The sequence below is a fragment of the Eupeodes corollae genome, chromosome 1, assembly GCF_945859685.1.
Source record: "Eupeodes corollae chromosome 1, idEupCoro1.1, whole genome shotgun sequence".
Classification (NCBI taxonomy): Eukaryota; Metazoa; Arthropoda; class Insecta; order Diptera; family Syrphidae; genus Eupeodes; species Eupeodes corollae.
The window spans coordinates 104,750,290-104,885,456 of record NC_079147.1 but is presented as its reverse complement, the minus strand read 5'-3'; the positions used below and the strand labels follow the sequence as shown (position 1 = coordinate 104,885,456).

Here is a 135,167-nt window from a genome sequence, read left to right as displayed (position 1 = left end):
AGATCAACTAAGATTGATCCGAAATAAAAATGGTGCCGTTTCTCGACATTTTAAGGTCCCTAGAATGTAAATAAAAATTTAACAGATAACAACATAAGCAAAATAGAGAGTGGTTTTTTAACTTACCTAAGGTGGCGCTACAGTCCTGTGTGAAATAGGGCCTCACCAAACAAACTCTTCTATTTAGCTCGGTCAATAGCTAGATTTGTCCAGTTGCGCACTCCAAGTTGGGTGAGGTCACTTTCCACTTGTGCGCGAAACCTGATCCGCGGTCTACCTCTACTGCGCTGTCTGGTTGCCGTGGATTCGAAGACTTTAGAAGCCGGAGCATTGGTTTCCATGAGCTCTACGTGACCCAGCCATCTCATTCGTTAGACCTCTTTCACACGAGACGGTTTCGTCCATTAATAGTGAACCAATAAAATTAACCTAAACTTTCACAATTCACGATGTTCAAATGGTAGACATGTGCATTCAAGAGGACACAAGCGTCCACAGGTTTTTCTCAAAACCAACCTCTGTCTATCAACTCCTACTCTCACCTCCCCGTGGTGAACATAGGGTGCCTAGTACCTCAACTGGAAATTGGGTTCCAACCTAAGTTGTTGGGGGCAGCAACCGAGAGAGGTGGGGAGAGGTGTTTCCACTAAGGCACCTCTCCTTATCCAGACGGCAGCGGAGGAATTCCCGAGATGGAATCAAAGGTGGCGTCTACAGTTCCAGTAAGGTTTAACTACTTAGTGAACACCTTATAGGGCTTCTTCGACTTATTCGGAGCCCAGTTCTATAAGGAGCGTTTTATCCGGCTCCCAATCCTTGGAGTTATACTTAGGATCTGGCCCTCCAGGTTGGGGGTTGTGCGTACGGGTGACTTCCTGGCCACGTAAAAGCTTTCATAGTTGCGAAGCACCAACAAGCCTCGGATACGGATGGATTTACTGTTGACAACCAACGCAAACGAATAAAGGACAACGAACTTCGGATATGCACGTGAAATGTTAGGTCCCTTAACAGAACACGTGCGGCCGAAGAATTAGCGGAGGCTCTAGACCGATATATAGCAGATATCACCGCAATCCAGCAAATACGATGGGATGGGCCGGGCAAAAAAGGTTGAAAAACTGCGATATTTACTATGGTAACTGCTACCACGAAAACCAACAGCGCTTAATTGGATGCGGCTTCGTCATTGCAGCCAGACTTAGGCAAGAAGTCTTGAGCTAGAGGTGCATAAATGAGTGCCTCATGACCATACGCATCAAGGCTAAATTCGGCAACATTAGCCTGATATGCGCGCACGCCCACACAGAAGAGAAAGACGACAACACCAAAGATATGTTCTTCGAGCTTCTAGGCAAAACATTCGATTTTAATGCCAAGCTAGGAAGGGAAGACATCTTTGGTGGAATAATCGGGAAGGACAGTTTGCACGACAGCACTTCCGACAACGGATTCAGGCTCATAGATTTTGCTGCGGGGCGAAACGTCAAGGTAGCCAGTACGCGTTTTCCACAACTCAACATCCACAAAGGAACTTGGACTTCTCCAGATCAATCTACGGTCAACCAGATTGACCATATTGCGATCGACGCCAGACACGCTTCCAGCATCATGGATGTACGAACTTTCCGAGGAGCTAACATCGACTCGGACCACTACCTCGTTGTAGCCAAGGTAGTATTTCGGATTTGCAGACCCAAGGCAAAACAGGGAGGTGCTGGGAGAGTTCCATTCATTGGGCGTGCTTTCTTCCGACCATCTCTTCCAGATAAGTTGATGCGTGCTCTCAACCAAATTTTCTCGAGCTGCTTTGAAGAGCTCGGTATTTAAGCCACCTGATCTAACAGCTTTTTAAACTTCAGTTTAGATATGGCAATATTTACTTCGTCTAAGTTGTTAATAACCTTTGTTATTTTTTGAGAAAAATTCAATTGACAACTTTTTGTACATAACACGAAAACCTACAAAAACAACAAAAACTGTTTAGTAGTGATTTTCGACTTAAGTATTATGAGAGCAAAGAAAATATCAACTTAGAACTTTATTAGCTTACAAAAAAGGTTGCTTTCAATGTTATTATCAAACTTTAAGAAATATCGAAAGCCGACACGAATATGAAGGCATCAGTGTGGGTTGCGTCCCAGCCTCTGAATTGATTTGAACTCTATATTTTGTGGAATAATAACCACATCAACGTAAAAAATCATTGCAAGTTGGTTATCTTCCAGGATGCTGTCGACGAATACTTCTAATGTTGTACGATTACTGACGGAGGATCATAATAAAGACTCACTCCGAAGCCTGATTATGATGATCGCTTTGCTTTCCCCACATTCTTTGCCAGCACCCCTTCTCTCAGCGCTATTAGAACATTGTCTCTGTTATTTGTCCCAAAAGTACTAAAGTTAGACTAATTATTGAAATATGGGTCACCAAAGGAATAATCTGTAAGAAATATTCCTACGCTCTTAATGCCTACCTGACTACTCTAAGTAGGTACCTTATCTTCATTTCTACGATCTATACAATTTTCTCTTACAAGAATATTTACATAAAACTCAAGCTTACCTTATCAACGATCCCAAATCCGTGTTCGTTATTCACAAAATAAAGTCAGATGATAATCCAATCTCCTGGTAGTTAAATAATGAAACCTCCAATGATAATATAACAATAGCCAATTACCTTGCATTTATTTAAAAAATTCATTCCCACAAGATTTGTGTGCACCATCTCGGACCTTTTTTGAGTATCTACCGAATTTTATGCTAGGCCCTTTTTTAACCCGATTTCATTTCCCCATCAGCTATTGAAAACATTTTCCTAAAAAACTGTTCCTCCTTTCTTTCAACTCCTCTATTTAACATTTTCCATACATTCTTCCCTCAGGAAACATTTCCTTAAATATAAAAAAAACTTATTTTGTAATTCAAATTCACAAGAATGGACCGAAATGGGAGGTAATAAATTATCGATCAAATGTTAAACTATCTCATATTCCAAAAATATTTGAAAGCATTTTATTTAAATTCCCCAGCTTTGGTTGCAGATTTTTAACTACCCCAGCACAGCACGGCTTCATAAAAAATGGATCTACTACCTCAAACCTTGTAGAATTCGTTTAATTCTCTCTAAGAACCTTAAAAAACGGAAATGCATTTGATATTCGACTGCATTTAAACAAAAATGTTTATAATATTATTATCTTCAAACACTTTATGTCCCATTTAGATCCATTCTAGCCACTTTTGAAGTTCCCCAAGGTAGTCATTTAGGCCCTCTCCTTTTTATTCTTACATTTAATGACATTGACATGGTCATTAAACATTTACAAATATCCCTTTACGTTGATAATGGGAAAAACTTGAACATTAGCAAATGCCAGACATTAATATTTTCGCATAAGCAAAACTTCGTCATTGCCACCCTCATAACCATCGCGTACATAAACAAGCGATCTCTCACTTTTAGGTGACCGTAAACTGAAATTTCTACTTTACATTGACGAAATGATTAAAAAGGCCAACTTTGCCATAGGTTTTGTTAAAAAACGTTCCAAAGAATTTTCTAACCCCTACGTCACCCGATCGCTTAACATGACGTTATTCCGACCTTTTCTTGAATATTCGTCGCAGGTTTGGTCTCCATATTAAAATATACACATATCAAGAAAAAAAGCATTTAACAAAAGATTTCTTCGCTTTGCACTTCAATACCTTTCTTGGGAAAATCCTTTGATGTTACCCTCTTATCTTGATCGCCTCCGTCTTTTAAACCTCAACTCACAACAGGAACGGAGAGATATTGCTGACATACCTACTGTTCATACATCGGCTTCTCTCTGGCTCAGTTGAGTTGACAACTCCTTTCTTTAACACTAACACCCGCAACCTGAGAAACTTCCGCATCTTCTATTTGCCAACTCATCACACCTCCTATTGCCTTAAAAAACCTATGAGCCGATGCTTCGCTTCGTCAATTCGAATCCAAATTCATTTGATTTAAACATAAGCACCTACAACCTCAAACTAGTTGTAAGATCCCATTTAAGTTAGTTTTTAAGTTACACTAATAGCTTGAATCAAGCGAAATAAATGCGACATAAGCCCCAACTGAAATTAAATATAAGATACTGTTACTAACATTTTTTAAGTGAATTTAAAAAGTAATTATTTTACAAATCCGTTGGCCCACTTATTATCCCCGCTATAATTCTGAAGAGGTTTTTTTTCAACCCTAATATACAGGTCACTTTTCAAGTCAATAGTCGAGTATGTCCCTACAAAATTCGAATCCTTCCCTAACTATAACCATCGTCCAATTGGACTAACCTCCCTCTGGAAACGTACTTGATATTTCAAAGTACGTTATTAACTTCATGTGGTTAAAATTCACGGTAGCTAAACACATCATCTGGACGGAAATTCAACTTTTAACGAATGCAGGTCAATCCTCCAACACCATAGACTTGTTTCATACCTCTGACCCTAATACTGAGGAAAACCGGAATAAGTTCAAACAAGCTAAAAAGACATGTAATGGTCACATTCGTCGAACCAAATTTTTGCATGATCAGAAATTAAGGCAAAAAATACTACAATGTCCCAAAGGTAGTAAAAATTTCTGGTCACTTTTAAAAAAACGTACGTAACACCACGTCATCCTCGGTTCCAACGCTCGTCCACAATGACACTCCCTATGTAAACTCGATTGATAAAGCCAATTTGCTTGCAGCACAGTTTGCTATCAGTTCGACGCTATCGGAAGAGTACTGAAAGACCTTGACATACACAAATCCGCTGGCCCGGATAATATCTCCCCAATTGTTCTGAAGAGGTGTTCTTCATCGCTGGCAAAACCACTGCGTAAACTTTTCCATCTTTCCTACTCTACAGGTCTCTTTCCGAGTGGATGGAAAATAGCATTTGTCCAGCCTGTCCCTAAAAAAGGCGAATCCTCCACGTCCCTTCTTTTCAAGGTTATGGAAACGCTGATTAATTATCAGCTCAAGAAATATCTCGAAGAACGGAAGCTTTTTAATGACCGACAGTATGGCTTTCGTAGCAATAGGTCCTCTGGTGATCTCATGGTTCATCTCACCGAACAGTGGAACAAATCTTTACATCGTTTTGGAGAAAGTAAGATTATTGCACTTGATATTTCAAAAGCATTTGATAGAGTTTTTCACCAAGCTCTCTTATCGAAAATACGTGCTTTTGGTATTGATGAATCTCTTCTTCGTTGGATTAGAAATTACCTTTCTAACCGTTCAATACAAGTTTTATTGGATGGTTACAAGTCTGTAATTCATAAAATAAATGCTGGTGTACCCCAGGGCTCCGTTTTGTCTCCGACATTCTTTCTTATATTCATAAATGATCTTTTGTCTGCCACTTCTAATCCATTAACCTGTTTCGCCGACGACAGTACCCTCAGCTTCTCATACTCGTTTATAGATTCACATCCTTTTCCTTTGGATGTGGAACTTCAACGGCAGCTTATGATAAGCTCATTAAATTCTGATCTTGACAGCATTGTACAATGGGGAATCAAAAACCGTGTAAAATTTTAATGCTTCGAAAACTCAATGCTGTCTCCTGTCGTTAAAGCATAACACACCCCCGATACCACTATCTATGAGTGGCACTTGCATCCAAGAAACTAATCAACTGTCAGTACTTGGTATACGTATCACAGATCACCGATCATATATTTGATATTGCGAAAAATGCTGCCAGGTGCTTAGGATTTCTCCGACGTTGCAAGAAATGTGTCACCCCTCCTGATCTGGCTGTAATTTACAAAGCCTTCATCCGTCCAAAGCTTAGATATAATTCGCAATATCTGGACAGGTGCCCCGAAAATAAGTTTAAATCTCTTGGATAGAATACAAAGAAGGGCTTTAAAAATGATAGGTGATAGAATTATAATCGAAACATTTACATCGCTAGAACACCGCGGCAATGTTTCATGCCTTTCGTTGTTTTATCGATATTTTTACAAACAATGTTCTGTCGAATTAGCCAGTTGCATTCCACCCCTTAAACGATTCAGCCGTAATACTCGCACTTCCAGGAATGCTCATCAGGTTACCCATGAGCTCAATTTCGGGCGTACTGTCAAGTATAGAGATTCTTTCTTAAATCGCACATCGAGAATGTGGAATGCTTAAGCCAACTCTGTTTTTCCCTCCCATTTTGATGTTCAGAAATAACCACTTGAGTGCCTGCAAATTATATAAAAAAAAAAAAGAGATTTGATAGAGTTTGACATTAAGCTCTTTTATCGAAAATGCGTTTTGTTGAAACTCTTCTTCGTTGGAATAGTAAATAATTATCTTTCGAACATTTCAACACTGTATTATAGGATGGGCTAACATCTTCTATTTAAAAAGTAAATGCTAGTGTGCCTGAAGGCAACAGAAATCTCAGCTTTAAATATTCTTCTTAAGATTACTATCCTTGGTATTTGGATGTGGCCTAGCAACGGAAACGTATAATAAACTCATTAAATGTTGATCTTAAGAACATTCTCCAATGGGAATCAAAAATCGTGTAGAATTTATTGCAATGTTGTCTACTGTCGCAAAATTCAACTATCTATCGTTGGTACGTGCATTGATGAGACTGAAAACCTTTAATTTCTAGGTACTTGCATCAAAAACATCATTTCATCAAATATTTTTCTTCTCCAAAAATACGGCAAAGTGTTGAACGTTTCTCTGACCATACAAGAATTTTTTAGCCCCTTCTGATTTGGATATAATTTTATAATTTACAAAGCTTTTAACTATCCGAAACTCGAGTTTACATTTCTCGTATTTGAGCTGGTGCTTACACAACGTACTTGAGGTTTTAAATAGAATTGAAAAGAGAGTTCTAAAAACGATAAGCTGAGACAATTGCTGCTCTAAGACACCTTCACAGGGACTTATATTTATCATTATTTGATCGGTACATTCATAAACAATGCCCTAGTGAAACAGCCAGATGCATGTCACCCCTCAAACAATTCAACCGTAATACCCAAATTTCAATTTCGGACATATTTCTAACTACAGGGATTCTTTTCTTAGCCTCACAACACGAATGTCGAACTCTTTACAAGGCTCAATATTTCATACTCATTACAATGTGCAAAAATAGTATTTAACTTACAACTTAACATGTAAACTAAAAAATGTACAAAAGTTGGTAAAATTGATTATTGACTCAAATAACTTTGAGACATTGGTTTTAAACTACTTTTATCCTTTTAAAAATATTTTTATCAATTTGCAGTAAAATTTTGAGAAAAATCTAATTGCCAGTTTTGTTTACAAAAAATAAAACCTAAAAAAACCAATACTAGAATTTGGCAAACAATTTTCTTTCGACTCAAATAGCTTTCCAAAAATTAAAAATTTTGTCTTAAGACTTTTTTTATTTCACACAAAATATTGCTTAAGTAAGTTTTTTTTTATAAAAATCCAGCAGTCCGTTTTTTGATAAGAAAATAAAATCTACAAAAAATAGAAAGTACGCAAAATTTGGTAAAAATTGATGTTCGGTTCTTGATATCTCTCAAATTAATTTCATTCACACAATTTATAAACAATTAGGATATGCTACAAAAATTTGTTTTCGATTAAAAATCTACTTCACAAAACTAGATTTTCAAACTAATCTATATCTTTAGATGAAAAATATTGTTGGTAATTTTAAATTTTTTCAAATATTTTTACGAAACGAAAACCTACAAACTTTAAAGAAAGACAGATCGAGAAACGGGATGGGAAGTTATAAGTGTGGGTCGCTTCCCAGCCTCTGTTTATTTTATAAATTGAATTTAACCTCAAAAATCTGGTTGTTCTTCATAACGAAATTATGGAACTCTTTCAAACAAAAAAAGAAAAATGAAAAATCAATGATTTTACCACGAGAACAAAATATAAGCCCTACATTTGTATTTTAAATTACCCGACCGACAAGAATGCAGTTCTGTGGAATGTTATGAGGTCTGATGATATCGTTTCCCACTGCACTTCCTTAACGATGTAATTCAACCTACGCACCCATCATCATGCTTTACATATTTACGATATTTAAAATGTATCATGTGAGATTCAAATCTTCTGCTAAAGATAATTCTGAAAATAACCCAATTTAAAGTATATCACTAATTTTAAGAATTATGTAAATTTCGACTTCACTTTTCATTAGAAACGGAAAATTAAAAAAATAAAAAGAAAAAGTAGATAAATAAATGAACCACAAATAGGTAAAGAAGACACATTGTGCATTCACGCATTTATTCGTTCTTGTGAAGCCGAAGAAAGTCTGGAATTCTTTTGAAAAACTTACTCTCGTTCTTATTTATTTTTATGACTTTTCTTCTCTTAAGTTAAATATTTATACCTATAAATGAGATTAAACTTTTTTATTGACATCATCTGGGATTAAAGCTTTTGTTAAAGTGGAAATAACACTTATTGATGTTAAATCACAGGAATAAATTGAAGACTGGTTTTTCGAATTCTGGTGTTTGTCTTTCTTTTTTTTTTTTTGAAACCGGTGGAGTAGCCTTTTTAATTTATTGTGAAAGAATTAGTTTTGGTTTTCGGTATACATTAACACTCATTTAATTTACAATCTCGACATTTCTTATTGTTTTGTTTAATTTTATATCAGAATTATTGCCATCGAAGATATTTTTGTTCTAAAAAAACTTAATGGAACTTTATTGCCAAAGGTACATTTTGAACCATACCCTATCTTATTTTGTGTCCTGACAGCTGTTACTGTAGAGCTCAACCTCACATTACATAAGTCTTACCTTCTCCTATAAGAGCCATAAAACAATTTTAAATCTATATTTTCTTTCATTTCCTGATTGGAAGAAGTCAATTCAGAAGCTTAAGTAGACATTTTCCATTTATCTATCTCTGCTTGGCCTATTGAAGGTCTTCAATCACGTTGATGCGTCTATAAATCGATCACTCATTCTTGTGTATTTATTGAACATTAAGTGGATAAGAGGTATTACATTGGATTTCAATCCGCTTGGGGCTGCGTATACAGCAAATTGTACACCTCAAGATTCTAGATTCCAAAACCACTTCTTCAACATTGTCTGCCATTCAATTTTATACAAAAGTAATTTTCTATTTGTTTCCTCGTATAAAAATGTAAAGGGGGATAAATCGTTTGCACTTCGCAATTCAACACTTTTCATCGTCATCATTACGTCGGTCGTCGTCGACTACGTAGTTGAATGCTGAAGGTATTGCAATATTTTATAAGTAGGTAGGTACTTACCTTAACAAAGTCCACCACCTGATCTGCTGCATCCTGCAACCATAGCTTTAAGTATTGCGAACTTGAAATCAGAGTTGTCGAGTACGTAGGAAAAAGTAGCAAATACCATAATTTAAGGCTAATACTAAATGGATCATATAATACTTTAAATTCTTTTTCTTTAAAATAATACCAGGACCACCAGAAAATGAAGAAATAATTATTCGTCGTTCAAAAATAATTCGAAACCAAACAAAAAGGAGAAACTGTGCTGTGCCGTGAACAGTGAAAATGCAAAAAAATGGTCAGAAGCAGGAAAAGATGAAGTTAATTCATTGGAAGAAAACAAGTCATGGACTATAGCAGATCTACCAGAGGACGGAAAGGCTCTAACAACAAAAAGAATTTTTAAGGCCAAGCGAAATGAAAAAGGTGAAATATCGAGATACAGGGCAAGAATTGTAGCACAAGGATGTGGACAACGTAGTGGAGGGGATTATCAAAAGACTTACTTACTTATGGTGGCGCTACCTGGGCCTCAACCAACATGGGTCTCCAGCCAGCTCGGTCCCCAGCTAGCTGTCTCCAGTTTTGCACGCCAAGTTGGTTAAGGTCCTCTCCCACCTGGGTGTGTCACCTGAGTCACGGTCATCCTCTACTGCGCCGTCCCTCGCGATTGGATTCGAAGATTTTTCGGGCTGGAGCGTTGATGTCCATTCGCACTACATGACCAAGCCATCTAAGCCATTATACTTTGAAAACGCTCCACTGACATCACGCTTTGAACTTCCAATTATGTCAATATCATCTGCGTATCCGAGTAATTGGATGGACCTTTGGAAGATTGTGCCTCTTCTCAATTCTCTTCCAGGACGATGTTGAAGAAGTCGCATGACAGTGCATAGCCTTGTCTAAAACCTTTTTTGACATCAAATGCAACGGTAAGATCTTTTCTATCGTCATTCTGCACCAACGGATAAGTTTGATACGGATGCCAAAACTTGACATTGCTCTGGAGAGCTCTTCCTTATAGATGCTGTCATACACGGCTTTAAAATCGATAAAGAGATGGTGGGTGTCGATTTGTTCCAAGATCTGCCGTAGTGTGAATATTTGGTGGATAATGAACTTTCCTGGTCTAGAGCCACACTGATAAAAACCAATCAGGTTGTTGACGAAAGGCTTCAGGCGTTCACATAATACGGCAGAGAGAATCTTATAAGCAATGTTAAGGTGACTTATGCCTCTGTAGTTGGCGCAGTTTGGAGGGTCTCCTTTCTTATGTATCGGGCATGAGATTATGAGATTCCACTCATCGGGCATGCTTTATTCTGACCATATTTTGCAGATGAGTTGGTGCATGCTCCCAACCAAGTCATCACCTGCTGCTTTGAAAAGCTCGTCTGCTCCAGTAGCTTTGTTTGACTTAAGTTTGGATATAGCTATCTTCACTTCGTCAAGGTTGGGTAGGCGAAATTGTTGATCTGCGTCGCCAAGGTTGAGTGATTCTATCTCCCTTACAGCGGAATTCGGTTCGTCATCACCGTTATATAATTTGGAGAAGTGGTCTTTCCATATTCTCAACATCGACTACGGTTCTACTACGATGTTCCTCTGATCGTTATTACAGGTTTCGGTTCGTGGCTGGTACCCTTGGGAGGTTTTTTTTACCTTTTGGTAAAATTTACGAACCTCATTCCTGTTGTGACATCCCTCTAGCCGGTGTTCCTCTCTCCTCTTCTGCTCATAGAGCTCGCGAGCAGCTCTAGTCCTTTTGTGCAGCGCCGTTTTGTATGCCTCTTGTTTCGCTGTGTGCGCTTGCCGGCATTCGTTGTCAAACCAGGGGTTTCGCTGTGGTGTCCGTGTGAAACCTAGCACTTCAGAGGCGGCACCTCTGATGGCTGCAAGGCAATGCTGCCACTGGTTTTCAATGCTTAATGCAGGCAGCATAGGACTCCTTAAGAGGTTATTAGATAATAGATTCTCGATCGGAAAAGGACATGGCAGTCTCTTGCGATTGTAACCGTCTAACGTTGAAATTTCTCACAGTACTTCCTTGTTTTGGCTTAGATCATGATATCCGTAGCCGTACCTTGGCTACAACGAGATAGTGGTCCGAGTCAATTTTGGGCTCTCGGAATGTTCGGATGTCCTGTATACTGGAGAAATGTCGTGCGTCGATCGCAATGTGGTCAATCTTTTGGACGGTTGATTGATCAGGAGATTTCCATGTACCCTTGTGGATATTAAGATGCCTGAACTGCGTACTAGCTACCAGAACGTCTAGCCCCGCAGCGAAATCGACCAGCCTGAATCCGTTATCGGAGGTGGTGTCGTGCAGGCTGTATCTCCCGATTATGCCACCAAAGATGTCTTCTCTTCCTAGCTTGGCATAAAAATCTACTAAGACAATCTTAATGTCCTAGCCAGGGCACTGCTCATATGTCTTGTCCAAGAGTTCGATGAATATGTCTTTGATATCTTCATCTTTCTCCTCTGTTGGGGCTTACTCGCATATTAGGCTTATGTTGGCGAATTTAACCTTAATGCGGATTGTCGTGATGCTCTTACTCACACTGTTGAAACTCAAGACTTTTTGCCTGACTCTAGTTCCAACAACAAATCCACACTCAAATAGACACTGTCTTTGTTCTCGGTAGCAGTCGCCGTAGTATATATCGCAATTTGTTTGCGTTTGCCCGGTCCATCCCATCGCACTTCTTGGATGGCTGTAGTATCTGCCTTGCAGCAGTTTAGGGCTTCCGCTAATTGTTCGGCTGCAAGTGGTCTGTTAAGGACCTTTCATTCCACGTACATATCCGAAGTTCGTTGTCCTTATTTCGTTTGCGTGGGTTGTCAACAGTGAATCCGTCCGTATCCGAGGCTTGGTGGTGCTTCGCAACCAAAGGCATTGTTTACGTGGCCAGAAAGTCACCTCGACGGCACAACCCCCAACCTTGAGGGCCAGATCCTTAGTATAACTCCTAGGACGGGGAACCGAATAAACCGCTTCTTACAGGCTTGGGCTCCGAATATGTTGAAGAAGCCCTATAAGGTGTTCACTAAGTAGTTCAACCTTACTGGAACTGTAGACGCCACCGTTGATTTCATCTCGAGAATTCGTCCGCAGCTGTCTGGATAAGGAGAGGTGCCTTAGTGAAAACACCTCAAAGACTTATTCGTCACTAACGTCGTTTTTAAAAAAGTACGGACCAATTACGCCACCGCGCTGGCCCAAAATCTACACCAAATGGTAACTTTTTGAGCATGAATTATCACTTGGTGAACCTGGCGTATGAGTTGGAGTCATCTCATATACGGCAACTTTGCTTGTAAACAGAACCATTTATCCAAAAGTGCGACTCGTTACTAAATGATTATTTGTCGGCCAAAATTGGGGTCCTCTTTCAAACGATTCGAAGCCCAGTCAGCGAACAAACTGCGTTGTCTATGGTCATGAGCTTTCAGTTCCTGTGTCAGTTAGATCTTGTACGGGTGTAGGACCAAGTCCCGACGCAAAATTCGCCAAGTTGAAGTCTGCGAAAGGCCGAGTTATTGTACACGGCGAGGAAAAGACTCCCTTGGGTTCTTCTGTACACTTTCATGGATCGTGGGTATGTTCTCAGCCGATCTTGCGTTCCTTGAACGAACGGGTGTTGGGTGATTGTTTACTGAACCTGTCGTGTCAAATTTGGCTACCAAACGTTGAAGAGTCGACTGTGAGAGACCACCATGTCTACCGTAAAATGGGCGCAACGTTTGCGTTAACGAACACTCAATAATTTGATAGTAAAGTTTTGTCATTTGAATTTACTGCTAAATTTATAACTTGCCATGATGATTTGGCATAAGCAACTGATAAATAAATAAAGATTTGACAGATGTCAACAAATTAAAATGGCCTATACACGCCAATTGGAAAAACCTTTATTTTGGTCATGAATACAATCCTCGTAAAGTAAAAAAGTTATGGAGTGAAGGCAGCAGCTTATGCTGATGCTTTGGTTTGTCTGGTGTCGGGAAAGTTCGTCACCATGATTGTCGAAATCACGGAGATCTAAGATCAGAACAAAACTGAACTGATGTTCTTCACGACCAAAACTATAATACCTGCCTTTACTCTACCCCGACTGAATGTTCAAATCCTTTCTTTATCTTCCAGCGCGAAAATCTACAAGTCATTTTAGATCTCAAACTAAACGGGGAAGTAAACATTTAAGAAAGGGTTAAGAAGGCCTGCATTGCCTTTTGCGACTTTGGGAAAACTTTTGATAAAAAGTGGGGCCTTTAATCTTTTTTTTTTTGGACGATCGCAGCAGTTGTACGTCCTGTTTTGTCTTATGAATCGTTTGTAAAGTGGCCTGCGCTTAGTAAGAATAACAATATTGAGAAACTACGGGAAGTTAAAAGAAAAACTAGTGTCGGCCCTACAATGCCCTTCGATCCTTCCCAACTTGTTATTTTGCATCTCCTACCTGCACGTTAAATATTTAGTATCGGGCTTTTGGTTTTCCAGACCCTATATGCTTTTCAACACAAACAAACTGATGCCGACGGATATTGGTCCGATGCACACCGATTTTAAAATCATCTTTCATGGCAGAAAGGAACCTCAGTAAAGGTTCTTAACTAATCTTTAATGTCAGAAAGGATTTGCACGATAAAATGGCTACGAAAGACTTCGACACCACTATCTTTACTGACGGATCAAAGATGCAGCGTGGAATGTGGTCAGGAATTTTATCTGAGTTCTTAAATATATCTTTTTGGCTACCTGATTATGCTACTGTATTTCAAGCGGAATAACTAACGATCAAAGAAGCATGCACAATACTCAAAACTAACTCAATTTAAAATAGAGGAACATGGCTGTCTGCTCTGACAGCCAGGCGGCTAATATGGTTATCACTTCGGCCACAATATTCTCTATACAGGTCCAACAATTTCGCAGGGGAACTATCCAGCCTCAACATCAACATCCATGTCACTCTTATTTGGGTTCCAGAACACTGTGGCATTGGTGGAAATGAACTAGCTGATGAGTTTACTAGCGGAAAGGGTACACATTCCACTTGGAGATATGAAGGGCAACATTTTCTCATTTTTTCTGACAGAATTTAACCGCATGTGGAACAGTCTAATGGACTGTGCCATATCCAGGAAGATATGGCCTACCTATAACAAAAACTGTTCTATCGAACTTTTATGCAGACTCAGGCATGATATAGCCAGGTCCACAATATGTATAGCGCATTGGCCGATAGGACAGTATGTAGCAAAGCTGGGTATACCTCACTATACTCACTGACGTAGCTGTGGAGGCCAACACGAAAGGGAAACTGTGATTCAATTTCTCTGTTACTGTCCTGCCCTTGCCGTCTCTAGAAAGTTAAGCTTCGGATGGGTATTCCTTAAAAACCTCATTTTTTTTCTGAATGCGACGAAACGGTTCTAGGATCGCTAATTTTCAATCTTAAAAATATCTATTTATAATTTTATTTTTCAGGACACCCACAGGTCCAACGAATCTATAGTACCAAAACGGTGCTTCCCAGTGATTGATTCGAGCAGCAAGATTGTCTTGTGACTGCAATCACTACCTCCCTTCAGTTTAAAATTTCAAGATTTTGTTTGGCGACAGCGCTGCTATTTTGCGGTCATCATTTGCGCAGATTAAATTCAACAAACTTATCGATTGAAGCAAAGCAATACCTCACCGTTCATCCGCTTGTTGCATGTTGCATTATTTTTTCATGTGCAAGTTCAATGGCGCAATTTTGCGCTTGCGATCTTGTGACGGAAACTATCTATACACACATGTACCGTTATATCTAGGTAAGTTATTCAAAAATATTGCATCCAAACAGTCTTCGCTCTATATCTTATGTGTGCTTAGAGCCTATAAGAGCCATCAGTGGAGCACCTAAAGGTGGAAGGTGTATAGGTATGCTATGTAATGCTGTGGTTATATCAAGCGGTTTATTCTCACTGCCCTATAACAAACATGCGCCAAAGTCGACGACGACGATCGACGTTCCTCCTGTGGTACGAGTATAAGCTTTGAATTCGTTCTGTGGCACTACGGTCTCTATATCTCGGTTTCGTTTCGGAATCGTGGTTTGGCTTTGGAATCAGATGGATTAAAAAAGAGGCACGGCAAACTATTATGACATGCAAGAGGTATTCAAGCTGAACATATTAGCGTTGGTTGGCAATATGGTGCTGGATGATGGTGCAATTGCAATAGCCGGCTTTCATGTAGTTATGCACGGCATGCGCAATTTTGTTATTATAAATTGAATGCAAATCAGAGCTGGTGTGCTCTGATGGGAGAATATTTCACTTGGCTGTAATTAAATTAGCATGCAAGTGGCTTTTGGTTAAAAGAGATGATTTTGCATGTTTGCTAATTGAGGTAGAAACCGACATAAAGCTGCGATTTATTTCGTCAAGAGATTGTTTCCAAGAATGGAGGAAATAAATTACACGGAAGTAGAGCATTTTTGCAGTTTGAAATATTCTTTTGTTTCCAGAAAATAAAATTAAAATAATTACTAGATACTAGATTTTCAGATATGTTAATTTTTCACAAGTTCGTTAAAGTGTGAAACATACTAAGTAGTAGTCCGCATGTAAATCCACTCTCAACAAGCTAGATAAATATAAAATATGACTTAATTTACATGTTTTTCATTTGAAAAAAAAACGAAAATAGTTTGTATAGCAATTCAATATCATTACTTAATCCAATTGACACCAAGACTTACATATGTATCTATGCTTATGGAAAATTAAAAGTTTCAAATTTTAGAATTAAGTACACATCATCAAATAAAAAGTAATGAATGTTTTTAAAATAGTTCTTATTTTAAGGTTTGCACTTCAACTCTTTTGTTTACTTATTATGTATTATGAACACACCGCTTTTCTATTTCTGTGTGAGTTTGTCTTAACTTTAAAGACAAATATTAAAGTTCAAACAGATGTTTCCTTTCTGCAGTAAGGAGAAGAGTTCTTGTTCTAACTGATACCATTATTCGATAGTTCGTAGCATTAAATCTTTGTTGAATAGAATAACTTGAATTTTGCGAAGCATTAACCTATTTTTATTTTACGCAATGTAAAGAATTTTAAAAATTCTGTAATCACAGTTTTGAGAATATATTGGTGAGTAAGGCACTCATCACGTTGATAACGATTTCTTGAAACAGGTTAGTCAAACAATTCAACAAAAATTTTTGAAACAACTACTTTTTCGAATTAATCCTATACTTGAATTTCTTTCTTCTTCTTTCTCAAGGCCTAGAATCAAAGCGATGTCATCAGCTTCATTTGCTTTGTTGCACTGGTTTAGCGGAATTGCTGTTCAGCGTCGCCATTTCCTTACAACGGATTTTTGTGGTTCATCCCTCACGAAGAAGTTGTATTTCCATGTTCTTAGCGTAGGCTTCGTTTTTACTTCGAAGTTCCCCTGAACGTCTTAAAAGAATAGTAGCCTTGTGAGACTTTATTCCTGTTGATACATTTCTTTATCTCCTCGATTACGCATTTAAGATTATCCCTTATTTTTCTAAGAAGCCGGTATTTCTTTCTTCTCTTTTGCCCGTAGAGCTCGCGAGCAGCTCTGGGCCTTCTGTGAAGTTAATTTTGTTTGACTCTTGTTAAGCTGCGTGTGCTTGCCAGCACTCTTCGTCAATTTGTTTGTGGATTTGTTGTTGAAACTATACTGAAGCAAAAAGTCTTGAGTTACAAGAGTGTGAGTGAGCACATCACGACAATCGGGATCAAAGCTAAATTCGCCAACAAAAGCCTAATATGTGTACATGCCCCAACAGGGAAGAAAGATGAAGATATCAAAGACATATTCATCGAGCTCCTGGACAAGACACATGAGCACTGAGCAGTGCCCTACTGATGACATTATAATTTTCTAAGGAGATTTTAATACCAAGCCGAAAACGAATTCAGGCTGATCTTGATTTTCATAAAAGGACATGGAGTAACAGATCGTTCGGTTGTTTGCATAATGTCGAAATCATCATGCATACCCAAGATATCGTGTGGAATTTTTAAAGATGGTGCCATTGGTGTTAAAGTTGGTATTTCGCACCACTCTCTCAAGAACAATATTGAACGTTAAAGATCTCTTGTGATTTCGAAGGTTTCGGTTGCCGGTTGAGTCTCTACAAGTTTTAACGCAGAAACGAGAATTCTGAATTCGTATCTGTATACCAGGGATACCAAAACTCGATATGGTACGTTATAGTTCGTTCCTGTTGACATGGTCATAGACTGCTTTGAAATCGATGAAAAGATGATGCGTTGTGAAGTTATATTCTAAAGTCTTCTCAAAAATCTGGTGTAAAGTGAAAATTTTGTCGATGAGAGATTTTTCAGGCCTGAAGCAAGACTGATAGTGGCCAGTCACTTCATCTGTGAAATGTTTCAGGCGTTTCCATACGCGAGACAGGATCTTATAGGCGATGTTTAAAAGGCTGATTATGACTCCTGCAGAGAAGGCTCCGCCTTTTAATAGATAGGACAGATAAAGTGCTTAGAATGCACTCATCAGTCATGTTTTCTTTCGACCCGATTTTGGTTATGAGTTGCTCCGTACCAGATCAGCTCATACGTACTTGAAAAGCTACACCCGTAAACGGTCATCTCCGGCAGCTTTACTTGACTTCAGCCTGGTGACTGATCACATTCAAGTAGCGTGGGTGGAACTCCAGATTATCAATCAAATGGATTTGTCGGGCTCCTCGTTGGCTGGATCAAGGGGTTCATCGACATTTAGCATCAGCTAGTCAAAATTATCTTTCTAAATTCTTAGCATCAGCTGCTTCTTCACTACAGTATTTCTCTCCTTATCTTTGTAGGCTTCAGGGTGGCTAGTGAATCCCGTTGTTTGCCTCTTGACTCGTCTATAAAAACTTCTTACATGTTTCCTACTAAAGCATCCTTGGATTTTTTCGACTTGAAGCTGCTCAAGAGACTTTTTCTTTCAGACTTTTTCTGCTCAGAAAGCAAAAGGTTTTCATCGCTTCTTTCATCGACATCGCTTCCGTTTTGGCTTTATTTGGCTAAGCACATTAGTAGTAAAAACAGGGGTTCCTCAGCTGCGGCTGTTCCGCAACATTCCTGATTGCCCGTTGGCAAAGCTGCCAGTGGGTTACCAGACACATCTCATCCGTTGTCAGGTTCTTTGCAAGCTCTTAGGATATTTTGTCAGCAAAGGCATTGGCGGTGTCTTTCTACTGCAGTCTTCCAACGTTGAATCTTCTCTACGTGGTTGATGTTTGCCTAATAGCTTTCATTGATATCCGAACGTGGTTTTGCACCAACCAGATACGGGTCGACATCTACGTTGGCTGACCTGTACGTGCGAAATCCAAATATGCTAGAACAGCTTCTTCTTGTGGATATCCGGATGGGAGAATCTAGTGCTATCAGCATCATGTTCTTTTCGGCTAGGAAGTCGATAAAGCTGAGTCCGTTTCCAGCTATGATGGCGTGCAGACTATGTCTTCCGGTTGACCTAACAAAGTCGAATTCTTTACAAATTTTGGCATTAAAGTCTCCCAACAAATTGTTACATCATTCTTGCGGCATTGCTCATAAGTTTTGGCGAGGAGCTCATATAATTCTTCCATATCTTTGGTGTATTTTCCTTCTGTGGGGGCACGAGAGCATATGAGGCTTATTTTGGCACATTAAGCTTTGATGTGGATTGCCATGATACACTCAATCACTCTGTTGAAGCCTTATAGCGTTGGCCTGGATCTAGTGTCAACAACAAATCCGTACCCAAATAGTCACTGGCCTTGTCCTCGGTGATAGCCTACATGATTCATCTCATCGCACTTTTTGGATGGTGGTTATATTATTTGCTTTGCAGCAGTTAATGGCTTCAGCTAGATTTTCGGTTGCACATTCCAAGTATAGATCCAATATTCGATCCAATTTTTTGTTTCCGTGGTTCATCACCAGTAAATCCATCCATATCCGAGGCTTGTTATTACACACTTAATTTTCTATTCAAATCGTGTAATTAAATTCTAAATACCTTAAAATGTTGAAACCTGAAAAGTCAGACCCATTACAATAATTTCCTGCTGAAAGCTAAGATTAAAAAGAGCAAAAACTCCTATTTCTAAAATCAAATAAACGTTTTTAACGTACATAAAATTCAACTAGATCGAACATTTCAACTAATCGAACATTTAAAAAAAAAAAACTTCAACCTCTTGTGAAGAAACAAGCTCTAAGCACAACCAAAATCAATAAGGGACAACTAAATAAGCGTTTCTGTGAATCAACTAATTTTGTTAAACTCACTTCTGTTCTGACGACAATGACGTTCATTCGCAGTTAAGCACTGTCTTAGCTTTACTTACTTTTTTACTACCCTTGTCGTGATGGTTAGGGCGTTGGATTTGGGTTACAACCTTGCCACTGCCACCCAAAGTTCTATTTTCATGGGCATTTCTTCTCAGGAAAAGTACTTCCTCAAATTATTCCTTCAAATTCGGCATAAGAACGGTAGGTGCCTTTCATACCTCACATTACCAGCACTCAGGATTGGTTAAGTTACTATGTCCTTGTTTATTTTTATTTTAACCTTAGCAGTAAAACATAAACACCAACTATTTATTTTCTTAGGATTCATTAATTTCAAAATAAATATAAAATCATTGAATATAACTTGTACAAATTTACAAAAGCAAAAATCAAATATTCTCCATTTGTTATGTACACAAACATGTGTTCTCCAAATTCGCCTTGATCCACGGAATAAATTTACTGACTCTTGTATAAACCCCAGGGTATCCGTCGCGTCCACATCCAACACCCCACGACACGATTCCCACAATATAGTACTTGACTCCGTTTGAGAGTAAAAGTGGTCCACCACTGTCACCCTGGCAAGAGTCCATTTTCGATTTGCCCGCACACAGCATACTCGAGGTTATTCGACTGCTTTTGTATCGCTGATTCCTGCATTCGGTAATCGTTAGAATCGGCACCTTAACCTGGTTAACTATCGCCGGTAGTTCTCCGCCTTCGGATGTGCGTCCCCAGCCGACGACAGTGCCCGTCCTACCTGTTGGCAGTTATCAAAGAAGAAAACTAGATTGAAATTATAAATTTTATTTTTGTGTTTTCTAAATATTCACCAGCTGGGTCGTAGTTGAGTCGAGGCAAGCAAATGGGCTTCATGATTTTTGAAAAGACAATAGGCTTTCTGAGGCGCAACAGGGCAATGTCGTTGTTGTAGGTATCCGGGTCGAAACTGCGGTGTTTCACAATTGTGGTGACGGCTCTTTGTATCGCCTTGGACTCTGTGGTAATGTGTTGATCATGATCGCCGAAGATGACACGAATTTTCGATCTTCGCAGCTTCTTCACACAATGCGCCGCTGTTATGACATAGTCTTTGGTCAGAAGTGAACCGCCACAATGGAATTTACCATCGTACACTATTCGAGCCATCCATGGATATTGATTGACGCCTGTAGGCTTACCACCAACAATCCGTATTTCTTCATTCGAATATCCACAATCTGAAATGGAACAAAAAATTTGGGATTTTATAACTGCCTTAGAATATGCAATGATTTATTTTTAGTTTGGGACATTGATATCGAAGGTGGGATTTTCATCGAAAATCAAACTCACTCTATGAATACACGTTCAAAAACATCACTCAATTTGAATTCGCCCAAACTTAGATTTCTTTGGGAGTTTATTTTGTAGATACATGTTCCACTCAGCCATAATGCGATGTGATGTTATGCATATAAATTGGTCTGGACAGAAAATTTTCATTTTTCAATGCCTTAAGACGGCAAGAGTTTGAGTTGGTTTATTTATTTTTATAAACAAACCTTAAACTTAGACTACGAATATGGGAAAGACCAAATAGGCTACATACATACATAAATATTGTCATATTGGTCGTCAGACATTTGATATGTTCGAATGAATGATTTAGTGTTAAAATGTGATACTATAAGAACAAGTAATTAGAAATATACTAGCTGAACCGACACACGTTGTTTTGTCATATAAATAATTTCTAGAGAACATTTTGCTAGAAATAAATAACTAATTGTCAATATGTAACGATGTGGTACATAAATGAGAGAGATAAAGAGCACTGTAAAGGGTGACAACATATTAAATTTTTTTTTAATTTATTTACATTATAATCATATGAAAATACTAAAAAAAAAAAACAATATCAATTCATTAATGCAACAGAGTGTAGAATATTTTTTGAGATACCATCTTTCCCCAATACAAACAAACTGGATGGTTTGCCCAATCGAGAGCACGCCACGTATAGTTCTGCGTGTGAAAAAAAAAATAAGTTCAGAAGCAAAATTAGCGGTGATATAACCTTCAGTTGTAAGTTGTGCGGTGGCATGGCTGTTAAAGCTAATGAGTTCGAGAACTCAGTTGGATAATTTACAACTTCGGTAGAATTATTGTTTTTTTATATTCCCAAGTCTGGGTTATTTTGAATATTTAGTGGCAGTTTAAATACTAAATGAATTCTTCGGCCTATACCCAATAAAGTTGCAACAATAAAGTTGCCACCTTGTCCTGCCGAAACTGCGAGCATGATGCGGTCTAAAATGTTTGTTTGTTCTTCATTCGTTAGTGGGACATTGCGAGTGACAATCGCTGCCATTTCTACAGTATTGTATTGTAGTTCACGATTCAATTCAATTTCTTTTAAGTCAGATGCATTTCGATTTGGTGAATGCATTTCGAAATGACAAATATAATGCAAAGATCTTCAATAGCAATCAATGCTTCATTGAACATAGCGACACTGAATACTATCGTAAGATCGTTGCACCATATACGATGTTGATGTTGCAATTAAACCATAGCACTTAGGACTATAAAAAAAAAGATAAAAACCTCAGATCTACAGAATGTATTTGCAGAATTTCATTGAAATTGGTTAAGCTGTTTCGGAGAAGTATGGCAACTAACACTGTGACAGGAGAATTTTGTATGTTAGACTTAAAACGTGAATTAGTCTTAGCTTAAAATACAAACTAATTTTTTTTTGAAATTTGTTTATATATTATTATTATTATTATTATTATTATTATTATTATTATTATTATCATCTTTATTTTTTCATTTCAAAAATTTACAAACTTAAAACTAAAGATTACAAGCATGGCTCATGGGCCGTCTGCCGTTATATTTTTATAAACTAAACATTTTGTGAAAGAAAGTACAAACATTTGCTTATATAAAGAAAAAAGCAATTGAAAAAAGAAAAAGAGTAATGCCAGAGGGAAGAACAAAAAAAAATGTTCGTTTTAATGGTGTAGCTAATTTAATAGATAAATAAATGTATACAAAAAAAATTAAACAGAATCTGATTCTGATTATTGAGCTTTTCAAAAACAGCAATCATTTAATTATGGCAATATGTGTTAAACAATACATAGATCATAAAGAATTTGCAATTTCAAATGCGGTTCGGGCTTTTAGTTTGGCGAAAACGAAAAAAAAAAAGAAAGATATCTCGAGGACTTTAATGATTAGCAATTTTTCAAATGTGATTTAAGCTTTTAGTTTAGCTAAAACAAAATTGTAATAGAATTATTATTCTAGTATATTTTAATGTACATGTTTCTATATGAAACTGCATCTAATAAAAACTGAATGAGTAGGCGCCAACCGTTATCTCCAATTCAGAACACCTAGACATTCTTCAAGTGACAAAAAACTCTTGTTAAAATAAAGCCGACAAATTTCCTGCAAGATTGAGCACAATGCAATAAAGTGGAAAATGTTTTCAACTTGATTAAGGTTGCACAAAGTCCAGTTTGGGTTGTTACCAGTTCTGTGCGGTCTGTGATTTAGCTCTAACATCTCCGTGCGTGCTTTAAATATGATGCTCATTTCCATTACAGTAAATTATCACTAAAGTAATTAGAAGACACGAGTCTAAGGTTAAGTTTACTGTAAATTGATCTCGACACAGACTCCCTCGCCCTATCTAGATAGCTTTGGAATGAGTGATCATCAATGGTAGATATACAGTCGTAGAGAGCGCTTCTTCACGTATCAAAACTATCAACAGATAGAGACAGAGGAAAGTTGTGTGCCGAGGCCAAATCATACCAGTCTTTAAATGGAGTATCCCGGCATCTAAAACTACACTGATAGCTTTTGATTTTACCCTCAATATATAATCAGCGTTTGCTTTTAAATTCATAATAAATATTGGAGCAAGTCCCGATTTGATATGTATAGCATAATTGGGCGTGTTAGTTGGGAATCTAAAGATACGCTTGAAAAAATATCTTTGGACAGATTCGATATCTTCTATTTGCTTGCACTCATAGATTTGGTTGCCATAACACAGACAGCTTTTGATTGTTGCTTCAAACACTTTGAACTTAGACGTAGGATCAATAAGTTTGTTATTAAAAAAGTTTGACCACATACAATTTATTGCAGTTTTTGCAACTCTCACCTTATCTTTTATGTGAACACCAAAATTCAGGTTATGAGTCAATGTGTAGCCTAAATATTTAAATTCTTTCACCAATTATAATGTGACTGCATTATCAGTTAAGATCACTAAGTCATCGGCGTAGAGCAAAACTTTAATAGACAAATCACCAAAAGTAACACCACCAGGGATATAGTCTTCAATATCATTTATAAATGGTGAAAAGATAAGTGGGCTTAAAATGCAGCCTTGAGGCACACCTGTATTACAACTAAACAGTTTCGATTTGCTACTACCGTTTGAAACTACAGCTGTCATATTTGAGAGCAGCTGCTCATAGATTCGGATAAATTTTGTCGATAGCCCGATAGCTGCAAGTTTAAATAGTAGAGATCTTCTGTTAATGGTGTCAAATGCTGATTTAAAGTCAACGAAAAAAGAGTAAAGATTTAATTTTTTCTCTAAGTAACGCCTAGCAACACTCGTGAGAGTGAAAATTTGGTCGATTGTCGAAAGCTTAGCTCGAAAGCCCGCCTGAAAGCAACTTATTTTGTTAGTTTGTTCGACCCATCTTACAAACCTGGAATAGAGGATCTGGGTGAATAATGGATAAGCAAATTCGAAGGCAGCAATTAAGAAGGAGAGTTGATTTAAGCTTAGGATAACTAGTATCATGCTAATACCATTTTATTGAAAAACAAAAAAACATGAACACATCTAAATAATGACAGATTGTGGAGCAAACACAACAAACAAACAATAATATTTTTGCAAATGTCAAAGTGACAACATTGAATTTGTATTTTTTTCATTAATTTTTCTCAAAACCCACCTCTGTCTATCAACTCCTACTCTCACCTGCCCGTGGTGAACATCGGGTGCCTAGTACCTCAACTGCATTTTCTTCATTAATTTTTCTCAAAACCCACCTTTGTCTATCAACTCCTACTCTCACCTCCCCGTGGTGAACATCGGGTGCCTAGTACCTCAACTGGAGATTGGTTTTCAACCCCAGTGGAAAGTTGTTGGGGGCAGAAAACGAGAGAGTGTGAGAGGTGTTATCACTAAGGCACCTCTCCTTATCCAGACGGCAGCGGAGGAATTCCCGAGATGGAATCAACGGTGGCGTCTACAGTCCCAGTAAGGTTGAACTACTTAGTGAACACCTTATAGGGCTCCTTCGACTTATTCGGAGCCCAGGCTTATAAGGAGCGGTTGTAACCGGCTCCCCATCCTTGGAGTTATACTTAGGATCTGGCCCTCTAGGTTAGGGGTTGTGCGTCGGGGTGACTTCCTGGCCACGTAAAAGCTTTCATAGTAGCGAAGCACCAACAAGCCTCGGATATGGACGGATTTACTGTTGACAACAAACGTAAACGAGTTAACAGACCACGTGCGGCCGAAAAATTACCGGAGGCCCTAGACTGCTATAAAGCAGACATCACCGCTATCCAGGAAATAGGATGGGATAAGCCGGGCAAAAAGAGGATGAAAAACTGCGATATTTACTATAGTGGCTGCTATCACGAAAACCAACAGCGCTTTTTTGGATGCGGCTTCGTCATTGGAGCCAGACTTAGGCAAGAAGTCTTGAGCTATAGGTGCATCAATAAGCGCCTCATAACCATACGCATCAAGGCTAAATTCGGCAACATTAGCCTGATATGCGCCCACACCCCCACAGAAGAGAAAGACTACAACACCAAAGATATGTTCTTCGAGGTCCTAGACAAAACCTATGAGCAATGCCCTAGCTACGATATTAAAATAGTCCTGCTCGATTTTAATGCCAAGCTAGGAAGGGAAGACATCTCTGGTGGAATAATCGGGAAGAACAGCCTGCACGACAACACTTTCGACAACGGATTCAGGCTCATAGATTTTGCTGCGGGGCGAAACGCCGACTTCTCAGAAGGAAAAAGAGAGGGCATAAGAAGCGTGCGGTCGAAGATGTTGAAAGGTATAAAAGCAGGAATAAGGTTCGAAAGTTTTATGAACAGGTGAAACGAAATTCACAGGTACATAAACCTAGAACCGAATGCTGCAAAGACGAAAGTGAAAACATTATAGTGGAACCGCAGTCAATGCTGCGGTTACCGTAAATGAAATATCTCATGTGATTGCTAACTTGAAATCAAAAACTTTCTTTGGTATTAAAAATAGTATTAAAAAAATAAATGTTTTTATAACAAGGCTCTTATCACATATTGTCAACTTAAGCTTTGAAAGTGGGGTATTCCCAGAATGCCTTAAAACTGCAATTATTAACCCGATACATAAAAAAGGTGACACAACAGACCCTAATAACTACAGACCAATTTCGTTGCTATCTGTTTTCTCAAAAATTTTTGAAAAATTAATAACTAAAAGAATGCTTAAGTTTCTTGGTAAATATAGAATTCTCAGCTCTTTGCAATTTGGATTCATGAAGGGTAAGTCTACCGAAGATGCAGTAGTGACTCTCTTGGAAAGCATCAACAATGAACTCGATAAAACAAATAAATCTGGTGCTCTGTTTCTTAATCTGACGAAAGCATTTGACTTAGTCGACCACAAACTTCTTTTAAATAAACTTTACAGATATGGATTCAGAAGTAACATTTTAAATTGGTTCTCATCCTATCTTCATAACAGGTCCCAGCATGCGCGAATCGGTACAACTATGAGTGATTCGATCACTAGTGCATGTGTAGGCGTCCCCCAAGGGTCAGTGATCGGGCCTTTACTTTTTATTATTTATATAAATTCAATCTTTCAGCTGCATTTGAAAGGAAATATGGTTGCTTTTGCTGATGACTTAGCCCTTTCGTATTCTGCACCTTCTGTTGATAGAATAAAAGTCTCAATGAACAGCGATCTCTCTATTTTGGCAAACTGGTTTAAGTATCATCAGATGGTGCTGACTAGCAAATCCAAGATTATGTACTTTTCCTTGTCAAATGAGCTTTCTATTGAAAATGTTGGTCTTCATGACGCAAGCTGTGATCATTCTAGTTGTACCGTTTCTTGCATGCCACTTGAATGTGTAACAGAATTTAAATATCTTAGCATAATACTAGACTCAAAACTGAACTGGAATTCACACATTATGAGTGTTAAAAAAAATATGTATATTGTTTTGAACAAAATCTTTCTCTTGCGAAAAATAGTACCAGCAAACCTACTAACATCTTTTTATTATGCATTAGCTAACTCTCGCTTAGAATAGTGCATTTGTCAGCAACCTACAGCCTTTAATCATAGCCCAGAAGAAGATCATTAGAGTAATGCTTCACAAACCTAGATGGGAACCATCATTTCCATTGTTTAAATCACTCAATATATCATTATGTTTATAAGGTATTGAGACTGTTCTATCTGCGGGGTGGTCACAATACAGTAAGAACAAATGAAATAAATCGTTCGTTGAGATCATCAGCGTCTACTGTGACTATCCAAAGAACTAAAACAGAGCATCTTAGACGCTTCTGTACTGTCATAGCTCCATTTATATATAATAAACTTCCAACAGATATATGCAACAGCAATAGCCAATGCCACAGGTTCTTAAAAAATCTTAGAATTTGGCTCTTTTCTAAATCAGATGTGGAAGACTTAATGCGTGTAGTAGCTTGACCACTTATTCATACCACGACCACCTGAACCATAAAAAGATAGTTTTACTCGCTTTATTTAAATTTATTGTCATCCATAATTTTAAATTCATATCTCATTATAAATTCATATTCTCTCTCACAAATTCCTTGCCCAATCCTAAAATCATCATCTGATGCAAAAATATGTCTCTTTTTTTTTGTAGTGTTCTCTCACTCTCTTACAGCAATAACTTCGACGCGGTTTTTCATCGAAATTAAAAGTATAATGAAAACGCACTTTACACTGGTATCCGTACCACAAATTGCATGATACCCTTTCATTTTATAATTCATGGTCAAACGCTCTTTTGTCTTCTATAGTTTTTATAATTTTAATTTAATTAGTAATGATTTGTATAAAACATTATGCATAGTTAAATACTGTTAACCTTTAAATAATGAATTTGTTAATACTTTATGTACAAGATATATTTAATGCTTATTGTTACCTTTACGCTATTAATCATTATAATTAAACATTATTTTGCTAAGACAATAATTGTAAACATAAAATGAAAATAAATCTTAAATCTTAAAAATATGGAAGGACCACTTCTGCAGACTGTATAACTGCGACGAGGAACTGAATTCCGCTGTCAGGCAGGATGATCCATTCAATATAGACGACGTAAGCCAACAATCCCGTCCTCCCGCCTTAGACGAAGTAAAGATTGCCATATCTAAGTTGAAGTCTAATAAAGCGGATGGCTTGAATGCCGAGCTGTTTTAATCAGCTGGAGATAAGTTGGTTAGGAGCATGCACCAACTTATCTATAAGATACGGTCGGAAGAAAGCATGTCCGATGAAAGGAACCTCAGTATTGTTTAACCGATCCTGAAACAATGAGACCCTCTAAACTGCACCAACTATAGAGGAATCAGTCTACTTAACATCGCCTATAAAATCTTCTCTGCCGTAATATGTGAACGTCTAAAGCCCATCGTCAACAACCTGATAGGTCCTTATCAGTGTGGTTTTAGACCAGGAAAGTCCACAGTTCATCAAATATTCACTTTGCGGCAGGGTTTAATATTTAATGAGGGCAAAACAAAGTACATGCTTTCGTCAAGAAAAGACATACAACACCGACGTCTTGGTCAAAACGTCACCATCGACAGACGTAACTTTGAGGTAGTCAAGGACTTTGTCTACCTAGGCTCCGCTATAAACGCAGAAAACAATACCAGCGCTGAGATCAAACGCAGAATAACTCTTGCTAACCGCTGTTTCTTTGGACTCTCTCGAGGGACCAAAGTGTTGCTATATAAGACCCTTATCATCCCCGTCGTGCTATACGGTGCAGAAGCATGGACTATAACAAAAACGGATGAAAGCACCTTAGGTCGCTTCGAGAGAAAAGTTCTTCGTGTGATCTACGGTCCCGTATGCATCGAAGGGGAGTGCAGAAGAAGATGGAACGACGAGCTGTACGGGCTGTACAGCGACGTAGACTTAGCCAGAAGGGTAAAAGTCCAACGACTAAGACGGCTGGGTCACGTAGAGCGCATTGAAACCAACCAAGTGGAAGGTGACCTCACCCAACTGGATACGTCTAGCTAGGGACCGAGCTAGATGGAAAAGTTTGTTGGGTGAGGCCCTAGTTCACACAGGACTGTTACGCCACCTTAAGTAAGTAAGTAAGTAAAACAATAATATTTTAAAATTATGTATACAAAGGTACCAAGGTATTGCTTCTTGATAGACACTTTAAAATAGATTGTTGTTAAAAATATATACATTCGTTGATCCGATGCAGGGGCGCTACACGGCCATCTTTTGTATTTACAATAATTATAGTTTTAAAGAGATTAGCGCCTTATTGGCAAACTTAAATATTAATTTTAAGTAAGATAACGTATATGCTTACCTGAATTGGCTGATATTCGTATTTTGAAAATACTTTTAAAATGAAGACAAAATTTAACAAAGACAAATGTAATCCTTAAAGGTTAGAGATATTTTTAGTAACATTTGCTCTATATAAAACTAATCAAATACGCAAATTTTATTGTTGTACAATTTAGACAATCTTATAAAGTATCAGTACGGTTGGCCACCGCAAGGGAGTTAGGCCAAAACCTCCCAAGTCTAAGTTACCATCACTCAGACACAAGAAATCTCTATAATAAAAACAGGTCAGGATACAAAAAATAATATCAGAAGCCTATCAATATCAACAAATGAAAAACGCATCGTATTTGATACGGCTATTAGAAACATAAACTAGAACGTTATCGGTTTGGCGGAAACAAGATTATTTGGAGAAAAGCTGTTGGGAGAGGAAAACGGAAATATTTGTTTCTATATTGGGCAGACCAAAGGCCAATATGGTGTTGGAATGCTTATAAATAAAAAACTGAAGAAAAATATTAAAGTGCTAACTCTACACAACGAAAGAATTGATTGCATCATGCGAGTTGGAGATCAACAAAACAAGGGTCGTGATTGTCCAGGTTTATGCTCCCACCGAAGCTTCAAACGAAGAAAAAATTGATTTTTTCTATGAAGATCTCAATAAAATTATATCAAAATCAAGATCAAAAATTCTCTACTTAATTTTAACTTTAAAGGGGGGCTTTAGAAAAGATGGTGAAGAAGGTATAATATGAGAGTACGGATTTGGATCCAGGAACCAGTGTGGTAAAAGATGATAACATGGCTATGGCAAAATGGTTTGACGGCCTGCAACAGTCTGTTTAAGAAAAACAGACCAGGATATCTCCAAACCGTTTAGTAAAAATAAGATTGACTTCATAGTCACCAACAAAAGAAAAACAGTTCAAGACGTCTCTTTTATAAACCGGTTGAATTTTAAAAGCGGCCATCGAATGGTACGTGATAAAATAAAAATCTAAAAAGGATATACCAAAAAAAAAAAAATATGTGTAGTTTGAAATTCATAAAATCCTTAAGTACAGTTCAAGATTTCGAAAAAGCTCTACTAGTTTGATCAAATGAAAACATAATTAAACCTATTCCCAAAAAACCAGATAAAATTTCAAGTACAACAAAAAGATTAATTGAAGAAAGAGGAAATCTTCGTCATAAAACATATTTAAATGTAAACGACAAACAAACTCTCAAATTATCAAAAAGAATGTTAAAGATGACATTAAAATATATTATGAGAAAATGTTGAAAATTTACTTGGAATATAAAAAATCAATCAAATAAGCAAAAGAACAATTTTCTCAAGGAAAAGAATGGATGATTGCTTTCATGACAAAAAACAAAAAATAAGGGATAGAAACGAAATAAATATGTCCGCCACAAATTTTGTCAAGGACCTATACCAATCAAAGTTTACTTTTGACCAAACCACTTCAGAAATGCCAGATTTGGTTCATTATGATAGCTTTTCAATGTTTTTGAAATCAGAAGTGAAAAGGTCAATCAACGAACTGAAGTCAGGAAAAAGCTTTGTAAGTGACGGCATAAAAGCGGAAATGCTTAAAATTGGAAAAAGCTCAATCTTAAATGTTTTAACATTTATATTTAATCAAACTTTGATATATGAAAAACTACCATATCAATGGACAGAATCAAACATAATCCTCATTCACAAAAAGGGTAAAAAAGATGATATCAATAATTATAGACCAATAAGCATTATATCAATAATAAACAAAGTATACACTTAATGTCTATTAAGAAGATGTAAACATGCATTCAACAGAAACCAGCCAAAAGAACAAGCAGGTTTTAGATCGGGATATTCTACAACAGACCATTTTCAATCAATCAACCAACTGATTGAGAAAAGTGTGTAGTATAACAAAGACCTATAGCATTTGTTGATTTTTACAAGGCATTCGATTCTGTAGTACATGTTAAAATATGGCATGCCTTAAAGCAGCAAGGTATCCCACACAAAATTATAAGAATCTTGAGAATCTCAACATGAAAAGTACATCAAAAATAACAACTGAAATTAAAGGTCTAACGTTTACAATAGGCAAAGGAGTAAGACATGGAGATCCTCTTTCACGAGCAGTTTTCTGTTCATTGTTGGAAGAAATATTTAGAAACATAGACATTGAAAACCTTGGCTTGAACATAGACGGCGAAAAATGTTCTAATCTTCGTTTTGCAGACGATATAGTTCTTTTTGCAGAAACTCTAAATGAACTCCAAAAAATTATCAAAAGGTTGTAAAACAGCAGGTTAGGAAATGAGCCAAATTAAAACTAAACTCATGACTAACAATGCAGAGACTCAAATAAACATAGGAAGAGATACATTTGAATACGTCCAAGAATACATATACTTGGGACAGATCATATCATTCAAAAAAGAAAGAAATACAAAAAAGGATTTCAAATAGTTGGAAGCAGGTATGGAACCTTAAGAACGTATTTGGATCAAAAATAAGTGAAACATCAAGAAAAAGTGTATTCGACATGGCTGTCCTTCAGTTTGAGTTTGTACAAAGTTTGAGAAAACTCGAAACTACGCAGAGGAGTATAGAAAGATCACTTTTTAACATATCTAGGTTTGAAAGAGTGAGAAATACAAAATTTGAAGATGTAACAAAAAGAGTTAAATCACAAAAATGGAAATTGGCGCGACATATAGAAAGAATAAGTGATAACCGCTGGACAAAAAAGCTAAGAGAATGGTACCCAGGAGATGGAACAAGAAGAGCAGGAAGCCAAATTTTGCTATGGAGAGACGATATCCAAAGACTTAATCCACGATGGCAGCAGTTTGCAGGGAATAGAGAAGCATGGAATATTTTGGTTGAGGACTAACATATTATGAAGAAAATTTGCACCCCAAATATATATATATAAAAGATAATTCCCTTTTTTTTAGAGAGACATGGATTTATCAAACATTTAAAAAACTTCTTTTCACTTGTTGTAAACATTATCAGAAAATTAAATTCCAGAATTAAATTTGCCTTACAATCAATCAGATCAATCTTTTAATTACTCACCACAATCACAAGTCTTTACAAGACTCTCAACATTTGCATCCTCATCACCATCAGTGGTCTCATATCCCAATGCACTGCTTATCCCAGCTCCTATTCCAAAAATCGAATCAAACAAAAAACGTCCAGATCTGTTTGTTTCGGATGTTTGTGCTGAATCATAATCTAATTCAAAACTATCATTGAATGCCAATATCACAGAAAATTCACAAGAAATAACTAAGAAGACAATTGAAAACAAACAACACCAGTTTACACTGCGATTAATAGTCATTTTCTTTTCCGATTTTAAATTGATAATAATTTATTACTAATTGTTTATTTTTTTAAATAAATTTAGGATAGTTTTACAATTATAAAATACATATGGAAATACCATTAGGTAATAATAATTATCGTAAGTCTCATTAATCTTGACACTCACATTGGATAGATGCATTACAGCTTAAAATCACGCACGCACACTCCCTAGTGCATTATTTCTTATTTAATTGAATGTTTATGCTAAGCTATAAGCTATAAGTTATTAGATTGTGACTTCTATTTCAAGAAGGACCACAACTTTTCGAATGAAACTCCACGAATCGGCGAAAAAGAACACAAAAAACGAATGTTATAAACAAAACAACAACGACGATTCTACGCACTTAACACGTCTTTGTCCGAGTGTTTCGGTAGCTACCACCGAACTGGGAACGCTTGACCAACGAAACAAAACCGTTAATATTCAGTTAAATTGTAACTCGATTGGGCGGGTGATCAACGGCAAAGTCGGCGCGGTGCGCGATGATAAAGTCGCCGAAGCTCAGAAGACTGGTAGTTCCGCTTATGATTATGGACTATGTTTCTGCTTGTTTATCACACCAAACCGCACTGAGAGCTTTCTGTGAGTGCGCAATATTTAATTTCACTTTCGTTCGTTCGCTCCACCGCCACAGACCGGTAAGCAACTCGATGTTGTAGATTTGTTCACTTTGACAATGTTAAAATTACAGCAAGACTTAAATGCCCATAACAACCGCAACCTGTTAATGTTGAGTAATCTCTCAAAGGCACAACTTCACTTTTCACTTTTTCAAATTATTCGTTTATTTATACGATAAAAAAACAACTCATACAATTTTTGTTGCATTCAATGGTTCATTCAACTGTTTTTTAAAAGATTTGACTTAAATTTGCACAAACATTCAGTGTAAAACAACTTTGTGTAACATTTACGCACTTCTAAAACAAAAGAGCTGAGCAGCGAACTTGGTTTTGTGATAAATTCACATTTGATCGGTTCGTATCCATTTTGTCACTGAAATTCCAACTAAAGTCGCAACATATACAATTTCTCTTTCTCCCTTTGGTTTTATATATGCAAATATGACCGAATTCAAACTTAAAATTTTCACTTTTATTAAATGACTCAACGAAAGTAGCGCGCGACACACGAGATAATAGTTTCGAGATTTGTTGTTTTTGATTGTTGTTAATTTAATTTTATTAAAAAAAGAAAATTATGAGAATATATTTCGTATTTAAACGATAGTGGTAATGTTTTTGTTTTCTTAATGCAATCAAAACACGTAAAAGACCTTGACCGCGAGGTCTATGCGATACCTACTGCACAAGTCGAGATATTTCTCTAAACTAACTTTAAAGCCAAATTTCAAAATCAGCTGATAAAAGAAAATCTCACGATGATCATATTAATACATAATGATGATGGTCTCCCAACTCTGATTCAATAATGAAGTTAATATCTTTTTAAGTGGAGGGATATATATGTACATATGAATATAGGTACCTACAAAGATATAGAAATATTTTGGCGCCCTAGGAGAAAGATTTAATTTTTGGTAGCTCGCTTTTTTTCGGAGTGAATTTTTGTGTCAAGATTTCTTTTTGAATATTTGATTAGTTGCTGATTAGTAGAACAAAAATATCGTTATCTTTTAATTAAAAACTAAGTAGTCTTTAATCATTTTTAAAGTATCACTTTAAGTACAAGTGCCAACATTAGTAGCGTTGTTCTTCTTTTATTTTGTTTGTTTAAATAAATAAACCAATTTGTGTATATGTACATTATACATAAATGAACGAAAAATAAAAAAACTTTCATTCAATCTTTTATAAACACATATGTGAAGACCTTGCTGGGGCGAGTGAAAGTAAATTGGTTGGTTCAGAAAAAAACCAAACGACATACCGCATTCGGCAGAATATAAAAGATTTAATTATCGCTGAAATGTAAACGCAGCAGTTTAAAACGCTTTTTGTTGTTGGATTAAGATTATATTGTTTTTGTATGTTTGTTTGTTGTTTCTTTTTTTTTTGTTTCTTGTATTTTTTCACATATGTACGTTTTGGTGGGGGAATTACTCGTATAAGTGAAGAGGTCTTAAGAGAACAATGTTTGCTTTGTGGTTTCAGATGTCTTTTCCGGTGATTGAGTAAAGGTGCTGTAACTTATGTACATATGAGTATAGGTACATAGGTTTGAGAGAGGTGTTAGGTGCTGTTTGGGTTTGTTAAAGTTAATGAGCGAAGAAGTACATGTGATGGTTTTTAAATTGAGCAATTGTTGTCTGACATATTGACATAGAGAACATACAAATAAATTAAGAAAACGGTAAGCAGTTTAAGATCTTATCATAAAGATTTGAATGAAGATTTGTTTTATTAAAAAATTTGGTGAGAGGTATAATTTATTCATTTAAATAATAACTTGAAAAAAATAAAACAAATAGTATAATATAATTGAAGAGAAGTATTTATTTTAACTTTGTAGTCTGTTAGTTTTAATTTTATTTGGATTTATTTATTTTGTCTCATTTAATTGTTTAAATATTAGTTCATAAATCTTTTTACTAAAACTTTGATTGATTAAGTTAGTATTTATGTTTAGATCTAATAATTAAATATGCTTTAAATTATTTTTTAAACTGCGAACACTTTTTAAAATAAATATACATAAATATATATTCAGTATGCATATTTCATACATTACGTTAAAGATAATTCCAAAATAGAGATGAAGAAATATATAAAAAGGAAGAAATAATTAGGAAAAATGTAGGTAGGTAGGTAGAAATGGCGATCTCAAGGCACCGTTTTGATACCAAAAACTCGTTTGACCTTTGATTGAAAGGGATAGATTGATAGAGAAGCTTCATAGCGATTATGTAACAGCCATTTTGTCGCATTGAGAAAAGATTAGGTCTCTAATCATTGTCTCCGATACCTCATCAAGTTCTTGAAAGAATGAAGGAAATGGATCATGGCTTCACTTTCTCTTTGGTCTTTACAGCTACGGCAAAAGGTGTTGTAAGAGATAACCAACTTCTTTGCATGAACTCCTATAGATCAATGTCCGGTTCAAACCGCAACAATCCTGGCTATGTCTTGTCTTGGCCTGCATAGAAGATCGTTTGTACGGGTTTTGTTATAGGTGGGCCATATATTCCTTATATATAATGCAGTTGGGTAAATTGCTCCACCTTCGGCTTGATTCAGTTTGGTAGATAGAAAAGATTTTACCTTTTCATAAAACCAAGAGGAATGTTAACCATTTCCGCAAGTGAGCTATGAAGCGTCGATCCTTGACTGGCTAGCTCGCCAGCCCGTTCATTTCCCACGATACTACTATGGTCCGGAACTCAGATCAGGGTGACTCCGAGGTTAATATTCAGGTTCGCAAGCTCATCGCGACATTGCTGGACCAATTTAGATGAGGATGTGGACGAGTTAATGGCTTTGACAGCTGCCTGACTGTCTGTGAAGATAGCCACATTTCGGTTTTGGTTTGGGTTTTGTTTAAGTATCTTACATGTCTCCCTTATTGCCAGCAATTCAACCTGAAAAACGCTAGCAAAGTCAGGAAGCCTAAATGATTTGGCTACATTTAGGGACTCAGAAAAGATCCCAGAACCAACTCCGCACTCCATCTTTGAGCCGTCAGTAAAGATGGTTGTGTCGAAACCTATCGACACGATGTCATCCTCCCAATCTTCTCTGGATGGGAAAATAACCTTAAAGCCCTTACTAAGGCTCAAAGTAGGAGTCAGTAGTCAGTGTCTACCGAGATAATATCTGAGGGAATCAATTTCTTGGTGTTGCTGTGACCATAAGGTTTTGACAACCAGCTGTTTCATTCCTTCAGCCTAATAGTGCTGCAGGAAACTATGGATTTAATAAAAAGGTCGATTGGTAGAAGATCCAAAATAACGTTTAAGGCGTCCGTTGTTCAAGTACGCATGGCCCCTGTGGTACCCCAACTTTCTTCAAAGCTGACTCCGTGATTTCATTAATCACAGAGGTGTACTTTCCTGACACCAATAGCACCAAATCATCGGCGTAGGCTACCGCCTTCACTCCACATCTCTCTTATTTAACGAGAATTGTATCCATAACCAGAAGCCATAGAAAAGGCGAAAGAACACCACCCTGGGGTGTTCCCATACTCACGTGTTTTGTTGCGATAGTATTGCCTAGAGAGGCTCGAATCTTCCTACCACTGAGCATGGAAATAATCCATTCTCGAATGAAGTCTTCTACACCGAACTTAACGAGCGATTCCTCTATGGATTCTGTAAGGACGTTGTTAAAAGCACCTTCTATGTCTAGGAAGGTGGGAATAGTAAATTCATTATAATGGATTGTTTGTTCTACAGTACGCACTACCTCATGGAGGGCAGTCTCAGTAGATTTGCCCTTAAGATAAGCATGCTGAGAGCTTTCGAGGTCGTCCAACTAGGATTTCTCTAATATGGCAATCAAGAATGCGCTCCAAGGTTTTAAGCACAAAAGATGTTAAGCTTATTGGTATGAAATCCTTCGCGGATTCGTGACCTCGCCTACCCACTTTCGGGATAAAAACTACTTTGGCCTGTCTCCACGACACATGGGCACATGTTTGAGAAGGAGACAACCTTTCAAAATTTGTTCCAGCCATGGAGCTGCCACATCATGCAACTTTTGAAGCATAACTGGCAGTATGCCATCCCTGCCTGGGGATTTATATGGAGAAAAAGTATTGATGGCCCACAAAATATTTTCTCTGGTTATAACGGAATTGACTTGCTCCATATGAGCTACGTTTAGCTCTGTGGTTTCAGGCGATTCGGGGTTATCACTCTCGCAACCCGGAAAGTGCGTCTTCATCAGTAGCTCAAGAGATTCGACTGGAGAGGCTGTCCAGGTTCCATCAGGCTTTTTTAAAAATGAAGGATTACAATTCCTTCGATAAAACTTTGCTGAACCTTGCGGAGTCCTTTATGTCTTCGATTGGTTGACAGTATTCTCTCCAGCCTTGCCTTTTGGCTGATGACAGGGCTTGCTTGTAAATTTTAAGAAAGTCTTTATACGATTGGTAAAACTTATGTTTGGGGAAGATATTGAAAATTGTCCTCGTCATTTTCCTAAGACTCGACAGTTCTTCATTCCACCCCCAAAGAAGGGTTTTACGGCTATATTTAACTGGGCAAGAGATTCTAAATGCTTTACTTATAGAAGTTTCAAAGGTTTTCACCTTTGATTCAAGGTCTCCTATCGATTCAGTGAGATTCGGTAAGTTGCTTAGTTTGGAATTCGCAATTTGACTGAATTTCGTCCAGTCAGTTCTTTTGGGATTTCTATAAGGTGGAGGGTTTTTCGACTCGAAATTAATTTGAAAAACAATCCACTTGTGATCCGAAAACGAATTCAAAGGGGAAACTCTCCAATTCTCCACTAATAAATTACGGTTGTTTACTAAAGTAACATCAAGCACATCCTCCCATCCATCATAATTTTCCGAGCTCGGAAAGACGAAAGTGGGAGTATTGCCTCTGTTACAAATGTCCTAAAATTTGTACATAAAAAACCTTTTAAATGTTTCTTAGCTTCTGGCATTACCTTGGTCTTGCTCTGCGGTTTTATAAAAGATGTCGTATTGGTTGTGTTGGAGGTGTCACACCTTGAGGCCGTTTATCCTTGGATAACGCCAATGTCGAAGTTTTCCTCCCTAAGGAAAAATCTCAGATTATCTGAAGCGCTTTTAGAGTGCTTCAGATTAATCTGGATGACCTTCAGCGCGTTTATTAATTATTTTTAGCTGCAGAGCTGGGGCCCGGCAACTCGCTGGGGATCTCGACTCCGCTTATAACATCATCATCCTCGACGTTGTCATCAGTGTCTGTTCCCTGACTGTGCAGAATCTTGATTTTGGCATTCCTTACGCCAAAACTGAGTTTGTATTCGGCCTTTTTGAGAGTCCCTGACTCTCCTCGCTAAACCGCAGAAGGTAAGAGGCGCTGGTCTGTATTCCTCAACAACCTTCTGGTACTTTATTTTATTTTGGGCGTCCCTTTCATGAATCCCTCCGGTCTCTTCACTTTTGGCAATCTTGGCAAGAATGTGAGAGGCCGATTTGAAGCGGTTCCTGAGAAGAGCACCTTCTGATTGTTTTTTGGTTCCTCGAGTTGCACTGCTACTCGAGGGTTTCGGTTTTGTATGCGGTTTAGGAAGTATAGAAGTGCTATGAATAGCACTGCCTATACTTTCTGTGGTTTTGGGTTGCTCACAAGTGCTGGAACTACCAGCGCTAAATGAGCTACCCTTCAAAGTAGGTCGGAAAAAGGAGGTCACCCCTGGCAGAGCCGATATACCGGGGTAAGGCAGAAGATAAGACGGACCCTGCCAATTCATCCGAATGAGCTCGTTAGCGACTAGTTTCCCCCCCAGCCTTTCATTCTTCGACAAGGATTATGTAAGACGCTCACACCACCAATGAAATTAGGGACCCCGTATCTATGGTCAAATTGCATTGCTAAAGCTTGCTACTATTAAGGAGTAGGAACCTTCAGCAATTCAACCTGTCCTTAGCTGATCTCCATCTTGACAACGTGCAAGACAACTGTGGTGATCATTACCGCCCGGCACTGGGAGGGTTTGAAACGAGGATTTTTGCCAGGCTTAGGAAAAATATAATTTGTTATGAGAAAGATTTAATGAAAAATTCAACATCAAACAAAAACAAAAAAATTGGAAATATTTTTATAATTTTGGGTTTTCAGAAAATAACAATTTCCTTATAAACTTGTTATGTATTATGAAACATTTATTTTTTACAGTGGTAAGTTTAGCAATTTCATGAGAAATGCTAAGAAAGGTTTAAAATGATTTTAGGCTTTAAGTTTCACAAACTTGTATTTTTTTTATAATAACACTCAAAAACAAGTCTACTGGGACATGCTATTGAGAAGACAATTAATTATAAAGAATTTTACTTGCTGCCTTCCTAGACGCAGAGATGCTTTCAATTACATCCACGAATCAATTACTCACTTTGGGGTACGGGTTTTATTCGAGAATGGATAAATTGGATGCTAAGTGATAAAAGGATTCAATTTTGGTTAGGTAAAACAATCTCTTCTAAACCTGTAAGTAGTGAAACACTCCAAGGCGGTGTTCTGTTCACGCACTTATGGATTTTAGTCATGTTTAAAATCATCGTAAGGAGTTGTGGAGTGAAGGCTGTAGCTCATGTTGATGATTGATTTGGTTTTACTGGTGTCAGGAATGTACGTCACCATGATTATCTTAATCACGGAGATGGTTTTGAAGAAAGTTAGCAGCTGGGCCCTAGACCGCTATAAAGCAGATATCACCGCCATCCAGCAAATACGACGGGATGCGCCGGGCAAAAAGAGGATGAAAAACTGCGATATTTACTATGGTGACTGCTACCACGAAAACCAACAGCGCTTATTTGGATGCGGCTTCGTCATTGGAGCCAGACTTAGGCAAGAAGTCTTGAGCTATAGGTGCATCGATGAGCGCCTCATTTCCATACGAATCAAGGCTAAATTCGGCAACATTAGCCTGATATGCGGGCACGCCCCCACAGAAGAGAAAGACGACAACACCAAAGATATGTTCTTTGAGCTCCTAGACAAAACATATGAGCAGTGCCCTAGCTATGATATTAAAATTGTCCTGGGCGATTTCAATGCTAAGCTAGGAAGGGAAGACATCTTTGGTGGAATAATCGGGAAGAACAGCCTGCACGACGACACTTCCGACAACGGATTCAGGCTCATAGATTTTGCTGCGGGGCGAAACGTCAAGGTAGCCAGTACGCGTTTTCCACAACTCAACATCCACAAAGGAACTTGGACTTCTCCAGATCAATCTACGGTCAACCAGATTGACCATATTGTGATCGACGCCAGACACGCTTCCAGCACCATGGATTTACAAACTTTCCGAGGAGCTAACATCGACTCGGACAATCGCCAGAGATCACCAAATCCTTTTCCGAACGAGTTCCAAGTAACCTCTCTCGAAGTTCTCTGCCGCCAACACAATGAATCAAAAACCATTGGCAACATTGCAAAGATGCAATCAGAGAAGCCGCCTCTGATGTATTGGGTTTCGAACAGCCACCAACAAGGAACCCCTTGAGAAATGTCGGCAGGCAAATGCAGCCAAACAACAAGCACGCAAAGCGGCGCTGCATAAAAGGACGAGAGAAACGAAATTCACAGGTACATAAACCTAGAACCGAAGGCTGCAAAGCCGAAAGTGGAAACATCATAGTGGAACCGCAGTCAATGCTGAGGATATGGAAGGACCACTTCTGCAGACTGTATAACGGCGACGACGAACTGAATTCCGCTGTCAAGCAGGTTGATCCATTCAACATAGACGACGAAAGCCAACAATCCCGTCCTTCCGACTTAGACGAAGTAAAGATTGTCATATCTAAGTTGAAGTCTAATAAAGCCGCTGGAGCGGATGGCTTGAATGCCGAGCTCTTTAAAGCAGCTGGAGATAAGTTGGTTAGGAGGAAGAAAGCGTGCTCGCTATACGGAACCTCCGTATTGTTTGATCGATCCTGAGAAAAAGGAGACCCTCTAAACTTGCATCAACTATAAAGGAATCATTCTACTTAACATCGCCTATAAAATCCTCTCTGCCGTAATGTGTGAACGTCTAAAGCCCATCGACAACCACCTGATAGGTCCTTATCAGTGTGGTTTTAGACCCAAGAACACCAAATCGACAGCCACCATCTTTTCATCGATTTCAAGGCCGCATATGACAGCATCTACAGGGACGAGCTGTATAGAGCCATGTATAGTTTTGGCATCCCTGCCAAACTCGTCCGTTTGTGCAGGGTGACCATGGAGAGTTCACGCTGCTCCATAAAGGTTGGAAACAACTTAACAGAACCTTTTGATGTCAAAAAAGGCTTTAGACAAGGTGATGCGTTGTCATGTGATTTTTTTAACATCGTGCTTGAAAGAATAGTACAGAGCTCACACTTCAACACTAGAGGCACTGTCTTTCAAAAGTCTATCCATATACTGGCATATGCTGATGACATTGACATTATTGGAAGAACTCAGCGTGATGTCAATGGGGCTTATGTGAGTATTGAGGCAGAGGAGGAAAAATGGGTTTAACGGTTAATGAAGGCAAAACAAAGTACATGCTGTCGTCTAGAAAGGACATACAACACCGACGTCTTGGTCAAAATGTCACAATCGACAGACGTAACTTTGAGGTAGTCAAGGACTTCGTCTACTTAGGCTCCGCTGTAAACGCAGAAAACAACACCAGCGCTGAGATCAAACGCAGAATAACTCTTGCTAACCGCTGTTTCTTTGGACTAAGAAAGCAATTGAGTGGTAAAGTCTTCTCTCGAGGGACCAAAGTGTTGCTATATAAGACCCTCATCATCCCCGTCCTGCTATACGGTGCAGAAGCATGGACCATGACAAAAGCGGATGAAAGCACCTTGGGTCGCTTCGAGAGAAAAGTTCTTCGTGTGATCTACGGTCCCGTATGCATCGAAGGGGAGTGGAGGAGAAGATGGAACGACGAGCTGTACTGTCTGTAACGACTAAGATGGCTGGGTCACAGGACAGCGCAGTAGAGGAAGAACGCGGATCAGGTGGCGCGCACAAGTGGAAGGTGACCTCACCCAACTTGGAGCGCGAAACTGGAGACATCTAGCTAGGGACCGAGCTAGATGAAGAAGTTTGTTGGGTGAGGCCCTAGTTCACACAGGACTGTAGCGCCACCTTAAGTAAGTAAGTAAGTAAGTTGGAGATAAAACCGAGCCTTGAGACACACCAGTGTTTATGTTGTAAATATCAGATTCTAGCCCGTCCCAAATGTCTTGTAAAGGTAATTTTTAAATGAATTTTCGATAAGTATTTTGATGGCAAACTCTTTAAAAAAATCAAGTTCAAAAATTCACATTTTCTAGAGACAAAAAAAAATATTTATTTGATTTTTGTATATTGGAGAAGTCCAAGTTCCTTTGTGGATGTTGAGGTGAGGAAAACGCGTACTGGCCCCGCAGCAAAATCTATGAGCCTGAATCCATTGTCGGAAGTGTTGTCGTGCAGGCTGTTCTTCCCGATTATTCCACCAAAGATGTCTTCCCTTCCTAGCTTGGCATTAAAATCGCCCAGGATTATTTTAATATCGTTGCTAGGGCACTGCTCATATGTTTTGTCTAAGAGCTCGAAGAACATATCTTTGGTGTTGTCGTCTTTCTCTTCTGTGGGGGCGTGCGCGCATAGCAGGCTAATGTTGCCGAATTTAGCCTTGATGCGTATGGTCATGAGGCGCTCATTGATGTACCTATAGCTCAAGACTTCTTGCCTAAGTCTGGCGCCGATGACGAATCCACACTCTTCTTTATTTTTATAAATGATTTTTCTTCTGAAAACTAAATTGTTTCGTTTTCGAAATTATATCATATTCGTTTTTAGATTCGCTGTCCTTCGAATGTAGACTATGACTGTCAGCGAACTCTTTGAATTCTGATCTTGACAGCATTTTCAACTATGTAATCAACAATCGTGTAGATTTTAATGCTTCGAAAACTCAATGCTGTCTACTGTTACTAAAGCGTAACCATCTTCAGCTTCAATGCCACTCTAAATGGGTGGCACTTTTATCGAGGCTTTCAGTTCTGGATATGTGTGTCACAAACCAGAAAAATACTACTGATTAAAATAGACTAAAAATTATAATTGCGCTTTCTCATACTGGGACATTTATTGCTCTTGAGCCCCACCGCAAGATGTCATGGTTATCAATATTATATCGCTATTTTCATAACAATGATTTAGTAAAATAGCCCCCTTAACCGTAATACACGTACTTTTAGGAATGACAAAAGATTATATGCTTTACCAGGCTCAAAAATTCCTACTTATTACAATGTGCAGCCATATCTCTTATCCATTCCTTCTTCCCAATTGCTAGCACTGTGTTTTAGAATTATAAGCGTAAACAAATAAAACCTTTCACAATAGACCTCAATGTGAAGCACTTTTACAGTTTTAAAAATAAAAACTTTGTTTATAAATTTCATATATTCATATTTTATTATTGTATTTGTATCTTCTCACAAATTAACAAGTGCAAGCGTCAGCGGTGATCTCACCAATCCAAGGAATATAGTTTGAAACCTTAGTATAAACTCCAGGAAAATGTGGCGAACCACATCCAATTCCCCACGAAACAATACCTAGTAAAACATAAAATAATAAAATGTTTAACAAAAAATTACATATGTTTAATAGAATTGTAACAATAATAATAAATACCAGCTTGAGTTAACTTTGAATTAATAATAACATGCAATGGGCCACCACTGTCACCCTAAAAAAATCACTATTACAAAATGTTAAAGAACATGATTCATTGTAATTTCTTACTTGGCACGAATCCATTCCTCCTTCTTTGACACCAGCACATATCATTGCATCAGTAACTTTTAGTCCATAATCTCCACATTGATTATTGCTTATAATTGGAACCGAAATTTCCTGAATTTGCGGTGATGCTCTTCCGTGTTCTTCAAGGGCACCCCAGCCAACTATGATTGCCTTTTAACAAATTTTCAGAAATTTATTAACAAAATTGTAACTTAAACTTTCTTAACCTCACATCCTGTTCAGTGTGTAAACTCATAGCTGGTGGAAGACAAACTGGCCGAATTTTATCATCAAATCTAATTGAATGACTAAGTTTGAGTAAGGCGATGTCGTTTTCTGCGGCCCCGCGATTATAATTCGGATGTACGATTACTTCCGATATCTATTGAGGACAAAAAATATAAAAATTAACGAAGCTTTGAAAATACATTATTCAAAACTACCCTTCGACTAATCCTTTCACTATTATGAGTGTAGAGTCGGTTTTGTAAGAAATGAACTTCATATTTATATGCATCGGAAGGTTTTGCACAATGAGCGGCAGTAAGGACATATTTGTTATTAATCAAAGAGCCTCCACATCGAAAAAATCCTCGCGAAAGCAACATCGCAGTCCAAGGATATTTATTTATTTCAGCATCCTCACCTCCAACGATTCTATTGTTATTCGAAACACCACATGCTTTTTGTTTGAAAATAAAAATAAATATTTGATTAACTTCTTTGATGATTCATATGAGTAAGACTTACTTAAACACGATCGACAATCTTCATCTTCGACTATAAATGCCTTCAATGTATAAAACGCGTTGTTAAAATATTATTTTATGACATTATTTAAAAATAAAACTTACATCCACTGAAATGACGACCGAAGAAAGAAGGTATAGTGGAAGTATCCATGGTAAAAGTATCATCATTTATGAATGATAGTTTACAAAATACTAAATAAAAACGAAAAAATTCTATAAAGTAAACAAATACAAATGAATTATATAATTTTTATCATATTAAATGCAATTTGTGAAATTAGGCTTCCGTAACAAAGCCAATACAAATTGGTTTGGAGATGAAACTAAAACTAATGGAGTGCAATTAACTTAGAACATTAAAGTGCACTAAGAGAACATTTAAGGTCCGGAGTTTCAGTTGTGAGTTTGGTAAAAGTTTACTTTTTGGTGCAATAGTAAGTTGCCGTAAAACAAGTTTTAAAAGAACTTAAAGTTGTATAAGTAAATGTTGTTTAAAATAGGGTTCAATAAAGGGTTTTTGTAATCTCTTTATTAAAGATTATCTAAAATTGATGTTCAAATGGTAGACATGTGCATTCAAGAGGACACAAGCGTCCACAGGTTTTTCTCAAAACCAACCTATGTCTATCAACTCCTACTCTCACCTCCCCATGGTGAACATCGGGTGCCTAGTACCTCAACTGGAGATTGGGTTCCAACCCCAGTGGAAAGTTGTTGGGGGCAGCAAACGAGAGAGGTGGGGAGAGGTGTTTCCACTAAGGCACCTCTCCTTATCCAGACGGCAACGGAGGAATTCCCGAGATGGAATCAACGGTGGCGTCTCCAGTTCCAGTAAGGTTGAACTACTTAGTGAACACCTTATGGGGCTTATTCGACTTATTTGGAGCCCAGGCCTATAAGGAGTGGTTTTATCCGGTTCCCCATCCTTGGAGTTATACTTAGGATATGGCCCTCCAGGTTGGGGGTTGTGCCGTCAGGGTAACTTCCTGGCCACGGAAAAGCTTTCATAGTTGCGAAGCACCAACAAGCCTCGGATACGGACGGATTTACTGTTGACAACCAACGCAAACGAATTAAGGACAACGAACTTCGGATATGTACGTGGAATGTTAGGTCCCTTAACAGACCTAGTGCAGCCGAACAATTAGCGGAAGCCCTAAACTTCTGCAAGGCAGATATTGCAGCCATCCAAGAAGTGCGATGGGGTGGACCGGGCAAACGCAAAACTAAAAGACTGCGATATCTACTACGGCGACTGCTACCGAGAACAAAGACAGCGCCTATTTGGCTGTGGATTTGTTGTTGAAACTAGGCTGAGGCAAAAAGTCTTGAGTTTCAACAGTGTGAACGAGCGCATCACGACAATCCGCATCAAGGCTAAATTCGCCAACATAAGCCTAATATGCGCGCATGCCCCAACAGAGGAGAAAGATGAAGACACCAAAGACATATTCTTTGAGCTCTTGGACAAGACATATGAGCAGTGCCCTGGCTATGACATTAAAATTGTCTAAGGAGATTTTAATGCCAAGCTAGGAAGAGGAGACATCTTTGGTGGCATAATCGGGAGATACAGCCTGCACGACACCACCTCCGATAACGGATTCAGGCTGGTCGATTTCGCTGCGGGGCGAGACGTTCTGGTAGCTAGTACGCAGTTCAGGCATCTTAATATCCACAAGGGGACATGGAAATCTTTGTATCCTAAAAAATATCGAAAAAGTTATCGGGTGGTTTCTTTGTTAGCGTGGATCATCTAGAGACAGGTTTTGGGTGTTTTTGATCCTCTATAAAATTGTTAGATAAATCAATGGCTTACTTACTTAAGGTGGCGCTACAGTTCGGGGTGGACCTGGGCCTCAACCAACATGCGTCTCCAGCCAGCTCGGTCCCTAGCTAGCTGTCTCCAGTTTCGCACGCCAAGTTGGTTGAGGTCCTCTCCCACCTGGGTGCGCCACCTGAGTCGCGGTCTTCCTTTACTGCGCCGTTCCTCGGGATTGGATTCGAAAACCTTCCGGGCTGGAGCGTTGATGTCCATCCGCTCTACATGACCTAGCCATCTAAGCCGTTGGACTTTAATTCTGCTAACTAGGTGAGTGTCGCTGTACAGCCCGTACAGTTCGACGTTATATTTTCTCCTCCATTCTCCATCTATGCGTACGGGACCGAAAATCAGAATTTTTCTATCGAAGCATCCTAAGACGCTCCCATCTTACTTTGACAGGGTCCCAAGCCTCAGCGCCATAAATGAGAACCAGGATGATGAGTGTCTTATAGATGGTGATTTTAGATGCTCGAGAGAGGACTTTACTTCTCAATTGCCTTCTAAGTCCAAGGCAGCAGCGATTTGCAAGAGTTATTCTTCGTTTGATTTCAGCGCTGGTGTCGTTGTCTGTGTTAATAGCAGTGCTTACTGCCTAGGTAGACAACTACCTCGAAGTTAAAGCTATCCATGGTGACGTTTTGTCCAAGACGTCGTTGTTCAGTGTTCTTTTTTGATGGTTTGACCACTAAACCCATCTTCTTCGCTTCCGTCGCAATGCTCAAAAACGCTCCACTGACACCACATTTTGATCTTCCAATTATGTCAATATCATCTGCGTATCCGAGTAATTGGATGGACCTTTGGAAGATTGTGCCTCTAGTGTTGGCTGTTTGGTTTTGCACAATTCTTTCTAGAACGATATTGAAGAAGTCGCATAACAGTGCGTCGTCTTGTCTAAAACCTTTTTTGACATCAAATGCATCGGCGAGATCTTTTCCGACCTTGATAGAGCAGCGTGCATTATCCATCGTCATTCTGCAAAAATGTATAAGTTTGACAGGGATGCCAAAACTAGACATTGCTCTATAGAGCTCTTCTCTATAGATGCTGTCATACGCGGTCTGATAAGGACCAATCAGGTTGTTGACGAATGGCTTCAGACGTTCACATAATACAGCAGAGAGAATTGAATACGCAATGTTAAGGAGACTGATGCCGCTGTAGTTGGCGCACTTTAGAGGGTCTCCTTTCTTATGTATCGGGCATACTATGCTGATATTCCACTCATCGGGCATGCTTTCTTCCGACCATATTTTGCAGATGAGTTGGTGCATGCTCCGTACCAAGTCATCGCCTGCTGCTTTGAATAGTTCGGCAGCGATGCCGTCAGCTTCAGCAGCTACGTTTGTCGGGTAGGCGGAATTGTTGATCTGCGTCGCCAAAGTTGATTGGTTCTATCTCATTTACAGCGGAATTCGGTTTGTCATCGCCGTTATATAATTTGGAGAAGTGATCTTTCCATATTCTCAGCATGAACTGCGCTTCTACTACGATGTTCCCCTGATCGTCTTTACAGGCTTCGGTTCGTGGCTGGTACCCTTGGGAGGTTTTTACCATTTGGTAAAATTTAGGAACCTCATTCCTGTCGTGACATCCCTCTATCTCCTCGATCGCATGCTTCTCATGCTCTCTTTTTTTTAAATCTTAGAAGCCGGTGTTCCTCATTAACCTTCTGCTCGTAAAGCTCGCGAGCAGCTCTGGTCCTTTTGTGCAGCGTCGTTTTGTATGCCTCTTGTTTTGCTTTGTGCGCTTGCCGGCATTCGTCGCCAAACCAGGGGTTTCGCTGTGGTGGCCGTGTGAAACCTAGCACTTCAGAGGCGGCATCTCTGATGGCTGCAAGGCAATGCTGCCACTGGTTTTCAATGCTTAACGCAGGGAGCATAGGACTCCTTAAGAGGTTATTAGAGACTCGATCGGAAAAGGATATGGCAGTCTCTTGCCATGTAGCCGTCTAACGTCGAATCTTCTCACAGTACTTCCTTGTTTTGGCTTGGATCGAAATATCCGTAGCCGTACCTTGGCTACAACGAGGTAGTAGTCCGAGTCAATGTTGCCCTCTCGGAATGTTCGGATATCCTGAATACTGAAGAAGTGTCGTTCATCGATCGCAATTTGGTCAATCTGGTTGACGGTTGATTGATCAGGAGATTTCCATGTCCCATGTGAACTGCGTACTAGCTACCAGATCGTTTCGCCCGCAGCGAAATCGACCAGCCTGAATCCGTTGTCGGAGGTAGTGTCGTGCAGGCTGTATCTCCCGATGTCTTCTCTTCCTAGCTTGGCATTAAAATTTCCCAAAACAATTTTAATATCATAGCCAGGGCACTGCTCATATGTCTTGTCCAAGAGCTCGAAGAATGTCTTTGGTGTCTTCATCTTTCTCCTCTGTTGGGGCATGCGCGCATATTAGGCTTATGTTGGCGAATTTAGCCTTGATGAGGATTGTCGTGATGCACTCGCTCACACTTTTTGCTTGAGCCTAGTTCCAACAACAAATCCACAGCAATCTCGGCAGCATTCGCCGTAGTAGATGTCGCAGTGTAATTACTAATTTTACTCACAGAAATTATGATTTTCGATATTCATTAAAAATTTTTATTAAAATCCCACAGTCCGTTTTTTCATAAAAAAAAAAACAAAATCTACAAAAAATAGTACGCAAATTTGGTAAGAAATGATGTTCAGTTCTGGATATCTTGTGAGTTCATTTATTCATCCAATTTGTACTTTTTCATGTAAGAAATAAAAACTTTTAAGAAATGCTACTGAAATTGGTAAAAATTCGTTTGTGACTAAAAATCTCGTTAGCAAAAACAGATTTGGAATAAAACTATTTCATCATGTGCAAAATCTTATTGCTGATTTTTAAATTTCTTAGAATAATTTTAGTGATAACATTTTTAACAAAACACGAAAACCTGCAAACTTTTTTAGCAAGACAAATCGCCAGACGGGATGGGAAGTTATCAGTGTGGGTAATATCCATTTTAGGTAATAGCTTGCCTTAAGCGTGAATAAATAAATCTAAAACACTGACAATAAATTAATTAACTTTCTGTAAATTTAGAGGGCGACTATCATTATGCCAATTTTTGGGAGTTTTTGATCTTCTATCAAATTAGTTTATTATCATTAGATAAATCAATAGTTAGTCAATAGTTCAGTATCTATCCTCAAATGTAAGAAATTACAATGCAAAACATATTTTGTTCTATTTACTTTAATTTAAAATTAAGCACTGAAAAAATAGTGCCTAATTTTACAAAGATATCAGAACACGCCACGTGCACAATTTTTTAATTATAAAAATTGTTGATGCGAAATTATTCATCGTTATTATAACTTTAAATTTATTTGACCTTCTTACTTTCATGCATTCAGAAATTTTGCGTTAAAAAAATAGGAGATTATCAGAAAACATTTTCATAAAGAGTCCGTATTCGTCAGTCGAATTTTTTAAAACTATAAACAAAAAAAAGGCTGGGATGCGACCCACACTGATAACTTCCCATCCCTTCTGTCGATTTGTCTTGCTTTAAAGTTTGTCTATATGTACTCGTATCAATTTTTAATAAATTTGCGTACTATTTTTTGTAGATTTATGTTTTATGAAAAAACGGACTGTTGGATTATTATATACAAATTACTGAAAACAATATTTTCTGAGAAATGAAATAAATTTGAAGCCAATATTTTTAATTTTTGAAAAGCTATTTGAGTCGAAAGTAAATTTTTACCAAGTTTTAGTATTGTTTTTTTTTTAGGTTTTTATTTTATGTAAAAAAGTGTCAATTCGATTTCCAAATTTGTCCTTATGTTGAAAACAATATTTCTTATAAGTAAAAATTAGTTGGAAGCTATAATCTCAAATTTTTGAAAAGATATTTGGGTCGAAAATCATTTCCTAACAACTTTTGTAAATTTTTTTCGCTTTTTAATTTTTTGTAAAAAAAAACAGTCAATTCGATTTTTTTCCAAAATTTTACTGAATGTTGAAAACAATATTTTTTATAAGATAAAATAAGTTTGAAGCCTAAACTTCAAGTTTTTGTAAAGATATTTGAATCGATATTCAATGTTTACCAACTTTTAGTAATGTTTTTTTTTAATTTTTAATTTTTATAAAAAAACTGTCAATTCTATTTTTCTCAAAATGTTATCAGATGTCAAAAACATTATTCTTCGTTGCACACAATGGTTTTGGAGATGAAATCATATTTGAGTCGTAAAATTTTGGAGGTGATACATTTTTTTTTTAGTTTTTTTGATTTATAAAAAAAACCTTTAAATGGATTTTAAAAAAAAAAAATACTTCTTTGATATCACGTTACAATATATCATATTAAATTTAATTCAAGTCTCTTGCGTTTTTGGTTCGTAAGATATTTAGTGCTAACCAAAATGTTCACCTTTTTTTTAAACTGCTGTGGTAAAAAAACCATCCACGCAATTCTGCATCTTTCTGCCTTATTATCTGTAAAACAAAATTTATTTGAAATCGATATCTCTTCTGGTTCTTGAGCTATGGACGACGAAAAAAACGTCGCGAACGTACGTACACTCTCACGCACAGACATATTTCTAAAAATCTTTTATTTACAGTCTAGGGACCTTGAAACGTCGAGAAATGTCAAAATTTTCAATACGACATATGGGAAATATCTAATGAATAACCTGTTTTTTGTTAAAGATCCCAAGCTTTTAAAAAAGATATTTGTTTATTCTTTCTAAATAATCAGCCATACATTTCTCGAAACCCAAAAAGTGCCATTTACTGACCATCTATTTTCTTGTAAATTTCAGGAATCTTGAAAGGATTTTGAGTTAAACTTATTTTAGTGGCTTTTTATTTATACGCTTTATGCTTATTTTTAGTGTAATCCGTTTTTAGCCAATCTGTCTTTTTTGTTCAAAGTCATCAATGTCATTTTGTCCTGGAACCCAAAAAAGAGCTATATTGTTAATTGCCACCTGGCTGTAAATAAAATAAGGCTTACATTTTGTTTGCCAAGTTTTAAGAAGACACTGTAATTTTTTACAACCTTTTTCATAAAGCCACTTTATGTTGCAAATATGTTTTTTAAGGAATAGTTTGTTGGCTTTTTTAAAAAACATTTTTTTAACATCAATAAGTATTTATCGAGGTTCACCTTGAACTGTCTTTAACCTCTTCTCCCACTTTTTAATTTATAAGTCTTTTGTCTTTAAAAGAATGTACACTGAAGATAATAGAACATAGGGGTATGGACTTATCGTTTCTTTTTTCAAACAAAATGTTTAAAGTTCAATTAACCCTTGTTAACTTTATCTATTAATTGATTTGCAACAAAAATGTTTTTGGTTTTTATTTTCGTATAAGGTCTCTTAAACAATAAAAATGTCATCTAACCCTATATCTATCGGTCATATACAAAGTGTTTGAACCCTCACAATCTAAAATTCATACTCTGTATGATGTGTCACAGGAAAAAGCTTTGAAACATGCCAATGCTCCCATACCTATAGTGCGAATGTTATCGACCTTAAACAGGCCAAGTGCAGATCAATGATAAAACATTTTTGGTATTCTACAGTGGGACATACTTTCCTTAACAATTAAAAAAATTGTTTTAAAATTGATTAAAACAAATTCCCTACTTTAATTTTAAAAATTTGTGAAAATTTTTTCATAAAACTTTAATATCTTGTATCTACAGATCTTACATTCAAGGTCTTCCAAAAAACTATCATCATTTTATTTTCAAAATCCTAATCTTATGACAACTTTTAATCTACAAAGTTTTCCAATTAGCTCGCCCTCCTATTACACTGTGGTTCATTTCACATTAAGACTGGAATATTTTTTGAAACTATTATTATTGTCATTATTGTTTTGTAAACCCAGATGAATGTAGCCGTACAGGGCTACATTGTCTAGGTTAACCAAAATGTTATCGGCTTCAAGTTTTTGTCACATTACACAGCATGAATTACGTAAGGTTGTCACTTGTCTCTCATAAAATAGATTTTAATGAGCAATCTGTACGTGCCTTATCACCAAACCGAGACAAGATGCAAATGTACATCTCATGGAATAATTTTGTTCGGAAAGCCCCTATTCACATAGCTTTAAAGGCTTTGTTATATGAGAGTCGTTTAAGTCTTTCAATTGCCATATTAAAAACATTTATATTTTTGTGTTTGAATAGCATGGCATGGGTTGCGATATGGCGGGCGGATTTATATGAGTCTGTTTTCATTGTCATGGCCATTTCCGAAATGTGTTTTATAATATTTGATGACTTTATGGAAATTAACATATTTTTTTTTTTAAATTAAATTTTTATTATCAAAAGATTCATATAATTTGCAACCTTCTACAAGCAAAATATTTTGTTCGTCTATCTGTAAATACGGAAGTTAAACAACGATATTTGGGCAAATGGTTTTGTTTGTTCTTATTTAAATCTAGTTTAATGTCATTTTCTAAGGATAAAATTTATAGAAATCTTTATGAAAGATTCTATATTTAGGGTGTTCTATATTTTATTTTATTTACTCTCCATATCGACTTTAATTAAATTTTGTTTTACAGATAATAACATCGAAAGATACAGAAAGGACTTCTTTAAACATTTTTCCGGAATTTTAAGATTTTAAAATAAATAAATTAGGTGGCGCAACAGTCCGTTTAGAACTAGAGCCTAGTAACGGACAACTCTCACAAATTCCTGTGTGCAAGTATTGTTTTCAGGGATGGAGGGCACCTACACTTTTAAGCCGAATCTGAAAGTCGAATTTGGGAAAGTACTTTTCATGGGAAGAATTACTCTTGGAGAATTTGTCAAGCGTTTGGCAAAATTGTGAACAAATTGGAGGAAACTGGATTAGTTGGAGATATCGTAAGGCCTGTGCGTCATTGTTTCGCCGATATCACTGCTGTAAGTGAAAGTGTTGCCGAAGACCCGTATGTGTCGATTTCTCGTCGTTCTCAGGTATTAGGACTGTATTACGGCACATTATGGCGTACTTTGCATTTGGATCTACACCTATATCCATACAAAGTCCAGCTCACCTCCATAGCACCAAGAGGAATGTTAACCATTTCCGCAAGTGAGCTATGAAGGGCCGACCCTTGCCTGGCTAGCTCGTCAGCCCGTTCATTTCCCACGATACCACTATGGCCTGGAACCCAGATCAGGGTGACACCGAGGTTAATATTCAGGTTCGCAAGCTCATCGCGACATTGCTGGACCAATTTATATGAGGATGTGGCCGAGTTAATGGCTTTTACAGCTGCCTGACTGTCTGTGAAGATAGCCGCATTTCGGTTTTAGTTTGGGCTTTGTTTAAGTATCCAACATGCCTCCCTTATTGCCAGCAGTTCAGTATGAAAAACGCTAGCAAAGTCAGGAAGCCTAGAGGATTTAGCTACATTTAGGGACACAGGAAAGATCCCAGAACTAATTTCGCTCTCCATATTTAAACCGTCAGTAAAGATAATTGTGTCGAAACCTATCATCACGATGTCATCCTCCCAATCTTTTCTGGATGGGAAAGTAACCTTAAAACCCTTACTAAGGCTCAAAGTAGGAGTGCAGTAGTCAGTGTCTACCTAGATAATATCTGAGGGAATCGATTTCGTTGTGTTGCTGTGACGATAAGGTTTTGACAACCAGCTGTTTGATTCCTTCAGCCTAATAGCGCTGAAGGAAACTATGTATAAAATATATGTATATGTAAAAGATCCAAAATAACGTTTAAGGCTTCCGTTGGGCAGGTACGCATGGCCCCTCTGGTGCCCACGCAAGCTGTTCTCTAAACCTTGTTTAGCTTATCAATATTATAGGCTTTGCTAAGAGCAGGCCACCACGCACTTGAACCATATGTTAAGATTGATCGTACTACGGCTGTGTATGTCCATAAAATCATCTTCGAATGAAGTTCCCACTTTTTCCCCATGTTTTGCTGCAGGCGTAGAAGGCAACACAGGCCTTCTCAACCCGTACTTCAATATATAGTTTCCAGTTTATTTTAGGGTCGAGTATAACTTCCAAACATTTTGCGCTGGAATGATAGGATTTGACCGTTGAGTCGAGGTAGCGTGAAGGGCAGTACTTTAGTTTTGGTGATAAAGAGCAACAGTTCAGCTCCCTACATATGAAAGCATTCCAAAATTCCAACAGTTTTTTCAATATACCATATTTAAGAGCTAAAACTCAATAGTTTCACGCAGAAATGTAAGAAATCGTTTAGGAACAAAGCTTTTATCGAAAAATACAATATACTTTTCTTTTTTTCATGCCTATTAATTTGAAGAACGCTACAAAAATTCAAGAGAGACGATCTGATATGAAGAACTATTAGGCTTTTTTTGAAGTAGTTTTTTCAGGCTCAATTTTCGGACATCTATGATTACTGTCACTATCAGTCTGCTTACTCGTATTTTGGTCTAAAGGAGTCAACAAAACTTAAAAATTTTATGGAATGCATGGTTCTTGAATTTGAGATTAGCCCTATTCTGCTATTCACGTGGATCGTATATTCGATTAACTTTCACACTTCCTTTGCATTCTGTTGTCCATCGAGTGAACTACATTATCTCAAATCTATTTGAAATTCAAATAAACAGCTGTTCATTTAAAAATGATGGGAATGTTGGATAAATTGTTTTGATTCATACAAAAATAAAGTTTAATCAATCCACCTAAACAGAATAATTTGTGTAATTTTTGGAAATAGGCAGTATTGGATTTTTTATTCCAATTATAAGAAGAGGAATAAAATAATCCTCAAACAGAGAGCTTTAGAGAAATGTTAAAAAGTAATAATATTCTTTTATTTACAAAACAAAATATTCCAGGTGTCTGACACCAAATGAAAAATCCGCTGCATTTTATATGCGGATCTGAATTTTATAGAATGAATGCTTTCACTTGAATAGAAGAAGCCCGCGCAGTGTTACCGACATTACCGACGTACACAGATTCGCTTCGAATGAATAGCAGAATAATGATAAGTGAAAATTCAAGTGAAATTCCCCCCGATGAACAGCAGAATAGGCCTAATTGAAATTCGTGTTTAAATCTCAGTTCTAGAGCAAATTCACTTCAAAAGTAGATTTACTTAAATTTTTAAGATCAACTTTTAAGATCAACAGAAAATCGATTTTGAAAAAAAAATTAAATGGACGAATGGGTCGCTAGAACATGCAAATGTCTTCCAAAAAGTCCGTTTTAAAATATGTCCTATATTTTAAGATTTAAAAATGTAAATTAGATCTTTTCCAAAATTTTTTTTTAATTTTTGTGTTAAAAATCTTTTTGGTAAGTAATAAATAAAGTGCTTGTAGATATAAATTTAACATTTAAATTTCGAATTTTTTATCTAAAAAAACAACGACATTTTTTATCATCAAAAATCATTATCAATTTGAAAATCCAGAAGAGCTTGCACAGAAAAAGTAGATTATTGAAATCGGTCCAATAGTTCTTGAGAAACCTTAAAATAAATACCAAAATATGTTTTACTTGTAGAAAGAAGACAAATTAAGAACACAAAATTTTGAGAAAGTTTTAAAAAAAATCACATATTTTTAAATTGACATATTTTTAAATTTCAGTTAAAAGTAGTACTTTTAGCAACACAGTTTGAGGAAGTAAAATACAAATTTTGTTTTTATATACCAAAAATTAATAATTCAAAATATAAAAAAAGAGGCTGGGATGCGACCCACACTGAGAACTTCCCATCCCGTCTGTCGATTTGTCTTACTTAAAAGTTTGTACTCGTATCAATTTTTACCAAATTTGCGTAGATTTAATTTTTTTAAGAAAAAGGACTGTTGGATTTTTATATAAAAATTACTGAATATCAAAAACAATATTTTCTGTGAAATAAAATTAGTTTGAAGCCATTATTTCAAATTTTTGAAAAGATATTTGAGTCGAAAATCAATTTTTATCAACTTTTATTAATTTTATTTTTTACGTTTTTATTTTTTGTACAAAGACTGTCAATTCGATTTTTTTCAAAATTTTACTGAATATTAACAACAATATTTTTCGAAAGAAAAGAGTAGTTTAAAGCTTTTTTTAGGTTTTTTTATTTTTTGTAAAAAAAACTGTCAACTCGATTTTTTTCAAAATTTTACTGACTGTTAACAACAATATTTTTTGAAAGATGAAAGTAAATTAAAGCCAATATCTCAGATTTTGTAAAGATATTTGAGTCGAAAATCAATTTTTATCAACTTTTATTAATTTTTTTTTAGGTTTTTATTTTTGTAAAAAAAACTGTTAATTCGATTTTTCTCAAGCTTTGTCTTAATGTTGAAAACAATATTTCTTATAAGATAAAATTAGTTTGAAGCCAATACCTACAAGTTTTGAAAAGATATTTGAGTCGCAAATCAATTTTTACCAACTTTTATTAATTTTTGTTTAGGTTTTAATTTTTGTAAAAAAAACTGTCAATTCGATTTTTCTCAAACTTTGTCTTAGAGTTGAAAACAATATTTCTTATAAGAAAAAGTAGTAAGAAGCTATTATCTCAAAGTTTTTAAAAAATATTTGAGTCGAAAATCATTTTTAACAAACTTTTGTTAATTTTGTTTTCGGTTTTTAATTTTTTGTAAAGAAACTGTCAATTCGATTTTTCTCAACATTTTTCAGAATGTTGAAAACAATATTTCTTATAAGATAAAATAATCTTGAAGCCTAAATTTCAAGTTTTTGAAAAGATATTTGAATAGATATTCAATTTTTACCAACTTTGAGTAATGTTTTTTTTAGATTTTTATTTTTTATCAGAAAAACTGTCAATTAGATTTTTCTCAAAATTTTATCAGATATCAAAAACATTATTCTTTGTTGCACAAAATTGTTTTAGAGATGAAATCATATTTCAGTCGTAAAATTTTGGAGGTGACAAATTTTTTTTTTTCAGTTTTATTGATTTATAAAAAAACCGTTATATTGATTTTTTTCAAAAAATATACCTGTTTGGAGTCACGTTCCAATATATTATATAAAATTTAATTCAAGTCTCTAGCGTTTTTGGTTCGTAAGATATTTAGGGTAAACCAAAATTTTCACCTTTTTTTGAAAGTACTATGGTAAGAAAACCACCCACGCAATTTTCTTGAGAGAACTTTCTGCATCTTTCTGCCTTATCATCTGTATAACAAAATTTATTTGAAGTTGATATCTCTTCTGGTTCTTGAGCTATGGAGGACGAAAAAACGTCGTCAACGTAGGGACGTACGAACGTACGTGCACACGCACGCACAGACATCTTTCTAAAAATCTTTTATTTCGACTCTAGGGACCTTGAAACGTCGAGAAATGTCAAAATTTTCAATTTGACAAATCGGACCCATTACAATAACTTCCTATGGGAAACTAAAAATATGATGATTGATATGTCCCAAGCCTTACACCAAGAGATCTTTTACACAGATGGTTCACAAAAAGGTAATAACTCATCTTTTGCTTTAGTCAAGTGGGAACAGCAAATCTCAAACTTCTTCGGTCTGGCAAGGACTACTAATGATGCAGGCAGCTTCTTTGCAGAACTAGCAGCAATTCAAAAAGCCATATCAGTTGCGAAAACTTATTTGGCACGCAGTATAATCTTTACAGATAACCTGACGTTGAAATTGAAAGGCCTTAAAATTGGCCAAACCGATGCCCTACTCTGGAACAATTAAGATTCAAGCAAAGATGAAGGAAAACATCGTATTAACATGGTTACCACCACATTCTGCTATCAAAAGCCAATTAAATGGCGGATAACGCAGCCAAAGATGATACTGAATATCTACTAGTTATTGGTTGTTAGGCTACACTAATCGTGGGTAGTTCCAATCTTGCTTTGATTTTTGACACTTTTTTAAAGGTATCTTAACACAGGCAAAAACCCAGCGCAGCTAAGGATTATCATGTTGAAAACGTAATTTGAATTTTTTCCAAAAACCAAATTCTTAATTTTAAACTTAAGCTTTCCACAATTCAATAGGTATGTGCCATCTGCACTAAAAGCTATAACACCCTCACCTGCATTGACTTCTAAATGGAATCTTCCTAAGGCGGGTTAAAACTAGTTTTAAGTCAGAACTTAAAAGTACAAATAGTAAATAAACCACACCTTCCGTCCCGTTTTCCATTCTCAACGTTCCAATTACATAAATTTAATATTATATTGTGACCTACTAATTTTTGTCTCAAGCCCAAACGTCTATAGGTACCATAAGTAAGGTACACATATATCAAACGAATAAAAGCTTAATTGTAACTGCAATTTTCGTCATAAATCAAATGCATCGAAATTATAAATTAAAACAAAATAAAAATAATAAAATACAAAACTATGTCACAGTTGATTGTTATGATGGCTTGCGATGCGTAGCGAACTTAGCACCCATCAGACAGCTCAGCTGTGAAAGAAACTAATACGCCACATCTGAACTTTGTCCAGAAATACCAAAATGTTGAGTCTCCATTTCATCATGCAAATATTTGAATAAAACAAATAAAAACATAAATATAAAAATAGATGTTGTCGTAAATTAAATTCAATGCAAATATTTCACTTCCTAAAAAGCCTGTTTTGGATAAATATTTACGGAAGGTGTACAATAATTTAAAATATTTAAACAATTTCTTGATCAAATTTATTGACATATTTCGTGGGTGGGTGGGAACATTAATAAAATATACAAAATTAAACGACTTTTTAATGGTAATGGAAATTCAACTTGAACTTCAAAATTGTAGCGAAATCAAAGTCGAGAAGTGAAACTTTTTGAAGTGCAAAATATATTTATGGAAAATTTTATTAACGCATAATAAAATTTTGAATGTCACACGAAATTACATTGACTGAGCTGATTACATATTTGCATAAAAATTGCATCATTCACGTGTGCATTCAGAACATTCACATTCATTTAGGAAGGTATGATAGTGGTTTGCTTATGATAGGATTAGTTTATGCCAGAGACAGTTCGTGACACAATCAGAAGTGGGAAAGAGTAACTTGGATGATGATGGATTGTTTTTATAATACAAAAAGATACTTTAACTACGCAACACTGTTAAATGTTGCAGAATATAATCTGAATTAATGTATCGATTGTTTTATAAAGGGAAATGATTTAACTGATGGTAATCATCAGGATTGCATGAATTCAAGACAAGGTATAAAGGATTATATTCCGTAAGGAAGTATTTCTTTCGCGACTCTCACACTGACCCAATTGTAAATAATAAGGTGTCAAAATATAGAGAACTTTCTGAAAAACCTTGGAAGAAGTGTAATTTCCCGGACTAATGGAATACACAAACTATTTATGCAAGAGCAAATTCAGACTTTTATTAAGGGTGTCAGACAATCAACATTAAGACGAGTGTTTGAAAACCGCTTAAAAATGTTCTTTAATGTTCGGTACAGGAGGCTGACGAAATTTAAATAACATGCTTAATCCTATATTGGAGCTGGTGCTGGAGGCCAAATTAAAAACAATCCTGTTCTGCGTAAACCTTTTGAAATTGTTTTGATCTTAAAAGAGTCAAAAAAAAGTTTAAAAATTGTAGGGAGTGAAATGTTTGGTTCTTGAATCTAAGGAAAACTGTGGCACTCAAAAATTAAACGTTGCAGAATCTCTTTTCACTTCAATTCTCTAGTGATTCGAAGCTTTTATATTAAATTAATAGATATAAAACGTCGTTAGCTACTTTTCCCGTTTTTGGGACATTTACATTCTTGAAAATCGTATTAAAATATCAGTTCTAGAGCATCCAAAGCAAATTTACTTCGGATAGTAGATTTCTTTATTTTTTTAATATCTTAAAAGCTTTAGTATTTAAAAGAAAGAAAGAATGAAGAGACTTCCATAAAAGAAATGCTACAACTTATTCTTAAAAGAATTGATAAACAGGATTTGAATATCAAACTGCTAAGCGAAAAAGTCGCTCTTAAAAGACAATAATGGAAAGAACACTTAAAATCGCTACATGAAATGCAAATGGTCTTATACAACATTCATCCGAATTAAAAATCTTTTTATATCTAGAACATATCGATATTTGCCTGGTGTCCGAAACTCATTTTTCCAATAGGAAAAGTCTAAATAATGTACTCGTAGTAGAAAACTTTTCATGTTACCACGCTCCACATCCAGCTGACAAGGAAAGAGGTGGATCGGCGATTTTTATAAAAGAAAGCTTAAAACATTATGAAGCAGCCAAGTTTACTAGTGAAAATATGCAAGTAACAACTATTAGTATCGGTATGAAAAAGAAAGAGTTTAAGATAGCAGCTATATACTGCCCACCAAGGCGCAGTATTGTTGGCGGAGAATTCAATGCGAAACACACCCATTGGGGTTCAAGACTTATATCAACAAAAGGCAACAGACTTTTCCAAGCAGGCCGTAAATACAATTGCGAATTCTATTCCTCCAGGTCGCCAACTTACTGGCCTTCCGATACTAACAAAATACCAGACCTTATTGACTTTTTCATTGCTAAAGGAATCAAATGAAATAACATTAGTGTCGAAGGTAATTATGACCTGTCATCAGATCATACTCCAGTGATTCTATCACTAAGTGATTTGGAAGTACTAGAAAGAAGTAATCCAAAGCTAGAAAATAAGAAAACAAACTGGAGTGATTTTAGAGAAAGGCTTTTAAGTTTTATAAATTTAAGATCTCCCATGGATACAATCGAGCAAATTGACCATAAAGTGGAACAATTTACTGCTGATGTGCAAAAGGCCGCTGATGAAAGAACTCCAACATTTTCTAATAGAAGACAAAATGAAATAAAATATCCTTTAGAGATAAGAGAGTTGATAATAGAGAAAAGAAGAGCTCGAAGAAAATGGCAAAATAGTAGATTTCCAGATGATAGAACAACGTTTAACCGCATAAGCAACAATCTTAAAAAACAAATTTACAAATTCAAAAATGATTCACTCAGTACATTCCTAAGGAATTTAACGACTGATCCTTCAAACGATTTTTCACTACGGAAAGCAGCCAAGCACCTGAAAAGACCACAGTTACGAAACTGGCCCTTGAAATCCCAAGATGGGAAATGGATCGGTAACCCGAAAGAAGAAGCTAATCTTTTTGCTGAACATCTTGCGAATGTTCTTAAGCCATACTCATCAAACGCGGCTGAAAATAGCTTACAGTTTGTTGATAAAATAGATGAAAGTGAAATACCAATTGTAAGACTTAAAGAAATAAAAAGTATGTGTTTACATCAACTACCAAATAATAAATCACCAGGTTACGATCAAATTACTGCTCAGGTTATGAAAGAAATGCCATTGAAAGCCTTCATAAAACTCCAATATATAATAAATGCCTTAAGCACCGGTATGTCCCGCACCATTGGAAAATTGCTGAAGTAATGGTCATACCAAGGTAAAACACCTACATAAGTGACGGCTTACACACCAATATCGCTTATACCAATTATGGCAAAAGTTTTTGAAAACTGCTTCTGAAGAGACTTAGCAAAATCATAGAAGAAAGAAGGTTAATCCCAAACCATCAGTATGGCTTTAGTAATAAACATTCCACGATAGACCAAGTTCATAAAATATCGCATGTAATAGAAAAAGCATTAGAAGAAAAACAAGTATGTTCAGCTATTTTCTTAGATGTTACTCAAGCTTTTGACAAGGTTTGGCATGAGGGACTTGAGTACAAACTGCAAAAGGATCTTCCCAAGCAGTACTTTAAAATATTAAAATCGTACATCTCAAACCGATTGTTTAGAGTAAGGTACGATCAAGAATACTCGGAATTGAAGAAAATAGAAGCCGGTGCACCATCAGGAAGTGTCCTAGGTCCTACCCTGTATTTACTATACACAAGGGATATTCCACTTGGTAATCACACCATAATGGCTACTTTTGCAGATGATACCGCAATTTTGGTACCCGATAAATTTGTCTCTAAGGCAGCACAAAATGCCATCGACACAGTGAGAGTTTGGACCGAAATATGGCGTATCAAACTCAATGAAACAAAATCTTCACATATAAACTTTACAAATAAAAAGATAAACAATATTCCAATAATCATTAATAATCAAGCTGTACCTTACGCCAATACGCCCAAATACCTTTGAATGACTTTGGATGCAAAGCTTAAGTGGAAAAAGCCCATTCAAAAGAAAAGAGAAGAACTAAACTTGAAATATAGAAAAATGTATTTTTCGCTGCCAATATTGCTCGTTCACCCAGTCAATTATGGTTATTGAACTTTTGCGCTATATCTGAGAAAACACGCTGAATAAGCTCCTCTTTTGAATCTGTGATGTGACAGAAATCTGTGAGTAATGTGATGAATGCGGTCAAGGTGTAAATCGCAACTTTATTATTTCCAATATCTAACAACTGCTTCGCAAACACATTTGCAGTTTCATCAAGTTGCAAAATTACTCGCATTTTAGTTGTTAATTGAAGTGTCTTTACGTACTGCCACTGGTCTATATACCTCAGCGATCGAAGGTAGTTTTCATTCCCAAGGCGGAAAAATGCACGCATGTCAACCCTAAGGACCTAAGACCGATTAGCCTATCATCATTCATTCTCAAAACTCTGGAACGATTGATCGATATCCATATACGTAACAACATTGAGAAGAGACTATCAATGTCTCAGCATGCTTACTGCAAAGGGAAATCGGTAGAAACAGGCTTGCACACTCTGGTAAGAACTATCGAACACTCCCTAGAGAAAAAGGAATACAGTATGGTGGCCTTCTTGGATATTGAGGGCGCTTTCAACAACGTTGACACATCCGCTATCACTTCTGCTATGACGACCTTAAACGTCGAATACTCAATCTGTGAGTTGATTAATCTAATGCTAAAAAGCAGGATCATCAACTCTAGTTTGGGAGATTTTTGCACAAAAAGGTATGTCAGTAGAGGCACTTCGCAAGGTGGTGTTCTGTCCCTCTCCTGTGGAACATAGTGGTTAACGAACTACTAATATCACTTGAAAGGGAAGGCTACAGAGTGGTTGCGTATGCTGATGATGTTGCTATCGCTGTCACAGGAGAACACCCTTAAACACTGAGAGACCTCCTCCAAAATGCACTCAATATGCTCACTAGATGGGCTGATCACTACAGACTTAGTATTAATCCTCAAAAAACAGACCTAGTCCTTTTCACACGGAAATACAAGATCCCAGTAATTGTACCTCATTCAATAAAAGGTATACCACTAATTTTTACCAATGAAGCCAAATACCTTGGACAAAAAATTAAGTTGGAAATCCAATATACAGGAAAGAGTTAAAAAAGCTACAGTAGCTCTTTTCCTTTTCAAGAAAGCTATAGGAAGCAAATGGGGTTTTCAACCTCGCATAACCTACTGGCTATACACATCGGTCATCCAACCAATACTTATGTACGGGGTTGCAGTATGGTGGACTGCACTGGAGAAAGTCACATACTCTCTGCATAAGCGGGGCATTGAGAACCACACCCTCAGCAGCGTTAGAAACTCTCCTCCATCTGGCACCCCTCGACATCTTCAGTAAACAAGTGGCAGCGAGTACAGCGATAAGACTCGACGCCTCATCTCAATGGACCAACAACAATGTGGGGCACTCCATCATTTTGAACCTCTTTGGTTCTATCAGGTATCCAATTCATCCAGAGATGAATGGAAAGACAAAAATCTCCTGGATAACAAAAGTATTCATTTTTATACAGATGGATCCAAGACAAATGAGGGAGTTGGTAGTGGTGTGTACTCAGAAAAGCTTAATTTAAGCATCTCATTCCTCCTCCCTAATCATTGTAGCGTCTTTCAAGCGGACATTTTAGCGATCAAAGATGTTCTCTCCTGGCTAAGAGAAAACGTGATATCAACTACTGATATCCGCATCTTCTCTGACAGTCAAGCTGCTATCAAATCCCTTGACGGTGTCTCAACCAAATCTTTAACGGCCCTCGATTGTCGATCGTCTCTTATGGACATGGCGCAGCAATTTAACATTCACCTATGTTGGGTGCCGGGCCACAGAGACATCACGGGATATTGTAGAGCCGATGAGCTCGCTAAAAATTAAACCGTCATGCTTATTTCACCTGAAAGGGAGGAGATAGGTATACTGATAGCTACATGTAAGCTTCTGCTAAAAGAAACAGCAACGATAACAAACTTCAGGTGGCACAATTTACCAACATGAGCAGCCATAAAAATCATATGGCTTTCACTGGACCTAAAGCGCTCTAAAGACTTGTTATCTCAAAGCAGACTTCATATTAGCTCCCTAATAGGTGTCCTTACGGGACACTGTCTTATAGGCAGACACGCAATACGACTTAGCGTAGCCTCAAATGACTTCTATAGGAGTATGGACGAAGCTCAAAATGGTTCGACTAGTTAGAAGTAATTCTCTAGATTCATGTGGTATTCAAACGGGCCTTTCTCTTGGTCTAAGTGTGTGGATTTTTAATCCGCAGCCACGTTAACCTAACCTTACCTAACTTACTGCCACAAAATCGATGATTTTAGGCATGTATTTAGTTCATCAACAACAGTTGATCGGGGAATAACTTTAAGAGTCTGGCGAAAATCACCTGACAACAGAATCATGGCCGCACCAAAAATATGTTGGTTGTCACGAAGATCTTTCAATGTTCTGCCCAGCGCCTCCAGTGACCTCTTATGGGCCATTGTGCATTCATCCCATACAATTAATTTGATGTTGCAAATTGTTGCTTCGGTGATTTGCATGTTTAATGGTAATTTCAAGGCAGAATGCGCAGTTAGTCCGCCGTCTAGTAGAGGCGCAGCTATTCCAGATGAACCAATTCTAGAGCAACATTATTTCGCGATCTGATTTTATACTTTAAAAAGATATTTCAGTCGAAAGTAAATTTCTAAAAAATTTATTTATTTCTTGTACAAAAATTTATCAATTGCATTTTTCTAAAAATTTTACCGAATGTTGAAAAAAGCGTTAATTGTTTTTTTTTTTTAAATATAGTTGTTTGGTATCACGTTACAAAATATTATATAAAATGTAATTCAAATCTCTACCTTTTTTAGGGTTTACCAAAATGTTCACCTTTTTTTAAAAAGGTGGTAAAAAAAAACACCCACACAATTGTCTTGAGAGCCCTTTCTGCATTATTATCTGTATAACAAAATTTATTTGAAGTCAATATCTTGAGCTATGGACGACGAAAAAACGTCGCGGACGGACGGTCGTACGAACGTGCGTATGCACTCACGCACAGACATCTTTTTAAAAATCTTGTATTTCGACTCTAAGGACCATGAAACGTCGAGAAATGTCAACATTGTCAATTCGACAAATTGGACCCATTACAATAACTTCCCATGGGAAGATAATAATTACAAATAAAAGGAGGTCATATCGTTTGTATTTCTCTGTTTCAATGAAAGAATGGCTTTGGCTTTAATAATAGAAATTATTTAGTATTAAGTTGAATGGTACCGTTCAAATGCAGCCAAACAATAGGACGAGAGCTACTCACGATCACGAGCTCTATGAGCAGCAGAGGAGAGAAAAAGAGAGCATAAAAAGCGTGCCGTCATAAATGTTGAGAGATTTAAGAGCTCATCACAGCAGTTGGAGATGACACATTCTGAAAAAAGCTTAATACTCGTAAAAATCCATAGTCCGATCAAATATTTACATAATGGCATTACACTTAAGCTCTATTTCGAAAGCATTATAAAATATAGCCGACATCAATACTGTAGAATGCTGTACCCAACTCTGATCTCTTATTTTAAAATTAAAATCTTTAAGACTGATATGCATCAATATTGCCTCTTCACCCCTTCTTTTTTCTCAAATTCTAAACGACTCTTAGTTTCAGGTATAGGGTTTTCCAATAGAGTCTTGACAATAACGTCTTCAAACTATAAACATTTTCTACGAAGATTGTTTAAGTGACGAAGCTTATTTTTGGCTTAATGGTCAATAAGCTAAATATATGGACGGTTTAGAGTCCACATCAGCTTATTTGGGGCTTTTATGGGGTTTCAACCTGATGGCGCCATTAAGCCACACCAACAAACCTGGATTTCGATTTATTGAAGGATACGTTTGATGAGTGTGTTATTTCTCATAAAATTGGTCAGTCGATTGGCAGAATTGCATTAAAATACGTTAAGATAGAACGCTATATAATTGGTTTATGCGATAACGACGCACTTAGGAAAAGCTCAGAACCAATATTGCACTATCTCAAAAATGGTTTGAGTTTTATTTAAAAAAAAAAGAGGCTGGGATGCGACCCACACTGATAACTTCCCATCCCATCTGTCGATTTGTCTTGCTTAAAAGTTCAATTTTTACCAAATTTGCGTACTATTTTTTGTAGATCTTATTTTTTATGAACAAACGGACTGTTAGATTTTTATATAAAAATTACTAAATATCCAAAACAATATTTTCTGTGAAATAAAATAAGTTTGAAGCCAATATTTTTAATTTTTAAAAAGCTATTTGAGTCGAAAGGAAAGGAAATTTTTACCAAGTTTGTTTTAGTATTGTTTTTTTTAGAGTTTTATTTTTTGTAAAAAAAACTGTCAAATCGATATTGTTCAACATTTTTATTGAATGTTGAGAACAATATTTCTTATAAGATAAAATTAAATTGAAGCCGATATTTAAAATTTTTGCAGAAATATTTGAATCGATATTCAATTTTTACGAACTTTGAGATTTTTTGTAGATTTTATCAGATGTCAAAAACATTATTCTTCGTTGCACAAAATTGTTTTAGAGATGAAATCGTATTTCAGTCGTAAAATTTTGGAGGTGACAAATTTTTTTTTTCAGTTTTATTGATTTATAAAAAAAACCGTTATATTGATTTTTTCAAAAAATATACCTGTTTGGTATCACGTTACAATATATTATATAAAATTTAATTCAAGTCTCTAGCGTTTTTGGTTCGTAAGATATTTAGGGTTAACCAAAATGTTCACCTTTTTTTCAAACTGCTATGGTAAAAAAACCACCCACGCAATTGTCTTGAGAGCCTTTTCTGCATCTTTCTGCCTTATTATCTGTGTAACAAAATTTGTGTGAAGTTGATATCTCTTCTGGTTCTTGAGCTATGGAGGACGAAAAAAAAACGTCGCGAACGTACGGACGTACGAACGTATGTACGTATACACGCACGCACAGACATCTTTCTAAAAATCTTTTATTTCGACTCTAGGGACCTTGAAACGTCGAGAAATGTCAAAATTTTCAATTTGACAAATCGGACCAATAACAATAACTTCATATGGGAAGTTAAAAAAGAAGTTGTCAGGTCTCAAATCCTTATTAGAAAACCTTTTAATTCAATACAATGCGTTGACCTTTTTTTTAACAAAGTAATTCTGAGAAAAACGTGCAACAACATAAATAAGCTAAATAACAAAATTATGTACTTTTTATGCAAAACTTCTTTGAAGCAACTCGTCGAAGCCCAAAGAATGAATCACTCTTAAATGTTCGTTTCCATATTATTAACTATAATACTTATCTTAATTATTATTATTTCTTAAAACATAATATGATTTGTACATATTGTTGTCCTACTTAAATGTATAATATTATGCAATAATTTTGTTTATTTTTTGTTTAAACCACAATGCAGTAAAAATGCAATTAAAACTTTAAAAAACACATAAAAACAAGTAAATAATGACATAATTTCCGGATAGGTACATTATTATAATCAAAACAACCTAAATCCACGTGTGAATTACAATAAAAATGCTGGTCGATGATTGGTATTTCCCTACTTTGGGTGTTTAACTTCTCTGCATACATCACACTCCACAACCATCAGACGGACATACAGAAGCTCAAGCAGAGGCAGAACTGATGTAATACCCTTGTTCCATTGGATCCAGAGATCATCATTTCATGGGATCCATTATGCACACATTAAATGATGCAATGTCAATTAAAAAAGGCTTAGTACGAGTACCACCATATCAAAAACAATAAATTAATACACTTTCACTTGAATATGCATTTTGCTCTTAAAATGAGGTCTCTCCTTGAAAAAGTGACAAAATCAAAAAATGCAAAATAATAACTCCTTGAGAATTTTGTACCTACATAATATGTACCTATACTCCCTGACCTAAATTTCCACTGATGCAATCCATGGAGAACTATATTCTTTTATTTTATTTTTCTGTATCTATACGAGTATAAAATATCTATCTTCAATCTACATTACATGACCATGATGATGAATATTATTGTTGAACAAAAACTTGACAGAAAAAATTAATTATGTCAAAGTCGAGCTACAAAATTGCATTTCCCTATAACAACTTGCAACCCTCAATGATGGACAATTTAAAAAAAAAAACTCAAAACCAATTAAACCATCATCAAACGACGAAACGGTGTGACTACTCAAGCTCAAACTTAAACGTCCTTCAGATAGTTTTATTTTTGTTTATAACACAACAATTTTGACCGACTGACAATAAGCACAGCACAGCGCAGCACCCACCTACTTCACCACCTACCCCAACAATTTGGTGTTGTGTACGCTTGTTTATTCACCGCTACAACCACGCCGCCATGCCGCCGCGTTCAGCACAGTGGACAGCAAACGCGTTTTGCGTGCCTAAATTACCATGATTGTCAATATTACGAAACATAAAACAAAACAAGGGTTATTTAAAGGTTTTAAGAGTAGATGTCCTTAATTCAAAACTCGTCCTTAAATCATAACAGGTTTTTGAAACATGCCCCTTTAAAAATGATAATGACTAAAAAACGGGGGTTTTAAGGCTTAGTTTAAACTCAAAATATCTCTTAACAACAAATTGTATGATGATTTTGAAACGTACTTATTTTTCTATCTTCTAGATACAATTTGATACATTTTAGTATTTTAAATAGTTTCGGAAAATTCTTCTTTATAATGAGTCTTTACTTGAATCTTTATTAAGTTTTAAGCAAGACTTGAATTTAATACTTTCATAGTTTTGAAAAATATGTTTCAGTTAATTTTTATTGTTGATCTGGAAAACAAACTTTAATTTTAAATATTTGCTCAAGTTTTAAAACAATTTTATACTTTTAACTTCCCGTTGGTAGTTTTGTATTCGATTAGATTTGTCAAATTGAAAATGTTGAAATTTCTCGACGTTTTAAGATGCCTAGAGTATAATTACGAGAAGCTTTTTTCGTCGTCCTCGTCGTCCATATCTCAAGAACCAGTCGAGATATCGACTTCAAAAAAATGTCGTACCACAGATAACAATGCTTAAAGATGCAAAAGGGACTCTCAAAAAATTAAACCATTGCAATTTACAAAATTTAAGTTAACCAAAATATCTCACGAACTAATTATTAATTAATTAAATTTTATATTTTAATAGGTTAACCATTTTGAGGTTTCAAAAGTTTAGAACTGGAATTTGACATCTGCCAAACTTAATTGTTAAACCAAGTTTTTTTTTATTAGTTGAAAGTCAGACATTTACGAAAATGAATAGCTTAACTATCGTACAAACACACAAATTGTTAAAACCTACTACAAAAATGGTGATTCTGCCACAGCCACATGTCGTGCTTTAAGAGGAGATTATGGTTTACATTAAGGTCCAACAACGCAAGCATTTGGCAAAATTAGGAATAATTTTGAAGAGACTGGATAAGTTAAGGATATTGTAAGGCATGTTCACTATCCTTCGCTCGTACGGTTGAAAATATAAATGATGTAAGTGAAGGTTTTTTTTTTTGTAGTACCCGTGGCATGATGGTAAGTGCGTTGGACTGTCATGCCAATGGTCTTGGGTTTGGTCCCTGCTTATGCCATCAAAAGTTTTTTTCACGGGTGTTGCCTTTCGTGAGGAATTGACAAATTCTCTAAGAGTAACTCTTGTCATGAAAAGTGCTTTTCAAATAAGCCGTTCGAATTCGGCTTAAAACTGTAGGTCCCATCTATTCCTGACAACAGAACTCGACCACTCGAATGGTTGAGAGCTGTTAGTCACTAGGCCCTAGTTCTCAACGGACTGTTCCTCCACCCAATTTATATAAGTTTTTCCGAAGAACCCAATGTGTCGCTTTCTCGCCTTTTTCAGGAACTAGGACTGTCTTACGCCACATTATGGCGTACTTTGCATTTTGACTTACACCTACATTAATATAAAGTCCACCTCACACAAAAACTGAAGCCAGCTGACCACTGATAATGCCGTAGATAAGTGGAATGGGTGCTTCAACAACAGGCATTCAATTTTCTTCAGCGACGAAGCACATTTCTCAGTCGCTGGGTATGTTAATAATCAAAATATTTGGCTTTCTGAGAATCCTCAAGAATTTGAAGAGAAGCCATTACATACACAAAAATTGACTGTTTGGTGCACTCTTTGGTCAGGCTTGGAGCTATGATTGGACCTTAAATCTTCGAAAACAACGATTGAATGACTGTCAAGGTCAATTCGAAGTGTTATGGTCATATGATAACCGACTTTTGTTTGCCTGCTATTGAAAAATACGACTTGGAGAATATGTGGTTTCAAAAAGACGGTGCTACATGCACAACAACTCGAGCGAATATGGCTTTATTGCAAGAGACATTTCTTGGCCGCGTAGTTTCTCTTCGTGGCGTTATCAACTGGTAATGAAGATCATTGTGATTAGACACAGCTAGACTTTTTTTGAGTGGCTACGCGAACGACCGTGCTTATGCGAATAAAGCTTTAACTCTTTCGCACTTAAAAAAACAATATTTGTCAAGTTATGGCTGAAATACCAGCCAATATGTGTCAAAAAGTGATCGAAAATAACCTCAAAAAAATCGATGCTTGCAACAATTCGCGTCGTCGTCATTTAAATGATGTAGAGTTTTTTTTCATAATTAGCGAACACTAAAATGGTCTTATATATATTTGATATACCAAAGACACAGTGTGAAAATTAGGAAAAGAGGGAAGTATTGGATAGGAGGTGTCGGTTAACATTGATTTTGAATCCCTGAACATTGTATTGATGGGGAAAGATAGAGGGTGGCAGGGCGTTCCACATTCGCGTAGTACGGCTAAAAAATTAATCTCTGTACTTTACATTACGTCTGAAGTTGGCATCAAGGTTAAACTGATGGGCATTTCTAGAATCACGTGTATTATGGTTACATTGTTTAAGGGGAGGAATGCAACTGGCTATTTTGCTGGAGCAAAGCCCATTAAAATAACGGTATAAAAGGGCGAGACAATATAACTTGCGTCGATGTTCGAGTGACGTAATGTCAACGTTCAGACTTTATAATGAAAAAGAGATATCATGAAGAAAAATGTTTCGAATATGTTCTTTTTACCTCCGACTCAAATAGCTTTTCAAAAATTAAAAATCTTCAAACTTTTTTCAGTCAATAGTTTTTTTATAAAATTCCAACAGTCCTTTTTTTCATAAAAAATAAAATCTACAAGAAATAGTACCTACGCAAATTTTGAAAGAATTGATGTTCGGTTCTCGATATCTCAAAGTTTAATTTCATGCGTCTAATTTGTAAAAATTTAAGAAATGCTACTTTAATTGGTAAAAATTAGTTTCCGACTAAAAATCTATTAAAAAAAATAGATTTTCAAACTTCAAAATTTTAAAGAATAATTCAACTAACAACTATTTTAACCCAACACAAAAACCTACAAACTTTTAAGTAAGACTAATCGACAGACGGGTTGGAAAGTTATAACTGTGGGTTGCATCCCAGCCTCTTTTTTAAACTGCTATGGTAAAAAAACCACCTACGGAATTTTCTTGCCCTTTCTGCATCTTTCTGTCTTATTATCTATATAACAACATTTATTTGAAGTCGATTTCTCTTCTAGTTCTTGAGCTTTGGACGACAAAAAAAACGTCGCGAACGTACGGGCGTACGGACGTTTACGGACGCACGAACAGACATCCTTCTAAAAATCTTTTATTTCGGCTGTAGGGACCTTGAAACGTCGAGAAATGTCAAAATTTTAATTTGACAAATCGTACCCATTACACTAACATCCTTTTGGAAGTTAAGAAAAACCTAAAAAGTTATTACTAATACTTGGTAAGAATTCATTTTCGACTTAAATTTCTTTTCAAAAATTAAAAATATTCGCTTCAATCTAATTTCATCTTATAGAAAAAATAATTTTCGACGTTCAGTAAAATTTTTATAAAAACCCAACATTCAATTTTGTCATACAAATTAAAACCGCAAAATTGGTATATCATGAATAAAAAATGATGCCTTCCATATGATTTCATTCTGTGCTTAATTTTCTCAGGAAAAATCTGTATTTTTTTACATAAGAAATACAAATTTTCAACAAATTCTACTAAAATTGGTAAAAATTGGTTTTCGACTAAAAACCTAGTTAGCAAAATTAGATTTTGAAAGGAAAACTATTTCATAAAATGCAAAATATTGTTGGTAATTCTAAGTTAGTCTTTAAGAAAAATTCAACGGACAACTTTTTCAATACGAGTATAACACGAAAACCTTCGAAAATAACGCAAAACCTTATGAGAAATGGCTTTAGACTCAAGTATTAGAAGAACAAAGAATGGTGTTGCCTTGAAATTATTCATCCCATACAAAATGTATATAGAAATTTTTTTGTCAAGTCTTAAGCAAGACAAATCGACAGGCGGGATGGAAAGTTATCAATGAGAGAAGCATTCCTGCCCTTATTTCAAAATATTGTATGCTTGATAAATTTGAAGGTGTTAACACTTGAGTTCTATAGAAATAGCGATATTACGAAAAATCGGGATTCACAAAATTCGAAGGTTTAAAACTTAGATTGTATGAGACTTTTTACATGTTTTCATTTCTCATTACGAGGTATAACCCTTATTTTACAGGGCTTTCAAATTTTGTTTAATAAAGTGAAAGCTTAATATTGATTTTCGACTTTGGTCTTCTTAAACTCTTCGACACATTTTTTAAAATACCCATTCTGACTGAAATCAATAAGTATTCAAGATAATATTTTCCAATTTCCAAATTTCACAAATTTGTATCAAATTTTTCTAAGAATTTACTGAGTTTCGGTCCACTGTGCGCTTCTGCCGCCAGCGCCGCCGCACCGTTTAAAAGCTTCATCAAAAATAAATAAACACTTTGACACTCGACAAAACCAAAATTAAAAAAAAAAAAAAACACAATTAAAAACTACCATGAGGGAGTAAGGTGACACACAATGCTTACAAATGTATCTCAACTCAAAAAAAAGCGTACTACAAGCTTCGCTATACGTAGAATATAAACAATACAAAGTTCATCGTTTATAGTGGGTTGCGGTTGCTTATCATCGTCTCCAAGTTGTGGTATATTATGGGCGGGAGCGGGGAAGCGGTGGCCGGGTCGTGTCTGTCTCTGTTTTGAGTAGAAAAGCGATTCCGAAAAAGCCAAGGACACTTCTCTAACACTATCTCACAGATACGCGCTTTTTTGAATTATTGAATAATTTTTATGTTTTTGTTTTTTTGTAGCTCTCACTCTCGCAGAATTAATTGCAATGCAAGCCGCTTTGCGAGTAAGCGCGACAGATACAACAACGCACTCTGACTCTGGATATCGTCTGTGGATACGCGAGTATCTGTCAGATACACCACAATATTTATTGGCTTGTTTTATTTTGTTTAACTTTTTTGTTTTGCTATACGCGTTTATCGTATGTATATGTAGGTATGTGTATTGGAAAATTGTTGGATTTTAAATGTTTTAACCGCCAAATTCCGTCGAACATAAGTAGCAATTTTTAATTCATATAAATGTCAATTCGATTTGTGATTTTAGACAGTGAAGATCTCACATTGCTAAATCGCGTTCTATACAAAATAAATTATTCTCGAAGATCCTTAAAATAATTAAATTCACATTCAATTGTGCGGATCTTCATATAAAATAAAATTATTATTAAATTTAAATTAAAACAAAAATTTAACCCAGAAAAAAACATCCCTTTTTTGATTTTTCATCAAGTTTAGGAACAAGATATTTGTGAATTTTTAAAAAGATAAATATTTATAACTTATATCATTTTTAAGACTTACTGTGAGAAAAAATAAAGTGTGTGCAAAATGCTTACCAAATCAATGATCACTCTTATATTTCTAAGCTTTGGTGTTATAAGCGCGATCGCGATACCGTCTTCACGTCTGGTAAATTCTTGCAATTGTGGTATGTTTTGTTTTTGTTTTTTTGTTTTTGTTACTTAAATTATTCATAAAATTTAAATATTTATCTAAAATGTTAATATTTAAGTAATATGTCATTTACCATTTATAGTTTTAATAAGTTTCTATTTTTTATTTTGAACTTGCATTATAATAGCGAGCGTGTTCGGTGTTAATGAAGATATTAAAAAGTAATTATTATCTTTTTGAACTTGTTTAAAATCACCCATGTAATGTTTTATCAAGGTGAAGAAGTTGTTTGTTTATTTATTTGTTTTTTGAATTTCAATGTAAACATTTTGTTATGATAAGTGTGTTGTGATTTTTATAATTTAGGCATAGTGGGTGACTTCTAGTATACGTACCTTTCTTATGAAGTTGTGGAAAATTGTCAAATTAGTTTTAGTTTAGAGATCTGGTTTTTAGTGAGTGTTTTTTGTTTTGTTATTTAATTTTATTTACATAATTTTTTCTGGATTTGTTATATTACAATATTTATGTGTAGCTTTTCTTTTCTTGGGATGACACGTTTATTGTATGAGTATTGATAAAATAACCAAGGTTTTTAGTTTAAGATTTTTGTGACGTACGTAATTGTGTAAACCCGGCATTTAACTATCACAACAATTAACTTTATTTCAAATTACTTAAGGATTTTGTTTTATAACTTCCTTTAGTTTAGCGAGCGTGTTCGGTGTTAATGAAGACATTAAAAAGTAATAACTATCTTTTTGAACGTGTTTAAAATAACCCATTTCAATGTAAAAAGAAGTATAAATGTACTTAAATGTTCTAAAATTGTTTTCAATTTTGTTTTAACCCGCATTCATTGGCGGTTGGCAGTATTTAGTAAATTTATATTCTTGGATGTGTAAACCTTCAAATTTTGGCATTTTTATATCAAACACAATAAAGAAATTTCTTTTTAAAATGAATTAGTAACGTAACAATACTCCAGGTCGACATTTTTCTTCATTATTCTTCTTAAGACTTGAATTATGAATCGACTTTATGTATTTAGAATTCCAAGAATCTGAATTTTGAGCACAATTTCACCTTATTTCTTTAAAAATTGACACATTATTTAAAGTATGCCTCCGTGCTATTGAAATACCGAAGAAGATATTTTTTGAATGAAATAAATATTCATATGGGAAATTAATCAAATATTACTTTACAAGAATTCAAAATCTTTTAAAGTTATTTTAACAAAAATTAAAGTTTTATAGAATTTTATATTAATCATTTATAAGAACAACACAAGTACACAAATTTATCTTTTTAAATAATAAAAAATCGTCTTTTCTGCTAACTAAGATCTAAGGAAAAAATTAGGAAGAAGTAATATTAAGTCAGAAAGTTGATGTAATTAAACAAATTTACAATTAAAATAAGTTCTAATTCTTTGACTTTTAAGGACAAATTTTGAACGTTGACAATGACCACCAACCAAATTTATTGTTGCAAGCATCGATTCTTTCGAAGTAATTTTCGACCAATTTTCGACACATATTGGGCGGTATTTCTTCCATGACGAATGTTGGTTAAAGGTTTTACGGTCTTTCGTGTAAAAAATAAAAAAAATTGTGTGGCGCAACAGTCCACTGAGAACTAGGGGCTAGTGCCTTAAAACTCTCAACCATTCCTGTGTGCGAGTAATGTTGTCACGAATGCAATGGAGGGGACCTACAGTTTATATGCCGAATCCGAACAGCTAATTTGACAAGAGTTATTCTTGGAGAATATGTCAATTCCTCGCAAGAGGCAATACCCGTGAAAAGACTTAAGATGGAATAGGCAGGGATCGAAGATCGAACCCAAGACCTCTGGCATGACAGCCCGACGCACTCACCATCATGCCACGAATACTGCACGGTCTTTCGTGTAGCCCCACAAAAAAAGTCAATCGGTGTCAAATCTTATGATCTTGGTAAATATCGCCACGACGAGTAATTATGCACCCAGGAAATGTCTCTTTGCTCGAGTTGTGTGGCACGTGTTACCCTCTTATTGAAACCATAGACTCTCTAAGTCATATTCTTCAATAGCCGATAAAAAAAAGTTGGTTATCATAGGACCATTACATTACGAAATGACGTTGACAATCTTTCAAACGTCGTTTTCGAAGAAATAAGGTCCAATCACACCTATCCGCGTTGGACCAAAGAGCACACCAAACAGTGACTTTTGGTGGATGGATGACGACATTATCTGCCGTAAAACAGTCATAATTCCTGAAAACGACGACGAGGAATCGTCACGATAGTTAAGCGAATTTAAGAAAATTACTATTTAGCTTAACTAGACAAAAATAAAGGTAATCTTAAAGGCGAATGGAAAATTATGAATAAACTTTTAAATCGTAGTTCCCAATCAGAAAAGCCTTTAGTTATAGAAGATGAAAACATTCAAATAACTGATACTACTGAAATTGCTAATCGTTTCCATACATTTTCAATCTCTATTGCTGAAAATGTCTCTACTGAGGTATTTAGGACCAGAAATGAGTGTTTGTTCATGGAAGGTTTAACTAATAATAATGTTTATAAAGAAATTACTTTTTATCAGTAAAAAAATACAAAAAATCAAGTTCTGTGATCAACGATAATTGTTCCAGTTTTATCTTTAAATAAATTGTTTACAATATTTTGGATGAAGGGTGTTACCTACGGTGCTGTTTTTCCAAGCGCTCTCAAGACTGCTGAAGTCATTCTACACAAAAAATCAAATCCTTCCATTATGAATAATTGTAGGCCTATTTCATTGTTAACTGTTTGTTCTAAAATTTTTGAAAAAGCAAGCAACAAAGGAATTTTGAAGTTTTTTACTACAAAATAGTTTTTTTAGTGAATCCCAATTTGTATTTAGAGCCCATAGATCAATTGAAGATGCTTCATTAAAACTTTGCAGTGAAATTTATGAAAACATAAACAAGAATTTGTTTACAGCTGGATTCTTCATTGATTTAACTAAAGCTTTTGAGTTAGTTGATCATAGTATTCTCTTGAGAAAATTCAAAAATGTAGGAATGTGTGGATTTTTTTATAATTGGCTAGATTCTTATTTACCCAATAGAAAGACATTAGTGAAAATAATTAGTTTGATGTAAAATTAGTATTGGTGTTCCCCAAGGTTCGGTTTTGGGTCCCTTGCTTTTTCTGATTTGTATTAATTCTATTTTCAATCTATTTTCGATCAGATGATAAGGCCTTCTCATATCGTTGCAGTTCTCTGGTTAATTTTCTGACAAATTTCTGACTTTAACTCAGACTTGGATATCTTAAGGCGCTAGTTTGTTGTTAATACAATGATATTAAGCAATAAAGTATGTAAGTAAGTACTTAAGTCTGTCAGGATCTTCGAACTCAGATTGCCAAAAATTTTAATTCAGTGTTAGTGAATCTAATAGTTTTGTCTCTAGGGAGCTCTGTTCAACTCATTGCTTTCAGGTAGAATTTGTGAATATCGTAAAATACCTTGGTGTCATACTTGATAGTAAAATGAATTGTTCCGAACTTAATTATAGTTAAAAAATTATTAACTATGTTGCTCTAGACAGTTTTATACACTTGGTTTATACTGCACTCTAAAATTCAATATGGAATAACTTGTTGGGAAGGGTCTTATAAAAATAAAATCAATCCGCTTTTTGTTCTTCAAAAACATGTAATAAGAATTATTTGTAAAAAAAATCGCTTTCATAATAGTTTAAATTTATTTCAGGAGTTGAACGTTTTTCCTTTAAGACATCTATACTATTTCAAAGTATTGAGGGTGTTTTTTATTAGAAGTGGATATTTATCAATAAGAAATAAGAGTGAATTCTATGAATTTAGTATCTATCCTCTCTTATAATAAAATTCACTTTCGCAGATTCTTCACAATAGTAGACCCTCCAGTTTTTAATAAATTGACTTTCTCACTAAGAAGTCTTAGAGTATTGTCCATTTTAATACAAAGTGTGAGGCCATGGCTGTTTAGTTACGATCACGTACAAAATGAAACTTTTTATCAATAGCAAATTAATTTAAGAAAACAAAAATCATTTCTTTTAATCACCTTGCACACAACTATGTCGATAATTTTGTCAAGATGAGCATTCGCCACTAGCTCTAGCTTTAAGCTAAGCTGAAGAGTGTCTCATAATTTGTTTTGTTAGGGTTACATAGAAAAGTATGGTTATTCGAAAGATCACTATGTTTTTATTCTTGATTATATAATACAACACAAATACGAGTACAATACAATACGCCTAGCAAACTTCGTCATCTGTTTTATTTTTTAACTGTGTTAACAGTAATCAATTCAATTGGGAATAGCTATGTTTTTTTGGTATTCCATAAATAGTAGAGTGAGATATTTCCAAGAGAACAATCTGCTGTAGCCCGGGTTTAATATTTGAAAGGTAATACAATTAAAAATTTGTCGGATAAAAAACTATAAACAAATTATCTAATTTTAGACTTATTTTAAACTAATAAAATGGGCCACTTTTAAAAAAGATATGTTAAGCAAAAATAATGTGAATGAAATCCATCATGGTTTTCCAAATCTATAATCCTTTTCTTCAATATTCAGTTCAGTTGAAATACTTATATAATTTCATAAGATATTTGAAAAAACCTAAAAAGTTGCTATTTTTCGCCTGCCTGTCTAACTAAAATCTAAAAAAAAATTAAACTAGTTTTTCTAAAGTAGTTTTCAGCAGAAAAAGGAAAAACTGTTCTTAAATTAAATTTTGTTCTTGTAACCGATCCGTTTTCTACAAAATAATTCTATTATATCAAGGTAATGAATAGTTTTTATAAAATACAAAAAATAGGTTGAAAACTAGTGTTTTTAAAACTAGACTAAAAATGAAGTCCAAAACGTATTTTCAAAAATTATTAAAGTATGACATTCAAGTTTTGTTCAACACTTTATATAGCTTCCAATAGAGACTCATAGCTAATGAGAATTTTCAGAAACTAAAGAAGATCCTAAAATGCATTAATTTGTATCCATAAGAGAATTTATTGTTATGAGATATTTTGAGTTTCAACTTAGCCGCAAAAACCCGTTTTTGGTTGTTTTTAAAAGCCTGGATGTTTTTTAAAAGCCTGATGTATTACAAAAATTTAAAGGTTAAACTTGAATTTAGGACATCTTAATCCTTTAAAGTATTTTGTCGACCAATCTTTTGGTCTAACTGTTTGAAGATCCTCATGGCGCTATATTTGTTGACACTACATTTTTCCAAAATAATAATTAAAAATATTACAGCCCGAGTCTTTTTTTTCGAATAAAAAAACAACTACTCGTAAGTCGAAAAAACTATATTTTTATATAGTTGTACAATTATTTATTTAAAACAAATTACTACAAGACGCGCAGAGAACTCAAAGATCAATTTTATATTAAGCAACAATGAAAACCAGATTTAGAAATAAAATTTGAAATTTAAAAGTAATAGCAGAATCACAAGCACGCTTCAGCTTCGGCTTCGTTTGCGTTACGGTGGGCCTGCTTCGAGGTTGCCTTGAATGACATTTCTATTATTTCATCTCTCCAAAGAGCAAATATTTTGTTTGTTGACAATTTTTTACAGCTGTTGAGCTGTCAGACACGCAAATGTTCAGATAATTGAATTAGAGCTTCCGTTTGGAGTCATATTACGTTACATTACGTTCGTTTCTTTACTGAAGCTGAAGCGTGTTTGTAATTCAGCCATAATCTATAAGGTATGAAGGTCTTTAAATAAAATTGAACAAAAAATTACAAAAAAAGATTTTATAAAAGTTGATCTAAAACTCATTGGAAAAACTCACAGTTAATGAAAAATTCTTGATATTTTATTTTGTAAAGCTGTAGACTTTTCTAACTTGGGCAGGAACGTATGAGGCAGACAAATCGTTTGGTTTTAAGGGGAGTTTAAATTAACAATATTTAACTCACCATTACAAATTTCGTAATTTGCACATGATTTAAATAAAACTTCAAGTTTACGAAAATCTCTTCATCTTCATAATTTCATTTGTACTTTATTGCTTCGAAAACAGTCTTCAATCAAAAACAATGTTGATTCTTCTAACCCTGATTATATCCTTGAGACATTGAAAACATGGGATGCGACCCACACTGATAACTTCCCATCCCGTCTGTAACTTTTTATTGCTTAAAAGTTTGTAGGTTTTTGTGTTGGGTTAAAAAAGTTGTTAGTTGAATATTATAAACATTTTTAAATTACCAACAATATTCTTCATATAAAGAAATAGTTAAGTTTGAAAATCTAGTTTTGTTTAATAGTTTTTAGTCGAAAACAAATGTTAACCAATTTTAGTAGCATTTCTTAATTTTTTACAAGTTAAATGACTGATTTTTACGAAATTTGCGTAATATTTTTTGTAGATTTGATTTGTTTTTTTTTTTTTTTGAAATAACGGACTGTTGGATTTTTATAAAACAACTACTAAATATCGAAAACAATATTTTCTGTGAAATAAAAAAGTTTGAAGACAATGTTTTCAATTTTTGGAAAGCTATTTGAGTCGAAAGTAAATTTTTAAAAACTTTTACGACTGTTTTTTTTAAGATTTCAATTTTTTGTAAAAAAAAACTGTCGATTCGATTTTCCTCAAAATTGTACTAAATGTTGACAACAATATTTTTTATAAGATAAAATTAGTTAGAAGCCATAACCTCAAATGTTTAAAAAAAATTTTTAAGCGAAAATCAATTTTTACCAATTTCTGTTAAATTTTCATTTAAGTTTTTTTTTTAACTGTCAATTCCATTTTTCTCAAAAGTTTTAGAATGTTGAAAACAATATTTCTTATAAGAAAATTAAGTTGGGAAACATAATCTCAAATTTTTGAAAAGATATTTAAGTCGAAATTTAATTTTTACCAACTTTGAGTAACGTTTTTGAGGTTTTTATTTTTTATAATAAATACTGTTGATTCGATTTTTCTCAAAATTGAACCAGATGTTACAAACTTTATTTTTATCGTAACACAAAATTGTTTTGGAGGTAAAATCATTTTGTATTCGTAAAATTTTAGAGGTGGTAAATTTTGTTTCAGTTCTTTTAATTTATAAAAAAACGATAATTGGATTTTGTTAAAAAAATATACTTGTTTGGTATCACGTTACCATACATTATATTAAATTAAATTCAAGGCTCTAGCGTCTTTGGTTCGTGAGATATTAATGCTTAACCAAATTGCTTATCTTTTTTTTTAACTAATATGGTAAAAAAACCGCCCTCGCAATTTTCTTGAGAGCCCTTTCTGCATCTTCCTGACTTTTTATCTTTATAACAAAACTTATTTGAAATCGATATCTCTGCTGGTTCTTAAGCTATGGACAACGAAAACCTTGAAACGTCGAGAAATGTAAAAATTTTCAATTTGACAAATCGGACCTATTACAATAACTTCCTACGATAAGTTAAAAAGGACTTAGCTCTTGAAGTTCCTGATAAAACCACTTTAATGGAAAATTTTTATTAGACCCCAATTTAAGTATTTTATTCATATAATATTTATTTATATTTCTCTCTGCAAGTGTACATTATCAACAAATGTTAATGACATTATTACAAAATGACATAACACAATAATCACTTTCCGATTAGTTTCACTGTCCGTCTTAATAAAATTTCAAGCCTCTAAGTCTCAAAGCTCTTCAAAATTTGACAATTTAATCCAATATGAAACTCATCCTCATAACACAAACCACATACATTAAATCTTAAACCAATCAAGACTTTGTTTTGAGGGATTCAAAAAATTAAAATGTATGAAGGTGTACAACCATTGAAGCTTAAACTTCCTATATGTGACCTTTATATCTCAAAAATAAATCCTATTCATCATTACGAAAAACTATTCAAATCCTGACCCTCAATGATCTAATTCATTCAACTTCACCTGTCACCGAAATCGATCAATCTTGTAGATTCATAGGTTATACCTACTCTAGGCATGATTCACTCTCTTCCCCATCATTCAGGGTGCAATGTATCTTTTTTTATACTTTGCCAAATTCATTAACGCAACATTTTGAACTTCATTGAACTTACAAGATCGAAAAGGTTAAAAACTTCACACAGTAGGCAATTAACCTTTTAACAAATTTGGCATAATTTGCCTCATTCTGTCAAATACAATGTATCTGTCCGATTATGTGTCAGGCAAACAAAAAAATGTATCTACAAGATATTTTATCTATACGCTTTTAAACAACGAACGAACTTATTGTCTAGTGACAATCTGAATTAAACGATCTTCGATGCCTATAACAACCTTAAACTTGACTCTTTCGAATGTAAAAGCCTCAGACACGATACCCAGTTTTTACTGTGACAATGTTTTGCCATGAACGCTACTCACTGTCGCTGTCACTGTCACAGTCGCACCTCGAATGCTACCGTGCCGCACGCCATACACGTATCTCAATGAATGACAAAGCCAAAAAAGCTTTGATTGTAACTTTTGCAAACAGAAATTTAATGTATCTCGTACTGTAACACCTTTGCTGACTTTTTGTCTTTTCGTCTATTTTGTATCTTTCACAGTTTGTGGAGTTCAGGGCCGTTCAAATCGAATTGTAGGTGGAAAAGTATCTGCACCGCATGCCCAACCTTGGCTAGCCGGACTATGGCGTCAGGGAAAATTGTATTGTGGAGCTACATTGATTTCACGGAATTTCTTAGTAACGGCGGCTCATTGCGTGTACAGTTTTAGCCCGAATGAGATTCGTGTGTATCTTGGAGGACATGAGATTTCCAAGGATTACACAGAAATTCGTCGCATCAAGGCCATTCACGATCATGAGTACTTTGATGTTGTGTCATTTAATAATGACGTAGCGTTGATTGAATTGGATCGACCGGTACAGTTTGGACCAAAGGTGCAGCCAGCTTGTCTACCAAGTGCTGGTGAGTATAAACAATTATTATATGATCACGCTCAAAGATTTGACTTTTCTGTGTTTTTAAATCTAAAGGTGACGCCGATTATTCAGGAGTTGTTGGCCTCGTTGCTGGTTGGGGTAAGACTGGAGAAAAGGAGAAAACCTCACCAGTCCTGCAATCAGTTTCAGTGCCAGTTTGGTCTCAGGAACAATGTAAGGAAGCTGGTTATGGCAAGAAACGCATTACTGACAATATGATGTGTGCTGGTTATCATGATGGCAAAATTGATGCGTGCCAAGTAATTATGGACAAGGAGTTTTGAGACAAATTTTCTTTAATAAAATCTTTTTCTTTGCAGGGAGACAGCGGTGGTCCAATGTTGAGGGAAGCAGCAGCTGGCAGCACTGAAATCATCGGTGTAGTTTCATGGGGTCGAGGTTGTGCCCGTCCCAACTTCCCAGGAATCTATACAAAATTGAGTAACTACGTTCCATGGATGCAGCGTAAATTGTCAAATGAATGTCTGTGCACGCCAAAGAGTTCACAAAATAATTACATTGATTATATTATGCAACAATGGCTGTGAGTTTATATGCAACTGATTCAACCAAAAACACTATTTAGACCTAGGAAAATCTTTACTATACTTGCAATTCTAGTCAAATTTTTTCAATTCTGATTGAATTGAAAAAATCACTTAGTTTTAAATATCGTTAGTCATTAAAACTAAATTTAAAAAACATAATAACTTTTGATCTCTAGAATCAAAATGGAAACATATTCTTCTAAAATTAATACAGATTGTTAATTTAATTTTAAGAACAAACAAAATACTAAGGGAAAAGAAATCGTCCTAGCTAATTGATTTGTTGTTATATTGTTTTAAGATATACATAAATAAATAAATGCACAATCTTAATGTTATACATGATCACAATTTCGCTTCTGTTTTATTTTTCCTGATTTCGATTACAACTTTATTATTGGACTTTGTGATCATTGCACATGCACATTGGTTTTGATTTCGTGAAAATTGTAACGAGTGGAGAAAGACAGAGTATGTGGTAAGGCATTTCACATTCGCGTAGTACGGCTAAAGAACGAATCTTTGTACTTGACAGTAGGACTGAAGTTGGGATCAATGCTAAAATGTGCGAATTTTAGGGTAGAACTATTTAAGGGTAGGATCACAGCTGGATTTTTCTCTATAGCATAAACCGTTAAAATAACGGTATAAAAGGGTGAGACAAGAAACTTTGCGCAGATGTTCAAGCGACTTAAATTATCCTATGATGGTATTATCACCAATCAAACTAAATGCTTTACGTTCAATACTTTGTAAGAGTCTTGAGAAAGTTATAGGTTCTAGGCTGATTCCCAGAGATGGGAGTTATACTCAAGCTTTGGACATTTATAAGTTTTGTAGATAACCACAAATCATAGTTTGCTTAGTTTTCCCAGTACATAAAAAAGTAGGCCCCCTAAATTGCGCCAACTACAGAGGCATCAGTCTCCTTAACATTGCATATAAGATCCTTTCTGCCGTTTTATGTGAACGTCTGAAGCCGTTCGTCAACAACCTGATAGGTCCTTTTCCACTATATACCAAATATTCACACTACGGCAGATCCTAGAAAAAACCCAGGAGCTTCAAACCGATACCCACCATCTCTTTATCGATTTTAAAGCCGTGTATGACAGCATCTATAGGTAAGAGCTCTACAGAGCAATGTCTTGTTTTGGCATCCCCTCCAAACTTATCCGTCTGTGCAGAATGAAGATGGAGAATGCACGCTGCTCTATCAAAGTCGGAAAAGATCTTACCGATGCCAAAAAAGTTTTTAGACAAGGCGATGCACTGTCATGCGACTTCTTCAACATCGTTCTGGAAAGAATTGTGCAAAACTCAACTGTCAACACTAGAAGCACAAAGGTCCATCCAATTACTCGGATACGCAGATGATATTGACATAATTGGAAGATCAAAGCGTGATGTCAGTGGAACGTTTTTGAGCCTTGCGACGGAAGCGAAGAAGATGGGTTTAGTGGTCAATGAGGGCAAGACCAAGTATATGCTGTCAGCAAAAAAGGACACTGAACAACGACGTCTTGGACAAAACGTCACCATGGACAGTTGTAACTTTGAGGTAGTTAAGAACTTTGTCTAACTAGGCATTGCTTTTAACACAGACAATGAAACCACTGCTAAAATCAAACGAAGAATAACTCTTGCAAATCGCTGCTTCTTTGGACTTAGAAGGCAATTGAGAAGTAAAGTCCTCTCTGGAGCATCTAAAATCACCATCTATGAGACACTCATCATCCCACTTCTCATTTAGGGCTCTGAGGCTTGGACCCTGTCAAAGAAAGATGAGAGCGTCTTAGGATGCTTCGAGAGAAAAATTCTTTGGGTGATTTTCGGTCCCGTTCGCATAATTGGAGAATGGAGGAGAAGATATAACTACGAACGTACGGGCTATACAGCGACACTGACCTAGTTAACAGAATTAAAGTCCAACGGCTTAGATGGCTAGGTCATGTAGAGCGGATGGACATCAACGCTCCAGCCCAGAAAGTCTTCGAATCCAATCCTGAGGGACGGCACAGTAGAGGAAGACCACGACTCAGGTGGCACACGCAGGTGGGTGAAGACCTTAACTAACTTGGCGTGCGAAACTGGAGACAGCTAGCTAGGGACCTAGCTGGCTGGAGACGCATGTTGGTTGAGGCCCAGGTCTGCCCCGGACTGTAGCGCTACCTTTGCTAAGTAAGTTAGTAGATAACAGCCAGGAAGAAATAGTTCTTGCATTGCCTTAGAAAATTCAACATCTTGGTGCGTTGTTGTATTGGATTAGGAGTAACTGGAGACCATTAATAAAAATGAGAGAGAGTGAAAAGACAGAGCCTTGGGGCACACCAGTTATTATGCCGTTCTTCTCGAATCTTTCCAATACTACTTGTATTGAGCGATCGGAAAGATAATTCCTAATGCAATGAAGGAGTGATTCATGAAAACCAAAAGGACGCACTTTTGTTAAGAGAGCTTAATGCCAAACACTTTTACACGCTTTTGAAATATCAAGTGCAATAATCTTACTTTCTCCAAAACGATGTAAAGCCTGAAATACCGAAAGCTTCCCCCATGATTGGAAGAAGGGAATAATCGTCAAGTTCCCAAAAAAAGAAGATTTTACAGAGTGCGAAAACTGGACTTTTCGTTCTACCAGCTATTGCCAAAATAGTAGCAAAAGTTATACTCAAACGCATCAGAGAACACCTTGAGGCCACACTCGATGCCGAACAAGCCGGATTCCACGCTGGATCCTCCTGTATTGATCATATTAACACCACTACACCTTCTGTTCATCGACTGCGAGAAGGCCTTTGATAGCGTTAACAGGGAGTATATCTGTTTAGCTTTGCGGAGTCAAGGCGTCCCAGAAAAAACTTATTGATCCAAGTGTTACTTTCTGGACGATTATTTTGAAATCCGAAGCGGAGTCAGACAGAGCTCTATTCTGTCGCCAATATTGTTTTTGTTGGCCGCTTATCCCCTCAGCTCTGTCAGGTAGCGGAGGGATCCAATGGACTTTGACATCCTATTTAAAGTACTTGGATTGCGCGGACGATATTTGCTTACTCTCTCATACGATCATGGATCTCACTGAAATGACAACAAGTGTGAACAGAGGAGCAGAAATTGTGGGCCTCGGAATCTCACCATCCTCTCAAAATAAATGTTTTTTAGCAACCGGTGGAAAAAGTGGAGAGCTTTCAATACCTTGGAAGTATCGTTTCCATCGAAGGCGGAACCGAACAAGACGTCATCTGCCGCATCGTTAAAGCAAAGGCGGCGTTCTTACCGTCAAAAATTTGGAGGAATAACTCTTATCAGTATAAAAGCTACAAATGTCGAATCTGTGCTTTTTTATGGAAGCAGCACTTGGAAGGTTACTTCAGCCATTACAAGAAAGCAGCAAAGCTTTGTAAATAGATGTCTTCGTAACAACCAGCAAGGATTTTCTTGCCAAACCGTATTTCAAATGAGTTCCTTAGAAGAACAGGTCAGGAACCTATAATATATATAGTACGAAGACGTAAGTGGCAATGGATTTGACATACGCTTCGAAAAGGTAATGAGTGAATTGCAGGCCAAGCAATGCAGTGGAATCCCCTCACACAAGAAGGAAGAAAATCTGGATGACCGAGAAACACATAGCTCAGGACAGTCTAGGTGGAATCAGCGTCACTAGGCAAGAGTTGGAGGGAGCTTAAACACATCTCCGTAAACCGAACACTATGGCGCGTAGGCGTAGTAGAGGTCCCATGCCCCTTAAGGGGTTCCCAACGCACTTAACAGGTCTGAAGACCTAAGTAAGTAAGTATTTACTTAACTTACTAAAAATTAATAACACAATGCTAACATTTATTTAAAAATACGTTTTAAGGACATGCATACAGCCTCCGTGGCGCAATCGGTTAGCGCGTTCGGCTGTTAACCGAAAGGTTGGTGGTTCGAGTCCACCCGGGGGCGAATTATTTTTACAAAAATATTAGAATACGTACTATGGCAATAATTTCCAATAATACAAAGAACATTAAAAAGCGTAGTCCTGCGATATCTATGTTTGTTGGAACAGATATCATAGTGATTGCAGATTTCAAAAACAGTGTTGATGAATGAAACAAACGAGGTTGTTAACTTAGTTTTGCTAATCTTTTTAACTACCCACCCCGTTCAAATGGTACCCAAATTAAACGTTTTACGAATTCAAAAAAAAAGGCTGATAACTTTGCATTCGTGGACGTCTAAACGTTTCTTTATTCCTAAGATTGGAAAACTATTTTTTTATAATTTGCTCGTTGTGAAAGCTGGTTTTTACTCATATAGATCTCTAAGAAAACTATGTTTTTCCAGGGAAATTAACGGGTGGAAAAATTCAAGTCCGCAAACCTAAAGGCCAAAGATTAAACACACGTTTCATGGAGGAACAAATAAACACAGAGGAGGAAATATAATAATTTTGGGATGTTTGTCAAGTTCTGGAGTCGGCCCAATTCATAAAATAGAAGACATAATAGATCGCTTAACGTATAAAGACATCCTTCAAAATATCATGCTGCAACACGTGAATGAAGAGATGCCCTTCAAATGGATATTCCAATATGACAATGAAACAAAAAATACGGTTTAGATAGTGCAAAATTATTTTTTGAAAAAAAAATCAACGTTTTAAAGTGGCCAGGAAATTATAATTAACTTAATCGAGTAAATTCCTTGATGATGAACTTATCTGTAAGATATGATCGGATATTGAAAAAGGGAGAACCTTTAAACTTCAACAACTATAAAAGAATCAGTCTACTTAATATCGTTTAAAAAATCTTCGCTTCCGTAATATGTGTAATATGCAAACGTCTTAAGCCCATTGTCAAAAACCTGATAGACCCTCATCAGTTTGCTTTTAGATCAGGAAAGTCCACAATTGATTAAATATTCACATTACGGCAGATCCTGGAAAAACCAAACAGCATCAAATCGACACCCACCATTTTTTAATCGATTTCAAGGCCGTATCCACAGGGACGAACTGTATAGAGCCATGTCTAGTTTTAGCATACCTGCTAAACTCGTCCGTTGGTGCAGGATGACTATGGGGAATTCGCGCTGTACCACAAAAGTTAAAAACAACTTAACAGAACCTTTCGATTTCAAGACAGATAAATGTGATTTCCTTAACATCGTCCTTAAAAGAATAGTGCAAGGCTCCCACGTCAACACTAAGGTCACTATCTTTCAAAATTCTGTCCAATTACTGGCATATGGTGATGACATTGACATCTTCGGAAGAACTCAGCGTGATGTCAATGGGGCTTTTATGAGTATTGAGGCACAGGGGGCAAAAATAGGTTAATAACGGCAAAACAAAATACCTACATGCTGTCACCAAGAAAGGACATGCAATACCGACGTCTCGGTCAAAACGCCACAATCGACGTAACGTTGATCTATGGAGAAGGTGATTAGAGGAGAAGATGAAACGAAAAGCTAGCCCGTATAGTGACGTAGACAAAGCCAGAAGGATGAAAGTCCAACGACTTTGATGGCTGGTTCAGGTAGAGCGTATAGAAACCAATGCTCCGGGTCAAAAAGTCTTAGAATCCACACCCGTAGGACAGCGCTGTAGAGAGACACTGCGGATCAGGTGGCGCGCTTGAGGTGGAAGTCAAGCTGACATCTAGCTAGGGACAAAGCTAGATGGAGAAGATTGTTGGGTGCGGCCCTCGTTCACACAGGACTGTAGCGCCATCTTAAGTAAGTAAGTAAACTAAAATATGATAAGCATTGCATATAAAAGTTTTAAGTATAAACTTTAAAAACTATTAACACAATTCTGTCGACGTTAAAATATGCTTTGAGTACGTGCATATAGCCTCCGTGGCGCAATCGGTTAGCGCGTTCGGCTGTTAACCGAAAGGTTGGTGGTTCGAGTCCACCCGGGGGCGAATTATTTTACAAAAAATTTCCAATAATAGGCAATAACTCCCCATAATACGAACATTTTAAAATGCATAGTCCTGCGATATTTATCTATTTGGTGGAACTGATATAATAGTACTTGCAGATATCAAAAACATTGTTGATAAATAAAACAAACGAGAATGATAATTTTGTTGCTCATCGTTTAAACTAACGACCTCCTTAAAATTGTTTACTAAGAGAAACGTTTGTTGATTAAGAAAAAAGAGGCTTGAGCTCTAGCTATATTGGTACCAAGGCAAGAAGAGATGGACAGCATAGTAATTGTCTAATAAGAATTTCACTATGAATTTTTCTTCTTGATTGTAACGACTTTATTCGAAGTAATTTTCATCTAGCCTCATAACTAGGACTTTCTTCTTTTCAATGCGATCAGAATGAACTATATAAATAGGACTTCAAACAACATCTACGTATTCTAAAATTAATCTGACAAGAGATATATAAAAGGATAATAACACGAAAGGATCTTAAAAGTCTTTTCCATTCCGTTTTATAAAACCTACCAGCGAGATGGCCTTAGGAAAGTTGGGAATCAAGAATAACTCCTAAATCTTTAATACTTGAAACCCTATCTAAATCCACAGATGCAATGGCATAGTTGAGTGTTACAGTTTTTGATATTCAATTTAAGGCTATTGATTTGACACCCATTTGATAAGGAATCAATATCAGATTGCATAAGCTGACAATCGTCCAAACTCGAAACTTTTGAAAATATTTTCAGATCTTCCGCATATAATAAGCATTCACAATAATTAAAGACCAAGACATATCGTTAACGAACATTATGAAAAGAAGCGGACCTAGGTGGCTACCTTGCGGGACACCCGATGTACACTGAATTTCCTTTGAGTATGTATCTCCAATCTTAGCTTGTTGTGTTCTACAAGATAAATATTACGATAACCAAGGAAGAAAGTGAAAATGAAAACCAAAAATCTCAAGCTTTTTCAAAAGTGTTTGGTGGTTCACAGAATAAAAGGCTTTACTGAAGTCAGTGTATACTGCCTCCACTTGAAATTTTTGTTCCATAGCATTAGTGACATATGAAGTGAAATACGTTAAATTGGTAACAGCTGATCGACCGCATACACAACCATGCTGTACTTCTGATAAATATAAACATGTAAGAAAATCGAGCTTTATTTTTGGGAAATGCGGAGAGTTTACAAGTACCTACCCCTTTAATTTTCTACATCATTTTTAGAACCTGATTTGTGCATAGGGACCAAGTAAGAAAGTTTCCATTCATCAATAAAAATACCTTCTTGTAGGGACTTGTTGAATATGCTAAGTAAAGGAGCACTGATTTTTTAACACTGCTGAAGGAATGCCGTCTGATCCAGAAATATAAAAAAACTGAAGTGAATTCAGTTCAAATGGTAGACATGTGCATTTAAGAGGACACAAGCGTCCACAGGTTTTTCTCAAAACCCACCTCTGTCTATCAGCTCCTACTCTCACAACTTCCCGCGGTGAACATCGGGTGCCTAGTACCTCAACTGGAGATTGGGTTCTAACCTCAGTGCAAAGTTGTTGGGGGTAGCACACGAGAGAGGGGGGAAGAGGTTTTTCCACTAAGGCACCTCTCCTTATCCAGGTGGCAGCGGAAGAATTCTTGAGATGGAATCAACGGTGGCGTCTACAGTTTCAGTAAGGTTGAACTACTTAGTGAACACCTTATAGGGCTTCTTCGACATATTTGGGGCCCAGGCCTGTAAGGAGCGGCTTATACGGCTGGAGTTATACTAAGGATCTGGCCCTCCAGGTTGGGGGTTGTGCCGTCGGGGTGACTTACGGACGGATTCACTGTTGACAACCCACGCAAACGAAATAAGGACAACGAACTTCGGATATGTACGTGGAATGTTAGGTCCCTTAACAGACCTAGTGCAGCCGAACAATTAGCGGAAGCCCTAAACTTCTGCAAGGCAGATATTGCAGCCATCCAAGAAGTGCGATGGGGTGGACCGGGCAAACGCAAAACTAAAAGACTGCGATATCTACTACGGCGACTGCTACCGAGAACAAAGACAGCGTCTATTTGGCTGTGGATTTGTTGTTGGAACTAGGCTCAGGCAAAAAGTGTTGAGTTTCAACAGTGTGAGCGAGCGCATCACTACAATTCGCATCAAGGCTAAATTCGCCAACATAAGCCTAATATGCGCGCATGCCCCAACAGAGGAGAAATATGAAGACACCAAAGACATATTCTTCGAGCTCTTGGACAAGACATATGAGCAGTGCCCTGGCTATGACATTAAAATTCTCTTAGGAGATTTTAATGCCAAGCTAGGAAGAGAAGACATCTTTGGTGGCATAATTGGGAGATACAGCCTGCACGACACCACCTCCGATAACGGTTTCAGGCTGGTCGATTTCGCTGCGGGGCGAGACGTTCTGGTAGCTAGTACGCAGTTCAGGCATATTAATATCCACAAGGGGACATGGAAATCTCCTGATCAATCAACCGTCAACCCGACTGACCACATTACAATCGACGCACGACACTTCTCCAGTACCCAGGATATCCAAACATTCCAATAGGGCAACATTGACTCGGACTACTACCTCGTTGTAGCCAAGGTACGGCTACGGATATCCCGATCCAAGCCAAAACAAGGAAGTACTGTGAGAAGATTCGACGTTAGACGGCTACAATCGCAAGAGACTGCCATGTAATTTTCCGATCGAGTCTCTAATAACCTCCTAAGGAGTCCTATGCTTCCTGCATTAAGCATTGAAAACCAGTGGCAACATTGCCTTGCAGCCATCAGAGATGCCGCCTCTGAAGTGCTAGGTTTCACACGGCCACCACAGCGAAACCCCTGGTTTGACGACGAATGCCGGCAAGCGCACGCAGCGAAACAGGAGGCATACAAAACGGCGCTGCACAAAAGGACTAGAGCTGCTCGCGAGTTCTACGAGCAGAAGAGGAGAGAGGAACACCGGCTTCTTAGATGGAAGAAAAGAGAACATGAGAAGCGCGCGATCGAGGAGATAGAGGAATGTCATAACAGGAATGAGCCGAAGCTAAGAACCAAAGCCTGTAAGGATGATCAGGGGAATATCGTAGTGGAACCACAGTCTATGTTGAGAATATGGAAAGACTACTTCACCAAATTACATAACGGCGAGGACGGGCCGCATTCCGCTGTAAGGGAGATAGAATCACTCAACCTAGGCGACGCAGATCAACAATTCCGCCTACCCGGCCTTGACGAAGTAAAGATAGCTATATCTTAACTTAAGTCAAACAAAGCTGCTAGAGCTGACGGCGCGGCGTCACTGCCGAACTATTAAAAGCAGCAGGCGATGACTTGGTAGGAAGCATGCACCAACTCATCTGCAAAATATGTTCGGAAGAAAGCATGCCCGATGAGTGGAATCTCAGCATAGTATGCCCGATAGATAAGAAAGGAGACCCTCTAAATTGCGCTAACTACAGAGGCATCAGTCTCCTTACCATTGCATATAAGATCCTTTCTGCCGTATTATGTGAGCTTCTGAAGCCGTTCGTCAACAACCTGATAGGTATTTATCAGTGTGGCTTCAGACTAGAAAAGTCCACTATCGACCAAATATTCACACTACGGCAGATCTTGGAAAAAACCCAGGAACTTCAAATCGATACCCACCATCTCTTTATCGATTTTAAAGCCGCGTATGACAGCATCTATAGGGAAGAGCTCTAAAGAGCAATGTCTAGTTTTGGCATCCCTGTCAAACTTATCCGCTTGTGCAGAATGACGATGGGGAATGCACGCTGCTCTATCAAGGTCGGAAAAGATCTTACCGATGCATTTGATGTCAAAAAAGGTTTTGGACAACAACGTTCTGGAAAGATCTGTGCAAATCTCAACGGTTATCACTAAAGGCACAATCTTCCAAAGGTCTATCCAATTACTCGGATACGCAGATGGTATTGATATAATTGGAAGATCAAAGTGTGATGTCAGTGGAGCGTTTTTGAGCATTGCGACGGAAGCGAAGAAGATGGGTTAAGTGGTCAATAAGGGCAAGACCAAGTATATGCTGTCATCCAAAAAGGACACTGAACAACGACGTCTTAGACGAAACGTCACCATGGACAACTATAACTTTGAGATCGTTAAAGACTTTGTCTACCTAGGCACCGCTATTAATGCAGACAACAACACCAGCGCTGAAATCAAACGAAGAATAACTCTTTCAAATCGCTGCTTCTTTGAACTTAGTAGGCAATTGAGAAGTAAAATCCTCTCTCGAACATCTCAAATCACCATCTATAAGACACTCATCATCTCGGTTCTTATTTATGGCCTTGAGGCCACTGAGACACTGTCAAAGAAAGATGAGAGCGTCTTAGGATGCTTAGCCAGAAAAATTCTTCTGGTGATTTTTAGTACCGTACGTATAGATGGAGAATGGAATAGAAGATATAACGACGAACTGTACGGGTTGTACAGCGACACTGACCTAGTTAGCAGAATTAAAGTCCAACGGTTTAGATGGCTAGGTCATGTAGAGCGGATGGACATCAACGCTCCAGCCCGGAAGGTCTTTGAGTCCAATCCCGAGGGACGGCGCAGTAGATGAAGACCGCGACACAGGTGGCGCACTCAGGTGGGTGAAGGCCTTAACTAACTTGGCGTGCGAAACTTGAGACAGCTAGTTAGGCACCGAGCTGGCTGGAGACGCATGTTGAGGCCCAGGTCCGACCCCGAACTGTAGCGCCACCTTAAGTAAGTAAGTAATTCCTTACGACATGAAGTAAATATTTTCAAATTATTTTCTTTTCTTCAATAAAGTATTTTATTGATAAGCGATCCTGGGTTCATAACATATATTAAAGCTACATATCTGAAGATAATAGTTTGTTCCAGATTGTAAACATATTATATCGTTGAAGATTGTAACAAGAATAATAAGAAAATTGTGCTTTATAAAACATATAAGCAATAACTGTATATGTATATAATTAAGTAATAAAGAAGATTCTTCAAACATGTTTCCAAAAAAAGTAGTTACTGAAAGAATTTATCCAAAATAGTAAGTCCTAACGCCATTTAGTGCATTTTAACGCATGTCAGAAAAGGACATTCTTTGAAATTCTCTAGTAAAATTATTTAATATTTTTGTACGCATGTCATCCAATAAAATGACTACCAAAAATATTGCAAAGTATAATTTAAAAATAAAAACTGAAACAGTATATGGAAAGTATATATAAGTATATAAGTATATTTTTCATGCTTTTCAGATTGCGTTTAAGAAAATTTCAAGACCAAACAACTAAAACGTGTTCTACATTTATTCCCCAAATTACATACTTTTAAATTACTCATATATGTATAAAAACACTATCATCATCGTCATCATGCGTTATTATTTTGAATGCACTCAATTCCATCAGCAAAATCAAGTTTAAGATTACTCCGGAAAAGCAATTACCAATTCCCAACACTGAATATTGTTCGCCCCAGGCCTTTTCCGTCGCACAAACTGTCATCAAAATTAATTGCGAAATCGTATTAATTTTGCAGCGATTCAATTAGTTGAGTGTGTTCTTCTTCCTCACCCCACGATTTTTATTTTATACGAGTAATTCCTATTTCACTGGAATTCATGTTTCGGAATACATATATTTTCTGCCTACCATCGATATTGATTGACAAAACCACCGTTTTATGCGTTGATTTATCTAGGTTAGCCTACACTCCGAATAACTTGATTGAACCTTGTCTATTTTTTGAAATGTTTAAGCACACTTTATGTAAGCATATTGTAATTCTAAATAGGTAAGAAGACTGTGCGTGATTCTGTCATGCCAAAGTTATAATGGATTTAGGTTATGTTGGGTTGCCCTTTCCAAGGAGCTACAAATGGTTTAAAAACAAGTGTTTTGAGTTTGAGGAATGTTAAAGTGCTTAAATAAGTCAGTTTGTAATTTGAAGTTACTTATAGTAAACTACAATAAAATAAAATTGAGATGAATCCTTATCTCACTCGTGTGTTTTGATACTTCTTTACAATCATTATCAAACGTGTAAGATCCCCTAAGCCTGAGGACAATTTATTGAGCTTAGATAAAAAACTTTGTACCAATAATATGGAAAACGTAAAAAACATTCCGCATAATTGGAAGGGCCCCAAAATTCTGGACCCCTTTACAATGTCAGCCTGAAGCTGAAGTTGATGATGACATTGAAGAAATGGAAATCTCACTACCGTCTATGGAAGATTTCCCGTCTCTCCCTCAACCACGGCAGCGTCACTGGTCATCAAACAATGTGCAAAGTAATGTAAACACACTCTCATCAAATGTTTCAGGTAATCTTCCTCATCTTCCAAATTACAATAACGTGCATACAGATGCAAACTACAACAGTGGAACACTTTTTTCGCTACTTATGGAAATGGTTACTAAATTATCAACATGTAAGACTAAGCTAGATCAATTTAACGTTATCGCACATTTAGCAACTAAGTTTTTGTACAATCATGATAAATAACGTAACAGATAGATACATAAAAATTATTGCTTGGAATGCTAAAAGTATTTATAACAAACGTTTAGAATTTATTTATTTCTTAAACAGGCACAAGATTGACGTTGCTTTAGTAACGGAAACTTGGCTTGATAACTATATTCACTTGACTTCACCTAATTTTAAGTGCTATCGAGTTGATAGAACTGAAAAACAGGGTGGTGGAGTTGCAATTCTCATCCGAAAATCAATTCGACATTCGCTTTTGCCAGTAATTCGAACTAAACTAATAGAAAATATTGGTATTGAAGTCCAATTAATGAATCGTAAGACAGTCAAAATATATTGCGTGTATTTTCCAGGTGGCTCATCATCGTTGGAAAAAAGATTATGCTTGAATCACGACTTGAGAAAACTTTTCGCTGTGGGTGGAGACTTTCGTATTGGTGGTGATTTCAATTGCAAACACACAGAATGGGGTTGCATTAGGGCAAACTCCTTTAGAAATATTTTATATGATCTGTCCAATACTTTACCAGTAAATGTGTTGTTTCCTCCCAGCCCTACTTATGTTCCCAATAGTTCTCGTGGAAGTCCCCCTGTTCTCGATATTTTTGTAACAAATGTGTCTAGTCAATTAACCTCACCTATTACTTTAAATGAGCTCAGCTCTGATCATTATCCTGTATTATGTGAACTTCTTTGGTCGGGAATAAAACAAGAACTACATTACCTAGATTTCAAAAATGCAAACTGGACACGTTTTAGGTCAATTTTAAAAAGTAAACTTCGTAATATTCCTACTGGTCTAGAAAGTGTAAGCAGCAAGAATGAAGTTGATAACATTGTGCATAACTATACACAAGACATTATTGCCTCTGTTAATCGATGTGTTCCAAAAGTTATTAAAAAACCATTTCACCAAAGTCTCTCGCCGCATATATTGGAACTTATAAAAAATAGAAACATTCAAAGAAGGAACTGGCAAAGATATCGCCAACCTATTTTTCGTGATAACGTTACATATTTGAATCGCCAAATCTCTTATGAATTACTAAACAAAAGAAATCTTGTTTGGAATAATAAACTACGTTCCTTAGAGAAAAATGCAAAACCATTCTGGAATATTGTAAAAATTGTAAAAAACAAAAATCGACAGGTTCCTTTTCTGAAAAACGATTCAAGAATCCATTATACGGATTTGGAAAAAGCTAATGCTCTTCCTCTTAGTTTCTCCCAAAACCATTCTGTAGCACAACACCTAGGCGATGTTTCAACAGATCTTATGGTAGATACAACTATTCAAAACTTAAACCAGATGATTTTTGACACACCACAAAATATGTTAGCAACTCAAGAAGAAGTAGCTGCAGTTGTTCACACACTTAAAACAAGGAAATCTAGTGGGCTCGATCAAGTTAAAAATCTATATTTAAAAATGTTGCCTAAAATCGGAATATTCTTTCTTACATTCGTCATAAATGCTTGCTTGAAAATGCAATACTTTCCTACTACTTGGAAAATAGGTAAGGTAATACCAATTTTCAAAGCCAGCAAAAACTCTGTTACGACTGAAAGTTATAGACCAATCAGTTTACTCGGCAATATCAGCAAAAAATATGAGAAAATAATTAAAAACAAAATTGCTAAAACAATAACTGATAACAACTTATATCCAAATGAACAATTTGGTTTCAGGAGATACCACAGTACATCTCATCAAGTGCTTCTTATAAGTAACTTAATTAAAAGCAATCGCTCCCAAGGTATGTCTACTGGAATGATATTGTTAGACATCGAAAAAGCGTTCGACTCAGTTTGGCACAATGGTATTATTTATAAAATGATTTCCCTCAATTTTCCACCTTATCTGTGTAAAATTGTTCAAAGTTTCCTTTCAAATAGATGTTTTATGGTACATGTAAACAGTAGTGTCTCGGACAGAATACATTTTGATTTTGGTGTCCCTCAACGATCTGTCCTTGGACCGAGCTTGTATAACCTGTATACCTCTGACTTTCCCAAATTATCATCCTGTGAAGCAGCAATTTTTGCAGACGACACTGCAATACTTTCTTCGCATACGTTTGGTCTCAACATTGAGACGATCTTAAATAATGCGATGAGAATATTATACCAATTTTACAATCGATGGAAAATCAAACTTAATACTGACAAGTTACAAGCCATCTTTTTCACAAGAAAAAGAAAAGCAATAATTTGCAAATTTTAGGTAGAGCGGTTTCTTGGGACAATCAAGTGAAATATCTCGGTATCTTCCTTGATTCTAAATTAACATTCAATCACCATATTTCACAATCACTAAAAAAAGTCAAGATAGCAACCAAACTGCTGTTCCCTTTTATTAATAGGCAGTCTTTACTTTCAGTCGAGAATAAAACGATAATTTGAGGTGTCATATTTCAGGCAATTCTTTTGTACGGTTGTCCAGTATGGAAAAACTCATATTAAAAATCTACAAATTGCTCAAAATAAAGTTTTAAAAATTATGCTCAATCTACCCTGGCATCATTCCACCTTAGATCTCCACGTAAAGGCGAATGTCGAATTGATCGAAGATAGAATCATTAAACTAACAACAAAATTCTTTGATCGACTTGATCTTGATGAGAACAATTTGTTTAGTGAACTTAATAATCCAAATTAAAAATTCTATTTTTTTGAATTAATTTTTACCTGTGATATATTTTTTTATTTATTTATTTAATTATTTGTTAATTTTTGTATTTTATATTTTATTTTAGTCTATTTATTTAATTATTTACATTTTTATGTAATTTATTAAATATTTATTCATACTTATTGTTAACAAATTATCATTTATTTATTTATTGGTTCATCTGTTAACCTGATAGACTTCATACCCTTACTAGTCATTAGCTTTATGATTTTATTATATTCTTACATTAAATGGAGGTTTTTATTGTTTTTTCCTCCGGTCAAAATTAAAATTATAATTATGTAAACCTTATTGAAAATTTATAAAACTTATATACATACTATTTTTGCTGAAAGATACATTGTATCAAATCACTATATTGTAAAATGTGCGGTAACAAACCCTTGTAAAATTTAAACAAAATCAATAAACTATCTATCTAATTGAGATGAAAAAAAACGAAAAATCATGATAACAATCCCGAGACACTGCGTGTATAAATAATAGTGACTCTTCCTCATTTGTAGGCATTTAACTCTTCTCTTTAACTCTAGATACTTCTATATCCGTATGTGCGATCAATTAAATTGATATTGCATTCAAACATTTGCCGATCCATCGTGCGTGAAAGTTGTGTCTTGCCGAAGAACATTATACGAGTATATTAGCGCAATTATCTACGTGCCGCCTTCAAGGTAATAAAGAAAACACAGAAAAAAAAGAAGCAAATAAAATAATTTACATAGAAAAAGAGTATACTAGGCACTCACTTACGAGTATAACTTTCTCAAAGATTTATTACTTTATAACGATGGCTTAAGACATGTCCATGGAAAAAGCGTCACATCAGTTGGTTTTGGAAGGCTCATTCTCTCGCGTCATTCTTCTTGAAAGTTATCGGTCGTTTTGTTTTTTTACTTAAATACTTATTTGAAGTGTGTTTTAATAAAAATAAAATTTTGAGAAAAAATAGTTTTTATTTTAAATTAAAAATGTTAAATTTACTTAAAATTACAGTTTTTACTGTTCTTACTTGTATCTTACTTCATCCAACAATATCCGCAGAGGTACATACTCATGTAAATTTTAAACACGTATTTTTGAGTGATATTTATAGATTTCATGTCAGTTCATTGTTTTAAGAAATAGTGCAAAGTTTTAATTATTTTTATATACACAATACTGTATGATATTAAACGTACAAAGTTTGTGCATCAACTCTTTTGTTTCTTGATTCTATGTGAACGAAAAAATTAAATTGTGTAACAAAACGGTTTCTTTTTGGATTTAACTAATCAAGGAAAGTTCGAAAGCTGCACAATACAAATATAAATTAAACAAAAAGAATTTATAAAATGATGCAATACAAATATTACATGTATCTTCAAATTTAATTTGAAAAATTGATCTGAAATTACTTTTAAAGTAAAATTAAGTTAAAATTAAAACAAGTTCTGAGTTTAAATAAAATGCAATAAATTAGACTTCGACAATGGATAGATTAATTGAAAATAACCCATTTTTGACTTAAAGCCATGTTAAATTTTTTTTAAAAAGTGTAATAATATATACGAAAAAATACATACACATGTATGCTCGATTTCACAAATAACATTTTGTAATTTAAATTATAATTATTATTTAATTTTGAATTCTATTTCAATATATCATTGTAATTTTAATTAAAATTATAGCTATTAATTAAACGATGTATTCGTTGAGTAAAATCTATACAAGATTAGATTAAATTTTCTTATCGAAAATTCATTCTTTACTTAATTGTCAGATAAAACCACGCTTAACCTTAACTCTTGTTTTAGGGGTAACCTTTTTATCATTGCACATACTTAGTAGAATAAAGTCATACCTTCTTTTATTAAAGTCTCGCAACAGAAAGCTTTGAAAACTTTAACGATTTCATATTCATCATAGAAAAATATCATTATTCAAAAAAGCTTAGATATTGAGAATAATATCCATTTTTAAAGACATTATAAGAAGCAATTTAAAGCTTATTAGGTAACTTGTTGCAAATTTTTCCACCGTATAACCGACCCGACGGACTGTAATAATTTCGATTGTTTTTAAACAATATTGGATTTCCGAATCCAATATTGTCGAAGATCGAACGCGAATGAAATTCCTCTTATCTTAAATGATTTAAAATAAAAAAAAGAAACGAAATTGCACACCGCCGATGTGCCGCGAGAGTTATTATGACACTTTACGTCAGTCGATATGACAAACAGATGGAAGAATTCACCACAGGTAGCAATAAAAGTATTGCCAGCCCAGTAGCTCAGCTTAAGGGGGGGTTTCGATGAGGTGAATATTTTATTAATCAAGGTGATTAATAAAATTGAAATGAAATTGATATCAAAATGATATCGAAATACGACGAGGTGAATTTCTCCAAGTCGTATTGATTATAGTGGGCGCCAGGAAACTTTTTACTGGAAGTTTACCAAAACCAGTCGCTGAAAAATTTCCCTTCAAATAAACTTACGAAATAAAAGAAAGGTTTTATTTTCCCGAAAGGAAATTTAAGTTGTGTTTTATTGCCTGGAAAACCTTGGCCGAAGCCGGGATTAAAAACCAGGATCTTTTGAAAAGGGAAAGATACAAATTGAATTATTGAGATTGACAGAAGGTCAATTCTCGATAAATGTCTTGCAAAAGAAAATGAATATGAATGAATATAATAATAAAAAAAACGATAAAAGAAATCACTCGAAGAAAATTATTTCGATAAGAAACAAAAATCAAAAAATAAAACGGTAAACGCGTCCCGTAATAACCGAAAATTAATATTTCGACTCGAAGGTCAAAAGGACGAATTTAAACCAAATGAACACCAGGAAAAGAAAACGCAATATTCTTAGAAACACTATACTTAGCTTCTTTTTGATTTCCTCAAACGACTATAGTAATCCTTCCTCACTTTTCTCCACCGCAGAACAAAAACAAAATCTTTAATTAATGTATGTCTTTTCAAAAAAATTCCTTCACACAATTTTACTTTAGTCAAAAGGCTTTGGACGCAATTCAAAAAGTGGCCATCATCATGGCGAGCTTGACCCTTCCGGCTACTTGCCCTCAGGCAATCCTCTCGGACCTTTTGCGTGGTGATCGATCTGTCTCGGTCCCGCAACTTCCTCCATCCATAAGATTGGGTGTGCGACCGAGAAGCCAGATATCTTTCATCGCACGCGATCTCTTTAAAGAGGTGATGCGATCACCCAGTAGCTCAATGAGTGAGTTCAGCTCTTCACTTTCGAACCCATTCCAGTCAAGACTTTCTGGAAAAATCGTGTGGAATTCCTCGCATTACCGAGTATTTACACGCGCTAGTTTTTAGTTGAGGAAAGACTACTTATGTGGTGTTAAAGGAAGTCGGTAGCCAAGCCTATAATTAAAATAAAAGTTATTAAGATATTCTTGGAGTGATTTTTCTATCGTTAATAATTATCTACTTTATGGTGGGCCCTCGGCCATACTACGTTAACGTTGGTGTGACTTTTCTACACACATTGTTGGGCATGGGTATCGTCTTCATGCCTTGACGATATTGTTTATCCAATATGTGGGCCAACCGTCGCACAGTTCGTTGGTGTGGAATCCTTTCGCACACTTTGGTAGGACCTGTTAAATTTGCTTTCCCAAAATGCTAGAAGAGCAGGTCACTGGCTGATGGTCCAGGTTTCTACTAAACTCTTCCAGAATTTTGCGGCCGCAGTAAGAACTCATTAAGGGTAGTTAGCAACAAGGGAGGTGAAACTTGTTGTGGTAAAATTTACCGCAACAAATCCCACCCTTACCTCCTAGGAAATGTAGTTACCGTTGGTTAACGCCATAGGTAACACATTTCTAAAGACGGCCCCAGGGAAATGAAAATAATTTCCATCAGAAAAAAAATCGTTAACTAAAAACAATTTAACCAAAATCAAAGTGCAAAGTAATCAAAGCAAAAAGTAAACTACGTTAATTATTAAAAACTTCGGATGCATTTGTAAACGGTTTTAAATCCTTAACATGCCAAGTTCCGCGTTCTTTACCATTACTATCTTTCAAGACGTATGTCCAAGGTGACAAACGCTTATCAATTAAAAACGGACCGACAAATTTCGGTGCTAATTTGGCTGCATAATAATTCGCGGCATCCGAAAGCGTGAAATTCCTGCGCCATACAAGTTCGCCGGGGTGATATTGAACATCACGCCGTCGAAGATTGTAGGCTTCCGCAGAACGTTTAGAAGCTACTCCCAGCTTCTTTACAATATCGGCCCTAAGCCTTTTAAAGCGTTCCCTGATCCCCTCCGGATCCTGAACGTCTTCTGAATCAATCCCTACAGATGGTGCTTCTTTACCCGAAGTAACCATTTCTCTCCCGAAGTTCGCATAGTAAGGAGACACTCCCAAAACTTCGTGTTGTGACGTGCGAATGGCGCACGCTACTTTACTCAGTTGAGTGTCCCAAACCCGTTGATTTTCCCCAACATATGCCCTTAAGGTGGTTTTAAGGATCTGATTAATCCTCTCCGCAGGATTCGCCTGCGGATGATAATGGGCTGTAAATTTTATTTGTGACGCGTACGCCTGGCAAAGCGTTTTCAATTCCTTCGATCGGAATTGGGGACCGTTGTCACAGACGGTCACCTTTGGTATGCCAAAAAGTAGGAAGACATTGTCTTCGAGTTCCCTACAGATAGCTTTTGCAGTAGCCGACCTCAACGCAAACAGTAGTGGAAACTTTGTAAAGTAATCCACCACCGTCAAAATGTATGTAAAACCCCTACTAGATTTAGGAAGCGGCCCTACCAAATCTATACAAATCATCTCCCACGGTGATTTGATTCCTACCCTCTCCGTCATCAACCCAGCTGGTTTTTCATTAACAGGTTTCACCTGTTGGCAAACTTGACAACTCCTAACGTACTTGGTGATATCAGCCCTCATTTTTGGCCAGTAGAACTTTGCCGCTATCCTGGCAAAAGTTTTCCTAACTCCCATGTGACCCGCTAATGGATTATCATGATTATCCTGTAAAATCCCTAACCTATCCTTTTTACCTATCACTCTCTTCCATTCTTGATTATCTTGATGAACTATAATATGACTAGCCTTTACGAGCTTGAACAACTGTCCATGTTCAACTCTCCAGGCCGGAAACCTAAGTGGATTGGCATTCACTTGTGCAATCATTTTTACCACCCAAGGGTCTGAAACCTCTTCTGAGATACCACCCAACTGTGGCACTCCTCGAGACAGCATATCTGGAACCACATGCTCTTTCCCCTTGCGATGAACGATTTCGAAGTCGAACTGTTGTAACCTAATGGCCCAACGAGCCAACCTACCCTGTGGATCTTTCAAATTACTTAGCCATACCAAGGAATAATGATCAGTTACGACAGTAAATCGAACACCTTCGAGATACGGTCGCAACTTCTCAATAGCCCAAAGCACAGCCAAGCATTCCTTCTCTGTCGTACTATAATTCCTCTCGTTTCTATTTAGAGACCTACTAAGGTAACAGACAACCTTTTCTCCCTCATCAAAGTTCTGTGAGAGAACTGCACCGATACCAAAATCTGACGCGTCTGTTTGAACGACAAAAGGTCGTTTGAAATCTGGGCAAGTGAGTATAGGTGCTGTCACCAAACACTCTTTTGCCTTCCTAAAGCTATCCTCGCATTCTTGAGTCCAAGTGAACTTCCTATTCTTTTTTAATAAATCTGATAACGGTCTTAGCAATTCAGCGAAATTTGGTACAAAACGACGGTACCATGAAACTGTCCCTATAAAACTCCTAACCTCTTTAACATTCCTCGGTGCTGGAATCCTAACCATACTGTCAACTTTTTCAGGATCGACATGCAACCCATTACGATCCACTATATATCCTAAAAATTTAAGCGAAGGCATGCAAAAGTTGCATTTTTCCTTGCTAACCTTTAATCCGGCATCGCTCAACCTTTTCATCACTTCACTGAGAACTTCGAGGTGTTTTTCAAAAGTTTCGGCAATGATAATGATGTCGTCTAAATAGACAAAAACGAATGGCTCAAGGTCGGCACCCAATACCGTGTCGATAAATCTTTGCCAAGTCGCTGGTGAGTTATGAAGTCCGAAAGGCATTCTCCTAAACTGAAATAAACCCCGTCCAGGTACCGTAAAGGCAGTATAAGGCTTAGATTCCTCCTCCATAGGAATCTGCCAGTACGCTGACTTGATATCTAGTGAAGACAGGAACCTAGCACCACGAAGCCTATCTAGAATTGAACTAATATACGGTAAGGGATACGCATCCCTATCCGTATTCTTATTCAGCTTCCTATAGTCTACGCAGAATCTAAAGGAGCCATCTTTCTTTTTTACTAACAGTATTGGAGATGACCAAGCACTTGTCGATCTCTCAATAACTCCTGCCTCTAACATTTCATTAAGTTCCCTATCTATATGAACCTGCATTGCCGGGGAGACCGGATAGTACCGTTGTTTTATCGGCTCTGCCGACGTCCTAATTTTGTGCTCGACTAGTGTTGTGCAACCTAAGCCCTCGGGCATTTTCCTAAACGAATCCTCCACTAATGTTTCTAAAGCTTTTATTTCCCTTTCATCCAACTCTGATCGTTCTATAATAGAACATACCGAAACAGCAACGGTCTGTTCGGAAAAATTCCACTCTCGTGACCTGAGATCCGGGACAATGCCCGACAGCGCCCAAAAATCTGCGCCTAAAATCACGGTGTGCGGCAAAGTTGGTATAATTAAGCAATCAATAAGGATTGCCCTATCCTCAACTACTATCGGAAGAGAGAGTGTCCCTAACACTTCGACACCTGACCCGTCTGCCAAACACACGCAGTGGACAGTGTCTTTCTTCACAGTAAACCCTAAATCACCAAGTATTTTCCAAGAGTCCCTACCTATTATGGTCCTGGAAGCTCCTGAATCTAGTAGCCCTACGAATTCAGAACCATAAATACTAATTTTTAAAAATGGTCTCCTATCATTCCCGTTTGCCTCCAAGGTGAACCCTAAATGAACCCTATTTACCAGCTGGTTTCCAGCAGGCAAAAACCCTAACGCTTCTGAACTCCTCGCCCTGCTGCCGCAGGAGTTCGCTGCCCATTTCCCGAGCATTTCCTACATTCTGATCTTTTGACTCCTAAAGCCCCACATCCGAAACAACGCCTAGGAGCAGAACACCTATCTGCATAATGGCCTGATCCATTACACCTAAAACACCGAATGCTCGAATTGGCACGAGATTGGTTCGATGATTGGGCCTGACGATGAGTTTCGTTGTTCTCTGTAACAACCGAAACCGAGGGAGTATCGACACCTACATATGCTAGATCCGGTTCTAGCAAAGACCTATTCTGCCTAACACTTGGTGGTGGAACATACGCATCTACGTTGGCCCTAACGGCTTCTAAACTCCTACCTAACGTCACCAAATCTGTCACACAAGTTGGTTTCGCCAAACCAAGTTGTGTTTGGTAGAAGGGTGTCAAGTTCCTTTGAATTATTGACAACCTTCTACTCTCAGTTATTGGTTCTGTCAATCTCCCAAACAAATTCGACATCGTCGCGACATAGACACCGATGGATTCATCTTTGCCTTGAGTCCGACGCCTAATCTCCTCTAGAAGCTGGTCGTCATAATTCGGTGGCAAGAATTCGAGTTTCAACTCCTTCACTAGTTCCTGCCATGAATTAACCGAAACCCTAACTGCCCTATACCAGATCAATGCTTTTCCGACGAATAGCTCTACTGCTGACCTAAAAAGTTGGGTTTCCGAAACCCCCCTAGCCTGTCTCATTTCCTCAATTCTCTCTAAGAATGAATTCACTGAAGTACCACAGCGTTCTCCAGTGAATTTAACTTCCCATTTGGCGATGTTGTGGAATCGGTCCGATTCCACATAAATCCTTCCTGGAACAAAATCCCCATTTTCAGGATTATTCCTCCTATCGACTGCCTCTCTTACGCTCGTTGATGTATCGACAGCAGTACCTATAGACCCACTTTTTGTTGTTGCAGCGGGGAGCTGTTTATCCATCTCTTTTTCCCTTCCCACCTGTTCTTCCTCAATATCCTCCTCATCATCCCTCTCTAATACCGACATGGTCATAATCACCTTATTTTTCAAAGCAAGCTTTGATTTATCCTGACTTTCATTTTCAGGAATGCTCCTATCTAGCCTACGCAAGCACCATTCTACTTTCGTTAAAATTTTTAAATATTCACCCGAAGTTTCCGACTTCGGAGATTTCTCTAAAAGTTTCCCTATCTCTATCAATTTCTTTTCAACTGCCATGAAATCCTCCTCGAAAGTGAAAGGATATGATGCAGCTACAAAAGAATTCCTACGTTCTAACTTAAGCGTTGTCCTAAGAGACTTTCTCATATCTTCAACCGTTCCGACAATCAAACCGCGACATTCTATTTCATACGTAATCTCGTCCTGAGATAACCTATTAATCTGACTTACGTCCATATTAAAAAACTATTTTTTCCAAGATGACCCACGAAACAAATTTAAAAAGTATATGAATCTTGAGCTAAAACCGAAGTTAAAAAAAAAATGGTTCAAAATTCTGTTTGATTGATACCAAAAATAAACGTATTACTAGCAGACGTGAAAGAACAGAAAAGCAAAGTAAAAAAAAAATGTTTTCTTTTTATTTAAGAGCAATTTAATTCAACTGTATGTAGCAACTAACGATTTTAACTTATTTAACAATATCGCAAAAGAAGAGGAAAAAAAAATTAAAATATTTCCCAAATAAATTCCTATAACCTAAAGTGGCAACCCTTGTTTAAATAATTAATTAATTATTAGATTCGATCAAATTTAAATATCGAAAGCAAATAAAAAAACAATCTATTAAAAGAATCGAAATAGTTAAATGGCAACACTTGAATATTAAACCAAACTTCACTAAAATGCGCAATCTATTTCCACAGAAGGTGCGAGAGAGAGCACTATATCACTATATGACAAAATGGATTCCAAAATCAAGAAAATATTCACTTTATATAAAAGTAAAATAAATATCAAAAACAATGAAAGTTATTATATATGTAGGTATATGACTATTAAACAATATGTATATGCAAAAACTTAAAAAAAATATTCAAAGGACTCACTTATTATTTTTTTTCCAGGCAAAATCAAAAAAAATAAAAAAAAACTCCCGAATTCCCTTCTTTCCTTTTATAGGTTATATCCTTAGGCCTCCTGTGGCCGTAAATTCCACGAGACACCTCACCTAAATGAAAAAAAATAACACCACCAAGTAATTAAATCTTTAAAAAAAGTAAAGCACAAAAACAATTAACTTCCCTAAACACAGGACAAAACCAAACAATCACAAGTAGTTATTCCAAAAATGAAAGAAAGCCCCACGTTGGGCGCCAATTTGTTGCAAATTTTTCCACCGTATAACCGACCCGACGGACTGTAATAATTTCGATTGTTTTTAAACAATATTGGATTTCCGAATCCAATATTGTCGAAGATCGAACGCGAATGAAATTCCTCTTATCTTAAATGATTTAAAATAAAAAAAAGAAACGAAATTGCACACCGCCGATGTGCCGCGAGAGTTATTATGACACTTTACGTCAGTCGATATGACAAACAGATGGAAGAATTCACCACAGGTAGCAATAAAAGTATTGCCAGCCCAGTAGCTCAGCTTAAGGGGGGGTTTCGATGAGGTGAATATTTTATTAATCAAGGTGATTAATAAAATTGAAATGAAATTGATATCAAAATGATATCGAAATACGACGAGGTGAATTTCTCCAAGTCGTATTGATTATAGTGGGCGCCAGGAAACTTTTTACTGGAAGTTTACCAAAACCAGTCGCTGAAAAATTTCCCTTCAAATAAACTTACGAAATAAAAGAAAGGTTTTATTTTCCCGAAAGGAAATTTAAGTTGTGTTTTATTGCCTGGAAAACCTTGGCCGAAGCCGGGATTAAAAACCAGGATCTTTTGAAAAGGGAAAGATACAAATTGAATTATTGAGATTGACAGAAGGTCAATTCTCGATAAATGTCTTGCAAAAGAAAATGAATATGAATGAATATAATAATAAAAAAAACGATAAAAGAAATCACTCGAAGAAAATTATTTCGATAAGAAACAAAAATCAAAAAATAAAACGGTAAACGCGTCCCGTAATAACCGAAAATTAATATTTCGACTCGAAGGTCAAAAGGACGAATTTAAACCAAATGAACACCAGGAAAAGAAAACGCAATATTCTTAGAAACACTATACTTAGCTTCTTTTTGATTTCCTCAAACGACTATAGTAATCCTTCCTCACTTTTCTCCACCGCAGAACAAAAACAAAATCTTTAATTAATGTATGTCTTTTCAAAAAAATTCCTTCACACAATTTTACTTTAGTCAAAAGGCTTTGGACGCAATTCAAAAAGTGGCCATCATCATGGCGAGCTTGACCCTTCCGGCTACTTGCCCTCAGGCAATCCTCTCGGACCTTTTGCGTGGTGATCGATCTGTCTCGGTCCCGCAACTTCCTCCATCCATAAGATTGGGTGTGCGACCGAGAAGCCAGATATCTTTCATCGCACGCGATCTCTTTAAAGAGGTGATGCGATCACCCAGTAGCTCAATGAGTGAGTTCAGCTCTTCACTTTCGAACCCATTCCAGTCAAGACTTTCTGGAAAAATCGTGTGGAATTCCTCGCATTACCGAGTATTTACACGCGCTAGTTTTTAGTTGAGGAAAGACTACTTATGTGGTGTTAAAGGAAGTCGGTAGCCAAGCCTATAATTAAAATAAAAGTTATTAAGATATTCTTGGAGTGATTTTTCTATCGTTAATAATTATCTACTTTATGGTGGGCCCTCGGCCATACTACGTTAACGTTGGTGTGACTTTTCTACACACATTGTTGGGCATGGGTATCGTCTTCATGCCTTGACGATATTGTTTATCCAATATGTGGGCCAACCGTCGCACAGTTCGTTGGTGTGGAATCCTTTCGCACACTTTGGTAGGACCTGTTAAATTTGCTTTCCCAAAATGCTAGAAGAGCAGGTCACTGGCTGATGGTCCAGGTTTCTACTAAACTCTTCCAGAATTTTGCGGCCGCAGTAAGAACTCATTAAGGGTAGTTAGCAACAAGGGAGGTGAAACTTGTTGTGGTAAAATTTACCGCAACAAACTGACTATTTCAATTGTTAAAAGATTGTTTTTTATTTTTTTTAATATTAATATTTAATATTAAAACATTTAAAAACATCCTTTTCAATTTAAGCCTTTGTAATAATTGTTCCGGCCCGGAATTAAAATCACTAACCAGACACATATAAAAAGTGTAATTAGGTCAATTTGGTCCGCCTCTCTATCCTGTATCAACCCTCTATTGTGTAAATAGAGGAAAAGAACGGTCAGGATAGAGCCGCCTAAACGCGCATTTTCATATATTCCTTATGGGAATAATAAGCTCCAAAAATTAAGCTGTTGGTCGAGGACATTTTGCATTTGAGATGGGGCAACGTTGAACAATACCGGACACCCATAGGTAATCATCCGCAGGGTAAGGGCCATGTAGCAAATCACCTTCATATTACTGTCAAAACGGATGCTAAAAAACAACTGGTTTTTAGGGCGAAAGCTCCCTAGCTCTGCCCAGAGCATCACTTATTTGTGTTAAAGTCAATTAAATGAAAATTCACTTTTTTCGGAAGTAAGGGAATTTTCTTGTATAATTTTCCTGGATAACATTTCCGTGTAGAAATGAGGCTTATTAATCGTACTACAATAAAAACGTTTTGTGATAATTTTTAAGGAAAAAAATCTCTTAGGAATTTAATTATTATAACCGAAAATTGTATAATTTGAGTTGACCTGAACTGTAGGCATATAAATTGGGTATATGTTTTGCAACGTTTTAGTAACTTTTTTTCTAGTATGTCTTTTTTATTTACGTTTCCCATTCTGTTTCCGTTAAGACTAATTTATTTTACGTCTGGGTCCAGATCCCTTAATTTTTAACTCAACTTTAAACAATTAATGAATTAAGTTATGCTCATATTCCTGTAATTTTGTAAAATGAACGATTCGGTAGAAACTAGAGAGCAATACTAATTGGACTTAAAGACTGCCCATAAATAGTTGTTTTAGATCCGAAATTAAGTCTTAGTTAAGGACAATTCCTTCTGATTATGTGAGAGTTTCTTTAAAAGAAGATGTTGATGTTCTTTTTTGTATGTTCTCCAATTAAATTATAGAATCAGTGATCGGTTTATAACTAAATATTACTTGAAATACATTGCTCCAAACCTAAAAACTAAAAAATGCAACCGGTCTTGAGAACTTACAAAATGTCTGTCTTCAAAAACTACCAAGAGAAGGACATTCTTATTAACTTCCCATAAGAAGTTATTGTAATGGGTCCGATTTGTGAAATTGAAAATTTTGATATTTCTCGACGTTTTAAGGTCCCTAGAAATAAAAGATTTTTAGAAAGATGTCTGTGCGTGCGTGTGTACGTACGTTCGTACGTCCATACGTCTAAACGTCCGCACGTCCGCACGTCCTTACGTTCGCGACGTTTTTTTCACCGTCCATAGCTCAAGAACCAGAATAAATATCGATTTCAAATAAATTTTGTTACACAGATAATAAGGCAGAAAGATGCAGAAAGGGCTCTCAAGAAAATTGCGTGGGTGGTTTTTTTACCATAGCAGTTTGAAAAAAAGGTGAACATTTTGGTTAACCCTAAATATCTTACGAACCAAAAACGCTAGAGACTTGAATTAAATTTTAAATAATATATTGTAATGTGATATTAAAGAAGTATATTTTTTGAAAAAAATCCATTTAACGTTTTTTTTATAAATCAAAAAAATTGAAAAAAAAAAAATTGTAACCCCAAAATTTAACGACTTAAATATGATTTCATCTCCAAAACAATTTTGTGCAACGAAGAATAATGTTTTTGACATCTGATAAAATTTTGAGAAAAATCGAATTAACAGGTTTTTTTTATAAAAAATAAATATCTAAAAAAAACATTACTCAAAGTTGGTAAAAATTGAATATCGATTCAAATATCTTTTCAAATATTTGAAATTTAGGCTTTAAACTTATTTTATCTTATGAGAAATATTGTTTTCAACATTCCGAAAAATTTTGAGAAAAATCGAATTAACAGTTTTTTACAAAAAAATAAAGTACGTGTTTAAAGTACGTTTTTATGCATGCGGATCTCTCCGCATCGCTTAAGTTAGGGAACCTCTTCATGACCGTCTCCACTAACACCCTAAAAATTTGCTTAAACAAATCGAACCAGTTTTTGGTGGCCGTCCTGAACCACAAGTATTTGAGAAGCAGACACGCTTCCAGCATCATGGATGTCCGATTTTTCCGAGGAGCTTACATTGACTTGGACCACTACCCCGATGAAGCCAGGGTACCACTTCGGATTTCCAGACCCAAGGCAAAACAGGGAGGTGTTGGGAGAAGGTAAAACGTCGAACGGCTTCAATCGCCAGAGATCGCCAAATCTTTTTCCGATCGAGTTACAAGTAACCTCTCTCGAAGTTCTCTGCCGCCAACACAATGTATCGAAAACCAGTGGCAACATTGCCTAGATGCAATCAGAGAAGCAGCCTCTGATGTGCTGGGTTTCAAACAGCCACCAACAAGCAACCCCTGGTTTAATGAGGAATGTCGGCAGGCAAATGCAGCAAAACAACAGGTACGCAAAGCGGCGCTGCATAAAAGGACGAGATTTGCTTATAAGCTCTATAAGCAGAATAGGCGAGAGTAACGACGACTTCTCAGAAGGAAAAAGAGAGGGCATGAGAAGCGAACGGTCGAAGATGTTGAGAAATTTAAAAGCAGGAATGAAGTTCGAAAGTTTTAAGAACAGGTGAAACGAAATTCACAGGTACATAAACCTAGAACCAGAGGCTGCAAAGACGAAAGTGGAAACATCATAGTGGTACCGCAGTCAATACTGAGGAAATGGAAGGGCCAATTCTTCAGACTGTATAACGGCGACGACGAACTGTCAGGCAGGATCATCCATTCAACATAGACGACGAAAGCCAACAATCCCGTTCTCCACACTTAGACGAAGTAAAGATTGACATATCTAAGCTGAAGTCTAGTAAAGCCAATTGAGGGGATATCTTGAATGCCGAGCTCTTTAAAGCTGCTGAAGAAAAGTAAGTTAGGAGCATGCTCCAACTTATCTGTAAGATATGGTCAGAAGAAAGCATGCCCGATAAATGGAACCTCAGTATTGTTTGCCCGATCCTGACAAAGACCCTCTAAACTGCACCAACTATACAGGAATCAATCTACTTAACATCGCCTATAAGATCTTCTCTGAGGGAATATGTGAACGTAGAAGGCCCATCGTCAACAATCTGATAGGTCTTTATCAGTGTGGTTTGAGACCAGGAAAGTCCACAGTTGAAATATTCACATTACGGCAGATCCTGGAAAAAACCCAAGAGCACCAAATCGACACCCACCATCTTTTCATCGATTTCAAGGCCACATATGACAGCATCTACAGGGACGAGCTATATAGAGCCATGTCTAGTTTTGGCATCCTGCCAAACTCATCCGTTTGTGCAGGATGACCATGGAGAATTCACGCTGCTTCATAAAGGTAGGAAACAACTCAACAGAACCTTTCGATGTCAAAAAAGGTTTTAGACAAGGTGATGCGCTGTCTTGTGATTTTTTTAACATCGTGCTTGAAAGAATAGTACAGAGCTCACATGTCAACACTAGGGGCACTATCTTTAAAAAGTCGGTCCAATTACTAGCATATGCTGACGACATTGACATAATTGGAAGAACTCATCGTGATGTCAATGGGGCTTTTGTGAGTATTGAGGCAATGGCGGCAAAAATATGTTTAACGGTTAATGAGGGCAAAACAAAGTTTATGCTGTCGTCAAGAAACGACATACAACACCGACTTCTTGGTCAAAACGTCACCATCGACAGACGTAACTTTGAGGTAGTCAAGCACTTCGTCTACATAGGCTCCGATGTAAACTCAGACAACAACACCAGCGCAGAGTTCAAACTCAGAATAACTCAAGAATAAGGTTCAAGCTTACTTCCGTCTTAGCCATTAACTTTAAAATAAGTTGCTTATTTTCTACGGAATCCCCTTTTGATGTCCCCAGCCCAATATACCGAAAATTTCTCTCAGTTAAAAGATAACCTATTTTAAGCCATTTTATAACCAAGGTTATTCCAGGTAATAATAATAACCCCGGTAATTTTGCTACTGTGCTTACAAATTGTTGCTTGGGTACTAGATTGTCAAATAGTTATATTTGTTGATGATACAGAAATCTTTTTATCGTATTGTCTTAACATTGACACAAATTTAAGAATTACAATCGAATTGATGGCAAATTATTATACTAAGTAAAAATAAAACTGAATTCTGACAAACTACAATCAATTTTTTTTTAGTAGAGAAAGAAAAGTCTCGTTACCTTCTAAACCTTCAGCTTACCGTTAACGGTGTAAATAACAAATAGGATGTAAGTGTGAAATATCTTGGCATTAATTTAATCAATCAAAAACTTACATTCGAAAGAATCAAACATTTTACCGAATTTCGCCAACTTTATTCTATGAAAAGTGGAAATTGATAGCAAGATCTGCAGGCTCATTCCAGAGTTTCTAGGTGTCCATCTAATCATAATATTTAGATTATTGTATAAACATCTTCTCGTAAGCTCCCAGGGAAGGCATTTATCTGTATCATTTCAAACACCCATGAGAATACCATTATTATCGGTCACAATCAACACATCGGAAAGGGTACTTTGAGCGACAGATACACCTTTATAAATTCTTGTTAGTCTTGCAATATAGCTGTCTGCAGATTCTGGTAATATAGCTTGGTAAATAATGACGTTTTTAAAATTTGGTTGTAATTGTATTTGATTTGAATTGTCTTCTTTATGTGAACCGTATGTGTAGAAGATACTATCAGCGTTAGAAGCAGAGATCATTTTTTCGTAAAACATTCTAAATATTTCGTCATAATTATTTCCCTTTTTGAAATATGCAAAGGAAAGCAAGTTTCGCTTCCAAGGTGGTCAAAAAACTCTTAGATAGGTACTATGGATATCATATTTATAAGCGCTGATATTTTTGTATTAGTTTTTTCCATGTGAATCGATTCAGCAAGTGTTTTGCTGATAAGATTAACTGTCCTTTTTATCCAAAGGGTTCAAAGCTTTCATAGCCAACTTCAAATTTTTGACCTTTTTTTTGTTGCTCTCAAGACTCCTGAAGCTGATGGAAAGCAATCGTTTATAAGTGAGTTTATTGTTGGGAGTATTTGTTATTGAAGTTCTTGATGCAATTTTAAACAGCTGTTTTTATTTCATATAAATATAGTTTCTAGTAGTACCCGTAGCGTGATGGTTAGTGCGTTTGCGTTGGACTGCAAGGGGTCTTGGGTTTAATCCCTGCCTGTGCCACCTAAAGTTTTAATCATGCGTACTGCCTCTTGGGAAGAATCGACAGATCCTTCAAGAGTAATTCTTGTCATGAAAAAGTGATTTCTCAAGTTAGCCGTTCGGATTCGGCATATAAACTGTAGGTCCCTTCCATCTCTGACAACATTACTCGCACACAGGAATAGTTGAGAGTTGTAAATCACTAGGCCCTGGTTCTTCATGGACTGTTGCGACACCTAATTTATTTTATTTAAATATATTTCCTCGGCATGGGGAGAAGTGAAAGTTGCTTTTAAACCCAAAGCAGAAAATTGCTCATAGGTCAAATCATCATTCCTTCTAAAGACCTTAGAAATATTAATTGATATCCATTTAAGGGCAATTATCGATACCAAACATCTGTCTATATCTCAACATGCCTACTGTAAGGGCAAATCAGTGGACACGGTGTTACACATTTTAATGTGCACCATCGAATATTTCCTCCATCATAGAGAGTTGATTTCCACAACAAAGAAGGTGCTTTTAACAATGTAAACACATCTACAATCACATTTGCACTAACATCTCTGAACGTAAAGGTTGCACTTGGGGAGTTAATTCGTTTAATGCTGAAAAGCGAACGACTCTTTACCTAGAAGATTCATTAGCAGAGGGACACCGCAGGGTGGTGTTTTATCCCCTCTCCTCTGGAACCTAGTGGTAAATGATATCCTAACTTTTCTGGATGCGGTGGGTTCCAGAGTGATTGCATAGGCGGATGACGTTGCTTTAGAGGTGTCAGAATCTTAACAGCCTAAAAGAACTTGTACAATATGATTGAGACAAACTAAAGTTTTGGGCTGATCGGTGCGGAATGGGTGTTAAAAGGCACACACACAACCGAATTAGTAATATTTGCGAGCCGAGTGGATCGCTTCGAACGATCCCATCTGCGACACTGAACACCCTACTCTAAGTAACACCTGTTGATATACTTAGCAAGCAAATAGCTGCAAGCTCTGCTATTTGACTCAAGGCTTCATCGTATTGGGTAAACAACAACATTGGCCACTCTGTTATTCTTAAGTATTTAGTATCAATTCCAAAGCACACAGACTACATTACCTAACTATTTATAACAGTCCATAACTGTCGATCATCTCTCAGGGCTATGGCACAACTGGACTCAAACTGGAAGAAAGCCTCAAGATTCATGTGGTATCACAAGGGTGATTAAACTGGTATAAGTGTGTCCTACTCCAACACGGACAGACACTTTAACCTTGCGTAAGCCGCAAGAGCTGCAATGCTTCCATTTTTGATGGATTTGTAACTGCTCCAGCCACTCGAGCCCAATCAAACATTCTAGAATCGTCTTCTTCCGAAATTTCTTTTACCAGAACATTCGGGGCTGTCGTTTTCCACCGTCATTATTAAGGAGTAATTTCACTCAACATTAACGCGAAAGGTTTTGCCACTGAAAAATGAGATGATTACTGCAAGTATTTGTTTAGGAACGTCCCATTTGAAGAAGCTGTTGGCACAACCTATCAAATGCCTTTCCCAAATCAGATGACATTATAAGATTATGTTTAGTTTTAGATAAGTTTCCTAAAAGATGAAGAAGTGTTGAAACTCCTCTTTGAGATCTAAAGCTTTGCTGTCCTGTTTTAGCATTCTCTTCCATTAAACATCCAATTCGTCTAGCGATATTTTTGTTGAAATTGTGTTGAGAGAATAGGAAGGAGGAAAATAGGACGACATTTACTGAAGTCGGAATTGACTAAAATTTTATTTTGGTTTTCCAAATTTAGTCCGCATGCGTGGAGCCTTTCACGTGAATCACTGTAGGGAGACCTGACATTCATGACGTCGAACCAATCATTTGTCCGCAAAAAAATTTAAACTGAAATACTGTGCGATATATTACAGTTTAGAGACTTACATATTTTAACAGTTGATAGCATTCTTCCCAACTTTCGTCTTCGAGGTATACAAGGCTAACAGCTCTCGACAATGCTTTGGCGACAGTGTGGGAGAACAACTTTGTAGCATGTTTGAGTTTTTGTCTTTCTGCTTGAACAACATTCAATGTTTTGGGTGTAATCTTATGAGTTATACTCAGCTATCCCAAAGTGTAGGAAAGAAGTTTTAAAATTATGTCCTTTTGAAAACCTTTCCGTTCATTTCAAATCCCTGGTCAATAAAATAAATGTGGTACGTCGGCAAATACGAAATTCTTTGATCTTCAAAAAAGGGATTGATTTAATCAATTAATTCAAGCATTTTTTTATTAACTTCCCATAGGGAGTTGTGGTAATGGGTCTGATTTGTCAATTTTTATATAAAAATCCAACTGTCCGTATTTTCATAAAAATTAAAATCTACAAAAAATAGTACGCAAATTTTGTAAAAATTGATAGGAGCACATATAGACAAACTTTGATGCAGGACAAATCGACAGACAGCCTCTTTTTTAATATAAACTAGCATACCAATTTTCCATACTGACACTAAGCTCTGTATAGAGTCCTCTGTTAGCCCCACCTAAATCACTTTTGATTGCCACTACTGTGAAACCACAGGCCCAAACTTTTCGATGATATCGAATAAAATGCCCCTTGTCATCTTACTATCAAAATCATAAAATATGGGCTGCTTCTATTTTCCAACTAAACCTATTGTGAGCAAAAGTTTTAACGCTGAAAAATAATCGAATATTTACCCCTCAGCATCCCCGCTTGCACGTAAGACGCTGGCTTAAGTGTTGTGTCAGAAGGTCTATCATAGCTTTTCTTTTTTCACTTCAGCCTCCAACATATTTATCCTCCTGGGGTTAGTCCTTAACTCTGTTTTGAGTTGCTCATTTTCTTCGCGTAAGGTTTTTCTAATAAGTTTATAAAAAATAATTATCTAATACAATTTCAGAATGCATGGATAGTACGATTAAGATTTTGTTCCTATCATAAATGCCTGCAAATATTATAAGGTACTTACAATTGTTCAGTTAACACATCAAATTGAGCTTGTTCTTATTGTGGATGTAAGATATTTTCCATAAAGCTATCATTTTTGCATTACTGCTCAGGCGAACTGCCATGCTCGAGCTCAATGGGAACTTCCAGCAACCCACTCACTACTTCTTTTTGCTTTTTCAGCTCCATTCTTTTCGAGCGCTTTGTTGTGTCAGGCTCAGACGCTACAGACAGTTGCTTTGAGTAAACCGTAAGAACTGCATCTGGTTTCAAAATCCGATACCGTGTGAATTCTATTGATATAAATCTATTTCTGAATCTTATTTTGAACTACTTTTTTTATTAACTTTCCCATTTCATACTTTGCATTGTTTATAAAATCTTCTTTACAAAAGTGGAGACTACAGATTCTTGCAGTCAGAACATTCTCTTAAAAAGAATTGCTTTAAATTCCTTTTAAGAGATTTAAACTACTTGCTTCAAAAAGCCGCCATTTGCATTGATGCAAAAGTTTTTTATTTGATTAAATTTAAGTACTGCAGTTTGCAGCACTTTGGAATACAATCGAATGTATGGTTCAGACATTAAAAAAAATATATTATATACCTTATGGGCCCGATTTTATAATTTTAGTTTTGAAAAATGCTTGTCGTCTTGAAAAGACTCCGCCCATAGTAAAACGCAAAAACAGCTTATTATTTTCTTTATATTAAATCTCCGACATCTCCCTGAACCGCATTTTTAAAACATTTTCGCGATTTAGCATTAAAACCAAAATAAATATAAAAGACATTTCGCCCGCTGGTAAAACAGCCTTTGGACAAACTTTTAACATTATTTTTGATGTTTTTTTTTTTGATTGACAAAAAATAAACTCTTTGATTCCATGTTAAGCCTAGTACGCTGCTGATGCGAAACGAAATTTCCCATACAAAAATGACATGACGAAATCATAAACGAAAAATTTCGCTGTGCTTTTCGTTTTTCAGTACGCTGCTGAACAACGAAATGTGCCATTTTAGTGGATAGCTGTACTAGATTTTTTAGTACAATTCTCCACTCTTTTCGTTCTCAATTTAATTGCCCGGTATATTAATTGCTTGCGAAATTTTGACGTTTAATTTATTTATTGGAAAAAATTGTTTACAAATCAAAATTGAAAATTGTTTACTCGTGACTTTCGGTGTTTTTGTTTTTTGTTTTCCACAGCTGACAGAACTCTACACAAATATTTTTCCATTGTGGTTTTCGTTTTAATTTCGCTCTACACTTGGAGACCACCGAAAAATTTCGTTTCGCATCAGCAGCGTACTAGGCTTTAAGTGAAAAGTGAGGCATACTTCTAGGCAATAACTTCCAAATGAATAATTCGAAAGTAAAGTTTCTTAAATTTCTTTTTTATTGCAAATTATTCAAAGATTCCCACCCCGCCGCATGATGATATCGTCGGAGCAAAGCCATCCACCGACTCCGACCATCCAATACGTGCTTCACAGCGTCAATTTATAGAATGGGTGCTCTCTCTCATAAGCCAACGACCACCCTTCGGGGGCTTGAGTACCACCACATCAACATCAACATCAACCACCACTGAGACGACAAGTACCAGTATGTCAACAGCCGCCCCAGAGAAAAATTGCTCAGATTGTGGTAAGTGTTTCTTGGAATGATTGTCTTTGACATTAAAGCACATCACATCAAGCTGATTCTGAATTTATTTAAAAACAAATTTCCTCGTAGTTTGTGGTTTGGCGAATAAGAAGAAACGAATCGTTGGCGGGCAGGAAACGGAAGTTAACCAATACCCCTGGATGGCACTGCTCATGTACAAGAACCGATTCTACTGTGCGGCCAGTTTGATAAACGACCGCTATGTCATGACAGCCTCCCACTGCATCCATGGCTTCAAGGCGGATCAAATAACAGTCCGTTTGCTAGACCACAGCCGGAGTATGAATCATCCGAATAAGATTGACAGAAAGGTTGAACATCAGTGATTAAACTATTTCTAAAACGAAGAAGACATAAATCTCTGTGTGAATTGCTGATTTTGCTCTTTTTCAGGTGGCAGAAGCTATTGTCCATCCCAAGTATAATTCGAGAACATTTGACAGTGACATTGCCCTATTGAAGCTTGATGAACCGATTGAAATTAAGGACAGGTTACGCCCGGTGTGCATGCCACCAGTTGGAAAGGACTTTGCTGGAGAAACTGTATGAAATATTTTTGCTAACTTATTTTGTGGGAATGAGGGTAATTATAGAGAGACTTTTATTATATCCGCCGCAGGCTATAGTCACAGGATGGGGAGCCACAGCCGAGGGTGGTTCAATTTCGGATACTCTGCAGGAAGTCCATGTCCCGATTTTATCACATGAAGAATGTATGAAGAGCAAATATGGGTCATCAAGGATTACCGAAAATATGCTCTGCGCTGGCTATGAAGAGGGCAAAAAGGACTCATGTCAAGTAAATAAAAATGATACTAATTTATAATTGTTGAAGAGGTACTTAGGACTATTTTGTTTTTATTACTAAAAAGGGTGATAGTGGAGGACCTCTGCATGTTGTCCAAGGTGAACAACATCAACTTGCGGGTAAGTTTGATTAAACAAATAGTTTTATTTAGATTTTAATATTTGTATGGTTATGGTTAACACAGGTGTTGTATCTTGGGGTGAAGGATGTGCCAAACCAAAATATCCAGGAGTTTATGCCAGAGTCAATCGTTTTGGATCTTGGGTGAAAAGTAAGACAGAAGATGCTTGCTCATGTAATGCAGAGGTTAAGAAATTTAAGAATGCATGAATTTAAATATCCGTTCTACTACTTATATGTATAAGATATTTATTACTATTTAAGGATCACTTTTATTTAATTAACAATAATGAAATAAATTCTGGAAAAAATAAGTTCTTTATTTGAAAAATGTTTATTGGAAACAGGAACCTTCAACAACGTCGCTGGATACTAATTTTTAAGGTTTGATTTGCCCCTTAATTTTTATTAAATATTAAGTTTTTCAATATGACCACACAATGATAAGTTCCCATCCCGTCTGTCGATTTTTTTTATTTAAAAGTTTGTAGGTTTTTATGTTTTGTTAAAAAAGTTGTCTGTTCAATTATTATTAATAATTTAAAAATTACCAACAATATTTTGCTTATGATGTCAATGTTTGCTTTCAAAATCAATTTTTTTTAACGAGATTTTTAGTTAAAACCCAATTTTAGGAGCATTTCTTGATGTTCAAATGGTAGACATGTGCATTTAAAAGGACACAAACGTCCACAGGTTTTTCTCAAAACCCACCTCTGTCTATCAACTCCTACTCTCACCTCCCCGTGGTGAACATCGGGTGCCTAGTTTGGAGATTGGGTTTCAACCCCAGTGGAAAGTTGTTGGGGTCAGCAAACGAGAGAGGGGGGGAGATGTGTTTCCACTAAGGCACCTCTCCTTATCCAGACGGCAGCGGAGGAATTCCCGAGATGGAATCAACGGTGGCGTCTACAATTCCAGTAAGGTTGAGCTATTTCGTGAACACCTTATAGGGTTTTTACGACTTATTCGGAGCCCTGCCCTATAACGAGCGGTTTATCCGGGTCCCCGTCCTTGGAGTTATGCTAAGGATCTGGCCTTCCAGTTTGGGGGTTATGCCGTCGGGTGACTTCCTGGCCACGTAAAAACCTCAAAGTTGCGACGCATCAACAAGCCCCGGATATGGACGGATTAACTGTTGACAACCAACGCAAACGAATAAAGGACAACGACCTTCGGATATGCACGTGGAATTTTAGGCCCCTTAACAGATTACGTGCAGCCGAAGAATTAGCGGAGGCCCTAGATTGCTATAAAGCAGACATCACCGCCATCCAGGAAATACGATAGGATAGGCCGGGCAAAAAGAGGTGACTGCTACCATGAAAACCAACAGCGCTTATTTGGATGCGGCTTCGTCATTGGAGCCAGACTTAGGCAAGAAGTCTTGAGCTATAGGTGCATCAATGAGCACCTCATTTCCATACGCATCAAGGCTAAATTCGGCAACATTAGCCTGATATGCGCGCACGCCCCCACAGAAAAGAAAGACGACAACACCAAAGATATGTTCTTCCAGCTCCTAGACTAAACATATGAGCAGTGCCCTAGCTACGATATTAAAATAGTCCTGGGCGATTTAAATGCCAAGCTAGGAAGGGAAGACATCTTTGGTGGAATAATCGGGAAGAACAGCCTGCACGACAAAAATTCCGACAGCAGATTCAGGCTCATAGATTTTGCTGCGGGGCGAAACGTCATGGTAGCCAGTACGCGTTTTCCACACCTCAACATCCACAAAGGTACTTGGACTTCTCCAGATCAATCTACCGTCAACCAGATTGACCATATTGCGATCGACGCCAGACACGCTTCCAGCATCATGGATGTCCGAACTTTCCGAGGAGCTAACATCGACTCGCAACACTACCTCGTTGTAGCCAAGGTAGCACTTCGGGTGTCCAGACCCAAGGCAAAACAGGGAGGTGCTAGGGAAAGGTACAACGTTGAACGGCTACAATCTCCAGAGATCGATAAATTCTTTTCCGAACGAGTTACAAGTAACCTCTCGAAGTCCTCTGCCGCCAACACAATGTATCGAAAACCTGGGTTTCAAGCAGCCATAAACAAGGAACCCCTGGTTTGATGAGGAATGTCGGCAGGTAAATGCTGCCAAACAACAGGCACCCAAAGCGGCGCTGCTCACGAGCTCTATGTGCAGAAGAGGCGAGAGGAACGCCTACTTCTCAGAAGGAAAAAGAGAGGGCATAAGAAGCGTGCATTAGAAGATGTTGAGAAGTTTAAAATCAGGAATGAAGTTTGAAAGTTTTATGAACAGATAAAATAAAATTCACAGGTACATAAACCTAGAACTGAAGGCTGGAAAGACGAAAGTCTAATAAAGCCGCTGGAGCGGATGGCTTGAATGCCGAGCTCTTTAAAGCAGCTGCAGACAAGTTGGTTAGGAGCATGTACCAACTTATCTGTAAGATATTGTCGGAACAAAACTAGCAGATGAATGGAACCTCAGTATTGTTTGCCAAATCCTGATAAAAGGAGACCCTCACCCTATAAACTGCACCAACTATAGAGGAATCAGTCTACTTAACATCGCCTATAAAATCTAATCGGCCGTAATATGTAAGGCCCATCGTCAACAACCTGAAAGGTCGTTATCAGTGTGGTTTTAGACTAGAAAAGTCCATAGTGGACAAGAACACCAAATTGACACCGACCATCTTTTCATCAATATGATAGCATCCACAGGGACGAGCTTTAAAGAGCTATTTCTAGTTTTGGCATCCCTACCAAACTCGTCCATTTGTGCAGGATGACCATGGAGAATTCACGCTGCTCCATAACGGTTGGAAACAACTTAACAGAACCTTTCGATGTCAAAAAAGGTTTTAGACAAGGTGATGCGCTGTCATGCGATTTTTTTAACATCGTGCTTGAAAGAATTGTGCAGAGCTCACACGTCAACACTAGAGGCACTTTCATTCAAAAGTCTGTCCAATTATTGGCATATGCTGATGACATTGACATAATCGGAAGAACTCAGCGTGATGTCAATAGGGCTTTTGTTAGTATTTAGGCAGAGGCGGCAAAAATGGGTTTAACGGTTAATGAGGGCAAAACAAAGTGCATGCTGTCGTCAAGAAAGGACATACAACACCGACGTCTTTTCCAAATGTCACCATCGACAGACGTAAATTTGAGGTATTCAAGGACTTCGTCTACCTAGGCTCCGATGCACAGAGATCAAACTCAGAATAACTCTTGATAACCGCTGTTTCTTTAGACTAAGAAAGCAATTAAGTGGTAAAGTCCTCTCGAGGGACCAAAGTGTTGCTATATAAGACCCTTATCATCCCGTCCTGCTATACAGTGCACAAGCACAGACTATGACAAAAGCGGATGAAAGCACCGAGCTAGATGGAGAAGTTTGTTGGATGAGGCCCTACTTGACACAAGACTGTAGCGCTACCTTAAGTATGTAAGTAAGTAAGTGACTAGGAAGGACAGTGTGGTTATGCATTCCAAATTCGCGTAGTACGGCTACAGAACGAATCTCTGTATTTGATAGTACAGCCGAAGTTGGGCTCGAGGGTATTTTGATGAGCATTCCTGGGAGCGCGAGTATTACGTTTGAACTGTTTAAGGGGAGGAATGCTCCTGGCTATTTCACTAGAGCATAAGCCGTTAAAATGACTATAAAAAAGGGCCAGACAAGAGACCTTACGACGCACAGTGTGGTATATATGTCTTAAACTTGGCCAAAAATATTTGTTTTTCTCTATAGCTTAAATATTTCTTATTATTCAGTTAATTAGTGGTTTCTTTTTATTTTCATTACATCTCATGCCGGTTATTAATTCAGATATTAGATGAAGCCTATTAAGAACATATGTGTTGCAATTCACACCAGAAAACTTTCTTGAACAGCTTAAATGGTATTAGCGAATATGCTGCTTCGTCTGAAAGCTGTCCTATTGGAAGAACAGCTTTTTTAGGCGCGTTTTATTATCACCGTGATCTGACCCGGATCAGATCATGATAATAAAACAGCATTGGATCATCATATTTTTTAGTATTTAAAGTTTGGTAGCAGTGTCAAATTCGTTCTTTCAAAAGCGACATTTCGAAGAAAAAAAAATAAAAACAAATACCCAAAATAGAAGCTGCTGTGGTTGATCGAAGTATTCATTTTAATTTGTATTTCTTTTCTCTATTAAAAACTTTTATAATTTGCAGTTTTTATTTGAAAGTGATGAAAGCGAAGGATCAAACAATTCAATTTTACCCCTATTGAATCTTATCGATGATGATTCAAGTTTAAGTTGTAGCTCCACAATTTCTGAAAATGTTCTTGCAAATCAGCAAAGAATTAAAAACTTTTTGGAAATAATTCAAAGCTATTCTGATGGAGATTTCAAAAAACACTTCAGACTTCATAGGTCCACCGTCCACATATTGATGGGTATGCACTCAGTTTTACTCAAATAATATATTTATGTTTAGATGCTTATGTATTTAAAATGTATTTTAGAGCGGTATAAGCATTTACCACGATTCAATTCGACACCAAAAAGAGGTCTGCCGAAAACTTCTGCCAAAAAAAAGTATATTTATTTTTGTGGTACATAACAAGGCCATCAGCCGGAATCTTTTCCAGAGCTTGATTCTTATTCAGGAATAAATAAAAATAAAACTTCTCGCTTTCTATTTAAGAAAATAATTTATTTCAGTCAAATGGAAATGTTTATATGGCAATACAGGTTTTATTTAATTTGTTTGCAATGATACCAACATTTACATGTGAAATCACAATGATAGAGCGCTCCTTGTTGTGGAAAAAAGAATTAAGTTTTGGATCTCAAATTGAGATCCAAACACAAAGCAGGATCTTGTGTTGTTGTTGTAATGCATGTAAATCCAAGATCCGGATCAGATCATGGTGATAATAAAACGCGGCTAATAATATCGGATCCATGAATTAGCACCTTATGCATTGTAGGAGACATTGGGTAAAACTTATATAAGGAAACATAAAGCTCCTGAATTTCTTTCTTTCTTCTTTCTACTGATTGGTTTTCGTCACTCGTAAGTCTAACATTCCATTTTTCCGCAAGCAACCTGTAAGTTATATGTAATATGGTCACAAAAAACCGTAAACGAACATGAAGCAACGAAAGTCAAAATTTTCTTTCTTGCAGGGTCTTTGATGAATTGAATTCTTATTGGTCGACAATAGCGAGGTGATGATAGTGTTGGATTTTGCCAAGAATTTTCTTTTCGAGACCATAAAGCAACTGTAGTGGAACAACAGAGCTTTGAAAAATATTGGCATCAGATTAAGCTTGATTTAAAATTTAATTTTATATTGACTTATCAAAATTTTTTACCTTCCTCACTTAAAAGCTCTACATCATTTTCAAGATGTTTTATAAGTCGACTCACAGTGTGGTCCATCAACTTTTGTACTTTCACTTCAGCACATGTCTCGGTTATGGACTTTTTGAAGCACAGAATAGCAAGAAAAAAATTGTTTGTTAGTTTCTCTAACGATTTCATACTGGGATTAAGCAAGCCCTGCTTCCGTAAACATAGAATGAGCTCGTAAGGGTGATAATTGATGTGGTTGATTTGCAGTGTTACTATTTTTGGACGCAATGCGCCTAAGAACTCTACTATCGTGTAGAGATCCACAGATGATGTCTATGAATTTTTTATCCGAATCGACGATAGCTTCCAGAATAGTTGTGAACTTGTGCTTGTGGTTGGAGTAGCACACTTCGTCCATTGCACCCAGAACACCAGGTATTTTTTTTTGTCCTCAAATTTTCGGCAGTTTTCGGTGACAGCATTTCCCTCAGACTGTTATACGTAGTTCTGTCCTTTCGATACCAGACACTTGCAAACGCGGGTAACTACAACCCATGAGGAAGACTTGGTTACACCGTAAAGGTTTGCTAACTGTACAAAAGTAACAGAGTTGCTGATGTACCAAATGTACATAAAACTTCTTTTCTGCACTCATTTTAATTTGTCCTCCCCTATCAACTGCATGAAGAGATAAATAATGCTGATCAATTAAATTTTTTATAGAATCTCAATTTCCAGACGTTTTCTTACCATTTCTTCTTGAAAATTGTCCATTTTATTAGTTTTAATTAGTTTTTTTTTTTTTGCTAAGTTAATTTAAACTTTTGATTTTCACAAAACTTTCTTCTATTTTTAATTATCAAATTTTTAGTTGGAACCATGGTAAACACTTAATATCAGGTAGTTTTAAATTTGCACTCATGTTTTCCAATAATCATTAGCAGCCAAATATTATAAATGTGGAATAACGAAGGGTTCGGTAAAACGAAATACCTTCTAAGTGACTTTTACTAAGTTAAACCACTGAAGAAGGTGGTTAAGCGTAGAAATAAAATACAATTCAATTCAATTTTCAATTCAATTCAAACTTTCAATTCAAACTTTATTTTCATAACTTACACAGTAAGATACAATATCTCATTTGATAGTGCAAGCTTCATAGATAATTCTATTTATAATATTTAAGTGAATGTGTTACAATTTATAATAAAAGATATTAAATGTAAAAATGACAAATAAATATATGTCAGTGAACCTTTGTTGGGGAAGGTTGCCCCTGTGTTGTGCGTCTCCGTTCTGTCTGTGCTCGTTCTTTTTTATTTTTATTGTTCGTAAACGTGTCGTGAAGTGGTTTTTTTTTGTCATCAAATAAATTTAATAACAATTAAACATATACACAAACAGTATAAACAAACAAAAATAACAATAATTCACCATAACAAAAAAATAAACATAAATTAATATTAGTGGTTCCAAAAAAAACAACAACAAAAAAAAAACAATAGTGCAACCCCATAATAAAATATCATAGAAATCACGCCACTCAAAAAACAACAAAAACACACCAAAAACAAAAAAATGATAAGCCACTCAGCACAGCACTTCACAGTGAGTACCATCCCATCCTTACTTTCCCCTTCTTCCACAGTTGCACAGCCTAGTTTATGTATCAATTACAATTGGAATTGGTGCATTTGCTAATCTGTGTTTCAGCAGATTATTTGAATTGAATTTACTGTTTTGCATCACAGGGTCGGATCGGTTCTCGTCACTGTTAAGGCATAACACTAGCAGTGAAGGGTATTGATAATTATTCTGTGTTGCAATTCAGTGAATTTTATTTTTCATCTCTATCTGTATTGGTTTTAGACATTTTTTTTATTTTGCAATGACTGGACAATTCAGAGTAGATTATTGTAATATTCGTGGGCTAAGGGCAAATTTTTTGTTAGCATACCGCCATACTGTTTCATACAGGCCAGCTGTTTTGGCACTAAGTGAAACCCAAGTAGGTGAGGATTCCGATCCTGCTGAATTTTTTATTCATGGGTATAGCTTGGTGCCTTTATTCTTTTCCCACCATGGCCTCGCCATATACATTAGGAATGATGTTGCTTATCAGCTCTTACCACAATATGGTCTTTGCACCAATTCCTTTTTTAATTATATGTGGTTTAAATTCTCCGTGAATAAGCAAATCATTCACTACTGCTTCCTTTATCGAAGCCCAAATTTAGACAGAGTATCAACTTCTCGTGAATTTGATGCTTTGTCTGATTCCATCCAAAGAATTGTTTCGTCCTATCCTCGCACTGAAATCGTTGTTACGGGCGATTTCAATGTACACAATTCTTCATGGCTTCAACATTCAGGCCAGACAACACCCGATGGAGTGTGTGCAGAAATCTTCGCTGAGTTGAACCACCTAACTCAGCTTGTCAACGAGCCAACCCGAATATCGGACGTTGAAGGTCGAGCAGAAAACACTCTTGACTTGTTTCTTACCTCTGACCCTGATAAGTACACTGTTAGTGTTCTATCTCCTCTAGGCACATCTGACCATTGTGTTATATCAGCAAATTTCTCGTGCAAAAATCCAGTTAAAGAAAGAGCTCCTAAGAGAACCGTTTGGCAATACGAGAAAGCCAACTGGGACGGTCTCAATAATTACTTCAGGATCTTTAACTGGTCACTATGCTTCCTCGATAGTGACGTTGACGCCAGCGCTGATATGATCACAAGTTTGATTCTCCTGGGAATGAGAACTTTTATCCCGAATAGGGTTAAAAGCATCAGACCCAAGGGAAACGCTTGGTTTGATGCGAGCTGTAAAGAGGTTATTAGGGTCAAAGAGGTTAGTTTCCGTTGCTATAAAGCCAACCGTACTGAGGAAAGCCGGAAAAAGTTCAAACAAGCCAGGAAGGCCTGCAACGCCCATATTCGACGGACCAAATTTTTACATGACCAAAATTTACGGCAAAAAATACTGCAATGTCCCAAAGGCAGTAAAAATTTTTGGTCATTTGTAAAAAACATGAGGAATTCTTCCTCTTCTTCGGTTCCTACGCTCGTTGATAATGACACTCCTTTTGTTAGCTCTTTAGAGAAAGCTAATCTCTTTGCTAGGCAGTTCGCCGCCAATTCTACGCTGCCAGTGAGTGTTATGACTCCGCCTGTACTTGAGCGAGTTAGTGATTCTATGGGACCAATCTTTTTTCGCACTCGTACTGTGGCAAGAGTCCTAAGAGATCTAAACACACATAAATCCGCTGGTCCGGATGGTATCCCCGCTATTGTTCTGAAGAGGTGTTCTTCAACGCTGGCAAAACCACTGCGTAAGCTTTTTCATCTGTCCTACTCCTCAGGTCTCGTTCCGAGCGGATGGAAAACGGCATTTGTCCAGCCTATTCCCAAAAAAGGCGAATCTTCCTCACCCTCTAACTACCGACCGATTGCACTTACGTCCCTTCTTTCCAAGGTCATGGAAACGCTGATTAATTATCAGCTCAAGAAATATCTTGAAGATCGAAAGCTTCTTAATGACCGGCAATACGGCTTTCGTAGCAATAGGTCCACTGGTGATCTCATGGTTCATCTCACCGAACAGTGGAGCAAATCTTTACATCGTTTTGGAGAAAGTAAGATTATTGCACTTGATATTTCAAAAGCATTTGATAGGGTTTGGCATCAGGCTCTCTTATCGAAAATGCGTGCATTCGGTTTTCATGAATCCCTGCTTCACTGGATTAGTAATTACCTTTCGGATCGTTCAATACAAGTAGTATTGGATGGATTCAAGTCTGAAAACCATAAAATAAATGCTGGTGTGCCCCAGGGCTCTGTTTTATCCCCAACACTCTTTCTCATTTTTATTAATGATCTTCTGTCTGTAACATCTAATCCAATACATTGTTTCGCTGACGATAGTACTCTTAGCTTTTCATATTCGTTTTCAGACTCACATCCCTCTTCTTCGGATGTGGAACTGCAACGACAAAATATGATAAGCTCATTAAATTCCGATCTAAACAGCATTGTTCAATGGGGATTAAAAAACCGCGTGGAATTTAATGCTTCGAAAACCCAATGCTGTCTTGTATCGTTAAAGCGAGATATACCCCCATTGCCATTATCCATGAATGGCACTTGCATCAATGAGACTGAACACCTCGATATTCTCGGTATGTGTGTCACCAACCACCTCTTATGGAATGATCACATACGCGATGTCGCCAAAAATGCCGCAAGGTGTTTGGGTTTTCTTAGGCGATGCAAGAAATATTTCACACCTTCTGATCTGGCTGTTATCTATAAGACTTACATACGTCCAAAGCTTGAGTATAACTCCCATCTCTGGGCTGGTGCTCCTGCAACTTACTTAAGCCTCTTGGATAGTATTGAACGTAGAGCATTTAAATTGATAGGTGATAATATCATCATAAGTTCATTTACTTCGCTTGAACATCGTCGCAAGGTCTCTTGTCTGACCCTTTTTTACCGTTATTTTAACGGCTTATGCTCTAGTGAAATAGCCAGTTGCATTCCTCCCCTTAAACAGTTCAACCGTAATACTCGCGCTTCTAGGAATGCTCATCAGTATACCCTCGAGCCCAACTTCGGTCGTACTGTCAAATACAGAGATTCGTTCTTTAGCCGTACTACGCGAATGTGGAATGCCTTACCACACTCTGTCTTTCCTAGTCATTGCAATATTCAGGAATTCAAAACCAATGTGCACCGACATCTCCTTTTAAACCCTCTCTCCTCTTCCTAGTGCTCACACTGTGCATCTGCATAATAAGGGTAGTAATATCCCCTTGAGTGTGTGTTTATTATAAAAAAAAAAAAAAAAAAAACTATTACTACAACATATGTAATTATTTTATTTTTTTTTAATTAGCAAGTATAACATTACTTTTTGAAACAAAAAATAAATAAAGAAGGAAAAAAAGAAAAGAAAGAAAGAAAGTAAGAAAGAAAGAAGGAAAGAAAGTAATAAAGAAAGAAAGCAAGAAAGAAAGAAAGACTGGAATATCTAATCATCATCTGGGTGCCTCCAAGTATTGTCTGAGCTTAATCCCAAACAAGGTTATACTACTTATTAGCCTAATGGCTCGGGGAAGGGAATTCCATAAACGTATCGCGTGGATAAAGAATTGTCGTTCGGAAATCAAACAACTATGTCGTATTGGTATGAGATCAAGAGTTCTCATTGATTGGGAGAAACAGATCCTGTTATATAGGTACCTTGGTAGGCGCGTTTGGATGACGTTGTGGAGTAAGGTCAACGTTTTCTTTTTAAACAGATCATCAAGTGTGATACCAAAAATAGATTTTGAAAAAGTGGAAATGTGGTCATATCTTTTCAATCCAAAAATATGGCGTGCGATACTGTTATATGCCACATTGAGTTTCCGCTTATGTTCATAGTCACAGTTATTAAATAACTCACACCCAAACATAATAATTGGTATGATTAGTGTTTTAGCTAAAACTAATCTGGTTTTTAAAGGTGTTACCGACTGTGTTGCCCAAAGTGTGCGAAGACCTGCGTAAACCCTACCCAAAGTCAACCTGATGTGGTTATTCCATGTAAGAGTTTTGTTAAAAGTTATACCTAGATTTCTTGCAGAATCCACAAAAACGATAGGACTGTTATTAAGATAAATATACGGAAAATAAGAAGTATCTACCGGTTTTCTGGAAATAACCAAACATTTTGACTTGGATGGGTTTAAATAGAGACAGTTCATGCGAGACCATTGAAGAATCCTGTCGAGATCTTCATTTACTTCACAAGCAGCGTTTTCCACTAGACCCAAAGGAAAACTTCTACGCATCTGCACATCATCTGCATACATATCAACCGAAGAACTAAATAAGAACTTAGGCAAGTCATTAATGTAAATAGTAAAAAATATTGGGCCAAGAATCGAGCCTTGTGGAACACCTGAGGATAGTGGAAGAAAGTCTGATATGGAATTATTAGAAACAACTGCTTGAGATCTACAATTTAAGTAAGAAGATATGAGTTTTGTGGACGATGAAGAAAAATTGAATTGGCTTTGAAGTTTTTTACAGAGAACATTGTGATTAACCATAACAAATGCCTTTGAAAAGTCAAGTAAGATAAGAAAAGTTACTTGATCATTGTCTAAAGCTTGTCTTATATCTTCTGTCACATTTATTAAAGCAGTTGTACAACTGTGTTTTGGTCGAAAACCCGATTGATTGTCACACAATAGATTATTATTTTGAAGAAATCTTTGTATCTGAGAACTCATAATTCTTTCAAGTACTTTAGATAAAAATGGTAGAATGGCAATTGGTCTGAACTCATTTTGATTTTTGGGTACTGGTATTATTTTAGCACGTTTCCAGGCTAAAGGAAAAACTCCCGTCATAAATATGGAGTTAATGATGTGTGTAATGTATTTTAGGATAAAAGGAAGAATAATTTTAATGAAAACCGGACTTATTTCATCAAACCCTATCGAATTTGATTTAATAGACAAGATACTTTTTAAAACCTCAACATCATCAACAGCTGAAAAGTAAAAGTTAGGAGAGGAGTTGTTAACATTCGCAAAATGCTCTTCACTATACCTTACATTCGAAATTTCACCGTCGTCGTCGTTGAGAGTCGGAAAGGAAACAAAAGACCTATTTAACTCATTACAGTCAATATTATCCATATTCCTTTTGATTTGTTTGCCTAAACCAATGTCCTTTAAATTTTTCCACAAATTGTGTTTAGCCTGAACAGGATCAAGGCGTGGGGCATAAAAGCGCATTTTAGCCTCGCGTACTTCACGAGTTACCTTGTTTCTGAGAGTACGGTACGCACTGTAAAGTACGTCTAAACGAAATCTTTTCCACCGATTGTATGCCTTGTCACGTTGGGATATTAGATTTTTGATACCTGTTGTAAACCAAGGACATGAACTTACTTTGGTTTTTCATAACTTTGTTACTAGTGGAACATGAGTATTAAAAAGACTTAGAATTTTGTCTTGAAAGAAGCCTACTTGGTCATCAACATATGGCATTCCATATATCCTATACCATTCTACTGCAACAATATCTTCTTTTAGTTGATCTATATTAATGTTCTTAAAATCACGGAACGTAATTTTCTGTTCAATGTTAACAGTATCACACTGGTATGTTAAGTGAATCATGTCGTGACGGGAGAAACAAGGAACTGACAGTTGATTGAAGTGTAGAACTTTGTATGGATGACTCACGTAAAAAATGTCAATAAGTGTACTACTATCCTTAGTAAAATGGGTAGGAAATGATGTTTTCACTGGAGTTAAATTAAAAGCTTTCATACTATTTACGAAAGGATGATTCTTCAAGAATATTGTGTTGAAATCTCCACACATAACGAAAGGTGATACGTACGTTAACTCATCTAAAATAGCAATCAACTGTAAAATTTGAATTGAAGCATTCGGTCGATGTACAGAACCCAATAATATTTTATTGAATTTACAAGCTATTTTTATAAAAACATATTGCATTTCACTACAATGAGGGGCCTTCTTTACAAGTTGACAATCGAAACTTTCACGAACATAGATGGCTACACCTCCACCAACACGATTGATTCTGTCAGATCTAAAAAGTTTATAACCACTTAAATTATAAATTCTGTCATCAACATCACTTAAAAACCAAGATTCCGAAACACATATCATATCAACTTTAGAACTAGCAAACAAGTATCTAAATTCGTCCAATTGGCTCTTGATCTCAAACTTTGTGTGTTAAGATGACAAACTTGCAAACCAGTATGTTGATTGCATATAACATTAATCATTATCCGCGTATTATCCCTACTGATAGCCTGTACAGAATTCCTTATATGCTCATTAGGATCCTCCATAAACGTCAATGACATAAATAAGAGGTGCCCAATAAACTGCAAAAAGCATTGCATAACCCGTTCCAGAAAAAGAGCAAACTAGGACACGAAGAAGACAAAGATTAGATATTAGAAAAAGAGAAAAAGAAAATAGAGACTTGAAAAAGAAAAGTTTACATTCTATTTTATGTTTTAATTCAAAATAAAAGAAAAATAATAATATAAAAAAGGTAGAATAATATAAGAAAAAATAAATATTAGAAGCTTGCAAAAAATAAAAAAAACAAAATTTACAAGTAGCGAACAAATTTTTTTTCAGTGTACTATTTATCTGCATCATTTCTTGTCGTTGTTTGCGTCATCATGGCATTATCAGCTAAGTCATCAGTGGTCTCAATCAATTGTGCCTCCTCATCTTTACTCTTCTTCACATAAACCAGGCCACGAATTTTAAAAACAGAATGTAGCTGTTTATTGCGTTTCATTTTCAACGCATTCTGCATTA

General features: G+C 36.4%; 3 protein-coding genes and 2 non-coding genes across 6 annotated transcripts; 3 read left to right on the top strand and 2 right to left on the bottom strand.

Moving 5' to 3' along the window:
- Positions 1-19,924: 19,924 nt before the first annotated feature.
- LOC129943184 (trypsin-1) lies at positions 19,925-33,958 on the bottom strand. The gene is made up of 3 exons (XM_056052465.1): positions 32,342-33,958; positions 20,453-20,839; positions 19,925-20,379 (listed from the first exon to the last, which is right to left on the bottom strand). The coding sequence occupies exons 1-3, from the start codon at positions 32,610-32,612 to the stop codon at positions 20,024-20,026; spliced, it is 1,014 nt and encodes a 337-aa protein (XP_055908440.1). The 5' UTR covers positions 32,613-33,958; the 3' UTR covers positions 19,925-20,023.
- Positions 33,959-43,682: 9,724 nt separating this feature from the next.
- Positions 43,683-74,862, bottom strand: LOC129943186 (trypsin-1-like). 2 transcript variants are annotated; one of them, XM_056052467.1, is made up of 8 exons: positions 74,730-74,862; positions 44,901-44,990; positions 44,797-44,836; positions 44,490-44,728; positions 44,279-44,428; positions 44,047-44,217; positions 43,936-43,990; positions 43,683-43,856 (listed from the first exon to the last, which is right to left on the bottom strand). In XM_056052467.1, exons 2-8 carry the CDS (start codon positions 44,964-44,966, stop codon positions 43,741-43,743), a joined length of 837 nt encoding a protein of 278 aa, XP_055908442.1. In that variant the 5' UTR covers positions 44,967-44,990; positions 74,730-74,862; the 3' UTR covers positions 43,683-43,740. The 2 variants fall into 2 exon arrangements, with proteins under 2 accessions (XP_055908442.1, XP_055908443.1); XM_056052468.1 differs by having other exon boundaries at positions 44,901-45,011; positions 74,730-74,803.
- LOC129942360 (uncharacterized) lies at positions 74,440-121,773 on the top strand. The gene is made up of 12 exons (XM_056051257.1): positions 74,440-74,821; positions 83,375-83,737; positions 83,806-84,011; positions 84,072-84,295; positions 96,839-98,144; positions 100,229-100,474; positions 120,287-120,518; positions 120,609-120,850; positions 120,933-121,082; positions 121,159-121,338; positions 121,412-121,466; positions 121,532-121,773. Exons 1-12 carry the CDS (start codon positions 74,722-74,724, stop codon positions 121,675-121,677), a joined length of 3,450 nt encoding a protein of 1,149 aa, XP_055907232.1. The 5' UTR covers positions 74,440-74,721; the 3' UTR covers positions 121,678-121,773.
- On the top strand, positions 88,174-88,247 carry Trnan-guu (transfer RNA asparagine (anticodon GUU)). The gene has a single exon. It is a non-coding gene; the product is annotated as a tRNA-Asn (tRNA).
- Positions 90,147-90,220, top strand: Trnan-guu (transfer RNA asparagine (anticodon GUU)). The gene has a single exon. It is a non-coding gene; the product is annotated as a tRNA-Asn (tRNA).
- Positions 121,774-135,167: the final 13,394 nt, after the last annotated feature.

Bases quoted from the DNA above. Each gene is read 5' to 3' on its own strand.
- LOC129943186 (XM_056052467.1), bottom strand. From the start codon at position 44,966: ATGATGATACTTTTACCATGGATACTTCCACTATACCTTCTTTCTTCG. The intron at 44,429-44,489 runs GTAGTTTTGAAT...TGTCCTCAATAG, and splicing joins GTGAAAGGATTAGTCGAAGG to ATATCGGAAGTAATCGTACA. The intron at 44,218-44,278 runs GTGAGGTTAAGA...ATTTGTTAAAAG, and splicing joins GTTTACACACTGAACAGGAT to GCAATCATAGTTGGCTGGGG.
- LOC129942360 (XM_056051257.1), top strand. From the start codon at position 74,722: ATGCTTACCAAATCAATGATCACTCTTATATTTCTAAGCTTTGGTGTT. The intron at 84,012-84,071 runs GTAATTATGGAC...TTTTCTTTGCAG, and splicing joins GCAAAATTGATGCGTGCCAA to GGAGACAGCGGTGGTCCAAT. The intron at 121,339-121,411 runs GTAAATAAAAAT...ATTACTAAAAAG, and splicing joins GCAAAAAGGACTCATGTCAA to GGTGATAGTGGAGGACCTCT.
- LOC129943184 (XM_056052465.1), bottom strand. From the start codon at position 32,612: ATGACTATTAATCGCAGTGTAAACTGGTGTTGTTTGTTTTCAATTGTC. The intron at 20,840-32,341 runs GTGAGTAATTAA...GTTCCATTTCAG, and splicing joins TGTAAAGACTTGTGATTGTG to ATTGTGGATATTCGAATGAA. The intron at 20,380-20,452 runs GTGAATATTTAG...AACTGCCAACAG, and splicing joins ACTCAACTACGACCCAGCTG to GTAGGACGGGCACTGTCGTC.